This window comes from Neoarius graeffei, chromosome 20, assembly GCF_027579695.1.
Source record: "Neoarius graeffei isolate fNeoGra1 chromosome 20, fNeoGra1.pri, whole genome shotgun sequence".
Lineage (NCBI taxonomy): Eukaryota > Metazoa > Chordata > Actinopteri > Siluriformes > Ariidae > Neoarius > Neoarius graeffei.
Window position 1 is genome coordinate 11,780,817 of NC_083588.1, and position 131,000 is coordinate 11,911,816.

Sequence of the window (131,000 nt, forward strand, 5' to 3'; positions counted from 1 at the left end):
CATAGGCAGCAAAATGTAGTTATTTTCCTCCCATGGAAGTGCACTTGTATACCGAGGAGGAAGCCATTTGCATTACATCCATGAATGAGGATTCAAAATGGCAGCTCAGCTCGGTTTTCCCTTTCGGGCGCTCTCGTTTTCTGTTAGAATTTGGTAAAGAAAAAAATATATATATTATTTACCAGCTTAAGGTCGGTCCATGTGGTGAAATACCGTGACCTCAGCCTTGAATACTGACCTCGGCCTTGAATACTGACCTCGGTCATGGTATTTCACGATACGGACCTCCCAGCTGGTAAATAACATATATATATATATATATATATATATATATATACACATATATATATATATATATATATATATATATATATATATATATATATATATATATATATATATATATATACACTCACCGGACACTTTAATATGAACTTGTTCTTGATTCTAAGATTCCTGTTCTTGGCTGGCAGGACTGGAACCCAATATGGTCTTCTGCTGTTGCATGCTGAGATGCTTTTCTGCTCACCACAGTTGTAAAGAGTTGCGATGAGTTGTTATGTCCTTTCTAGCAGCTCAAACCAATCTGGCCAATTTCCTCTGATCTGTCTTATCAACAAGGCGTTTGTTTCCACCCACAAGCTGTCACTCACAATGTTTTCTGTTTTTCGCGCCCTTCTGTGTAAACTCGAGAGACTGCTGTGTGCAAAAACCCCAGGAGATCAGCAGTTTCTGAAATACTCAAACCAGTCCATCTGGCTCAAACTAGCGCCCATGCCACAGTGAACGTCAAAGAAATCTTCAATAGTTTGAGTATTTTTATTCTGATTTTTACTTCTGTCAAGGACTCTAGGACTTGAGTCTGGTCTTGAGGCGTTTTCTGTACTCAGCTAGTCTTTTCTTTGATTCATGGGCACTTGTCTCAACCAAGTTCCAGCCATCCATCCATTTTCTGCCACTGCTCCAAAGTCAGGTCGTGGTGGCAGCAGGGTGTTCCAGGTGTCCCTCTCCCCAGCAACGCTTTTCAGTTCCTCCTGGGGGATCCCAAGGCGCTCCCAGGCCAGATGACATATATAATTTCTCCAGCATGTTCTGGGTCTACCCCGAGGTCTCCTCCCAGTTGAATGTGCCCGGAAAACCTCCAAAGGAAGGTGCCCAGGAGGCATCCTACTCAGATGCCCGTACCACTTCAGCTGACTCCTTTTGACATGAAGGAGCAGCGGCTTTACTCCGAGATCCCTCTGGATGTTTGAGCTCCTCACCCTATTTCTTAGGGTGAGCCCAGCCACCTGACAGAGAAAGCTCATTTCAGCCGCTCAACCAAGAGTTTGTAAAGTAATGCTCATGTTTAGAGTGACACTGTTCATATTTCGGGTTAGCAGTGATACCTCACAGTAAGAAGGTTCTGGGTTTGAACCTTACAGCCAACTGGGGCCTTTCTGTGTGGAGTTTGCATGTTTTCCCCATGCCTGGTTTCCTCCAGATGTTCCAGTTTCCTCCTACAGTCCAAAGACATGTAAATTCGGTCAACTGGCTACTTGCCCATAAGGTGTGAATGAGTGTGAATGGTTGTTCATCTCTGTGTGAGCCCTGCGATAGATTGGTGTCCAGGGTGAACCCTGTCTCTTGGCCAAAGACAGCTGGGATTGGTGCCAGCTTGGATGGATGTTCATTTTTACATCTTTTTTTTTTTTTTGCAAACACAAGATTTGACAAGAAGGAATTCCTCTTTCTAGAAAACATCACCTCGTCACTGACTCAATTCACAAATGAAGCCAACTTGTTGAAGTAAAGGCTTGGCCTCAAAAAGGATGTGTTTTGTTGTCTCGAGCGTAACTCGGTCTGGCTGTCATTTGGAATCAATCTGAACCCCCTTATGACTTAATTTTGATTCTATCTTGGTTAATCTTTGGCTTGTCAGTTGCGGTCTTTACATTAATACAGTTGAGCACTTTGGTCAATGAAAATTGACGAGTGCTGCTTCCATCATTTGGGTGTTTTGTGATTCGTTCAATTTAAACTCATAAAACAAGCCAGTACGCAATTATACAACAGTGTCCAATAAAATTTGATCAGAAATTGGTCGTTTTGGTTTATTGGGCATTGGTTATCCTTGGATACTGCGCGTTGCATACATGATTTACCATCTGATTCATACGTTTTAGTCACAATTCACAAATTTTGTCACAAACCTAGAGTGCAAGTCCAGCTTTATTTGTCTAATTTGACACACAACAAACATATAAGGGTGCAATAAAATAAAAAGCAGTAAAAATACTCTGAGCTTGTAAACCTCCACTGTTTCTAGTTTCATTGTCCATGTTCGATTAGCAAGCGTTATTAAGTAAACACATTGTTACTTCACTGTGTTTTTATGTAGTTCTTCGACTTGTAAAAATAAAAGTAGTAAACATAATCAATGGCAGTTGGCTGGTTGCATTCATTTGAAAAAAAAAAATGCATCCAGTTAATAGTTACCTTTGTTAGCTCGCTTTACGAAGTAAAAAGTAAAAAGTTTACTCCAGAAACAATAACATATTAGAACAAGCGCATTAATATCCACCTTTTGTTCAGGTTATAGCCGGAACTACTTTCCGAGCCACTGTGTTGGCTGCGGACCAAAAATGGCTTAAAAATAATGAAATGAAATGTTTCAACGTTAAAAAATACTGTAAGCAATAAGCCATAATAAATGACCTGAGTCAATATTTGGTGTGAGACGACCCTTTGCTTTAAAAATAATAGTAGTCTCAGGTCCCACGAGTGCAGTTTGATAAGGAAATGAGCTGTAGGTTTTACTGAACATCTTGCAGAACCAGCCCCAGTTCTTCTGGACACTTTGACTGTCACACTCGCTTCTTCATTTTGCACCAAAACCCAGTAGCCTTCATTATGTTTTCTTTTTTCATCTGAAAAGTGCTCTCTTATGGAATATGCTGCGTTCAGATACAAACTTTTTTTTCTGTAATGTTTAACTTTGTGCTGGAAAAGGAACGTTTGGAACTCTAAAATGTTTTTGTAATGTTTTGACTTGACAATGTAGAAGTCATCAAATAGAAATCTAGAACAAAGTTTGTATGGGGAAAAAAATAGGGTGTCGAAGACTTTTGCACAGTCCTGTAGATTATGTTAAAATGTTTTGACTGAGCAAAAATTATGTTGAGCTCCAGTGCCGTATTAAGCCAATGCGGTGCCCCTGGGCACTATACCTCAAGTGCCCCACCACCACCACCACCACCCTGCGCTCACACGTTCAGTAACCTCCTGCACACACTCACAAACCTTGCCCTTTGCTGTCAAAAATAGTAGCATATACATAAACAGTAGTACACATAAACAAGGTCATTCTTCCTCATTGAAAATGTATTAAGTAGGTTACATCAGCCCATCAAATTCACTGAAAACAACCAACGATATGCATGTAGGCATATTGAAAGGTCTTATTCAAAAATGAGCAGCATATATTTGTATGTCTCAATAAAAACCTTCAAAGCATCCATACTCTATTCTATCCATATTAAAATGTCTCAATTCAAAATGTGTATCAATTCAGACAGCATCAGCAATTTAAACAGCATCCATCTATATACAATACAGCATATTCAAATGTGTCAATTCAAAATGTGTATCAATTAAAATAGCATACATTCGCGGTGGCTTGCACTCTTCTCATGAGCTATGACTCGGTCGGGGTGTTTCCAGTCACTGTATCCCGATGTGAAGGCATTTTGCTGCACAGCCAGGCATTTGCACGCGAAGCAATAAACCATGCCGGTTGAAGGGGAGTAGATTAGCCAATCTCTGGACACTGATTGTTTGTTCGGCAGCTGGCATTGAAAGAGATCATTTGTAAGAAATCTGGTTTTCTTACCGTCGTGCCGTGCGGATGCTGCATATTTAGCCGCCCGGTTGTGGTAGGTGGTGGGACCATTAGCAATAGCCAGTTCTTTTTCAACTCTGTTAGATCTCCCCATAGCGCAGGATCAGTTGAAATAGAGAAGTGTTCTACTGGCGTCAGCTGCGCTGGGTTGACATCCATAACACCCTCGTCTTCCTTCTCGTCACCATGGTGTGAACTGATCTCTACCTGGCTTAAAGTGACTTCGCACATATCCTCCTCCCCAGGGTCTCCCTCGCTCCCATCTTCCTCAAGGGGATCCTCGTCGTCGCCGGCCCCTCGGCTAACACTGGCTGTGGTTGTAGCATCTCCCCGGCTAGCGCTAGCAGGGCCATCTCCCTCACTAGCATCACTGATTTCACTAGCTTTGGCTTCAGCGCTGGTAGTGACAGCAGTTGTCGATGTTTTTATAAAAAAACGATCTAACATTGGAACAGTTTTAATTGCAGCTACACGCCTGGAGTCTTTCTCTTTTTTTAATTTTCTCTTCGCACAACCACTCAATTGATGTCTGTCCATTTTTCATTTCTACCGCGGTTTTTAAAAAATTGATACGTTTCACCGTAGGTGGACTGGCTCAACTGACAGGTTGAGGAAAGGGGGGTTAATGGTCACATAGGTCACTCTTACTCAGAATTATGATTATTGTCGTTGTTCTTATGAAATTAGTGTTCATAATGAATTATATATGACTATTTAACAATGTCAAATGTATAACCATTTTAAGTGTACAAACATTCACGAAAAATATTTTTAAAGTTTCTGTCATGTGGTGCCCCCCCCACTGGCTGTGAGTGGTTAGTGCCCCTGGGCACTGTGCCGCAGGCCCATATAGTTAATCCGGCCTTGTTGAGCTCTGTCGCAAAAAAACAAAAAACACTTTAAAAAGCAAACCTTGTAAATCAATCACTTACGATTCCGCACTCAAGTGTGGGAAATTTTGACTCATCCTTCATTAGAAACAGGAGGACGAGTCATTTATTATGGCTTTCACACACACTGTGTCAGAGGTCAGGGGTTAACCCAGTTACCACGGCGACCTCAATCATTCACACTCTCTCTCTGACACACACAGAGTTTTGGCATTAATTCATGCTAATAGCTAACAGAGCACCAGAGTATGTCCAGAATACTCTTGGGCACGGTGAGATGACAGCTCTGATGTTAAATTATACATTCACTGCTGTGTCACCTAGAAAAAGCCCAGATTATGTTTTTTGTTGTTTTTTTTTTTTTTTTTAATCTTCAGCTGTCCTGATTTGTGAGCCTGTGCCCACTGGAGACTCAGATTCCAGTTCTTGGTTGGCCTTCTGCTTCTGTAGCTCATCCGCCACAAGATTTAACGTGTTGTGCTTTCTGAGATGCTTTTCTGCTCACCATGGTTGTAAAGAGTGGTTGTTTGAGCTACAATTGTTAGGTTTCACGTGACGTCACATCCGCCTCATTAGTTATTCAAAACTTTAGCTGGTGGTCTACCAAAGCTCAGTTGACAAAGCGTTTGTACGGAGAAGATGCATTGCTCGCATGAAAAATGCCTTACGCTTGCGTTGTTTTTGGTTGTTCAAATCAATCAAACCATGAAACTGATAAAAGTTTCTTCAAGGTTCCCTTTGAACTCATAAAAAAGGGTAAACGAACACAGGATTTCACAAAAAGACGTAGAGAAAGGTGGTTTTTGAACCTCTCGCTGAAATCGAAGGGAGCCGAGTCGAAGCATGCTCGAGTTTGCAGTGATCACTTGGTGAAAGGTTTGTATTTTCCTTTCAGCTCTGTCCTTAGTGTTTTCCAAGTACTTTTCTTGCTATGTGTCGTTATTTTACGGTACTTTTTTAGTCACAAAGCGCTAAAGTCCCCAGCTGTTTCTTTGTTTACTCCTCACAAAGTCCATATGCATGAAGGCCGCGACAAAATTCTTACCCAGCCGTACGGTTACAATGCGCTGTGATCACTTCTCTGTCTCGTTTAACTAAGATCCAGGTCTTTAAAGGGGTTTCTGATGATCTTTGTGAATGATTTACCTGAGAGATAAGAGCCAACACAAGTGAGAATCAAGCGAACTGTTGTTTGTTTACACTTCAACTTGCAACGCTTCGTTGTAAAGACGCGAATGAAAAGCTTAAAAACAAACAACATGCTTCCACAGGCAAAAACAATACAGGATTCATTCGGCAGCGACTCGATCCCGAGGTCCTTTACTCAACCACATCCAAAAAAGTTCTAAGCCTCCATACTCTCCCACACTTTCATCTGTTTTGCGGTGTCGAAGGACGTCTGTAACACCAGATAGTTCGAGATGTCGGGGAGCTTGACTGAAGGGTAGTTTTCAAGATCGTATGACAAATCCTTCTTTCCCAGACTGGAGGGGTCGATTCCATTGCACATAGCAATCTTCTGAATATATCTAAAACCAGCAGTGGCTTCTAGATTACGAGCATACTCTGATAAGTTATCGCTAGTTGTTTGCACTACGGCAGCCGTTTTGGTTTGCTAGACCACCAGCTGTTTTATCGGAAGTGAAATCGCTAAGAAAAGTCACGTGACTGAAACCCAAGAATTGACTTTCTGTCACCTTGAACTATTCTCCTCGGACCTGTCTCTCATCAACAACGCCTGCAGAACTACCACTCATGATGCGTTCGTTTGTTTTCCGCAACATTTTGTGTAAACTCTAGAGAATGATGTGTGTGAAAATCCCAGAAGGCATTTTCGGAAATATTCAAACCAGTCCATGGGTCACCAGCAACAATTTCGTGATGAAAGCAATGGAGATCATGTTTTATCCCCATTCTGATGTTTGATGTCAGCATTCAGTAAAGTTCAGGACCTGTATCGTTTTATACAATGTGCTACTGCTACATGATTGGCTGATTGCGTGAATAAGCAAGTGTACAGGTGTTCCAATTAAAGTGGATGGCGAGTGCACTGATAATTGGGTCAGTCCATGAAATGGGGTTACCAAAATGTGACATAGAGGGAGTCACTTAAAACAATTTACAACTGAAAACAACTTTTATTTCCATGAAGCATTGACCATATAAGAAAATATAACATAGTTGTTAAGATAACTCCTGCTCTACAATGTATGATAAAATCCATAAATATTTACCCGGTTGCTAATGTAACAAGGACACGAACAAGCTTTTAAAAATAAAGGAAAAATATTGATAAAATCAATTTTTTGCTTTTATTTGCTTACTTTAAACATTAACACTGAATAAGAATTCATTAGGGCGGCACGGTGGTGTAGTGGTTAGCGCTGTCGCCTCACAGCAAGAAGGTCCTGGGTTCGAGCCCCGGGGCCGGCGAGGGCCTTTCTGTGTGGAGTTTGCATGTTCTCCCCGTGTCCGCGTGGGTTTCCTCCGGGTGCTCTGGTTTCCCCCACAGTCCAAAGACATGCAGGTTAGGTTAACTGGTGACTCTAAATTGACCGTAGGTGTGAATGTGAGTGTGAATGGTTGTCTGTGTCTATGTGTCAGCCCTGTGATGACCTGGCGACTTGTCCAGGGTGTACCCCGCCTTTCGCCCGTAGTCAGCTGGGATAGGCTCCAGCTTGCCTGCGACCCTGTAGAAGGATAAAGCGGCTAGAGATAATGTGATGTGATGTGTGTGAAGAATTCATTAGAAATATTAGTTCAACATCATAAACACTGAAAATATGAAATACCAGTATTTCACAAACTTTGCTGGACACGCTGATAATATCACCTACCTGCTCTTGCTGGCCGCCATTTTGATGCCATTGATAGCGACGAGAGCACGTGTTGTGGTGTGTGAGATCCCGCAAGAAGTTATCTCGCGTCAGTTCAGCTGACCTAGATTGAGTAAATAGGTCTCGCAGGTTGTGAACGAACCAGGAAGTGAGTGGACGCTAAGTTAGGATGTGAGAAAAAACATCGATAATTTCTTTTATTGCCGTTTGTTTAAATTTCTTTCTACCTACATCGTTTTATAGTATATTCTTCTTTATATTAAAAACATCAATCATGATTTCAACTCGTTTTATCATTTTTTATAAGCCTGGTTTCTAACGTAACACGGTAGGACATCACAATGTTACGTTCACAACCTAGTTTTAGTGGCTAAGCTAAATAGTTTATAGAACCTTCTTAACTTTATTATCGGAGTGTAAAACTAAATTGCAAGTACCATGAAACTAATTTTATTGAAATTCTCAGAAAGTAATGAAGGTTTATTTAAGCTCAAAGTCAGCAAATATTCCATGTCACAAAAAACGTGTCATCCGTGTCCAGTCACAGGGGAAGAAAATGTTTCACATTTCTTTATTTCAAAAGAAAACTTCATTTTTTTTATTTATTTTATTTCTTCAAACAATATTTATGGATAATCTGCTAAATATTTCTTTAAATCATGGAAATTAAAGATGAAATGATTATGTAAACCCGGACCAATGAAAAGTAACATCATTTGATGGACTGACCCAATTCCCAAATCTGGTCAGTCAGAAGGTGCTGATGAGTCTTCTAAAACACCAGTTCTGACTGTCGGGCAAATCCCAGGTTTATATGAATGCGCTCTGTGTAATAATGTTATCATTTCTATAGTAACAGCTTAAACAGGGATTTGTTACTTTTACCCTTTATAAATCCTCTCTCACGACACTAATACACATCAACACCCAAGTATAAACCAGGCCTTTGCAGGCTTCACCTCTTGGAGAAGGTGAAGCCGTAAGCAGATCCTCTCCTGATAAACCATGATACAGGGTCAGCTGATTATAATCGTACCTGGATTGTGTCATATCATTACAGCCAGATGGATTCGTGTGGTTTTGGTCGGTGCTGATTTGAGTGTGTAGTCACCGTCACACTCTGATTAAGCTCATATTTTAAATGGCTAAAAGGAATTGCAAACCGCATACACACACAGTGAGAAACAAGTTTCTGAAGTTATGCTTCAGTGGTTCTTCTGCACCGGCGGGGGAAAATGCTTGGACTCCTTTAAATATGGAAAAACTTTCTGGATATCGTGTGTAGGAGAGAAAGAGATGTGTGACCGATAAGGCAAAGGAGATGGAGTTTCATAAAGCCTTCTTAAGCCAAGTCGCGTGACTGGACAGTGTTTCGGAAAGACAAGGACATGGTGTGTGTTTGTGCACGTGCATGTGCACGTGCACATATGTGTCTTTATATATGATGTACTTGCCACATCTATGTAAGCTCTTTATCTGTATTAATCATCTCTCTCTTTCTCTCTTTTACTTACACACACACACACTGCAGACTGTCTGGCAGGGATTATAGAGGTAGAGAGGAAGTCAGGTGTGTGTGTCCTGCCATATTAATAATAGATCATAAAAATAAGGCCCACTTATTTGTCAACTTCAGCTAATGTATTTATTTACATCCAGAAGCACTTCATGCTAATGAACACTAACGTATGTATTAACCCATTTATTTATTGTGATATTAACTTTCTGTGCTCACATATTTATTTACTCACTTATATATTACACATATATAAATCTTTACTCATTTGTGGAATTACTTTTCTATGTATATTTGTGGCGGCACGGTGGTGTAGTGGTTAGCGCTGTCGCCTCACAGCAAGAAGGTCCTGGGTTCGAGCCCCGTGGCCGGCGAGGGCCTTTCTGTGTGGAGTTTGCATGTTCTCCCCGTGTCTGCGTGGGTTTCCTCCGGGTGCTCCGGTTTCCCCCACAATCCAAAGACATGCAGGTTAGGTTAACTGGTGACTCTAAATTGAGCGTAGGTGTGAATGTGAGTGTGAATGGTTGTCTGTGTCTATGTGTCAGCCCTGTGATGACCTGGCGACTTGTCCAGGGTGTACCCCGCCTTTCGCCCGTAGTCAGCTGGGATGGGCTCCAGCTTGCCTGCGACCCTGTAGAAGGATAAAGCGGCTAGAGATAATGAGATGAGATGTATATTTGTATTTACTTCTGTAAAGCTCTTGCTGTCCGCCAAGCTGACCTCGACTTCGCCGATGATATTGCTCTGTTAGAGGACTCTGTGAGCTCTTGCGAAGACCTTCTACACTGAGTAGAATTAGCTGCCCAATCAGTTGGCCTCCAGCTAAATGCAAGCAAAACTAAATGGATGCATTTTAATCCTTCATCAGATCAATCTCTTCATGTGTTGGATAGCTCCGAAATCAAGAAGGTAGAAGACTTCCAATATCTTGGCAGTTGGACAAACACTGCGCATGACATCAACACCAGAAAGGCCAAAGCTTGGGGTGCCGTTAATTCTTTAGCCAAGGTTTGGGCTTCCCCTCTCTCTGGAGAAACAAAAACCAGGGCCTTTAAGTCCTCGGTCGAATCTATCCTTCTCTATGGATCTAAGTCATGGTCTCTTACGAAAGCACAAGAGAAGTCAAGTCAAGTTTATTTGTATAGCGTTTTTAACAATAAACATTGTCGCAAAACAGCTTTACAGAATTTGAACGACTTAAAACATGAGCTAATTTTATCCCTAATCTATCCCCAATGAGCAAGCCTGTGGCGACGGTGGCAAGGAAAAACTCCCTCAGACGACATGAGGAAGAAACCTCGAGAGGAACCAGACTCAAAAGGGAACCCATCCTCATTTGGGCAACAACAGACAGCATGACTATAATATTAATAGTTTTAACATGAATTCAGTTTCGTTGATGTTATGATGAGAAGTCTTTGGATGGCACCTACACATGTATGCTTCGCAAAGTTTTCGACATCAGTTGGAACGAACATTGGACAAACGATCGGTTGTATGGCTCCTTACCACGCCTATCATCATTAATTGCCAAGCGCCGTCTGGCATTGTGTGGCCACGTACTCCGCCATGATCAACCCGCAGCTCAGGTCCAGCTTTCATTGAAAGTATTTTAGCTTTTTCTATATGCTGTTGGTATTACTCCATTACTGTACAGGATAGGAACCGCCTGCATAATATTGTCAAGGTGTGTTCTAAGATTATTGGACTTCCTGCTCGCCACCTGAATACTGTGTACGAGCAGCAGGCTAGCGGCCTGGCTCGTCGAATTCTTAAGGACTCGACTCATGCTTTGCTCCCGGCATTTGAGCAGCTGCCATCTGGTCGCAGGTTCCGCTGTCCGGCCTGTAAGACCCAGAGGAGGAGAGCAACCTTTGTTACAATAACTTAAGTCTTCTGTACAATACTCTAGTGCAATAGCACACGTCCTGATGTACAATATTACAATATCACCTTGTTACTCTAACTACAAAGTCACTCTAATCATATTGTCATTTTAATTTTGTCATTTTAATTTTATCCACGCCTCATTTTATTTATTTGCCATATTTTATCTGCTGCTTTTTTTTTATTTTAACTTTGTTACTGGCAACAGGCCTGCCATTGTATATTGTACATAATACGCTGTTTTTGTTTTTTGTTTTTTGTTTTTTTTTGCCCACCCATTTTTGTGATTTTATTCTTTTTGTGATTTTATTTTCTTGCTCTTTTAATGTACCGCTCTTCGCCCTTCTAATTGCCCTTCGGGGATAAATAAAGTTTTGTCTAAGTCTAAGTCCTCTACGGGAACCTGAGGCAAGGCGAGGCGTAAAGTTGGCCGGCCTCGTACAACCCTAAAGACAGTCCTCGGACGTGACACTGGTCTACCATCAGATCTGCTTGGGATGGCCATGCTCGACCGGCAGGCCTGGCATGGAATATCGCTTCAAGTCACTGGCTTACCGGATGACTAATCTATCTACTTCTGTAATTAATTGCTGATTTGTGTACTGTCCTTTTTAACAACTTTTTTCTCACAATATTTTTATTATTTATATATTTTATATTGAATTGTATTCACTGTATGTATTATTTATTTACTCAATTAAATGCATTCTTACTGATTTACTCACTGAACACAGACCTATTGACCCTCTTCATTTTCATCCTCAATGAATTCCTGATTCAGTTATTACTTACTTATTAATGTATCTTTTAATACTTCGTCGTTAACTGTTTGTTTTCTTTATTTCGCCACATCCTTATTGACGTATAAATGTAATGACGTGTGTACCTATGTTTTTATGTATCTACTTTACTTGTGCATGATGGATATACTGTACTTGGTTACTGACTGACTTAAATATGTATATACATGCATAAATATTGTATTTCTTTTGATCCTGAGCTGAAGTATGAGAGAAAGAGGATATTTTGAGTGTGTGTGTGTGTGTGTGTGTGTGTGTGTGTGTGTGTGTGTGTGTGTGTGTGTGTGTGTGTGTGTCCTGAGTAAACTTTGCCTGCTGTAGATGAAACCTTCAAATATTTGGATGATATCAGCAGTAAGAGCAGAATCACAGAGAGACTTAGTCATTGTTGAAATTATTCAACTCTCTCTCTCTCTCTCTCTCTCTCTGTATGTGTGTGTGCTTCAGCTAGCCACTAGAAGGGTCAAAAAGTTAAACACACACACACACACACACACACACGTTGATATTTGGCTTCATACTACAACTGCTGCTACTACTACTACTACTAATCATAATAATAATCATAATAATAATAACTCGTTTTGTTATGAGGTAGGTGTGTGTGTGTGTGTGTGTGTGTGTGTGTGTGTGTGTGTGTGTGGTTTGCAGATTTCACTCCTGTAATTAAAACCATATTTCTTTTATATTTCATCAAACTAATACAACAGTGCCATCTGCTGGTCACAAGTGTGTACTGCCTCATTTAATGACCATCTTTGAGCGTTCTATCTATCTATCTATCTATCTATCTATCTATCTATCTATCTATCTATCTATCTATCTATCTATCCTCTACTACACACGTGATGCAAGTTTTAGTTTAGAGGAGCTTACAGCATGTGGAGTTTCCTGTAGCTTCATGTTACTCTGTGTAACCTAGGAAAAAAAATATATGAGTCGATCTCCATTTTCTGACGATTTAAAAGCTAAAGTTTCCACACCAATTAACATACATGTCAACCCCTTTGGGCGTCCACCTGTAGTATCAGAGGAAGAAATCCATAAAATCAACATAAACTCCTTATAGCCTTCGAATCGCACCAAACTTAATAAATAAACTTGCCTGAGAACTTCGTCCAGCATGTCGAAAATCGCTTCGCCCGTGCCGATATTGCAAACGGGCATGTCTATGATTCTTGACTTCGCCCCTCTGTTTATGTTGAAGATCCGCACCAAAACGGCCAGTCGCTTGTCCGTCTTTTTGTTATTGGATTCGTCGATCATCAAGGAAAATGGCGACGTCCGGCAGTGCTGGATGATCGGTAGTGTAGCTTCGGGGGCCAAGCTCTTTTTGATTATTTGCGTTGTTTTGGTGCGCCTACAGCTGATAGAGTTCGCAATCGTACTGTCCGTGCAAATTCGCGGCAACAGTTCTGTCAGGTGGTCCGCAACGGCTAGCGGCAAATTGTGCTGAGCAATAAAATTACAGATCGTAACTTTATTACACTTGTTGTTGATCATCGGTCTTAGGCTTTGCAAACATCATCATTTGCGGCTGATTCTGTTTCTGGTGCAAATTTCGCTGATGTAGTTTGGACCTCACGTGTTCCCTCACATCGTAAACTCCAGACGCCGCAACTTTTATATCTCGCACACAAACTGTGCAGTGCGCGTCCTCCTCATTTTTCGCCTGAACAATGACACCATTAAATGTCTCCTTCCATTCAGGAAGATACCGCCCGCCGTGTCTCATTTTCTTTCTCGGTGTTCCCATTCTTTCACTCAGCAGACGCTATTCAAAATCTCTCAGGTGTAAACAATGAGAAAATCGTTTGAACAATGACCGTTTGGCGCGTTTAAATGCAGATCGTGCGCATGACTGGAACGAGCGAAGTCTCGCAGTCGCGATACTGCACGAGGCTTGAGGAATAAACATCTGGTTTCACATAGTCTGGGTTATCTGCCCCTGCATACATGCTGTTCTTTGTCTATAAATCGAGCTTTTGTATGTTTTTGCGACGATCAGCTGACGATGTTCAAGTAAGATACACAAAATAAATTTAGGTCAGAAAATAATCCATAAGACTTTGTTTATACGCCCGTACACCCTTGAAATGAGCTAAAATCTGTATAATTTCCGGACAATCCGTACAGGTTGACATGTATGAATTAACATTTATCTTAACTGCAGATGCTTATCCATGACATTTGTTCAAGTTTAGCTTTTTTTAGTTTTCCGCATTGATGCTGTCAGGATAATGTGGCGACTACGTAGCCAATTAGCATTATGCTAACTCCATTCTGGTATTGCCGCACGCACTCACACACGAAGTTAGTCGATACTTGATCCGAAACCTTCTGAAGGTCACTTCTCAGAAGCCTACTGTGAACAAGCTAGCAAATAGGTTATAGCTCATCAACCAAGTAAATAAATTCTTGTCAGGTTAATCTTTGGATGAGCAATTAGCATTGTGCTAATGTTATCACAAATGAAATTGCTTAGAGAGTCATAAAAGAAGGAAAAACATTTCAATACACAGTCTTCTGATGCTGAGACGAGGCAAATGGAATGCTCTCGAATGGTGTGTGTGTGCCTCTATGAACAGACCACCATTGTAACACTAATAAAACAGCCGTAAAAGTATATTTAGGAGTGTGTATATCATCGGCTAGCAAGATTTTCTTCCCAAGTGCTGATGTGTAAATGGTCATGAGCTCAAATTTATTTTGTGCAGCAGTACGAAGTGCCCCAAAGTATGCACTAATAAGAAATCGTCAAGAAATAGTTATTCGTGCAAAAGAGTAATAAAACTCATAGTCGGATTTTAGCACCTGGAAATACATTCATTAACGTTGTGTGGTTCATTTGGGCCAGACGATACAAGGGGTGTGTGTGTGTGTGTATGTGTGTGTTTGCCCAAGTCTCTGTCCACTTGGGAATGGGATTTTCAGAATAATGATATGTGTATATAACACTGCTGTAACTCTGGGTGTAGTTTTTGCAGACAGGAAACAGGGGTGTGTCAGATGATATGTAGTTGAGTGTGTCCTGGGTGACTGGGTGTAAATCGTGTGTGTGTGTGTTTCTATTGTAAGTGTCAGACTTTAAAAATAAAAAGGAACCATTAAGCTACAAGTCAGTGCTGCCACTTCAAATGTTATATTTGCTTATAATTTCATGTGTAAATGTAGAAATTGTGTTATTGTTCTCAGGTTAGTAAAAGTGTGTGATGAAGTCCATGTGTGTAACGCAGCAATACACAAAACACTGATGTGTAAAGTCGTGATCTGAGTAACGTAATGAACTGTAATGTAGTGAAGTTCATGAGGGACGTGTGGAGTGAAATGGATAAAGAACTGTGTGGAATATTTAAGAGTATGCAAACATGTAAAATAGTGAATTGAAGTATGTGAAGTCTTGAAGTGTGTAAAATAGTAACGCTTTTCAAGTTGTGAATTCTGAGATGTAGTGAAGTGAGTAAAAAGTGTTTACAGGAGTGAATTGCGGAAAGAACTGTGCGGGATAGTGAAGAGTGCAAAGTAGTGAAGCATCTCATCAATTGTGTGCATTGGGTAGTAACCAGAGCATTTTTTAAGGATTTTCCACTAGGAGACCAACTGGTCTGGGCAATACAATCACAGGCCCCAGAGTCCATGCGGCTGCACCGCTGCGGCATATTCCGTGATGTAAATTGCCGCATTACGAATCCTCGTTTCAGCCAGCATAATATCAACATAGTTAATGCAGTGCCAAGTTTTCCTTGTTAAATGTATACTTACATGGTACTTGGTTAATTAATTGCAACTGATTGAACCAAATGATAAGACATAACTTGGTTTAAAATTTGGTCTCCCGGTGAAGCTGGTTTGGCATTGACTAGGAGACCAAATCTGGCCACTGGGAGACCATTTGGTCTCCCAGTAACTATGTTAAAAAATGCTCTGGTAGCAATGCATGCAGAAGTGAAATGTGTGAGGCATTGGAGTGTGTAAAGTGTGTAAAAATTGTGGGAAAATAAAGAAAATACAGTCGTAAATTGTGAACATGTGTAAAGCAGGCAGCACGGTGGTGTAGTGGTTAGCGCTGTCGCCTCACAGCAAGACGGTCCGGGTTCAATCCCTGTGGCTGGCGAGGGCCTTTCTGTGCAGAGTTTGCATGTTCTCCTCGTGTCCGCGTGGGTTTCCTCCGGGTGCTCCGGTTTCCCCCACAGTCCAAAGACATGCAGGTTAGGTTAACTGGTGACTCTAAATTGACCGTAGGTGTGAATGTGAGTGTGAATGGTTGTCTGTGTCTATGTGTCAGCCCTGTGATGACCTGGCGACTTGTCCAAGGTGTACCCCGCCTTTCGCCCGTAGTCAGCTGGGATAGACTCCAGCTTGCCTGCGACCCTGTAGGACAGGATAAAGCGGCTACAGATAATGAGATGTGTAAAGCAGGGATGTGTGGAAAATACAAAAGTGTATCAAGTAGTGAAGTGTGTAAAACAGTGAAGTTTGTTAATGACCGAAATGTTTAAAGTAGTAAAGTGTGTCAAATTGTAAAGCATGTACAGTGGATATAAAAAGTGTACACACCCCATTAAAATGATAGGTTTTTCTGATGTAAAAAAAAAAAAAATGAGACCACGATAAATAAGTTCAAAACTTTTCCCACCTTTAATGTGACCTACAGTATAATCTGTACAATTCAATTGAAAAACAAACAAATCTGTTTGGGGGAAAAACTTTTTTTTTTTTAAAAAAAGTACAATAAGCTGGTTGCATAAGTGTGCACACCCTTAAACTAATACTTTGTTGAAGCACCTTTTGATTTGATTACAGCATTCGGTCTTTTGGGGTCGGAGTCTATCAGCCTGCCACATCCAGACTTGGCAATATTTGCCCACTCTTCCTTGCAAAAACGCTCCAAATCTGTCAGATTACAAGGGCATCTCTTGTGCACAGCCCTCTTCAAGTCACCCCACAGATTTTCAATTGGATTTAGGTCTGGGCTCTGGCTGGGCCATTCCAAAACTTTTTTGGGGTCACTGTCATGCTGAAAGATGAAATTCCTCTTCATCTTCATCTTTCTAGTAGACACCTGAAGGTTTCTTTCCTCCACCTTGACGAAAGCCACTGTTCCAGCTGAAGAAAAACAACCCCAAAACATGATGCTGCCACCACCATGTTTCACCGTGGGTATGGTGTTCTTTTGGTGATGCGCAGTGTTGTTTTTGTGTCAAACATACCTTTTGGAATTGTGGCCAAAAAGTTCAACCTGGCGGCACGGTGGTGTAGTGGTTAGCACTGTCGCCTCACAGCAAGAAGGTCCGGGTTCGAGCCCCATGGCCGGCGAGGGCCTTTCTGTGCGGAGTTTGCATGTTCTCCCCGTGTTCGCGTGGGTTTCCTCCTGGTGCTCCGGTTTCCCCCACAGTCCAAAGACATGCAGGTTAGGTTAACTGGTGACTCTAAATTGACCGTAGGTGTGAATGTGAGTGTGAATGGTTGTCTGTGTCTATGTGTCAGCCCTGTGATGACCTGGCGACTTGTCCAGGGTGTACCCCGCCTTTCGCCCGTAGTCAGCTGGGATAGGCTCCAGCTTGCCTGCGACCCTGTAGAACAGGATAAAGTGGCTAGAGATAATGAGATGAGATGAGATGAGAAGTTCAACCTTGGTTTCATCAGACCATAACACATTTTCCCACATGTTTTTGGGAGAGTTGATGTATTTTTTTGCAAAATTTAGCCAGGCCTGGATGTTTTTCTTTGACCCTACCCCATAGTCCAGACGTAGAGAGAATACAGGAGATCGTTGTCGCATGGAGTACACAACCAGTACTTGCCAGAAATTCCTGCAGCTCCTTCAGTGTTGCTGTTGGCCTCTTGGCAGCCTCTCGGACCAGTTTTCATCTTGTCTTTTCATTAATTTTGGAGGGACGTCTAGTTCTCGGTAATGTCACTGTTGTCCCATATTTTCTCCACTTCTTGATGACGGTCTTCACCGTGCTCCATGGGATATCTAATGCCATGGAAATGTTTTTGTACCCTTCTCCTGACCAATACCTTTCAACAATGAGATCCCTTTGATACTTTGTAAGCTCTCTGTGAACCCTGGCTTTTGCGGGACGATGCAACTGAGTAAATGTCTGAATTTTATCTGGAGTTAATCAGAGTCATTTTAATTGATGGCAGGTGTGAACCAAAAAAGACTGAATGCTGTAATTAAATCAAACGGTGCTTCAACAAACTATTAGTTGAAGGGTGTGCACATTTATGCAACCAGCTTATTGTACGTTTTTTGTTTTTCCCACAAACAGATTTGTTTGTTTTTTCAACCGAATTGTACAGGTTATAGATCACATTAAAGGTGGGAAAAGTTTTGAAATTATTTATCGTGGTCTCATTTTTTTACATCAGAAAAACCTATCATTTTAACGAGGTGTATAGACTTTTTATATCCACTGTGTCATAGTAAAGTGCTTTCGTGAATCATGTGAAATAGTTCGTTGTAGTCAAGTGTGTAAAATAATGGTGTGCGTAAATTAGTAAATTGTTAAAATAGGAAGGTGAACATTGTGTAAAATAGTGAGGCATTTATACTAGTCAAGTGTGTAAAGTAGTGAAATGTGTAAAGTGGTGGGGTGTGTAAAGTAGTAAAGTGTATATCAACATGAATTGTGTAAAATAGTGAAGTGTTCAAAGTCAGGAAGTATCTAAAATAGTAAAAGGAACAACACTTAATATTGAGATATCGTAAAGTGTGGAACGTAAAGATTTTAAAGTAATAGGGTGTGTAAAGTACTGAAATGTATAAAATATGTGTAGAATGGTGGGATTTTGATTGACTTGTATAAAGTTATGAATTATGGAAATTTTTCAAGTCTTTCAAGATATGAATTGTCAGATGAAGTGAAGTATGCAAAGTAGTGATATATAGTATATAGTAGTGGTATGTAAAATTGTAAAGCATATAATAGAGCAAAGTGCGTGAAATAGTTGTGTTTACAGTACTGTAGGGGAGTGAGGTAAAACAATGAAGTATAAAATTATGGAAAGTAATATAACATAATGAAGTTTAATGTGGTGAAGTCGCAAAGTGTGTCATGAATTTTGTAAAGTTCCGAAGCATGCCATGCTTTGAGATGTTTACTCGGTAGTGAAGCGTGTAAAAATGTGTTCAGTCATGAAGTATGCAAGAAAGTAATTTTAAATTGTGTAAATTAGCAAAATTATATGTCTATCTTTTCTGTGTCACATAATCAAACATTGTGGGGAATGAACATATTGGGATGGGAGAATATGGGCCATCTAGCCACATTAAAAAAAACAGAACTATGAGATATAAATGTGCAGAAATTGTATTATTAAAGGTCAGTATTTGGGGATTTTCCCTTGTGCAGGTGAAGACACTTTGAAATTGCGTATGATATCAGTCTCCAGACTTCAAGGTGGTTTTAGATATCCATCCTCATGACAATCCACCTGAAAACCAAATATTTTAGATCTTCAACAACAATTTATTTTATGTTGTGCATTAAAGTGAAAAAGAAATGGTGAGAGAAATACAAGTTATAGGAATTTTTTTTTTTTGTGTACCTGGTGTGATGTGAATTTGCCAAAGAGTTCCAGGTATCTATGTTTCCACTTGTCTGCCTCGACCTGCAGATCCAACATGGCATCTACATCCCAACTACAAAGAAGGAACAAATATTTTTAAAAGATTCTTGCTTTTCACTCCTTCGCAGTTAAAGAATTGTTTGTGCGTTACCTGCTGCAATGAACTTTGGGTTCTGTATCTTCTCCATCAGTCATCTCAGATTTTGACTTCTTTCTGAGATCCAACAATTCTTCCTGTAACCTGTTCACCTGCAGAACCAGGGCCTCCTTCTCATCATTCAGGCAGTCCTTAAACCTACACACACACAATTTCCAAGAAAGAACAAAATGTCACTGGACTTGTATTTCCATCTGCGACTGGGAACAGTAACACACTCTTGCTTCATGATTATTTACATCCTAACACACACACACACCTTTTGATGCAGCATATCCAGTTGCGTTGTTGTTCACACAACCACTCGACCCGCTCGGCCATCTCTCTGAGTTTGTGTACGCTGGTTGCGTTTTCGCATTCCAGTTCCAACACCGTCTTCTGGCGGGTGCAATTATGCTCGCTTAGCTCCTGCTGCAATGCATCATGGGCCTTCTGCAGTTCCTGCAGGTCATGTGACTTCCTGACCAGTCAGAATAAGATCAGAAAGCACAAATAAATTCACCATACTTAGATGTTAACATAAATGCACACAGACTAAGAAATCAAATCGAAAATCAAACACATTATTTCATCAGAAATTAGAGTAATTTGAAGATTAAAATTAGTTTTGTCAGCATGAGTACCTCTCCAGCTCTTTCTGCAGATTGTCTGTTTGCCAGGCATGGAGCTCAGCCTCCTGGTGGAGCTGCACCTCCAGGTCCTCTGCCTTTTTAGTTGCATCCTGGGCCTCCTGGTGGAGCTTGTCCACAAAGCCTATTAGCTGCTTCTCAGTGGACTGTAGGTATTGCAGCTCTGAGCTTATCGACTCCAAGTGAACGCTCAGCAGAGCTGCATCACTTTCACTCACAGGATGCTACATGTGTAACACACACGCGGTAATTAATGCTATAAGATAGAATTTACTGGTATTTACTTCTATAAACATGTTTACACATTCACACAAAGTCTGGACACATCTGCATGGGCGCCGCCAGGGGGGGAAAGGTTAGAACAATTCTAGGGGCCCAGCACTGCCATGGGGCCCTTTAAGGGGCTGATAATATGCTTTTAATGATTTTAATAAGACTTCTGAAATAACAACAATGCAATATTCCATCTGGTAAAATGAGCTAATTGAACAAGGTTGTCTATTTCTTGAGTTTTTCAACATATTGTCATTTAACCCTCCCCCTTTTGCGAAATGGTACGGTCCAGTTCTGGTAGACGTGCGATGCATTAAATCTGTGTGCTGATCAGTGCAACGCTACTTGCTGCTGTGTCGCGGTGCAGCAGCCAGCCAGCCAGCAGTGGAGTGCGTACAGTCTATGATCGCTAAATATGAAGAGTGGCTGTCAAAAATGTAAAGAAAGGCAGCTGAAAGCTGAGAGGGACCGGAGAGGCAGGCAACTGGTCACTCAGTTTTTCCCAAAGAAAGGTAGCTATCACTCACATATGTGTTCAACATATTAGCGAATGGTAAATGAACAGTATGAACGTGGTTGGATTAGCCTATCAAGAGAACACTTTTACAGTTTGTACAGTGACATTTTTTCCATTTTAATAACTGAACTGACATGTGATAAACAAGATGAAATATTACGTTATGCTGGTGCTAATAACTAGTGCTAATAACCAGTTTCATAACTAATGGGGTGCCCTAAATATGCAAAGATTCAGCCTCAGGGGGACCTCCGCCCTACCAAACCACTGAACCCCCCTTTGGAGAAGGAGGTAAGCAGCAATACAACCCATAAATGCTTTAGGATTGAAGTTTTTAATGAGCGAGCGCCATATACAGTTTGCTAGATTAAAGTGTTGCTAATAACAGACACCAGTCAAGTGTTTGACATGGTTACATGTGTGGAATGTTCACACGTTCTAAACCATTGGTTTAGAACGTGTCACATCACACATTTCACTACCAATTGTCCTAGCACAAGAAGGCATGTGGCAAAATCTTGAATTTTCATTTGTGATTGTAAATGCATCAGAATTAGTCACTGACCAGTTTTCATCTAGTCCCTGGTAGGTTAATACATAAAATGTACTAACAAAGTCACAAACTCAAGGTCCATGGGCTATCAAAAGTCAAATAATGACAATAGTGCAATTGTGACGAGGGTAGGCAAAGTTGGGGGGCCCAAAATTCTAATCTTTCATGGGGCCCAAAATTTCTGGCGGCGCCCCTGCATATCTGTAAACACAATACAGTTGTGGTCAGAAGTTTACATACAGTGGCATGAATGTCATCTTGGATATGAATGTCATAGCAATATTTGGGCTTTCAGTAATTTCTTTGAACCGTTCTTTTTCTGTGGCAGAATGTACAGCATACATCTTTAATTAAAAAAAAGACACTAGAATTTGGTGCACAAGTTTTAATTTTCTTTGGGTTTTCTGAAATCAAAACAGGGTCAAAATTATACATACAGCACACCTAATATTTGAGTAAAATATCTCTTTGCAAGATTCACCTTGACCAAACATTTTGTTTACCATGAACAAGCTTCTGGCAGAATTCTGGTTGGATAATTCACAACTCTTCATGGTAGAATTTGTAGAGTTCAATTAAATTTGTTTTTGTTTTTTTCTTAGCATGGACTCGACTTATAAGCATGGGTCATATATTTTCAACAGGGTTTAAGTCAGGACTTGTTTTAAACTTAATGTTAGCTTGCTTTATCCCCCACAACCAGCTCTGATGCGTATTTGGGTTCATTGTCCTGTTGTAACTCCCAAGTCATGTTCAAGTTTCTGATGGTTTATGCTGAAGAATTCTGAGATAGTCCTCCTTCTTCATTATTCCATCCACTTTGTGCAATGAACCAATTCCACTGGCAGCAAAACAGCCCCAGAGCATGATCATCCGACCACCATCACCAGCTGGTACAGTGTCCCTCTGAACATGGTGGTCATTGTGGCCAAACAACTCAATCTTTGTCTCATCTGACCATACAGCTATCTTCCAGAAGGCTTTTTTCTTTGTCCGTGTGGTCAGCTTCAAACTTTAGTTAAGCTTGAAGGTGTCAAATTTGGAGCAGGGGGTTATTTCTTGGATAGCAGCCTCTTAGTCCATGGTGATCTGAACTGTAGACAGTGATCCATCAGCTTCCAGTTCATGGCAGGGCTGTGCCATGGTGGTTCCCAGGTTGTTCCTGACCATCCAAACCAATTTCCTTTCAGCTGAGGGTGACAGTTTGGGTTTTCTTGAAGCAAAGTGCCTTGGCAGAGTGACTACACCTCACAATAACTTGTGGTTGGTAGAAGAGAGCAACTGGACTTGCTTGAAAAAGTCTTGAAGACGTTTCGCCTCTCGTCCGAAAGGCATCCTCAGTTCTGTCTGTCTAATAGGGAGTATCAAGTATTTATCCTCTCATGGATCATCATAGAATCCGAATCAGAATGCTGATGGCTGCATTGTAGGTGGCTGATAGATGTCATAGACACCCACCTCTGTTCAGTGATGGTCGTTCCAGGTTGACAAAAATGAACGATCCTCTCTGGCTAAGATGTCTGCCAGTTTTCTGGAAGTCCTCTCATACTCCCGCACCAGTCGAAGGGAACTCATCCCAAAGTGCGTAGAAACATATCTGTGAAGATACTCAGTCATCCAGATACATACTAATCTGTGGTTACCAACCACAGATTACTATGTACCTGGATGACTGAGTATCTTCACAGATATCTCACAATAACTTGGATATCATTGTTTTAACTGATCTTGGAATTTGCAGTTGTTTAGAAATGGCTCCAAGAGATATTCCGGAGTTATGTATATCTGCGATCCTCTTTCTCAGATGTGCACTGAGCTCCTTGGACTTTCCCATTTTACTGTGTGTTGGTCAACCCAATGAGTGCTGTAAACAAACCCTTTTTATGAAGGCACAGAGAAGCTACCAGCTGTAGTCAATCATGATCACTAACAGGAGTTAAGAGGCCTCGGCCTTGGCAAAATGAGAGACATTTTGGACGTTTCAGCACCTCTGAATTAATAATCTAAGTGACCGTATGTAAATTTTTGACCCTGGATGTATAATTTTGACCTTGTGTTGATTTCAGAAAACGCAAAGAAAATTAAAACTTGTGCACCAAATCTTGTTTTTTTTTTAATTAAAGATGTATGCTGTACAATGATTCTGCCACAGAAAAAAGAACAGTTCAAAGAAATTACTGAAAGCCAAATATTGCCATGACATTCATATCCAAGATGACATTCATGTCACTGTATGTAAACTTCTGACCACAACTGTACATACTTTAGTTAACTAAACAAATCTCTTAATGCATTAACATAATGTGCACATACTCTAATAATACAGTATTATTCCACACACATTGTTTTAATAAAATAAAGTCTGCCTTTTTGTTACCGTCATTCCTTTATCAACATGTTGCGTAAAACAGAGAACAAAGGCATGAATGCACTTCTAATTCACATACAGCTCGATTTCATATCCACAGATAACGCCTGTAGATATGAAACTCAAACTTGCTGCCTCCATTTATTGAGCAGAACAAGTCCAAACACAGCACTGACGCGCATCACACACATATTTGTCCCACACGTCAATAAGTCTGCAGTCTTATTGAGATTTTTACTTCTGGCTTTCACAGTTCTGGCTTGTACTGTCAGGTTGCCAAAGTATAAAACATTCAGTATACACGTTCAAAACAACTCACGGTATTTCACTGAAGGTACCTGTTGGTGTTGGAGTTTTTTCGTTAGCTCCTGGATGGTGTTTTCTTTTTGACGGAGTTGCAAACACACAGTTTCCAACTCTACCTGCAGGACCCACACTCTCTCTCTGGATAGCATACACTCTGTCTCCAACATTGCTACACACACCACACACAGACACAAAATCGTTCAGTGTTCAATCCAGACTTGTCGTACTCGGACTCGAGTCCAATGTGTACCCTAATTTTAAGGACTCCTGACTTGATTTGGACTCGTAAATTGGAGATGAGGACTCGGATGTTTTCTTTAGTTTTTGGAACATGCCATAATAATTTGGCAGAAGATATTTATATCTACATTAATTTTTGTACTAATTTCATACAAGAGCACGTGCATCAGATAGAGTCACGGGCGCGCTCCGGACAGCGCGCGCGCCAAGCGGACTCTCGCACACGCGCGGTAAACGACTCGCACCTGCACAGGATTAAGGCTCAATCAATACGCCTGTATAAAAACTGTGAAAATACACTTCCTTTGCAAAGTGTTGAGTTGTGTAGCTGACACATTACCGAGCTTTATTTCCTTGTTTGGTTTCCTGATTTCCTGTTTCTTGTCTTTGATTTTACCAAGTCTACGGTTGCCTGTTTCACTGTTTTATGATTTCGCCTGCCATTCTGGATCGTTTCCATGTCTTCACTTGTATTAATAAACACACCTTCTGCACTTACATCCGTCTCCTGAACATCTCTGACAGAATACTTCACACTCCCTGACAAAGACAATGCACATTCACCTGTTCATATGTCACGTTCAGGAACAAACTAATGTTAATGGCGCTACAACAGCCACCGTCAAATGGTGCAGTTGGAGTCTTGTTCTCAGACTCGACATTTTTTTTTGACTTGGACTTGAACACTGGGGACTCGAGACCAGACTCGGACAAGAGGTTTAATGGCTCAACTATAATACTGGTTCAGTCAAACAGGACATCAGTATGGAGACAGAGAGAGAAATACACTATATGGCTAAATGTTTGTGCACGCATAACCATCACATCTATATGTCCTTGCTGAACATCCTGTTCCAGATGTCGTCCCCTTTTTGCTGTTATAATAACCTCTACTCTTCTGCAAAGTCGTTCCACTAGATTTTGTTGTGTGGTTATGGGGATTTGCTCAAACACAAAAGCACACAGGATATGTTGTGATGGTAAGGCATTTGCAAACATTTGACTGTATAGTGTACATGTTAAATAGTACTGGATTGAGAGAGAGAGAGCATTTACAATGGGCGGCATGGTGGTGTAGTGGTTAGCGCTGTCGCCTCACAGCAAGAAGATCCGGGTTCGAGCCCCGTGGCCGACAAGGGCCTTTCTGTGTGGAGTTTGCATGTTCTCCCCGTGTCCACGTGGGTTTCCTCCGGGTGCTCCGGTTTCCCCCACAGTCCAAAGACATGCAGGTTAGGTTAACTGGTGACTCTAAATTGACCGTAGGTGTGAATGTGAGTGTAAATGGTTGTCTGTGTGTCAGCCCTACGATGACCTGGCGACTTGTCCAGGGTGTGCCCCGCCTTTCGCCCGTAGTCAGCTGGGATAGGCTCCAGCTTGCCTGTGACCCTGTAGAACAGGATAAAGCGGCTACAGATAATGAGATGAGATGAGCATTTACAATTTCGGACCCTTTCCGACAGTGATACAGGTGATTCACTGAAGAGAAAGGACGCAGGACGTAAACATGTAATTTGTTTTTATAATTGCCTGCTGAAGTTCGAGTTAACTTTAATTGATGAATTCATGAGCCTCTTCATGAGGTACTGTATGCTAATAGAACCCAAGAAGGAAGGACACACTCGTGGTTTTGTGGTCGAATTCTTTTCTACTCCCTGCCTGCTCAGAGTTCCTTGTGAGAAATATTGGCACCTCTGAATCAGATTCATCTTGATATGCTGAAATTTTCAGGAAAGGAAAACTTTATTTGTAATTATTTTTATCACTCTGTTGTCAGAAAGATATCTAAATAAATATACAGTATAAATAGCTAATTACAGAAGTGATCAGAATTATGATGTATCCTTAATAAATGACAAATTACAGAAAGATATCCTGGTCTGTCTGGCATCGAAGGTAGAAGAAGGGTCAACCTTCTGACTTTTTATGCAACAGCTTTCTGCCTTTAAGAAAAAACAATCACGGTCATGACAAAGATCTACTGACTTGAGACATCCATATTTTTGAGAAAACAATGAGACAGAAGTTATTACTTATTGCTAATGTTTTTTTGTTTGTTTGTTTGTTTTTAAATGAGCATCTTGTATCATGAGTAGATCTGTTCATTCTTGTTGAGTACATTATTCATGAAAGCTCGCTTCCATTGAGGAATCGGGCTCTAGAAGAGCACATAGAATTATTTCTTTCTTTCGTATAAATTATGTAGCATTTTAACTGCATAAACATGACATTGTTTTATTGCTTTGCATTACATTCTCAGAAATAACAGGAATGGACCGTCTTTGTCGCTGTACCATCAGGTTTTTGTACTTTAATATAAAGCCTTAAGGTCCATTATAAAATATTTTTGAAGGTACCTGATGTTCATATAGACTTTGAAACGTCATTTAGGATCCATTGAAGGCTAAAGGTTTTTTTTCTTTACATAACTATGTTTAGATAATATCGTATAATAACAATGTGTTCCTGTCACTCTAGTTCACTGTATCATTCATTAAACATGTTTTCCTTTATTTAAGCTCCAAGAGTGATTATCAATTGAATTAGCAGTTGATCACTCAAAGTTATTTCCTGACTGTGATTACACCTCCCGTTCATTTGGTCCTGAAACCCTGTGTGTAATCATATAACGGTTATAGCTTGATAATTATCTTCCTTTATTTATCAAGGCTTATTTAGAGACTACTGAATTATTGCTCTGTCTTACCTTTCTCCCGTGCCAGACGGTTGCACTTGACTGTGAGATACTGTATCTGACTGTAATCTTCATCTCTCTGCACTTGGAAAAACCTCCTCATCACCCTGCACTTCTTTCTTCTCTTCCCTTCGCTTCTCTCACTCGCTCGCTCAAGCTTTTGATTTGGAGGGTAAAAGAGCAAGCTCCAGGTGGCACTGCTGTTGCATCAGGCCCTAACATTCTCATCCCAAGCAAAAGGCTTTAGGAGCACAGGCATGTTGGAGCTGGCAGTTACATGTAATAGGGGGATTTATTTTTTATGCTGCACATTCTCCAACAAAACAGGAATGCTTGAAAAGTCCCTATATCATGGTTTAGGCCCAAGTTGATACCTTGGCAGCGTGGTACAAAGCCACAACTATAACTACAGTATTTAACACCAGAATCACGAAACACGTTTAACATGTTTCAGACTGGACCCTTCCTTTCATATACTGATGACACACGACTCTCGAGTAATACGGAGCACAATTTGGACCTGATGAGGTTCTTGGATTTGGGAATCAAAGAATGCACACAATAGACTGCAACCCTCGACCCCTTTTCTCGAAAGATTAACAGTCATTAAAAAAAATCTAACCTTTACATTACAGGCATTAAGCCGATACTTTTATCCCGAGCGACGTACAACAATGAAGTCTATGACACAGTGCTCCCGGAGAAGAGAAGGTTAAGGGCATTGCTCAAGGGCCAAACAGCGGCAGCTTTTCAGTGCTGGGGCTTGAACCCATGACCTTCAGATCAGTAACCCAGAACTGTAACCACTGACTCATTTTTGTTCATTTTCAAGAACGAGCGGCACGGTAGTGTAAGTGGTTAGCACGGTCGCCTCACAGCAAGAAGGTTCTGGGTTCAAGCCCAGCAGCCGGTGGGGGCCTTTCTGTGTGGAGTTTGCATGTTCTCCCCGTGTCTGCGTGGGTTTCCTCCGGGTGCTCCGGTTTCCCCCACGGTCCAAAGACATGCAGGTTAGGTTAATATGGGACGGCCTTGGGCCGAGGTGCCCTTGAGCAAGGCGCCTAACTCCCAACTGCTCCCCGGGCGCTGTTAGCCAGCTTGCCCACTGCTCTGGGTATGTGTGTGTGCTCACTGCTTTAGATGGGTTAAAGGAACAGTCCACCGTACTTCCATAAAGCTGCTGGGCCATAGAAGGTTCACGCTGCACGCTGCATGCTACACGTTCACGTGAAGAACCGGACCCTGGGCCATTAAACTTCATGCTTGGATGTTCACGTCTGTTCTACTTTGACCGAGTAACCAACAATATGGACTCTTCGGATGACGACGATTGCCTCATTCTGCTTTTACTGAGACAGAGGAAGAGAAAAAGGAACAGAATTTGGAGCCGAGAACACTTCCTTCTGAGAGAAACCCGTGGTGAATTTCACCGAACATTCTATAATCTGCTTGACAATCCCGATGAAGAACTATTTTTCAATTATACCATTCAATTATATTTTTTCTGAAGTTTTCCCCTGAAAGCATAGCGTTATCTCCCTAGACCCGTTCTGATTGGCTGGCGCGGCGGTGACCGCATGCATTGACTGGAATTTCCGTCTTCACGCCTAGAAAAAAGTGTGCATGTTCATTTCACGCTTCACGCGTGAAGTGTGCAGCGTGCAGCGTGCAACGTGAACGCCGTTCTATGGCCCAGAGCAAGTCATGCTACGTTTGTCCACTTTTCTTTACACGCGTGTAGCGTGCAGCGTGCAGCATGCAGCGTGCAGCGTGAACCTTCTATGGCCCAGCAGCCTAATGAAATATGCTCTTACCTGAATTGAGACGAGCTGCTCCATACCTATCCGAGCTTTGCACGACCTCCCAGTCAGTCAGACGCAGTCAGACGCGCTGTCACTCCTGTTAGCAATGTAGCTAGGCTCAGTATGGTCAACGGTATTTTTTGAGGATGTAGTTAGATGTGACCAAACTCCTCCGCGTTTTTCCTGTTTACATAGGTTTATATGACCAGTGATATGAAACAAGTTCAGTTACACAAATTGAAACATAGCGATTTTCTATGCTATGGAAAGTCTGCACTATAATGACAGGCGTACTAACACCTTCTGCGCGCTTCGGCAGCGCATTGATACGGAGCTCAGATAGCAATGCGCTGCCGAAGCGCGCAGAAGGTGTTAGTACGCCTGTCATTATAGTGCGGACTTTCCATAGCATAGAAAATCGCTACGTTTCAATTTGTGTAACTGAACTTGTTTCATATCACTGGTCATATAAACCTATGTAAACAGGAAAAACGCGGAAGAGTTTGGTCGCATCTAACTACAGCCCCAAAAAATACCATTGGCCATGCTGAGCCTAGCTACATTGCTAACAGGAGTGGCAGCGTGTCTGACTGCGCCTGACTGACTGGGAGGTCGCGCAAAGCTCAGATAGGTACGGAGCAGCTCGTCTCAATTCAGATAAGAGCATATTTCATTATGGAAATACGGTGGACTGTTCCTTTAAATGCAGAGAGGAATTTCACAAGTGTGTGATGAATAAAGTTGTGCTTTCTTTCTTTCTTCAAGAAAAGTTGAGGGTTTGCTTTAAAAATGGCGTTTATTTAAAAAAAGAAAAGAAAAATGAGAAACAACAACCACCATGTTTTTCAATTTCAGCAGCTTAGGACACGGAGATGATACAAACAAGCAAAGTATTTCAAATGAAACTTTTACAGTGCTTTGGATTAACTAGAAATATGTGAATTGTTTTTTATTATTATTTTGCCTGTAGGTAACAAATTGGGCTCTAAATGACTTCACACAGTCTTCTCATTCATCTTAACTGACAGTCAGGTTTAAAAGTCTGAGAACAAAATGCTGATTTTATTCCAAAACCTATGGACAGTACAATCCACCAAGAGACACATCAGCAACTTGTGACGTTGCGAGTGTGAATAGAAACAGTTCCCGGTGGTTCTGGACTCATGACTCTGGCCGACATTGTTGAACGAAAGCACCCTTTGGCGAACATATGCAATGCGACACTCAACCTTACTGTCGGACAAAATGGCTGATAAATACATTACCGTAATTTAGCAATTTGTAGTCAGTCATGTTCTTATATGGTTACAGTTACACAGTACAATAACTGAGGAAGAAATAAATAATGAGAAATAGAAATAGACATCTAGCAAATGTGTCAGTGCTTTTGTCATCTTTAAAAAAAAAAAAAAAACCACCCAGGACCTCATATGAATGTTGTTGGAAGAACAACATTTCATCAAACTAAAAATAAATTATAAAAATTATTCCCCACACATGTATTCAATAAGCCATGCCATGTTGTGTCCAAATTTTCTTCAGTATTAGCACAAGAGCTACAAGGCAAATAAAATGCTACCAACTAGTAAATGCTGATTAGCATGAAGCTAACAGTGCTGAAATAATCAATCATACAGCTGACCTCGGAGATAAATTACCTTTGATAGATTTCTCGTATATTTATGTTTTAAAATTATTCTTTAGTTTAAAAATTCTTGTTCGTCGCTCTTTCAAGTGAGTGTGTAAATATTTCAGGATACAGTTAACATCCCGCTCGGCTTTCTCACAGCTCCAGTGCACACAACATTAAGACCTGAATGATTAGCATCATGCTAACTGTACAGTGAAATAAATCACTTTTTTTTTTTACCTCAGTGTTAATCTTAAACTGACTTGCTCATACAGTGCAGACACAAAGTTACCTCACAGCTGAGAAAAGAAAAAAAATCTATGTGGCAGCCATTTTGATACAGGATGACTTACTGTTATTTATATATTTAAATTTGTGACTACAGATTAACTTTATATGAAATCGTCTATGTGCTTATGCTAAATACACAACACTGTTTGAAGCTAGTGTGATGATTTCAGTAAACGGTAAGCATACTGCTAATCTTTCTCACAGCTCGAGTGCACGCAACCTATTGACTTGAATAATTAGCATCATGCTAACTGTATAGTGAAATAATCGCTTTTTTACCTCACTGTTAATCTGAAACTGACTTGCTTCTATGGTGCTGATATATAAAAAGTTACCTCACAGGTGGGGAGAGAGAGAGAAAAAAAACCACCAGTGGCTGCCATTGTGATACAGGATGACTTACTGTTATTTATATATTTAAATTTGTGACTACAGACTAACTTTATATGAAATAATCTATGTGCTAATGCTAATACATGACACTGTTTGAAGCTAGTGTGATGATTTCAGTCAACGGTTAGCATAATGCTAATCTTTCTCACAGCTCCAGTGCACATAACCTATTGACTTGAATAATTAGCATCATGCTAACTGTATAATGAAATAATCGCTTTTTTTTTTTTTTACCTCAGTGTTAATCTTAAACTGACTTGCTCATACAATGCTGACACAAAGTTACCTCACAGCTGAGAAAAGAAAAAAATATGTGGCTGCCATTGTGATACAGGATGACTTACTGTTATATTTAAATTTGTGACTACAGACAAACTTTATATGAAACAGTCTTTAGCCTAGGTCACAACCAGACGTACGATTTTTTGGCCGTGCGATTTTTGGCGTTTCCCAAATCGCTGCGTTTTTTTTTTTTTTTTGTTCATGGAGAAAGACGCACGTTGGCCATAAGTTTGTCTTGCAACCTGAAAAAAAACGTAAGCGTCCGTAGAGTTTGTTTGACATGACAAAGAAACTCTGCGGCCAGTCTACGGCTCGAAAACCAGCACGTCACACGCGCGCCCTCCATACGTTTCACGCGCGCCCTCCATGTGTTTCTTGCGCGTAGACCGGCCGTAGGAGCACGTACGGCCGGTTGTGACCGAGGCTTAAGTGCTTATGCTAAATACACGACACTGTTTGAAGCTCGTGTGATGATTTCAGTCAACAGTTAGCATAATGCTAATCTTTCTCACAGCTCCAGTGCACACAACTAGCCTGGGAAATCCCATGCTGCTTTGCACAATCGTTCCAATCTGAAAAGACAGCATGGAAACTATGGTCTAATGGTGATGATACACGGGGCAACTTTTTGGGCAATGTTGCCGAGCAATGTTGCTGGGCAACTGCGTTTTGACTCTTTTCTATTGAGATTGGGCAACATTGTTTCTTTCTGAATGGTTTTGATAATCTCTGGCAACTTTTTGAGATAAGCCAATCAGAACGCGAGTATCGAGTCATGTGACCTCTGGTAAGGTTTGGATCAGAAATTTCAAACAAATATGGCGGCCGCTCAGTGTCAGTGGAGTGAAGAGATGGAGAGACTCCTCATCCGTTTTTACGCCGGTAAGTTATTTTAATATTCTATATGGAGGAATTTACCTCACCAAAGCTCTAAAAAACAACAGACAGCTTGATTAAATGGTCACAGCAAAAATTAAGACATCGATTTTTTTTTTTTAGCTAACTGTAAACTGCCGTTGCTAACTGTTGTTGCCCATTGTTAGTTGCCCTGAAAAGTTGCCCTGTGTCTCACCTAGTTGCCCGTTGCCAGCAACATTGCTCGGCAACATTGCCCAAAAAGTTGCCCCGTGTATCATCACCATAAAGGCTCGCCTGAGTTAGGGAGCCAATCAGAGAGTGGGGAGGGGTGGAAAGACGGTGACGCGTACTACTCGACAAACGGAAGCTTGTAGTTTATTTGGGACTGTTTACGGATCACATTTAACATGGCGGCGAGCGATACGAACCAAACTTTCGATCAAGCTTTAGACACTGTTCTGAATAGTTTAGAGCGAAAGTTTGTTTTAAAAAAAGAACAGCGTTTGGCGTTACAATCTATTTTTGTTTTGCCTTCTCTTCTTCGCCTCTTTGTCTTCTTCGTCGCTCTAACTACGTCACCGGGTACAACTGCCATGATTGGCCATGGGCTACGTATACGCCAAATGATAGACATTCGCAACGTCCAATAAATGGCCGTTGACAATCGTAAACCACACCTCCCCTACGAGAAATTCAATAGGCGGATTCCAGACCATATTTCACTTGTGATATGGTCTGGTGTTAACCAGACTAGCACGCAACCTATTGACTTGAATAATTAGCATCAGGCTAACTGTATAGTGAAATAATCGCTTTTTTACCTCAGTGTTAATCTGAAACTGACTTTGCTGATATAAAGTTACCTCACAGCTGGAGAGAGAGAAAAAACAAAAACAGAAAAAAAAAAGTGGCTGCCATTGTGATACAAGATGACTTACTGTTATTTATATATTTAAATTTGTGACTACAGACTAACTTTATATGAAATAGTCTATGTGCTAATGCTAATACATGACACTGAAGCTAGTGTGATGATTTCAGTCAACAGTTAGCATAATGCTAATCTTTCTCACAGCTCCAGTGCATACTACCTTCAATAATTAGACTTGAATAATTAGCATCAAGCTAACTGTATAGTGAAATAATCACTTTTTTACCTCAGTGCTAATCTTAAACTGACTTGCTTCTATGGCGCTGATATAGTTACCTCACAGCTGAAGGAAAAAACAAACAAAAAAAAAAACAACATGACTTACTGTGATTTATATAGTCGTTTGAAAATACAGACTCACTTTATAACTATATGAAATAGTGCATGTGCTAATGCGAATACGTGATGCTGTTTGAAGCAAGTGTGTCATGTTTTCCCGAGTACAGTCAGCGTATTTCTCACAGCTCCAGTGCAAACAGTGAGACTCGAATAATTAGCACTTTTACCTCAGTGGTTCTTATTTTTTTTTTTGGATCCAAATCTTAAAGTGCATATCACGGGTAAATTCAGGAGCAAGATCAATGTAATTCTCCTATTTTATATTAAACTTTGGTCAAATATCTGTCACACTTTGCATTCTGTGCAATTTTTTTTACCTTGCACAATACCAGAAAAATTCAGTTGAAATCAAGGCGTTTGAGTTGAATTGGTCCGCCTCTGAAAAAACTTGGCATTTGGATTTCCCGGGAAACATTGATTTTCGTGACGTCGCGTGCGGGACGCCTCCTTCTGAATCCTATGTCAGCGCTGGTCTGTTTATGAGAAAACGACCTGGTGGTTTTCTGCAAATTTCTTCAACGTTATCGCGTAATTATTAAAATGGTTAACAGATGTATCGTAGGAGGGTGTAGCAACACCAATCTTGATGGGACTCATCGTTTTCCAAAAGACCGGACAATGAGAGAGAAATGGGAGCGCTTGGTCTACACAGGCTGTGCACTGAAACCGTGCAAAGCTCTCGCAGCCTGCTGGCGCTTCCGCAGGTAACGTCACGAATCTGGCTCCAGACTCCCTTGGGATTTTTCCAGACGCGTTTTGTTATTTTATTTTTTTCTGCTGTAGACAGATGGCCTTGTGCAAAATTACCCTTCTGGATGAGTGTGTAAAGGGACATGCTTTCATATAAAAAAACAAATTGGTCCAGAATATGCACTTTAAAGACTTGCTTAATGGTGCTGACACAAAATTACCTTAATGACAGCCATTCTGAGACAGGATACCTTACCCTTATCTATATGCTTAAATTTGTACATCGAATCTCACTTTACAACTCTCGGAAATTGTCTCTGTGCTAATACTCAGATAACAGTTAGCATAATGCTAATCTTTCGCACAGCTCCAGTGCACACAACATTTAGACTAGAATGATTAGCATCATGCTAAACGCGTAATGCAACAATCACTTTTTTTTCACCCGTGTTAGACTTGCTTATCGAATGCTGACAGAAAATCACCTCTCAGCTAAAAACTACAGAGATGGCCATTTTGAAACAGACTGATTTATTTTTATTTAAAAAAAAAAAAAGATTCACTTCACAACTCCATGAAGTAGTTTATGTGCTAATCATGCTCTCTGAAGCGAGTGCAATGATTTCCGAACACAGTTAGCATGATGCTAGTTTACGCTCAGTTACTTGTTCGCAAAGTGGGTTTTGTAGCTCCGATACACAACTATGTCTTATTTGACTACACTTTTTCGGGAACTGGCTGTAAAGCGCACACTTTTACACAAGGTGTACTATACAAGTTATGGCCACTAAATTACAAGATTATACCTTAAACAGCAGTGAATGGCTCTGGCATTTGGTTATGGGATGGAATTGTGCAACCGATAATGCAATGGTGTCAGCAGACAGTGCATTCGACATCAATAAATTATAACTAACCCCAGGTTACATGAAACGGGAATTCACTTTTAAAATATAACACTGCGGATTCGCCAAGCTAAATGCTAAAGCTACTAAAGCTAAACGACGCGCTCCAAATGACAGAATCTGCGATTAGTTCTAACCGCATATTTCATCACGAGAATTATCTATCCATATTAGCTTATTTTTTTCATGGCATTACACATTCTACACTCTGTAAAGAAGCGTCAATCATGCTTGTGCAAAAAAAAAAAAGAAGAAGAAACAAAACATTGCTAATGGAAAAAAAGAAAGAGAGAACAGCTTTCTGAGGTCAACCCGATCCCAGTGACAACTTATTGCACTGATTTCCTCTTTATACAGATGGCCAGTCACTATAAATAATAAAGACGACACTAAGAACCATGGCAACAGCCATGGTAAGAATGTATGTTGATAAAAACAGTTCTCCGCTTCACCACTGCTGCCAGCTGAAGTCGTCATTTGATCCGAAGACGAGGAAGAAGCCCAGAATGGTGCCGAAAATGACAATGTTTCCTGTCAGGACAAGAGCACAGGCCCCCCAGGCGATCTGCACACACAGATATTCATTATTTACTCAACAAATGGTGCTAAACACACAGTACAGATGAGACCATATGGATGGGGAGAATAACAGGGAAATCGTGTGATGGAATTATCACTGAAGATGACTTAAAAGCATGGTTATTCGCTAAACATCTTCAAGGCTTTTTTCAACTGCAAATGGGTCATAATTTATGATTACAGATCGACTGAATGCTCGATTCTGATTGGTCGTAATTTTGCTGTGGTGAAGGAGAAAAAGTAACGAGTCTCCAGTGTCAAAAAAGTCAAGGAAAGCTGGCTTAAGTTCTATCAAGTTTTCTGACATGGAAAAGTCTTCAGGACAGTGGACTGTGCGATTTATGGTTGCTCTCCAATATGACAAGCTAAAAGAAGAGAGGTTGGTAAAACTATGGCTTTAATAGTCATACTTTCGCCAACCTCTCTTTTTTTCAGCTTGTCATATAACCAATAACTTATTTCACAGACGCTCCATGACGTGAAACATCGCTAGAAAGCAGCGTTGTAGTCGAGTCACTCAACCTCAGGTCCGACTCCAGTCTCGAATCCCAAGCGTTCAAGTCCGAGTCAAGTCCTAGTCATGAAAGAAAATTTCGGGTCGAGTCCAACACTCCAACCGCACCATTTGACGCTGGCTGTTTCAGCATCATGAGCATTAGGCCATCCTTAAAAAAAATCCGTTTCCTGTCCACCGGGTGAGCAAAAAAATTCAGTCGGGAGGGAGGGATTTTTTTTTTTTTTAAATATATGGATGATAAGAAATCGCAATGCTGTGTTTGCTTTTTCTTTCAGTACTTTATTACAAAAGCAGACACATTTAATAAAATGACAGTTTAATCAACTGAAACTTGTACAAAAACTTTAACGCTACGTTCACACTGCAAGGCTTAATGCTCAATTCCGATTTTTTTGTGAAATCCGATTTTTTTGTGAGGTCGTTCACATTAACAAATATATGCGACTTGTATGTGATCCTCAGTATGAACGAAAAGCGACCTAAAAGTGTTCCGCATGCGCATTGCAGGATACGACGACGTCACACGCAGTGAGCATGGCCAGTGTTTACGGAAGTAAAACCGCCCGGTTGCGGTATGACCCATCCAATCTAGCTTGAATAGCTGCATCCCCCCAAATGGAAATCAGCTCCCTAACCTCTGCATCCTTCCATTGAGAAGATTCAGAACCTTCACAGCCCGAAGCGTCCCTCGCATTGATGTCATGCGCAGGGGCGCAGATACGTTTTTTGAACTGGGGGGGACAAAAAACTGGGGGGACAAAGCTGCCAGCAAACCAACCCCAACCCCGATATGCCTGTCAAACTTGTTGTTAGTAACCATAGCAACCAAGCTCGAGCTCACAACCTGTGCAGTCTGCGCAGCTCAACCAACCGAATATCAGTCTTTGTTTTATGTGAGTTGTTGCAACTATGTATACACTGCTGTGCACCTCAATAAACCGAATGGTAATTAGTCTTTTGATTTTTCCGTGAGGTTTGCCTTATGCAAAGAAAGACAGCATAGACGTTTTTTCCTCCCTATAAGTGGGGGGGACCGAACGAAGTGAATTTAAATCTGGGTGGGACGAATCCCACCCGTCCCACCCTCTATCTGCGCCTGTGATTATGCGCCATATTGTTGTAACTTTTTTTGAGAGACCCGCCGCCTACTTCAGCGCAGAATAGTGACGTTTGTGGCTTGTTGATGACGTGCAAGTCGGATGAATGCGACCTGGTGGTTCAGACTGAAGTCGCATATGAAAAGAGCGGATAGGAATCGGAATTAGGACCACATATCCAAACGGCCTGGGTCGGATTTGAAAAAATCGGATCTGTGTTGTTCATATTGTCAATAAAAGATCGGATACAGGTCACATATGGGCGAAAAGATCGGATTTGAGTCACTTCAGCCTGCAGTGTGAACGTAGCCTAAGTTAGCATTTTAAATGCTGACTGCAACATTTGCAAAACTTTTACAAAAGGTACTTAAAATGTCCGACACACGGCCTTTTTGTAGTTCTAAACTGACCGTTAGGCCTAGTTCGGATGAAATTACACTATTAAAATGATCACTGAATGATTTGTTTTTCTAAATCTTTACTATTTTGTTGTTCGCTAGAATACCATTTTGCGATTTCACACTTAAGCAAATGTTTGAAAACTCCGGATCTCCTTCCTTCATGGTGGCTGACATTTTTTTGTGCCACACGGCGCATGCGCAGAGCTGATTCAATTCTATATTCTGCGCGGAATGGAGGGCTTTCCACAAGCGCCAGCTGCCGGCCATACAGCCGGCTACACAATTAAGTCCAGCCGGCTACTTTAATGACTATTATTTTTGTAGCCCACAGGCTCTAAATATTAATTTTCGATTTTAATAAAATTAAATGTTTTTCTAACGGACGGACAATAAAATGTCAAACTGAACCGCACTCATTTAAGTTGTGATTCGCGCTGTTTGTACCGATAATAACCACAAATTCCTCGCCGACTTCGTTGATCAGGGGAGAGTAACTCATCCGCGGCCCCGACATGCGGTGTGTGTGTGTGTGTGTGTGTGTGTGTGTACACGCACTCGGCGGAGGCAGTAGTGTGTCGGGGCTGTCGAAGGGGACAGAAGCAGAGATGACGCTTATTTTGTCTCCGGTAAACCAGTCTTCTCTCGTTCAATTACGTGCTGGCATCAAAAGACACCGTTGGTTGTAAATGAAACCAAACTGAGTGGTTGGAGTGTATTTGCATGCACAAATGGAGAAATGTTCGCCGAGTGTGTAATTGTGTAGCCCCCACTGCAGACCGTTGTCGTTGTTAATTCATAGCATGCTCAGCTGCGTGAATGTGTCATGCACCGAAAATAAGAGATTTACAAGCCAGGAACGTCTCATGATGCAATACGCAAGAAAAGAAAAGATTTACTGCCATTTCACTTTGTATTTGAGTAAAGTGAATAAATAAATGGTCTGTGGAAAATACAATTAATCCTGGGAACTGCGTGCACAGGAGTTTATTTTGTGTTTACTCCCCCCCCCGGCTGGCTACTTATTTGTCATGGCTGGCTAGTATGAGCCTTAGTGGAAAGCCCTGGGAATGCATAAATGTCAAGTTCGATTTTAGATTTACGAACCCGAAAAAAATGTCAAAAAACCGGCGTTAAAAAAAAAAATTTCAACCGCACAAACGGCACTCACCCGGCCGGTGGACCGGAAACAGAACATTTTTAATAATATGGTGTTATTTTTGCCTCATTAATATTTGTAAATGCACAGAAAGTGAGCTACAAATAGTCAGGGGTTTGTACATGTGTTTTGATATCCACAAATGTAAATTTAATATTTGTAACTTGTATTTTGGTCTTTGCAAATAAATGTGTACTTGTAAATATACTGTTTTTCATTTGCAAATCAAAAATACATTTGTAAAACTGACAATTCTGTTTGTGAAATGTGAGTCGCATTTGTGGATCAGCAATGACACGCATTCACCGCTTTTTTCCTCTGTGGCGTATTTTTGAGACTCTGCAAAATCCACAAATGCAGACAAAATCCACAAATGCAGACAAAATCCACAAATGCAGACAAGATCCACAAATAGCCTCACATGCACATTCACGTCCACTAGATGGCAGTGTGGTAAGACAACGGATCTGACAAGTGCTAAGACAAAGGAAAACGTTGAAATTGCTGAAATTGAAGAGTGCTGAAATGGAAACGTCTGATGGATGGGTATGTTACATTGATGAATTGTCAATAAGGTGTTGTTACTATGTGTTGTTACGAAATTATGTTAGCATACCTCATAGTCTCTTGCTAATGTAACGTCAGGTAATGTAAAATATCCAAACTCAAGTTTTACAAGCTTACTTTAGTGGATAGCCAAACTCCTGTACAGCCTGACTGAAGAAAGCAAGGTTGGTGTTGGACCGGTTGTTGTCTGCCGCTTTCAAGTACATTATCTAAAATGTTACATGTACTCAATTATTTAATTGACTTTAACCTACTGGTTAGTGTTAAATCCCTACTAGTGGACCATGGCTGTAGTGCCCCCTCCCTGCTCTCCGGGCTCTGCCATAGAATGCAGCCCATTGCTCCAAGTGTGTACTTTACTTCACTGTGTGCTGTGTATATTTCACTAATTCACAATTGTTAAATGCAGACACCAAATTATAATTTAACTAATTATAAATTAACTAAATTATAATTTAATTTATATCTATATATCTATATATATATATATATATATATATATATATTTATAATTATAATTTAAATTATAACACCAAGTTATAGCGAAATGTCTGTAAAATATGTCAGGGGTGTTGGTCTACTAAATTTTGCGAGCCACTGTAGCCTAAATCTATAATTCTAGCCTAAAACTAGCTTTAAACTACACAGACAAACAGTAAAAAAAGCAAATGTTGGATATTTTATGCCAATGTAGCATTAAGCTGACGAGACTATTGTTAAGGGTAAACTTTAGCCTACCTTACATTACCTGACGTTACATTAGCAAGAGACTATGAGGTATGCTAACATAATTTCGTAACAACACATAGTAACAACACCTTATTGACTATTCATCAATGTAACATACCCATCCATCAGACGTTTCCATTTCAGCGCACTTCAATTTCAGCAATTTCAACGTTTTCCTTTGTCTTAGCACTTGTCAGATCCGTTGTCTTACCACACTGCCATCTAGTGGACGTGAATGTGCATGTGAGGCTATTTGTGGATCTTGTCTGCATTTGTGGATTTTGTCTGCATTTGTGGATTTTGCAGAGTCTCAAAAATACGCCACAGAGGAAAAAAGCGGTGAATGCGTGTCATTGCTGATCCACAAATGCGACTCACATTTCACAAACAGAATTGTCAGTTTTACAAATGTATTTTTGATTTGCAAATGAAAAACAGTATATTTACAAGTACACATTTATTTGCAAAGACCAAAATACAAGTTACAAATATTAAATTTACATTTGTGGATATCAAAACACATGTACAAACCCCTGACTATTTGTAGATCACTTTCTGTGCATTTACAAATATTAATGAGGCAAAAATAACACCATATAATAATGGCCTTAGTTTGTTCCTGAACATGATGTATGAACAGGTGAATGTGCGTTCTCTTTGTCAGGGAGTGTGAAGTATTCTGTCAGAGATGGTTGGGAGACTGATGTAAGTGCAGAAGGTGTGTTTACTCATACAAGTGAAGACAGGTAAACAATCCAGAACGGCAGGCAAAATCATAAAATGGTCAATAGGTCGAGCGAAGCACAAACAGGCTATTGTAGACTCGGCAGAATCAAAGATGAGAAACAGGAAATCAGGGATCAGGAACCCAAACAAGGAAATAAGGCTCGGTAATGTGTCAGCAACGTAACTCAATACTTTGCAAAGTGTTCAGAGTTTTTATTTTGGCTCGCTGATTGCACGTTAATCCTGTGCAGGTGCAAATTGTTTACGGCGTTCGCATGAGAGTCCGCTTGGAACGCGCCCGAGAGTCTACCTGATGCATGCACCAAGGCACGCAGGTGTGACACTCTTGCACGAAATTTGTACAAAAATTAAAGGAGAAATGAAGGCAAATTTTATCATCAAAATTCTATTTCTCATTTTATGAAATATAGGAATGCATTTTTTATAGCTAGTTTGTCACTGCTATAGCAAGTTATGAGTGTTTGAAATATGCTATGTAATCAGTCCATATGTCAAAGCAATGGCTGTAAACGAGATTCGTTGAGACCTGTGCGAGACATCGTAGGACGGAAGTAAAACGTCCAGCGGAAATCAAAGTGACCAACATCTGCCAATGTTGTCAAAAGACTCACGCGCCCTTTTTCGAACGCTGATGTAATCAAGCCGGAAGTTTTGTTTGTTTTGATAGCGATCAGGAAAGTTTGAAAAAAGTAGGCAGTAATCGTCATTTAAACTCGTTTTTGTGCAGTATTTCGTTTGGAAAACAGTTTTCAAAATGGCAGCACTGACACCTGGCTGACACTTCACGTTTCCAAGTCTCGCACAAGTCTCGTGAAGATCGCGCGGATAAGCGACGCCTGCCGTGGACCAAACGAACGACATTCAACATGGCTAAAAAACGAATAGGCCGATAAGTATAATATTTAATTGCAATTAGTTGCCGATACGAGTCACGATATAAGGTTACTAAAACCGAAAACGTAATTGAATAACACGTTAATGAAGAAATAAAGCAAGTTTAAAAATGACTTCAGTTCGCCTTTAATGCAGATATAAATATCTTGTGCCAAATTATTATGGCATATTACAAAAAAATTTTTTTAAATCCGAGTCCTCGTCTCCAATTTACGAGTCCGGGTCATCAGCGCTCAAGTCCAAGTCAAGTCACGAATCCTTAAAATTAGGGCGCGAGTCGGACTCGAGCACTACGAGCCTGCTTTCAAGGGATAAAGTACAAAAGTACAAAAGAACAGCTTCCTCCAGGACAAAATGGTGATGGTAGCGTATGTATTTCCAATAATGCTCTTGTGCATGTCGAATCATCCATCATGTAACCTATCACTGGCATAAACCTGAGTTCAGCAGTAGTGACACGTAGGAAGGTTTCGCACAGGTTCCCAAAACGTGTTTCGAACATAGAAAAGCAATGTTTACCACACTAGCGCGTGCGAATATGATGGGCAGGCCGAAGGCAGACACAACGATCCCTGTGGTGAGGAAAATGGCCAGTTCTTTGCAGGCGTTACTAGCTGAGTCTGTATCGTCCACCACACGCCGAGAGATGCAGTACGGGATGGGAGACAGGATGTAGAAGAAGAGAAGAAAAAGCGGCCAGTATTCACTATGGAAACACACACACACGATAACGATTAGCATTTATTCATTATGGTGCCGTTACCACAATGCTTAATATCTGGGACATTTAATATAACATTTATTATTCAAGCGTAGCAGGATTTATAAACTTTCCCAAGCATTATTACTGGATTATTACTCATAGCGTGTAAACATTTCAAGTTACGTTTTTTTAAAAACTCACTTATACACAGGCAAGGCACAGCCAAGCATCAAAAACATGAGACCAATGGCTCCACCGAAGGAGAGGCTGATCAGGGCTGGACATAAAAAGGAAACAGACAAACAGTTAGTCAATATTTCAAATGACAAAAATAATTGCCTGCCTTTTTTTTTCCTTATAATGTAATTATACAATTCTCACTGGTTAATATTTTGACTGGAAATGAACAGCGTCCTCAGCCTTAATACAAACTACAAATTTCATATAGTTCAGTGACTCCAGTTTCGAAACACGAATGGGCTTGGCTTTGGTCGCAGACTTGCCCAAAATCACATGCATTTATTTAAATGCCTTAGCAGAAGGAAGATGATCACTGGATCTGAGGATAAAAAGCTAGAAAGGAAGTCTTCGCATGTTCGTTTTATAAACGGGACCTAACTGCAAGTAAGAATTACAGTTGTGAACGAGGAACTGAAGAAAACAGAACACCACACATGCTCCAGGATTAGTCAGAGGAATCATTCGCTTTACTGAGAAAACATTACTCAAATGTTGCTTGCCGTTCGTGCTGTCGCTTTAGACGTGTCCAATGAAAATGAACTGTCGCCTGTTGATTACGCTGTCCCCTTGTTTGTTGGGCAGCCTGTATAATCGCACACAGGAAGATGTCCACCAATACAGCTTGAAGAAAAGTACAAGAGGGCGCAACAATATTTTCAGCCAAGTAATCTGTAACTGCTTGTGAAAATAAGAGCATGAGAGATCGAGAAAGGGGGCGGGGCTTTATTGGAGAGTTCGAAACACTTGCGTAAATCATTCCAGATACCGATTGGCTCATTGCCCATTTTATTGGGGAGGGGAAAAAAAAGCCGTATTTTTGCGGGATAAGTCAACCAGCATTCCATGTCCCAACAGCTAGCCGCTGTGTCAGCACCTCCAAGTCCGAGGCCATGGTTCTCGACCGGAAAAGGGTGGCTTGCCCTCTCCAGGTTGGTGGAGAAGTCCTGCCTCAAGTGGAGGAGTTTAAGTATCTCGGGATCTTGTTCACGAGTGAGGGAAGGATGGAGCGTGAGATCGACAGGCGGATCGGATCGGCCTCCGCAGTGATGCGGTCGCTTTACCGGTCCATCATGGTGAAGGAGCTGAGCCAATAGGCGAAGCTCTCGATTTACCGGTCGATCTACGTTCCGACTCTCACCTATGGTCATGAGCTTTGGGTAATGACCGAAAGAACAAGCTCACGGATACAAGCGGTCAAAATGAGTTTCCTTCGCAGGGTGGGTGGGCGCTCCCTTAGCGATAGGGTGAGAAGTACAGTCACTCGGGAGGAGCTCGGAGTACAGCCGCTGCTCCTCCACATCGAGAGGAATCAGCTGAGGTGGCTCGGGCATCTCTTTCGGATGCCTCCTGGACACCTCCCTGGGGAGGTGTTCCAGGCATGTCCCCCCGGGAGGAGGCCCCGGGGAAGACCCAGGACACACTGGAGGGACTATGTCTCTCGGCTGGCCTGGGAACGCCTTGGTGTTCTTCCCGAGGAGCTGGCCAAGGTGTCTGGGGAAAGGGAAGTTTGGGCTTCCATGCTCAGACTGCTGCCTCCGCGACCCGGCCCCGGATAAGCGGAAGAACACGAGACAAGATGAGAAGTGAACCAGCAGGCTCCGATGTGGGCTGGTCAGGTGTTCATAAGAGCCAGTGTTGTAGTCGAGTCACTCAACCTCGAGCCCAAAGTGTTCAAGTCCAAGTCATGAAAGAAAATTTCGAGTTGAGTCCACTCTTGATTCCAGTCAAGTCCGAGAACAAGACTCCAACCGCACCATTTGACGGTGGCTGTTCCTGCCTTTATGTGAACTGTTCACGGCATGTGTGCGAGTGTACGCCCGAGCGTCTATCTGATGCACGCGCCAAGGAGTGCAGGTGTAACACACTTGCACGAAATTCAGACAAAAATGAATGTAGATATAAATATGAGGGCAAGTCAAAAAGTTCCAAGGCAAATTGAAAAAAAACTTTATGAAAATAAAGCTACTTCTCTACATATCCTCCATTTAAGTCGAAACACTTCTGCAAGCGGCGTTTCCATCGGAGAATTCCTTTGTAAAATTCTGGAGGATCTTTTTCACACCTTTTGAAATTATAACATCTGTCTGAGAACTTTTTGACTTACCCTTGTATCTCATGCCAAATTATTATGGCATGTTACAACAAAAATAAAAAAAAAAATTTGAATCCTCGTCTCCAATTTACGAGTCCGAAGGCAGAATCATGGCCTCACTTTTTGTTTATAAATGTCTTGAGACCTCAAGAATGGCATAATAATCGTTCTATTTCGTTTCTCCTGACCGCCAGAGGCGGTGCTTTCAGCACATGGATATCCATCACACGAACGTGCAGGTCGAGTAATAGTAACAACAAAGTCACGTGTGACCTGGGTGACGTCACCCCGTGACCCCGGCATAAAAGACCGGTAAACCCAGGAAGTGACCTCTTACATCTTCTCGCGTTTGCAGGTTGCGAGTTGGAATTTGGACAAAACGCGTGTTAGTTTCGTTACCCGTAGGGTTGGGGCTGTGCTTACGCACCCTCCAAGAAACTGCGTTAAGTCCACCAATTCTTTTCTCTTGTCGCTATATTCGTTGATTTGTTACTCCGTTAAGCTGAGCGCTCTCGCTCGGTGGAGTTAGCTGATTAGCTCTCCGAGGCGTGTCCTCGCCGCTGGAGGCCGGCTTGTTTTCGTTCAGGTAAGCGGTTTTCATTCATTTAAATTAAAGCGGCATTTCTCGCCGCTGTTATCAGTTCTGCGGCGCACGGCGCCTATCCTTGTTAACATTATCAACCGCTTTTGTTTTGTGTAGCCTTGCCTCCGGCCTGCTCACGGGCCGGCTGTCTTGTGTGTTGTATTCGTATTGTTGTTACTCCGTTAAGCGGAGTGCTCTCGCTCGGTGGAGTTAGCTGATTAGCCCTCCGAGGCGTGTCCTCGCCGCTGGAGGCCAGCTTGCTTCGTTCAGGTAAGTGGTTCATTCATTTAAATTAAAGCGGTGTTTCTCGCCGCTGTTTATCAGTTCTGTGGCGCACGGCGCCTATCCTTGTTAATATTCCCGACCGCCTTATTTTGTGTAGCCTTGTCTCCGGCCTGCTCACGGGCCGGCTGTCTTGTGTGTTGTATTCGTATTGTTACTCCGTTAAGCTGAGCGCTCTCGCTCGGTGGAGTTAGCTGACTAGCCCTCCGAGGCGGTGTTCTCGCCGCTGGAGGCCGGCTTGTTGTCGCTCAGGTAAGCGGTTTTCATTCATTTAAATTAAAGCGGTGTTTCTCGCCGCTGTTTATCAGTTCTGTGGCGCACGGCGCCTCTCCTTGTTAATATTCCCGACCACGGGTGTGTTCGCCCGGTCGTTTTTCATTGCCGCCTGATTGTTTATTTTGGGATACTTACTTGGGGTGTTCTCGCCCTATTTTTTAAGTTCCCTTCTGCCAGCCAGGTGTCATGGACCTATTCTCTCGCTGCGCCAACTGCTGGGCCCCCCTCGAGCCGGAGGATGGCCACCGCGAGTGCCCCTCGTGCCTGGGTATTGATCACCTGCGGCAGGGGCTGACGGATATGGCCTGAGCAGACTGCATGTGCCTGAGTGTGGCTGCGCGGACCGCCAGGCTGGCTCGGTTGGATCCTCCCGTCTGACATCCCCCGGGCCTCGGGGGGACAGGACATGGTGCCGGCTGCAGCAGCGGGGCCCAGCAAGCGCCGTGGGGCTCCCCCACGCGTCTCCGCTTCTAAGGCGAAAAAGAAGCGCTCGGACGATTTGGCTCGGAAGGTGGAGGTGATGTCCACCGAGCTGGAGGAAATGAAGGCCCTGCTGGCGAATCTCCAGCCTCCGCCACAGGGCAGCAGTGTTCCCGCAGCCACCCCTTCTGCCTGGCAGCCCGACCGTTCACCATCACCACCGCTTCTGTCACCGGCCGTTGATGCACGCGGCCTGGATGAACTGTCGATCCGGGCGTCGGAGAGCTTTGACTGCGGTGGGTCTGTTGGTCATGACTCCACCTCTCCGGCCGGGTCCCAGGCCACCAGCCATGGCACCGCGGCAGCGTCAGAAGGCGGACGCTCATCCATCCAGCCAACGCTGAGGGCTGCATTGGCCCGTCTGGGGTTGGACACGCCCCCGGTGGCCCAGCATCAGAGCGCTTTCTTCAGAGGTTCCACACAGCCTTCCTCGTTGTCTGTTCCGCCCTCGGTCCCATACATCGAGGAGTTACAGAGGTGTTGGGCGGACCCTAGACGCCTTTCCCACCTCCCTAGTGACTGCAGGGCCCTGGCAGCAATGCAGGACGCCCCTACCTACAGCCTCCAGCAGATGCCCAACATTGAGCCCTCCGTGGCTGCCCTCGTCCTTTCGCCCAACGAGGCTCTGCAGCCTGACGCCCGATGCCCCCGCACCCAATGCCGTGCGACCGACGACCTCATCGTGCGGGGATACGACACGGCGGCACGAATGGGTCGTATTGACAATTCCATGTCCCATCTGCTGCTGGCCCTCGCCCAGACACTGGAGGGGACGAGCGCGGCATCACGGGAGCTGTGCGACGCGGCTCTCCAGGCCTTTGCCTACTCGTCGCGGGAACTGGGCCGGCTGATGTCGTATCTCACCCTCGCCCGCCGGCAGATATGGCTGGCACAGTCCCCTCTGGCCGAGCCCGACCGCCGTGTGCTGCGCTCTCTCCCTGTTGTCCCCGGGGAGCTGTTTGGCGAGGCCGCTCAGCAAGCCCTGGACCGGAGTGCCCAGGTCGTCCAGGCGCGGCAGCAGTTCGCTGGCCTCCGCCAGGTCCACCGCCATGGCAATACTGCCCAGTCCTCCAGGGGGCCCACACCGACTCTGTCTCGGCCACGCACCCGCCAGGAGACCAGACGGGTTGATGACTTTCGTCGCCCCACCACCTCCCGGACCCGCGGTGCCGCTCCCTACACCCAGTCCGCTCCTCGTCGCCCCCATGGTGACCGACGGGGGCGCTCTGGACGGCGCTGACATCAGCGCGCCAGCGGTCGGCCGCTTTTCCAGCGAACAGCTCCAAAGCTGGAAAGCGTTGACCCCAGACCCCTGGGTGCTGGTGACCCTCACCGAGGGTTACCGCATCCAGTTCTGCCGCCGACCGCCGTGTTTTCATGGGGTCAAACACACCACCATGAGCCATCCGGGGAAGTCCCTCGTCCTCCGGCAGGAAATCTCCACCCTCCTGGAGAAGGGAGCAATCTCTCCCGTCGACAGGCAGAGACAGCAAGGTGGGTTCTACTCCAGGTATTTTCTGGTTCCGAAGAAGGACGGCGGTATCCGCCCGATCCTCGACCCGAGGTCCCTCAACTCCCACTTGAAGACCATGAGATTTCGCATGCTGCGTACAGTGGATGTCTTACACCACATCCAGGCGGGCGACTGGTTTGCCACCATCGACCTGAAAGACGCCTACTTCCATGTTCCCATTGCGCCACACCACAGGCAGTTCCTGCGGTTTGCCTTCGAGGGCCAGGCTTTTGAGTTCAATGTTCTGCCCTTTGGGATATCGCTGGCACCCCGTGTGTTCACCAGGTGTGTGTCAGCGGCATTGGCACCACTTCAGGCAAGGGGTTTGCATGTCCTGCCTTACCTGGACGACTGGCTCGTCTGTTCACGGTCAGCAGCTCAGGCCCGCACCGACATCGCGACTGTGCTCTCACATGTCGCAGAGCTGGGGCTCAGGGTGAATTACAAGAAGTGCTCGCTGGTGCCCAGCCAGGAGACGACTTTCTTGGGCATGCACCTGGATTCGAGATCGTTGATGGCAACCCCCTCCCAGACCAGGATCCACAACATCCGCCTGCTGCTTGGCCGCTTCGGACGGGGCAGGTCACTCGCCCTGAAGACCTTTCAGCGCCTGCTGGGCATGCTTACGGCAGCCTCCTCTCTGGTCCCGCTGGGACTCCTGGACTTACGCCCGCTTCAGAGGTGGCTCAACGATCTCCACCTCCACCCGGTGCCGCACGGGCACAGGCTCGTGAAGGCGACGGATACTTTTTTCAGGCTCCTCCGTCCATGGAGGAGGAGGGCTTACCTTCTGCGGGGTGTTCCGCTGGCGGCTATCCCCTCCCGGAGGGAGGTCATCACCACGGATGCTTCCCTGGGAGGCTGGGGTGCAGTCTGGCAATGCCGGACTGTCAGAGGCTACTGGAGTCCAGGGCAGCGACAGCAGCACATCAACGTGCTGGAGCTACGGGCTGTGTTCCTCGGCCTACAGCACTTCCTCCCAGGCCTGGCCGGCAGACACGTTCTGGTGCGGACGGACAACGCTACGGTAGTGTACTACATCAACCACCAGGGAGGCACCAAGTCCCTCCAGTGCTTGGAAGTGGCCGGCCAACTTCTGCGGTGGGCCCATCGACATCTCTTGAGCCTGCGTGCCATGTACTTGCCAGGCACCGCCAACAGGGCAGCGGATCTGCTGTCCCGCCAGGACCCCGATCCCGGGGAATGGAGACTCAACCCAGCGGTGGTTCTCGCCATCTGGGAACGTTTTGGCAGGGCGGAGGTGGACCTCTTTGCCTGCCAGGAGTCGACACACTGCCCTCTGTGGTTCAGCCTCCACGGCCCCAGCTCCCTGGGCCAGGATGCGCTGGCGCATGCTTGGCCGAGGCAACTGCTGTATGCCTTCCCCCCTCTGCCGCTGATTGTGCCAACCCTACACAGGGTTGCGATGGACCACCACGGGCTGCTGCTTGTCGCCCCTCGGTGGCCGGGCCGAGTGTGGTTTCCCAAGTTGCTGCAACTTCTGAACGGCGACCCCTGGTGCCTGCCAGTGAGGACGGACCTGCTATCACAGCTGGGAGGGCAGATCTGGCACCCGGATCCAGCCCGTCTGCAGCTCTGGGTGTGGCCGCTGAAGGGCCGGACCCCCTGCTAGGTCTTTGTGAGCCGGCAGTGGTCAACACCATTGCAAGCTCTCGGGCACCCTCCACCAATGCCCTCTACGCCAACAGATGGAGGCTTTTCTCCAACTGGTGCTTAACTTGGGGGGAGGAGCCTACATGCTGCCCCCTGCTGACCATTCTACTGTTCCTCCAGTCTCTGTTTGATAAGGGTCTTACTCCTGCCACCATCAAGGTCTATGCAGCTGCCATCTCTGCTCAGCATACCAGAGTTGGGGGAAGGACCGTGGGGTCCCACCCCTTGGTGGCACGTTTCTTGAAGGGTGCTCTCCGGTTGAGACCCCCCCGACGGAGCCGGGTACCCACATGGGATCTTCACTTGGTGCTGCAGGCTCTCTGCGACGCACCGTTTGAGCCCCTGCTCACGGCAGACATTTCATGGCTCTCCCTGAAGACTGCTTTTCTTCTGGCCATTACATCGACGAGGCGCGTCGGGGAATTACACGCGCTGTCAGTCAGTGGGGAGTGCCTGCAGTGGCACTCCGGCGACAGTGGGGTCACTCTGTGGCCTAACCCCTCTTTCCTCCCGAAGACCCTCTCTGCTACCTTCGTCAACCAGCCCCTTAGCCTTGCGGCGTTCGAGGCGGGCCATGATGAGAGGTCGGAACTTTTGTGCCCAGTTCGCGCCCTCAGGGTGTACGTGTCCCGTACAGAGGGCTTCCGTAGGAGTGACGCCCTGTTTCTGTGCCACACAGGGCCGAGGAGGGGTCTGGCGCTCTCTAAGCAGAGGCTATCCAAGTGGATAGTCGAGGCCATATTACATGCCTACAGGCACAGTGGCTCCCCGATTCCTCCGGCTGTCAGGGCGCACTCTGCACGGGGCGTGGTGGCCTCATGGGCATCGCTGAAGGGCGTGCCCCTTTCAGACATATGCAGCGCAGCCTCCTGGGCTTCCAGCTGCACCTTCACCAGGTTTTACCGTCTTAATGTCGTCCCACATAATCCTGTGGCGACGGCTGTCATTCCAGGCCCGTCGCAGCAGCACTGAGTACGGGTAGGCACTCCTCATGACCTGGTTGGTATTAGTCATCCATGTGCTGAAAGCACCGCCTCTGGCGGTCAGGAGAAACGAAATAGAACGAGGGTTATGTATATAACCGCGGTTCTATGAGTTTCGGATGACCGCCAGAGCTTGGCAGTCACTCGGAGTGTACACGAGAAGATTTGCCAAGAGGTCACTTCCTGGGTTTACCGGTCTTTTATGCCGGGGTCACGGGGTGACGTCACCCAGGTCACACGTGACTTTGTTGTTACTATTACTCGACCTGCACGTTCGTGTGATGGATATCCATGTGCTGAAAGCACCGCCTCTGGCGGTCATCCGAAACTCATAGAACCGCGGTTATATACATAACCCTCGTTTTAAGCGTTAACAATAAATCTAATGTTGTAATTTTTATGATTAAAGTAATTCATATAGGTCGCGGTCTGAGTGAATGACCTTGACATCTGTGACGTCACAGCAGGAAGGCTATCGGTCTCATCGCCATTTCCGCTATACTAAAACACAGAGCTGACTGCAACTCCGATCCTCCATTTTGAGCTAATTTATCGCCATGTCACGTAGATGTGTTGCTGGCAGGTGCAGCAACACGACAGAAGGTGGATTTATGTTGCATTCATGGCCCAAGAATGTTCAAACTGCAAAGATTTGGACGCGTTTTGCGAGAAATTCACGGATTGGGCACCTACGAAGTGGTCTCTCTTCTGCTCTGCACATTTTACTGATGACTCATACGAAACCTCTGATCTGTTGAGGAGCATTGCCTACAAGTCTGTATTGAAAGAGAGTGCAGTACCAACAATTAAAGGAAAAGAAAACGACAAGGAAAGGAAAGGAAGCTCAGTTGCACCAGTTCTCCCGGAGCGTGAACCGAACAGTAATGGCGGAGTACTCGGTATGGAGAATGAGTGGACCAGTCGTCAGACTTCTCTGCTGGATATGCTTTTTTTCTCCTGCTGGATATGCTCGCCTCAGCAGCAATATTTCACCCTTACGTGGAAGAAGCAAATGAACGAAGAACTGAAATTCAGATTGTTTCAAAACAATCGGCCACAAGCTCGGCCTTCAAGAAGCAAGAACACAGACAGATAAGATGCGACTCTCATTTCGTTACATAACAACGACACTCGTTTACCTGCATTTAGATTAAAGGTCCCATGGCATGAAATTTTCACTTTCTGAGGTTTTTTAACGTTAAAATGACTTCCTCTGACCTTCTTAAGTCACCCCAGTGGCTAGAAATGTCATAATGTGTAAACCAAACTATGCCCACCCTTTGTCAACATTTGAGAATGGCGTGTCAAAATGGCACGTTGATAGGCTCTTCCCTTTACTACGTCAGCAAGGGAGATGATCCCCACGCCCCCCCCGGATTCCCACCCACTGTATGGATTGCCCGCCCAGCTCAAAAGTTGCCACCATAGATACGTCACTTCAATTTTGTAGTGAGGAGACCATAGAGGACACAACAACATGGCACCACCTAAGCGAGCGAAACATGGAAATTGCGCTGTACATGGATGTGATAACACAGAAAGGAGTCTGTTTTTACTGCCGACGGGAGAGCCCCTGAAGACGCAGTGGCTTAATTTTATTTACTCCAATAATACGCCGTCGAGTCTACCTAAGACGGTGTATGTTTGTCGGAAGCATTTTCCTGATGAATGTTTCCACAACTTGGGACAGTACAGGGCAGGTTTTGCACATCAACTGTCACTGAAGCCTGGGTCCGTACCAAGCATCCCTGCCGCATCAGCCACAAACACCGAACAAGTAAGCGTATAACTGTTAAGTCGTTTTGCCATGTTTTAAAATCGGTGCGTTAGCCTTGCAATGGCTACATTAGCTGTGCAGCTAACCGCTTCCTGCAGTTAGCCAGGTAATCTGCGCTACAAAACCAAAAAGCATGCAGCATGCTCTGTTAAACTGAGTTTAGTCTGGAAATTGACTGTAACTTATGAGCTTATGTTTGACTATTGCTCCACAATGCATGTCTTCTGTTGGATAAGCGATATGTTGCTGTAGTTGCTGCTTCTATCCTCTTTGGTTATGGAGTGCGTGTTCAAGCCTAGGGTATTATACGTTCGTAAACTACCACTCCGAACACTCTCACTCTCTGTTCTCTGTGTCACGTTGAGTTTACGAAAGGAGTCCGAGGGAGAACGGGGTTTTGTCTTAGCAGCGTGGCTACAGGCACTGATAGCAACGAGTATGTGTGCGCCCAGCTTGGTCAAGCCCCTCCCCCCATGGCCCGCCCCCACCCTCTACCCTTCCCCGCCTCCATGCTTCTCATTAGCAAAACGACGCACTGGGAAGAGGGCTGAAATGGGGCTTTCTCCCAGGAGGCTATATCTACGTGCCGAGGGTTCATTTCGAGAAAGGCTGCGGATATAACATCCGGAAACCTCCACGAGCCCGTTTAAAGCATCAACAAACCACCATGCCATGGGACCTTTAATACATGTAACTTGTCTTGTGTATTTAAGTTATCGGTATAAGATTAATTTGCTTCAGAATGTGATTGTCTCAGTTCATCTGATTATTTAATTAGCCTTTTACGTTTTATCATTGAAAATGCAAGCATGTACATGTATGTTGCATAAGTTCTAACGCCTATCCTGTTTTAATGAGTCACATGAGACTGTCAGTTCAATTCCATCCAATTCTCGAGACGGCTTTGTTCTCTGACTTTATTTTGTAAGGTGGGGGCCTCCGTGGCCAACGTGTTACTCGGATTCACTTTCCGATGGTTCGAACTGATACAGTTCTACGTGTTGAGCAATCGCATGTACACACACACTCCAATTTCAGGACGATCACAGTCAGATGTATTACTATCTGAGGAATCTGAAGAATCTCCAATAAATCCAAATGAAGAGGCCATTGAAACCACTCTCGCCTGCCGAGTCTGGCTTTGGTCTCGAGCACCGGTTCCCGCTGTGACGTCACACACCCAGGGCTGGCTGGCTCAGCGGGGCAGCTCGAATGCCAACTTTGCGGTCGATTTTACCTCTCAAAAATCTTTTTTTTTATTCCCAATTACGCAGTATACAAGAGTCAAGGATGGAGATAGTATCCACTCAGAAATTTATTTGCAAATAAAGATTCTGCGTATCTCCTTGAACGCATGAGTCCGAGTCATCAGTGCTCAAGTCCAAGTCGAGTCACAAGTCCTTAAAATTAGGGCACGAGTCGGACTCGAGTACTACAAGCCTGGTAAGAGCCTGTCATCTAATGACTGGATATTGTGATATCGCACAAGCCCTCATTCTAGGATTCCAGAAGTTACTTTTAGGCTTTGACAAACCACAAATTAGTCTTATTAACACTGGCAGGATAAACGTGCAGGGTTTTTGCCCTTGAGCAAAATCCATCCATCCAATTCAGACGGCAGCATCGAGAGAGCCATGTTCGAAAAGTCCTTTTTGGGACAAATCAGAAGAAGGGTCACATGCGCCTTTCTCGGAGAAGGCAGGACTGAACTGCGTCCCTGATTTTATTGTTTAAATGCTCCTGATTGAGCAAAGGTACGTGTCGTCATGTCGGATTTTTTCTCTGGTATTTTTCTCCATCCATTTGCTCTAAAAATTATTATTTGGTTTCAAAAAACCCACACACAAATTTGTAATCCGTGTGTGTATACGTTTCCTGAAAAAGGTGTAAATGAGTCATTTTGAAAGATCAAACTGTTGCCAGGAACTCTTGTGTACAAAAGTAGTGCTTATTAGCCATTTTCTCACACGCGACATTCTCAGCCTTCAGAAGAAACACATTTCCAGAATTTCACATGGATGTTCTTAAAACCACTCTTCACCAGGGTTTTTTTCCTCAAAAAGCTTTTGACTTGAAGTTGCTGGCTATTTTCATGAGACGTTTTGATTAAACTCGTACATACTGAATAAGAAATCCCCTCAACGAGTTCTTATATTCGGGAATCCTTTCACCAGGTTAAGTTTAATTCCGACACAAGTAAAGGAGAACACATGGTACCTGATCTTGGTTACATTCTCCGAGTCTTCCCCTGGTTATCACTTTTTATTCTCAATCAACGATCGATCTGGAGAACACCACACGAAACCATCGCAATCGTTTCATCTCAATCTACTTACTCTTATGTGCGCCATCAGACTTCAAAGTGAACAAAGAGGAGCCCAGTGCAGGGTTTTCTCCGCTCGGATACGTCTGAGCTAAACGGCTAATTATCAAGCCTCTGCCGAGCTCAATCAGTGGATGGATGGATGGATGGATGGAAGGATGGGATTTACTGATCTCCAACGGAAACGCGGGTGTCGTATCAGAAAAGTACGGCATGACGTGCACGCTCGAGCTGACAAACGTGGAGCTGATGGATTGGACTGGTATGAGCAGTCACATGATTCATCAGCAAGTCACCCTGAAATTACCACTGATGTAAGAGAGCTCCCAGCTGTGCATTAAATATATATCTGTCCAACTGTTGTTCTGTATTCCTTTTATATTAACACAGTTTGCTGTAATTTCCCAAAAAAGCTCAGCAGACACTGAAAAACTGCTGACATGACAGTTTGGTTTCTTGAACGTAATCACATGCAGATAGGAGTACAACACTTTTCCATGTCCCTTCGAATTCATCCACTCTTGGGGAGAATTTCCACCAATTTTAGGCAAATTTGGTGCCAAATCAGCAACAAGTCCAGATGTTTTGTAAATGGTGACCCATAACCGTGCAGCTTGGCTGGGACGCCTTCTGGTTCCTGGGAAAGTGCACAGCACTCACGGACAATAATGCGTGTATCCAAACCGATCAGCAATAACATGATGACCACAGAGTTTTGAAGTGAATGACATTGATTACCTCATTACAACAGCACCTGTCAAGGGGTGGGATATATGAGGCAGCAAGAGAATAGTCAGTTCTTGAAGTTGATGCGTTGGAAGCAGGAAAAACGGGCACGCATAAGGGGTGACTCTGACGAGGGTCAAATTGTGATGGCGAGATGACTGGGTCTGAGCATCTCCAAAATGGCACGTCTTATGGGGTGTTCCCAATATGCAGTGGTCAGGACCTATCAAAAGTGGTCCAAGGATCCAAAGGACAACCGGTGAACCGGTGACAGGATCATGGGTGTCGAAGGCTAGCCCATATGGTCCAATCCTATACAAGAGGCACAAACTGCTGAAAAAGTTAATGCTGGCTACAACAGAAAGGTGTCAGGATTAACTTTGTCCTTCCTTGGACCGCTTTTGGTCAGGACTAACCACTGGATACTGGGAACACCCCATAAGATGTGCCGTTTTGGAGATGCTCAGATGCATGCTGTGTCCGAAATCACTCACTCATTCATTCACTACTCACTATCTAGGGAATTACTATATAGAGGACTATTGTATATCGTGAGCTCATTGGTAAAATGGGGGAAAAAACGCTTTCGGACACAACTTCATCACACCGTTATTTACGCCGTTGCTGTCGCACAATTAAAACGTGACAGATCAGTCGGCTGGTGGGTTTTCAAAATAAGAAATACATGCACGTACAACCCCAATTCCAAAAAAGTTGGGACAAAGTACAAATTGTAAATAAAAACGGAATGCAATAATTTACAAATCTCAAAAACTGATATTGTATTCACAATAGAACATAGACAACATATCAAATGTCGAAAGTGAGACATTTTGAAATTTCATGCCAAATATTGGCTCATTTGAAATTTCATGACAGCAACACATCTCAAAAAAGTTGGGACGGGGCAATAAGAGGCTGGAAAAGTTAAAGGTACAAAAAAGGAACAGCTGGAGGACCAAATTGCAACTCATTAGGTCAATTGGCAATAGGTCATTAACATGACTGGGTATTAAAAGAGCATCTTGGAGTGGCAGCGGCTCTCAGATGTAAAGATGGGAAGAGGATCACCAATCCCCCTAATTCTACGCCGACAAATAGTGGAGCAATATCAGAAAGGAGTTCGACAGTGTAAAATTGCAAAGAGTTTGAACATACAGTCCTCTCAATAACTGCCGGCAACCGGCGATTTTGCCGCCTACAAACGCTCCATTGCCGGCTACTCACAGTGGTTTTTCAAAGAATTGAAATTCATAAGTTTTTACTTCATAATTTATACTTCATAAAAATTAAATTTTGCATTCAGGATCACTCAGAATTCACCATTTAACATCTACATTTTCAAAATTTTCCGGGGGAGGACCCCCGGACCCCCCTCTTTTTTATACATCGCGGCGGTGGCTAACACAGCCTCCGCTCAGCTTACACTTAACATGGATCCCAGACGTCCACTATTTAGCGGAATTCCACTATTTTTCTTGTACAAAGTGTTGTTTTTTTACTTGTTTTTTAAAGTGTTGGTCATTTTACTTAAACATATTTTTAACGGATATATCCGTTAAAAATATGTTTAAGTAAAATGACCAGCAGAATACGTTCTGATTTGGTTTGCTTGTTTAGCGATGTTTTCGTCGGCTTCGTTTGTTCTCGTTGACATTCGGGAACACTCGGAAGTTAAATTGATGTAAATACCGCGAGACTGTACGCGATAGAACAAGAAAACAATATGGCTGCGCCCATTTGCTAGAAAACGTGTTTTAACGCCATTTGTGCTTTTGTTTCTAATGTGTTGAACTTAATTCAATATGTCGTGGAAAGCGTAGTTGCGCTTAGCCAGAGAGGAAGTTGAATCCAAGAAGAGATTAATGAATGTGGTGAATACAGAACTTGAAACAAAAGCTTATGCGAACAGAGTAGCCAAGAAACGATCCGAAAGAGCACTGCAGGAACATCAGAAAAAGCAGAAGGAAAGATCAGAGAAACAAAAGCAGAGAAAACTGGAGGAAAGATCACAGAGTGCACCCCAGAAAAGAGCATTAAATTCCTCTGCAGTGAAACCTTTCAAAAAGAGAAAAGGTTTAAATCAAATATCTCCAATACTTGCTGTACATATGTATATATCTAATATTACTGAATCATTGATTTCTGCTCATATTCATGATTTTTGAAAAATGAATGTGGCTTATATTAGACTAGTATTGACATTAACTCGAAACAAAAAAATAAACAAATGAGATGAACTATGGATACTATTGTTATATTATAACAAAATCAGTGAAATATTTAGGCAAGTATATTCTTCAAAGCTACATTTTCATCTAATTTTTATAAATAATTTTTTTTTTGCCACTTATGTCATAGATTACAAAATATGGCATCAAATAGATACACATTATTGTTAAATTCTGTTGCTTTTCTATGTTAAAATCTCAACAGCTTCAGGGGGCTTTGCCCCCTGTACCCCCAGCAGGGGCACTGCCCCTGCACCCCGCAAAGGGCTTGCAGCCCCCTTGACCCCTGCTGATAGTTTCTTACATTCCTCTATTTTTTTCAATTACTGCTGGGATCCCTGGCTTAACCTCTGCCTACTACTCTTTCTTACTTGCCCCTTTCTCAGAAATACATTGAGAGTTTGAACATATCATCATCATCATCTACAGTGCATAATATCATCAAAATATTCAGAGAATCTGGAAGAATCTCTGTGCGTAAGGGTCAAGGCCGGAAAACCATACTGGATGCCCGTGATCTTCGAGCCCTTAGACGGCACTGCATCACATACAGGCATGCTTCTGTATTGGAAATCACAAAATGGGCTCAGGAATATTTCCAGAGAACATTATCCGTGAACACAATTCACCGTGCCATCCGCCGTTGCCAGCTAAAACTCTATAGTTCAAAGAAGAAGCCGTATCTAAACATGATCCAGAAGCACAGACGTCTTCTCTGGGCCAAGGCTCATTTAAAATGGACTGTGGCAAAGTGGAAAACTGTTCTGTGGTCAGACGAATCAAAATTTGAAGTTCTTTATGGAAATCAGGGACGCTGTGTCATTCGGACTAAAGAGGAGAAGGACGACCCAAGTTGTTATCGCCGCTCAGTTCAGAAGCATGCATCTCTGATGGTATGGGGTTGCATTAGTGCGTGTGGCATGGGCAGCTTACACATCTGGAAAGACACCATCAATGCTGAAAGGTATATCCAGGTTCTAGAGCAACATATGCTCCCATACAGACGACGTCTCTTTCAGGGAAGACCTTGCATTTTCCAACATGACAATGCCAAACCACATACTGCGTCAATTACAGCATCATGGCTGCGTAGAAGAAGGGTCCGGGTACTGAACTGGCCAGCCTGCAGTCCAGATCTTTCACCCATACAAAACATTTGGCGCATCATAAAACGGAAGATACGACAAAAAAGACCTAAGACAGTTGAGCAACTAGAATCCTACATTAGACAAGAATGGGTTAACATTCCTATCCCTAAACTTGAGCAACTTGTCTCCTCAGTCCCCAGACGTTTACAGACTGTTGTAAAGAGAAAAGGGGATGTCTCACAGTGGTAAACATGGCCTTGTCCCAACTTTTTTGAGATGTTGTTGTTGTCATGAAATTTAAAATCACCTAATTTTTCTCTTTAAATGATACATTTTCTCAGTTTAAACATTTTGATACGTCATCTATGTTCTATTCTGAATAAAATATGGAATTTTGAAGCTTCCACATCATTGCGTTCCGTTTTTATTTACAATTTGTACTTTGTCACAACTCTTTTGGAATCGGGGTTGTATTTTTGTGATAAATCCATATTATACTGGGCGTATTTCCCACATTAATCAATCCAAAGTGCTTTGTGTCTGCTGCATCTTTCGGTTCTTTTAAATAAATAAAACAATAAAACGTGCCAGATCAGTCGGCTGGTGGGTTTTCAAAAGAATAAATACATGCATGTGTTTTTGTGATAAATCCATATTATACTGAGCACATTTCCTACATTAATCAATACAAAGTAGCTGCACCTTCCAGTTTTCTTTAAATCAAGGCTGAAAAATTTCTTCTTTGCCGCTGCCTTTTATGAAATCAGATCTGAGACTTTTAATTAGATTTTTTTCAGCGCGACCGCAATGCATGATGGGATATAGGTATTGCTTTGGTTAGTGACCATCGTTGTACACTACTTTTCGTGATGCACTGTGGGATACTTTGAGTGTGCTATATAGCAGACCCTCCAGGATTTTGCGATGTTGCGATTTGCAACTTCAACGCAAATTCAACCAATCCCCGCAAATTCAGGGCGGTGTTGCAATTATATCCAATCACCGCAACTTTCCCGCAAATTTGACCAATCATTGGCGTCGTCTTGAGGTGACGTCGACAAACTACCTTCCGCCTTACTTCCAGTGTTGCCAGATTGGGCGGTTTCGAACATATTTTGGGCTGGAAAATGTCAGCAGTATCCGGCAACACTGCTTACTTCCATATATACGTTCAAGAGAAGCAGCATGTGCGAGTCAGTGTTTATATAGGCTTAAATTCTGTTACTGAAAGTGTGCTATGTTTACAGTGAAAGACTGTGTGCACTTTACATTATTTTTTTACTTAATACAAGAAATTAATGGATGCCAACATTTTTACCAAAATGGTATTTTATTTTCCATTGTTTATGCAGCTTCAGCATCATACTGTGAGATTCTGTTCAAATTGTTTTTTTTCTTCTATGAAGCCTGAGCCATTTATTTTATTAGTTTATAATTATTGTTTAATTTAGTCTTCAGGAGAGACTGCCTGCACACAGTACTAGTATTAATAGGGGTTTTTTTTCTTACATGAAAGCTGAGGCATTTATATTATATTTTAAGGTAACTTCATGTTGTGCTGTGAGGTTCTCTGCACTTTAATTAACTTTTGAACCAACAGGTGCATTTGGATAAATAAAGCCTATTTTTCTGCATTTTTGTAGTCCTGGTAATCTTTTATATTGGTAAAGTTGTTTATAGGACCATTTCTCAGTGTCTTTTTGTTTTTTTTAATCAATACTAGTTTTTCAGTAATAACTTAATATTTAACATATCACTCAATTTTAATCACAAAAAGAAAAAATCGCAACAATTTCTCGCAACTTTCATTTCCTCCCACAATGTAATCGCAACAAAAACCTAAAAAACACCGCAACTTTCATCGCAATTTTTTGGAAACCCCCCCCCGCAACATCAGACATCTTAGCCCGCAACAATCACAAAAAAGGCCCGCGAAATCCTGGGGGGACTGATATAGGGTGTAAATAATCCTCACTAAGGTTTCGGACAGCACTACAAAATGGCTCACTATATAGTGAGTAGGGAGCGATTTCGGACACAGGGGTTGTCAAAAGACGCGCGCGCCCTCTTTCGAACGCTGACGTAATCAAACCGGAAGTTTTGTTTGTTTTGATAGCGATCAGGAAAGTTTGAAAAAAGTAGGCAGTAATCGTCATTTATGGTAAACTCGTTTTTGTGCAATATTTCGTTTGGAAAACAGTTTTCAAAATGGCGGCACTGACACCTGGCTGACGCTTCTCGTTTCGAAGTCTCACACAAGTCTCGTGAAGATCGCGCGGATAAGCGACGCCTGCCGTGGACCAAACGAACTACATTCAACATGGCTAAAAACCGAATAGGCTGATAAACGTAATATTTAATTGCAATTCGTTGCCAATACGAGTCACGATATAAGGTTACTAAAACTGAAAACGTAACTGAATAGCACGCTATTTAAGAAATAAAGCAAGTTTAAAAATGACTTCAGTTCTCCTTTAATGTAGATATAAATATCTTATGCCAAATTATTATGGCATGTTACAAAAAATAAAGAGACGTTTAATTTCCATTTACTTTAAAACTATTTTGTTCTCTCAAGTTAGACAGTCCATAATTAAACACCTTTCCAGATTTACCAATAAAAAACAAATTTTAACAAAATTTGTTAAAATAACAAAACAGCTATTATCGGTTAATTCATCAACCGGAAGACCCGCCTCACCCTTTGATCTTGTCATCTGATGACGCAACTCGTTACCAGAGATGGAATTTTTTTAGCACGATCAGCAATTTTTCGGAAAACCCGGACGTTATCATGGCAGGTAAGCATGGTGGAAAGATCATGGACATGTTTTTACTGATCAAATTCACCAATATTTCATGATCTCCTTGTCGAAACCTACTTTGTTTCTTACTCTTTCATTTGACAGTCGCCATTTTGTATCCAAGCGCACGTTTGAGACGTCACGTGAGGGGTCAATAATAGCGATCACTTTCACCGGTGTCCACCATTATCGACACCCTGTGGAATTAAGGGACATTTACAACTGTTATGGATCGATCTTTGTGTAACATTGTTGAAGTAGATGAAGTACTTTAAAAAAAAAATAAAAGTGCTGTGATTTATTCTAATTTTTTTCTGATTCCTAACAGAATGGAATGTTTATAGAGTATTTGGAATCCTAGTGCAATAAATAGAATTAGAGCGGAATTAAATCCTGAGCATATAAAAAAAAAAAACAACATGCTTGAAATATTCAGATTTTTCAATTCCATTCAGAAAAAATATAATTTTTTTGCAGTTTATTGTAAATATCTACCACATATTACAATATCAGAAGACATTTTATATTTTGGATCGAGGAATGACATGCGACCTTTGACCTGGATTTTCATGCGGTTACAATATCAATTGCTTGCTGACATTTATTGGTAAACTACAAAACGAGAAATGAAGACAAACAACACTGAATGATTAACAAAACGTGAGCTATGAAAATACATTGGAACAAAAAGATTTTCTGACGCAGGTTCAACATTATCTGTTCATTTGTTTAAAAACATGAGAATTACTATCTCATTTACGCATGCACCGACATGTGTGTTTATATAAAAGATACTTTGTACTAAATACAAGTCTATGTAAAACAAATTTTTAAATAAAAACTCTTTTGTTAAGTTAAAACCACATACCGATTATTTTTCTATAAATAATCATCCGGATGTCGATAACTGTGGACAAAGGGGTCGATAATTGTGGAACGGCGCCGATAACCGTGGACTAAGGTGCCGATAATTGCAGAATGGCGCTGATAACTGTGGACAAAGGAGTCGATAATCACAGAACGGCGCCGATAACCGTGGACAAAGGGGTCGATAATCACAGAACGGCGCCAATAACCGTGGACATAGGTGCCGATAATCGCGGAACGGCGCCAATAACCGTTGATAAAGGGGTCGATAATCGCAGAACGGTGCCAATAGCCATGGACAAAGGTGCCGATAATTGCAGAACGGCGCCGATAACCGTGGACAAAGGTTCCGATAATCGCAGAACGGTGCCGATAACCGTGGACAAAGGTGCCGATAATCGTGGACAAAGGTGCCGATAATCGCGGAACAGCGCCGATAACCGTGGATAAAGGTGCCGATAATCGTGGAACGGCGCCGATAACCGTGGACAAAGGTGCCGATAATTGCAGAACGACGCAGATAACCGTGGACAAAGGTGCCAATAATTGCGGAACGGCGCAGATAACCGTGGACAAAGGGGTTGATAGTTGCGGAATGGCGCCAATAACCGTGGACAAAGGTGCTGATAACTGCAGAATGGCGCCGATAACTGTGGACAAAGGTGCCGATAATTGTGGAACGGCGCCGATAATCGTGGAACGGCGCCGATAACCGTGGACAAAGGTGCCGATAATTGCAGAATGACACAGATAACCGTGGACAAAGGTGCCAATAATTGCGGAACAGTGCAGATAACCGTGGACAAAGGGGTCGATAGTTGCGGAATGGCGCCAATAACCGTGGACAAAGGTGTTGATAACTGCAGAATGGCGCTGATAACTGTGGACAAAGGTGCCGATAATTGTGGAACGGTGCCGATAACCATGGACAAAGGTGCTGATAATTGCAGAATGGCGCCGATAACTGGACAAAGATGCCGATAATTGTGGAACGGCGCCGATAACCATGGACAAAGGTGCCGATAATTGCGGAACGGCGCCGATAACCATGGACAAAGGTGCCGATAATTGCGGAACGGCGCCGATAAACGTGGACAAAGGTGTCGATAATTGTAGAACGGTGTCACGTGATCTGATACGCTAAGTAATCAGGAATCAACTCATTTTTTCCAGTGGAAGTTGGAGTAATTCTTCATGCACAATTTGCGTATTGAAAGTCTTTTCTACTTTTGCAACGTCCAAAAGATCGCTAAGGTGTCGATAATTGTAGCCGCCGCTCTATTTGTCTTTTACATACATTTCAGTGCGCAGGTCAGTCCGAGATGTTTATATACTCAGTTTATTACGTCATATTAACCCGGAAATTATAAATAACACCTCATCTGTGGCTCAGGTAACTTAATACATTATTAACGCCAGCTAATGAGCTCGTAATTAAACTCATTAACGCGCTTATTATAAAAAGCTTTCGGATGGGCCTTCAGAAATTCAAATAAATGTAAAGATAGCACGTTAAATAACCTATAACTGTGCATGTTATTTAAAAGCGGAAAAAGCCAGTTATGACTCCAGTCCTCCCACAGGAGCTGCTCAGCGGAGCATCTTCAGCCGGAAGATAGCAACCAAGCTAACAAGCTTCACAGCACCTCCGTGCCTGAAATCACCACTCAACCCAACAATGACGGACATGATCACAAATATTAAACCAATGACTCACCTTTAATCCCGGCCATTGCTTTGACGTTAAAAACAAAACACAACGTCGAAACGTCAGAAACTCCTCCGGATGTCTCGCGCACCGTCAACGATAGCGAAAGAAACGAACGCTGCAAGAGTTGATCCACAACGCATCTCCATGAAGCACTTCCTGTGGAAGATACGTTGTAGATCGGCGTGACTGTTGAATTCAAGATGCGCATGCGCATCCTAGACGGCTGTTTCCTTCGGTCTGTAAAAGTTCTCAGTCCTCTGAAAGCGAAATATAATATCCAGTGACAGTCAAAACGCCTGATCATTGTTACATTTTGTTGTCTAATCTTGTTTAGATAAAGGAAAATCCATATTTTATAAACTTTAATTAAAAAAATAATCATTAAAAATATATCTATACAATCCCCCGTTTCTGTGTTGTGTTGTACTTCCGGTCGCAGAGTGGGGTTTGTTTTCCAAAATGGCCGCTATGAGAATTTGCTCTCTGGATTATTTCCCTGAAAATATTTTAATTGAAGTTTTATCCTACTTAAGTGTCCGAGAACTTGTTCGCAATGGAAGGTAACATGAACTATATGTAAAGGCATTTTTTAAAAAAAACAAAAACTGTGAAAACCCCTTTTCTGAATTCCAGAAGGAGATTGTTTGGGTGGATTTAATACATTTACAAAGCTGTTTTTTTTTCTGTTTACCAAAAACAAGCAGGTAAAAATTAAACCATACGGATCATTAATGATTTGTGAAGACCTGTTATGCGTCTGACTGTTTTAACAGGACATTATCAGTATCTGAAAACTTTCCCAGATTGTCTTGAGATGTTTTGGGACAACAACCGGAAGTAGCAAGAAATACACTACCGTTCAAAAGTTTGGGGTCACTTTGAAATGTCCTTATTTTTGAAAGAAAAGCACTGTTCTTTTCAATGAAGATCACTTTAAACTAATCAGAAATACACTCTATACATTGCTCATGTGGTAAATGACTATTCTAGCTGCAAATGTGTGGTTTTTGGTGCAATATCTCCATAGGTGTATAGAGGCCCATTTCCAGCAACTCTCACTCCAGTGTTCTAATGGTACAATGTGTTTGCTCATTGCCTCAGAAGGCTAATGGATGATTAGAAAACCCTTGTACAATCATGTTAGCACAGCTGAAAACAGTTGAGCTCTTTAGAGAAGCTATAAAACTGACCTTCCTTTGAGCAGATTGAGTTTCTGGAGCATCACATTTGTGGGGTCGATTAAATGCTCAAAATGGCCAGAAAAATGTCTTGACTATATTTTCTATTCATTTTACAACTTATGGTGGGAAATAAAAGTGTGACTTTTCATGGAAAACACAAAATTGTCTGGGTGACCCCAAACTTTTGAACGGTAGTGTATACTATACAAAAAAAAAAAAAAAGACATTGAACTGGGTTTTGTTTTTGAGGTTTTGAGACATTTGAATCTGACATTGATTTATTATTTTGATGTGTAGAGTGTGTAAGCGATGGAAAGCTTTAATAAAAGACCAGAGACTCTGGAGAACTGTGGACCTTTCGACATGGACACGGGTAAGATGTTGTCTTGTTTATGTCCTTGTTCTATCCTGTCCTGTCTTTTGTCAATTTGAGATTTAAATAACGGTTTACTTCTTACACATGTTCAAGTCATGTGTAACTTTCCTTCAGGATTCAAGAAAGAAAGGAATGAGCGATTCCATGAGTGAGGTGCCTCATTGATATTATGGTTCGATTTAGACATGTCACGTAAAAGTGAAAGACATTTAAAATGCTTTCTTGGCTCAAGCAGTGGTGAAAACCGCCATTATCAAGTCCAAGACGAGGACTCGTCAGTCCTGGGATCGAGATGCTGACCTCTTCTGCTCCTCGGACCTGCTTGATCCATCCTGGTGCCCTGTGTCTGGTTGGAGTCTCCTTGTATCGTTCCTGTGGAGGACGGCTCTATGTGGACAGTTACAAGTCACACCTGGAAGACGCTCTGGACACTTACCGTAATGCTTTTATGGCTGAGGACTACAGCTGACTTGCTAGCTTTAGGACTGCAGTTGTCATGAACGGTTTTGCACTCAAGTTTCCATCAATGAAGAGTAATAACATCAACGAAACTGACTTCATGTTAAAACTGTTAATGTTATAGTCATGCTGTCTGTTGTTGCCCAAATGAGGATGGGTTCCCTTTTGAGTCTGGTTCCTCTCGAGGTTTCTTCCTCATGTTGTCTGAGGGAGTTTTTCCTTGCCACCGTCGTCACAGGCTTGCTCATTGGGGATAGATTAGGGATAAAATTAGCTCATGTTTTAAGTCATTCAAATTCTGTAAAGCTGCTTTGCGACAACGTTTATTGTTAAAAGCGCGATACAAATAAACTTGACTTGACTCGCCAAAACTGGGTCAGAGCCGATAGAGCTCATGTCAAGATAGAGTCTAAATGAAAGTGAGACCAAAAACCATCAAATCCTTTTTGAAGCCAAGCCTTTACTTCAACAACTTGGCTTCAGTGGAACTGCGCCAATGATTCGACTGTTTTCCATGGATGGAATTATGTCTTGGGGCGGCACGGTGGTGTAGTGGTTAGCACTGTCGCCTCACAGCAAGAAGGTCCTGGGTTCGAGCTCAGTGGCCGGCGAGGGCCTTTCTGTGTGGAGTTTGCATGTTTCCTCGTGTCTGCATGGGTTTCCCCCACAGTCCAAAGACATGCAGGTTAGGTTAAATGGTGGCTCTAAATTGACCGTAGGTGTGAATGTGAGTGTGAATGTATGTTTGTGTCTGCGTCAGCCCTGCGATGATCTGGTGACTTGTCCAGGGTGTACCCCGCCTCTCGCCCATAGTCAGCTGGGATAGGTTCCAGCTTGCCTGCGACTCTGTAGAACAGGATAAGCGGCTACAGATAATGGATGGATGGAATTACATCTTGGGAAAGCTTGTACGTGCGAAATGACAATACAAGCATTACTTTTATAAGCACAAGGCAAGTTCAAATTAAAATGTCAGAAAATCCAAGTCAATAAACAGAACATCTCGAGACTGTACTCAAGTCCTTCAGCCCAAAAGTGGTCAGACACAATACGAATAATCATCACTCAGCAGAAAACCCCATTCTGTGAAGAGGAAAGGATGCAGGATGTTTTGGGAATGAATAGTTTCACTATAAATCCCTTTATTACATTAATCCTTTCTATTTGTGTGCATGTTAGGTGACCTCAAGGGTGCTCTGGACGTTATTGCGGCAGTATCTGGGACGTGGTGTATGTTCTCTCCACCTGCGTGGGTTGCTGCAGAGTGCACGTAGAGGCTCGTTCCTCTCTGAGCCGTGGCTGCAGACTCTGAGCTCGAAATGTCCTCGACTCCGCAGACTCACTCTTACTCACACGGACCTGCGTGGCCTGCCCAGCTGCTCCTTATTACCTCCGAGCTTACAGGTTATCACGTTCCAACAATTGCCACTGGATCATTAAGAGTGAAGCTGAGGTTGAACATAAATATATTTCACTCCAGTAAGAAGTTAGAATGGCTAATAATAACGTAAGCTCTCGAGCAATAGGTCTATGTTGTTAAATGGTTTGCAGATTATTACCCAATTATTATATTTCATAAATAGAACTCTCAAGTGCGGTGATCATGCGATGTAATCATCTTTGTGATTGGCTTATCAACTTTAAAACTGCTAACTTGAAGGCAATAATAACATTCTTGTGCATGCTTACTTGACAGGTGCTCGAACTGCACAGCTGCGAACTCCCACCTGGCTTTTTTACCCAGACTCCGTTAAAGCCAGTGCAGAACGGCTCAGTGAAAGAATCTCCGACCTCTTCGTCATCTTGTGTTATCGAAGCACTAATTCTGGACAATGTGCCATCGTTCACTGACCAGCACCTAAAGAGCCTGAGCTCATGGGAGCACCTGCGGCGTCTGGAGCTGCGCGATGTGTTGCGTGTGACCGTGGCAGGACTGAAGGGATGCGCTCCACCTGGCCCACACGCGCTAAAACGCCTCACGCACCTGGAATTGGAGGGCTTCAGCCGGCAGCAGATGGCAGCACTGGGCTTGGCTGGGGGTTGGGCGGGACTGGAACAGCTCACGCTCGGCGGGCGGGAAGTCGCCCCCGGTCTGCTCTGCCTCAGTCGACTGGTCGGGTTGCGCTGGCTGCGACTGCGTAGCTGCAAACTCTCGGAGACGTTGGTGCTGCGCAGCTGCGGTGCGCTGACGGAGCTGCAGATGTTAGAGTTCCTGCAGGTGGAGTTTGCATTGGAGGCCGAGAGAACAGACAGACGAAGGGGTGAAAAGAGTCAAAATGACCTTCTGTCTGAGCTCAAACAAGCGCTGTCCAACCTGCTACCCAAGTGCACTGTTGTGTTCATGCAATGTACCTTTATAGTTGGTGTGGACTGACACAGCGGGATGGGTGATCTCGGAATTACGGTCATGACAAGCTAGATCAATTAACGCAGTGGATTTAGACTGATCAGAGAAAGCCTGTTAACAATGTTCTACTCAAATCCACCAAGTGACAAAGAGCCAACTGGATGCGAGATGTACTTCAACCAATCACAGAAAGCCAACTAAAAACCAGGGCAGTTCTCCACTCAAATCTGCCTAGCAACAAGTAGCCAATTAGATGCAATATTTATTTTGACCAATCACAGAAAGCCTACTCATAACCTGCAACTCTACACTCATCTGCCGGGCAACAAGTAGCCAATTGGATGCTTGCAACTTGTGCCTTTTTTTTTTTTTTTATATAATACTTTTGAGCAGTTTTTGCTTTTCGGTCACAATAAGTTTCCTTAGAATAGAGTATTTTGGTGATTGAATTGGGGTGTTTTTTTTTTTTAAATACTGCTGTTTTCTTGTCTTGTGTCTCTTCTAACTTGTCAGCAAACCTCACAAGAAACCAAATATCACTATCAATACCAAGTATCATGAAGAAAATGTTCTGAAAGTGATAGTTTGGGTAAAAATGAAATGTAGACTACCGTTCAAAAGTTTGGGGTCACTTTGAAATGTCCTTATTTATTTTTGAAAGAAAAGCACTGTTCTTTTCAATGAAGATCACTTTAAACTAATCAGAAATCCACTCTATACATTGCTAATGTGGTAAATGACTATTCTAGCTGCAAATGTCTGGTTTTTGGTGCAATATCTCCATAGGTGTATAGAGGCCCATTTCCAGCAACTCTCACTCCAGTGTTCTAATGGTACAATGTTGCTATGTTCACACTTGTACCGGTACGAAAGTGGTATAACTGTATCGATACAAAGTATACCGGTACAGTTTAGTGCATCTGTCCACACTAGCGAGAAATGTTTGCGGTTTTCTTTCACGGTAGTTGAAATGCGCGTGCGCAAAATGTTTCCGTGGTTACCGAGTAACTTCCTTCCGAGAATATGTGGCATCCGTTATTTCGAGATCTCGAGAAAACAAAACAATTATTTCATGATCTCAGCTGGATCACTGTATCTCCGTCGGGAGAGACGAAGCCGGGCCAGTCTTCTGCGGAGGTGCCGCGGACTAATTTTGAAATTATCCTTTATTAAAAGACTTAATGCAATCCCTCCCTGTGTCAACCTCATTATCTCTAGCCGCTTTATCCTTCTACAGGGTCGCAGGCAAGCTGGAGCCTATCCCAGCTGACTACGGGCAAAAGGCGGGGTACACCCTGGACAAGTCGCCAGGTCATCACAGGGCTGACACATAGACACAGACAACCATTCACACTCACATTCACACCTACGCTCAATTTAGAGTCACCAGTTAACCTAACCTGCATGTCTTTGGACTGTGGGGGAAACCGGAGCACCCGGAGGAAACCCACGCGGACACGGGGAGAACATGCAAACTCCGCACAGAAAGGCCCTTCGCCGGCCACGGGGCTCGAACCCGGACCTTCTTGCTGTGAGGCGACAGCGCTAACCACTACACCACCGTGCCGCCCCCTGTGTCAACCCCTGATCAAAATATCGCCTTATTAGGTGATCGATTATTCCAGACATTCTAATGACCAAAGTTGCGTCTATACAGAATGAGAAATAGCCCCAAAGTCAGCATATCACAAGCCTCTTGGTGCACCTGAATGAACCATTTCTCAGCTGTTTACTCGAGATCATGAAATAATTTTGTTTTCTCGAGATCTCGAATTAGTTGTGTTGTTTACTGGAGATCCTGAATTAATTATGTCGTTATCTCGGGATAACAAGGTGAATTTAAAAAAAAAAAAAGGATTAGATGAAGGGCCTCTCGTGGCTTCCGTACGGATGAAACGTGTGTGTGCTTTTTGTTGTCAGTGTACAGTCTGTATTTCTGGTGGTCATTTATTCAGTCGAATCGTATAAAATGCGCGAGGCAGTTGAGAAAGAAACAAACGAATCTCCGTTCTTCACTGTTTTATTCAGCGAAGACATCGATTGAGGTGTGTGACTTTGCGCATGTGCATTATATTTGTATCGATGCAGAACCGCTTCATCTGTCCACACTACAGCGAAGCGCTACAGTACCGATACTGTACCGGTACGAAACCCATACATTTGTGGGTTTCGTACCGATACAGTTATACCGCTACAGTACCGGTATAGTTGCTAGTGTGGACAGGTGTTGGGGTACGAAAGTAGTTTCGTATCGGTACAAAATCCCTCGTGTGGACAGGGATTTTGTACCGATATGAATTTGCTCATTACCTCAGAAGGCTAATGGATGATTAGAAAACCCTTGTACAATCATGTTAGCACAGCTGAAAACAGTTGAGCTCTTTAGAGAAGCTATAAAACTGACCTTCCTTTGAGCAGATTGAGTTTCTGGAGCATCACATTTGTGGGGTCGATTAAATGCTCAAAATGGCCATAAAAATGTCTCGACTATATTTTCTATTCGTTTTACAACTTATGGTGGGAAATAAAAGTATGACTTTTCATAGAAAACATAAAATTGTCTGGGTGACCCCAAACTTTTGAACGGTAGTGTATGGGGGGGATACACGTTCTATGATCATGTTGAATCTCATAAATGGTTGTATATAAAATCATGCTGGTTTGTTTTTAAATGATTTATTTATTTTTTTAATTATTGGACTAACTTAAGAATAAAGTTATTACACACATGCTGTTGTGACTCACGCTTGTGATTGGTTACATTTACAGGAAAGAACCTTCCATCAAATTAATCTTCTTTTTTTTTTGTGTGTGTCAAATGTTCATTGGATGGTCCGAAATGGGTTCCTGCTCTAAATACCTCGGGTGTGTGGAGAGAAATACACTAATTGTTGTCATTTTTTTTTTTTTTTCCTCAGAGCACAATACAGCAATTCAAAATATCTACTTTAAAAATGCTTTGATTTCAAATGAAAATTAATGGCAGTTTAAGTGCTTTGCCAATTTCCTGCCTTTGCTGAGACTCAAACCTTGTGCTTTTGTTTTTTTTTTTTTTGTGTATTTGCAACTTGGTGGGTCTTTCGTATACGGTGATGTGTGGATGCTACAGTGGCTGAGAGTTGCGTTTTGAGGTACAACGTGGTCCTGTCTTGGGGCTATTGACGAGGAAACTCTTGAACTCCCCAAGCAAAAAATAATTCAAAGTCCAAGAGGTTGCAGAAAGGTTTAGACTTTTATTAAATCAATTAATAAAAGCCGTGTTTGATCTGCAGAGTGAACCGACTCAAAATCACAAAGTTCTCAATTTAAACTGTCTCAAAAAAAAAAAGCCCCACAGTGTATACAAATAATTTCATTGGTTAAGATGTCACGTCATACCACTTCAACATTTTCTTTTGGGCAGTACAGCTCCCGCTTCTCATATTTTGTATCAACCGAGCCAAATTTTCCAGTATGAATGGTCAATTCAGGAAGACTCAAAACATATGATAAGAAGTGATAGGTCATGAATAACACAGCATTCAGAGCGGACAGTACATGATTCAAAATGACTGGAGTCAAATCAGGTAAAAGGCTGATACAGGCTGCAAATGAACACAATACTCGTGGCCTTGACCAATTTACTACACCACAGGATTAAAAAAAAAAGAAAATGCACACTGCAGTTTGTAACGATACCCAATTCAGAATCGCTAAATAAAATGTATTACGTTAGCATGCAAAACACTCCAGAATGAACAACTGCTTAATTCAACATGGTCTTGACTCACTCATTACAACATATGATAACACTGCAGGTGCTGGAGTTAGAGTAATACACTTTTTGAATAGGCCTGTGATTTCACAGAAAACAACCTTCCAGAACAAACAATCTCAACGTCTTTACTGTATTTCACTATAATTGGTTTGGATCGGTCATCAAACAGGAGAAGAACAGACTGCAATGGACAATAAGGTCTGCAGAGAAAATTATTGGTGTCAACCTGCCCTCCATTCAAGACTTATACTTGTCCAGAGTCAGGAAACGGGCAGGTAACATCTCTGCGGACCCATCACACCCTGGTCACAATCTGTTTAATCTTCTCCCCTCAGGGAGGCGATATAGATCTCATCTCATCTCGTTATCTCTAGCCGCTTTATCCTGCTCTACAGGGTCGCAGGCAAGCTGGAGCCTATCCCAGCTGACTACGGGCGAAAGGCGGGGTACACCCTGGACAAGTCGCCAGGTCATCACAGGGCTGACACATAGACACACAACCATTCACACTCACATTCACACCTACGGTCAATTTAGAGTCACCAGTTAACCTAACCTGCATGTCTTTGGACTGTGAGAGAAACCGGAGCACCCGGAGGAAACCCACGCGGACACAGGGAGAACATGCAAACTCCACACAGAAAGGCCCTCGCCGGCCACGGGGCTCGAACCCGGACCTTCTTGCTGTGAGGCGACAGCGCTAACCACTACACCACCGTGCCGCCCGCGATATAGATCTCTGTATGCAAAATATCTGCACACTCATACTGTCATTCTGTGCTCACTGTTACTTATATTTATACTTATTTAAATTTACTATTCATCTTTGCACTATGCACCATATTGCACCAAAAGGGAAATCCTTTCTGTGATGAACAGCTAAAATCGAGATTCATATATCAGTAATATCACTTGTAAAATATCTGAACACTTATACCGTCATTCTGTGCACACTGTATACTTTATATTTATTTAACTATTCCATACTTGACTTACCTGGATTACTTTGCACCTATTTTTGTTGTTGTTGTTTGCTTGTTTGTTTGATTTTGTGTCTACGCTTTTTTATCTGTTTTGTACTAGGAGAGCTAAGTGAACCGGAGTCAAATTCCTCGTGTGTGTCCACATACCTGGCAATTAAAGTGTTTCTGACAGTTTCTGATTATGATCATTCGTAAATCAATTAATGATTACTTTTAATTGAATCAACTTCATTTAGTCTTTACTGAAAATCAACATATTTGGCTTTGAATTTATATATAATCATTATAAACCATATTACTGCTTATGTGATTACATCAAGGTGTGTGTGGTTACATATGAATCAAAATACAATCATCATAAACCAAATTATTGTTTATATGATGACATCAAGGCACGTGTGCATGGCTACGTATGTGTGTGGTTACGTCCATCCATCCATTATCTGTAGCCACTGATCCTGGACAGGGTCACGGGCAAGCTGAAGCCTATCCCAGTTGACTATGGGTGAGAGGCGGGGTACACCCTGGACAAGTCGCCAGGTCATCGTAGGGGTGTGGTTACGTTAAGGGTATAAAATCACCACACTATCTGGTTAGCATGCTAACTTCAAGAACGATCTCTGCAGCACCATACATACACTCACCGGCTACTTTAATAGGAACTTGTTCTTGATTCTGTGATTCCTGTTCTTGGCTGCAGGAGTGGAACCCATTGTGGTCTTCTGCTGTTGCATGCTGAGATGCTTTTCTGCTCACCACAGTTGTAAAGAGTTGCTCTGAGTTACTGTATCCTTCCTGGCAAAAAAGCTCGAACCAATCTGACCTGAGTTTCCCAAAAGCATTGCAGCACAAAGATCATCATGAAATGGTCAAGCGAGCAGCACAATGAACACTCTCATCCTAGTTAAGATGCTCTTAGCGTTAAGAGACTTTTGGGAAACCCACGCCGGCCATTTTCCTCTGACCTCTCTTATCAAAAAGACGTTTCCACCCACAGAACTGTCATTGTTCAATGTCTTTTTTGTTTTTCGCACCATTTCGTGTAACCTCGAGAGACTGTTGTGTGCAGTTTCTGAAATACTCAAACCAGTCCATCTGGCTCAAACCAACACGCATGCCACAGTGAAAGAAAGTCACACTTTGAAATCACAATTTTTCCCATTCTGATGTGTGAAGTGAACATTAACTGAAGCTCTTGATTTGGATCCGCATGATTTTATGTCTTGTGTTTCTGTCAAGGTAACCGTGAATTGGCCAAGCGGTTAGTGTGTCCGCCTCTCGATGGGGAGATTGTGAGGTCGGGTCATACCAAAGACCAACATAAAGATGGTACCTACTGCCGTCTGGCAAGGCACGCTGCAATACAGATGCTAGCAGGGAAGTCAAACTCTCACGGTTCCCAGAGGACTAGCCCCCAACTGTAACCCTAGCTGTATAGGTGAGAGGCCGAGGGCGATCGAAACGATGATCGGCGCCGCACCCATACGCCTTAAAGAGTCGGTTAGTCCTGGGACAGGAGACTGCCTGGGAAGACCAGATTCTGGCATGAGAGGGACTTTGACTTGACTGTAAAAGAGGTCAACAAATTATAACTTGACTTGAGACACAGACATCTGTGTGTCTCAAGTCAAGTCAAACTCTCGCGGTTACCCCCACTGTAAACCTAGCTATGTAATAGGCGAGAGGCCGAGGGCTACGGAAACGGAGATCGGCGCCGCCCGATGCACCACATGACGTGGGAAGGACTTTGACTGACTTGATTACTTCTGTCAAGGGATTGGCTGATTTGAGAATTGCATCAATCAGCAAGTGGGTGGGTGGATGTCTGGCAAAACGTCATAATTTCACATTCTGTTGACAATTTTAGTGATTTTTTTCAACTTAAATTCTTACACATTGCAACTTTAATAGTGTCAAAGGATCTCATACGTGTATTCGAGCTCTGAGCATGTTTATGAGGGGTTCATTCTGTTTTCCCAAAGCTGAGCGCCACTCAGGCTCAGCTTTGTTCACGAGCAGGTCTCTTTTTCACTTGTCACATGACCGCTTCATATTTCCATTCACAAGCAATTTCAGTCATTTCAGCTGAATAACCAGAGCATTTTTTAAGGATTTTCCACTAGGAGACCAACTGGTCTGGGCAATACAATCACAGGCCCCAGAGTCCATGCGGCTGCACCGCTGCGGCATATTCTGTGATGCAAATTGCCGCATTACGAATCCTCGTTTCAGCCAGGATAATATCAACATAGTTAATGCAGTGCCAAGTTACCGTAACTTCATCATAAGTATGGTAAAATACTAAAATTACACTATGAGTTATTGTTTTATCAACTTTCATAATATTATGTATTTTAAGAAACAGTGAAAAATAAGAAATAAGAAAATCTTCAATTTTATTGCTCAATGTGAAACATAGTATCAAATAACTGTCTATTTAGTCTATAATTTGGAAATTTGAACAGTCTTGGGGTGGCACGGTGGTGTAGTGGTTAGCGCTGTCGCCTCACAGCAAGAAGGTCCTGGGTTTGAGCCCCGGGGCCGGCGAGGGCCTTTCTGTGCGGAGTTTGCATGTTCTCCCCGTGTCCGCGTGGGTTTCCTCCGGGTGCTCCGGTTTCCCCCACAGTCCAAAGACATGCAGGTTAGGTTAACTGGTGACTCTAAATTGACCGTAGGTGTGAATGTGAGTGTGAATGGTTGTCTGTGTTTATGTGTCAGCCCTGTGATGACCTGGCGACTTGTCCAGGGTGTACCCCGCCTTTCGCCCATAGTCAGCTGGGATAGGCTCCAGCTTGCCTGCGACCCTGTAGAAGGATAAAGCGGCTAGAGATAATGAGATGAGATGAGATGAGATGAACAGTCTTGACAACCCAACTTCAATATTTCTTAAACATTCCAATCCAAAGAAAACAGTCATATGAATTTGGACCAGCAATTCAAGCATCTCCCATAATCCCATTTCAGTTTTACCTTTCAGCATCAATCTAACATAACTTGGTTTAAAATTTGGTCTCCCAGTGAAGCTGGTTTGGCATTGACTAGGAGACCAAATCTGGCCACTAACTATGTTAAAAAATGTTCTGTGAATAACTCAATAGTTTATGGCATGGGCGCTGCCAGGGGGGGAAAGGTTAGAACAATTCTAGGGGCCCAGCACTGCCATGGGGCCCTTTAAGGGGCTGATAATATGCTTTTAATGATTTTAATAAGACTTTTGAAATAACAACAATGCAATATTCCATCTGGTAAAATGAGCTAATTGAACAAGGCTGTCTATTTCTTGAGTTCTTCAACATATTGTCATTTAACCCTCCCCCTTTTGCGAAATGGTACGGTCCAGTTCTGGTAGACGCGCGATGCGTTAAATCTGTGTGCTGATCAGTGCAACGCTACTTGCTGCTGTGTCGCGGTGCAGCAGCCAGCCAGCCAGCAGTGGAGTGCGTACAGTCTATGATCGCTAAATATGAAGAGTGGCTGTCAAAAATGTAAAGAAAGGCAGCTGAAAGCTGAGAGGGACCGGAGAGGCAGGCAACTGGTCACTCAGTTTTTCCCAAAGAAAGGTAGCTATCGCTCACATGTGTGTTCAACATATTAGCGAATGGTAAATGAACAGTATGAACGTGGTTGGATTAGCCTATCAAGAGAACACTTTTACAGTTTGTACAGTGACATTTTTTCCATTTTAATAACTGAACTGACTTGTGTGATAAACAAGATGAAATATTACGTTATGCTAGTGCTAATAACCAGTTTCATAACTAATGGGGTGCCCTAAATAAGCACAGATTCAGCCTCAGGGGGACCTCCGCCCTACCAAACCACTGAACCCCCCTTTGGAGAAGGAGGTAAGCAGCAATACAACCCATAAATGCTTTAGGATTGAAGTTTTTAATGAGCGAGCGCCATATACAGTTTGCTAGATTAAAGTGTTGCTAATAACAGACACCAGTCAAGTGTTTGGCATGGTTACGTGTGTGGAATGTTCACACGTTCTAAACCATTGGTTTAGAACGTGTCACATCACACATTTCACTACCAATTGTCCTAGCACAAGAAGGCATGTGGCAAAATCTTGAATTTTCATTTGTGATTGTAAATGCACCAGAATTAGTCACTGACCAGTTTTCATCTATTCCCTGGTAGGTTAATACATAAAATGTACTAACAAAGTCACAAACTCAAGGTCCATGGGCTATCAAAAGTCAAATAATGACAATAATGCAATCGTGACGAGGGTGGGCAAAGTTGCGGGGCCCAAAATTCTAATCTTTCATGGGGCCCAAAATTTCTGGCGGCGCCCCTGGTTTATGGTCCAAAAGGTTGCTTCAGAGCTTAACAACAAAAGTGAATTTGTGTATTATAGTTTACCAAGTGAAGCAAACCACGTGTTTGAGCTCCAATGATGATTGATTTCAATGAATGATCAAAGATCCGAGCTTCCTCTGACTGTCCCAGTGTGAGCCCCCAGGCGCCTCCTGTCCAGCAGGGGGCGATGGTGATCTCATTAACCACATTAACGCCGAGGAAAATAGCGTTGCTGTAGTAACGGGTCGGCGAGACGTCACGCTTTGGGTGAATTCTCTTTGAAACTCCTCAGGTGAATGTGATTGTTTTGCGATGGAGTGGGGACTGAGGCTCACTGGAGCTCTGTGATGAACTGAAGACTGCACCTGGTGAGACTGAAACCGAGAGCTTTCGCTGTTTGTTCAAAGAGGTTGATTCAGTTAAAGGCCCTTTATTGTACTTGTTTATTTTGTTTAAGACTAATAATATTGTGTGCTCACTGCTTATTAATGCGTGGGAACGAGTTCATTAAGGCATGGCCTCAGTTTTATTATTATTAGTAGGACTAGTACAACTAGTCGCACTACTGCTAATACTACGACTACGAGAACAAGTAATAGCAATCCTAGTGGTACTCGTAGTAGCACTACGAGTACAAGTCAACTTTATTGTCTCATCTCATTATCTCTAGCCGCTTTATCCTTCTACAGCAGGGGTGTCAAACCTGATCCATAAAGGGCCGTGTGGCTGCAGGTTTTCATTCCAGCCATGCAGCAGCACCCTGATTTGGCTTATTCAATCAACTGACACACCCACCCTTTAATCAAGGGTGGGTGTGGCTGCAAGTATTTGACTGTGTGAAGGCAGTCCAGTTGATTGAATGAGCCAAGTCAGGTGTGCTGCTGCATGGCTGGAATGAAAACCTGCAGCCACAAGGCCCTTTATGGATCAGGTTTGACACCCCTGTTCTACAGGGTCGCAGGCAAGCTGGAGCCTATCCCAGCTGACTACGGGCGAAAGGCGGGGTACACCCTGGACAAGTCGCCAGGTCATCACAGGGCTGACACATAGACACAGACAACCATTCACACTCACATTCACACCTACGGTCAATTTAGAGTCACCAGTTAACCTAACCTGCATGTCTTTGGACTGTGGGGGAAACCGGAGCACCCGGAGGAAACCCACGCGGACACGGGGAGAACATGCAAACTCCGCACAGAAAGGCCCTCGCCGGCCCCGGGGCTCGAACCCAGGACCTTCTTGGTGTGAGGCGACAGCGCTAACCACTACACCACCGTGCCGCCCACTTTATTGTCAAGTATTCTATACATGCTCGACATACAGCACAGATGAAATATCAGTCCTCTCTGACCCACAGTGCAAACAGGCAATGCAAGAAATAAAAATAGAATAATTGAAAAAAACAACCAATATAAACAGTATAAACACTCGAGATAGGAACTAGACATAGACTAAACACTCAGACAATATAAACAGTGTAAACACTAGATAAGAACTACACACAGACTAAACACTCAGACAATATAAACAGTATAAACAATCTAGATATGAACTAGACGTAGACTAAACATTCATATATATATATATATATATATGAGTGATTCCACGCGGGCGGCACGGTGGTGTAGTGGTTAGCGCTGTCGGCTCACAGCAAGAAGGTCCTGGGTTCGAGCCCTGGGGCCGGCGAGGGCCTTTCTGTGTGGAGTTTGCATGTTCTCCCCGTGTCCGCGTGGGGGTGCTCCGGTTTCCCCCACAGTCCAAAGACATGCAGGTTAGGTTAACTGGTGACTCTAAATTGACGGTAGGTGTGAATGTGAGTGTGAATGGTTGTCTGTGTCTATGTGTCAGCCCCGTGATGACCTGGCGACTTGTCCAGGGTGTACCCCGCCTTTCGCCCGTAGTCAGCTGGGATAGGCTCCAGCTTGCCTGCGACCCTGTAGAACAGGATAAAGCGGCTAGAGATAATGAGATGAGATGATTCCATGCTTATGGGTACTGAAATGGGGACATGAACTTATTCACCTAAAACCATTTCTTTTTTTACCATCAGGTCACAAAACATGTAATCTTTAATGAATGATATGTTAAAAGATAACTTTAATTTTCTGAGATGTAATAAAAACATATTTATATGCCAAAGTCAAGCCTATGAGTTCCAAAATGATGTCTGTTCCATTACTTCTGTTACGATTGTCCATGTCGCGTCTGTTACAAATTAATTACAATCTAGCTATATACCATGTTAATCTTATTGAAAGAATGTGTATGTTTATTCTACTACACATGTTTATTAATTATATTTGCTAAAACATCACCTTCCTATGTTTCAAAAAGTAATTCTACATTGTTAAAATTGAGAATCTATATGTCCACAACACTTCTGTTACGTTCTGACTTTGGCATATAAATATGTTTTTATTACATCTCAGAAAATTAAAGTTATCTTTTAACATATCATTCATTAAAGATTACATGTTTTGTGACCTGATGGTAAAAAAAGAAATGGTTTTAGGTGAATTTTTAAAAATAAGTTCATGTCCCCATTTCAGTACCCATAAGCGTGGAATCACTTATATATACACACACACACACACATACATAAATTGGTTCAAATAACCAAACAGTCAAGGGCACTTGAGGTATAGCAGGTAAACATGAAACATGAAATAAGCAGTATAAACAAACTATAGCAGCTGTTAAGATGAGGTAGTGCGGAATAGTGCAAATGAGCGAGGTAAAGTGAGATGTGCGGTCCCTGAGTTCAGTGTGTTAATGAACGATGAGGTGTGTGTGTGTGTGTGTGTGTGTGTGTGTGTGTGTGTGTGTGTGTGTGTGTTGGGGGGGACTGTGAGGATGACATGTCAGATGCTGAAGGGGGTGTGCGAGCAGAATCTGTGGTAGGGGGCAGAGGGGACTAGGACTACTAGTAGTAGTAATAGTTGGAGTAGGACTAGTAGTACTGTAGTACTAGGCCTACGACTAGTAATAGTACTCGTAGTATGACTACTACTAGGACTACGTGTAAGAAATACCCGTCTGCAGTCTGCATTTTGCAGAATGATTTTCAAGATTGCAGAAGAAAAATTAAGGGTTGTTTTACAATCAGGGTACAAAGTTTGTGTCACAGGGGTCCAAAATTCAAATTGATTCAAACTGGTTCTTGTACCAGTTTTTAAGTGAAGGACAAGTTAAAGAACAGATAGGCATGTGTAATAGTTTGTATTATAACAAGATTATTAAGTGTAGCTTTAAGCAGGGCTGGGAGAAACAAATGAAGTGATTCTCGGAGAGGACGTTTTTTTTGACAATTCAGAATCCACTACTTCCATAATGCTTTTAAATATAAGGCTGTAAGCTTTGTGTTAGTTGTCTCTAATATTTATGTCCCAATATCTTGACCACATTTTAGGATGAAAATAATCATTTTAGATATGTTATTTTATATTGAAAAATTAGCTGTCTCGGAGAGGACATTTTTTTGACACAATTACATACTAATTTGATCAAAATAGTCTGAAAACTTACTGGCATTCAACATTAAAACTTAACTATGTTTCCAATGATATAGAACCAAATATTTGTTTTATGGTATAAAGAATGATGTTAGTGCATCCCTTTTGGAGCTACCTGTGGTCAAAAAAGCACTTTTTCTAAATGACACGAGTAATTTTGCTAAATATGACACATATTGCCATACATTCACCAAAAATAACGTTATCACCAAATTTTTTTTGCATGGTAAATAGAGCTATCACAGGGCTACAATAAACAACCAAGTTTATTTAGTCAAGCCTTTTGATATTGAAGATCTCATCTCATCTCATTATCTCTAGCCGCTTTATCCTTCTACAGGGTCGCAGGCAAGCTGGAGCCTATCCCAGCTGACTACGGGCGAAAGGCGGGGTACACCCTGGACAAGTCGCCAGGTCATCACAGGGCTGACACATAGACAGACAACCATTCACACTCACATTCACACCTACGGTCAATTTAGAGTCACCAGTTAACCTAACCTGCATGTCTTTGGACTGTGGGGGAAACCGGAGCACCCGGAGGAAACCCACGCGGACACGGGGAGAACATGCAAACTCCGCACAGAAAGGCCCTCGCCGGCCACGGGGCTCGAACCTGGACCTTCTTGCTGTGAGGCGACAGTGCTAACCACTACGCCACCGTGCCGCCCCCGGGAAGTCTAAATTTACCATTTCTTGCTGCGATTTTGTACCGAGCATTTCAACACATTTGCGGACTAATAGAACACGAATTGTGACTACAATTGTGAGATTTGATTATCAGTAGACAAGCTGTTGAATATGGATGAGGAAACAAAGTTCATCATTCCTGGCTGCTGGCTGGTCCTGATCAGCCTACTTAGTGCATAAACTGGATCTAAAACACGGGCCATTCATTCATTCATCAAGATAAAGTGAAAATTTATTTGTGGATCAAGTATGAACGTAAATCCCATATCATATTGGGCTGGTAAATTCTGACTAGGTCCAATGATAGGAGTCTAATTATACCAGGTTGGTAAATTTGACAGAATAACTATATTATAATCATGATGAGTCTCACTCAAACAAATCAATATCCATCAAGATAAAGTAATCCGTGGTTGGTAGAAGAGAGCAACTGGACTTGCTTGAAGATTCTTGAAATTATTATTGCTTAACTGGCCCTTACATTACCCGGCCCCTAATTGGTTAGGCAGGAAGACTAAGCAATTACAAACTTAAACATTCAAATTACTTTCAATATCTCTGAACAGTCCAACTGGCTTCTTATGATTTTTCCTTTTTTCACATTTTCTCACTCAGTCGTCTCTTCTGACACTGCTTCTTCCAACAAGCACAGTTTGTTGACAGGTCTTTCCAAGATGTTGGTCTTGGTTTTTATCTTCACTCTTCGTACCATTCCGCTGGAATCCGGTAATGTTTCGACTACTCTTCCCATGAGCCAGGAATTGCGAGGAGAAGAGCTGTCCACTAGTAACACGATGTCCTCTACGATGTCATCAAGAGCAAAAAGCATGGATTTATTTTGGACTAGATGGACGTGTGAGTATCTTCCTCTCCTCCAAGAATGCCAGAAATGGTCAAGACCAAGGAGAAACTTTATTACTGGATATGTTGTGTTACTAGTGGACAGCTCTTCTCCTCGCAATTCCTGGCTCATGGGAAGAGTAGTCGAAACATTACCGGATTCCAGCGGAATGGTGCAAAGAGTGAAGATAAAAACCAAGACCAACATCTTGGAAAGACCTGTCAACAAACTGTGCTTGTTGGAAGAAGCAGCGTCAGAAGAGACGATTGAGTGAGAAGATGTGAAAAAAGGAAAAATCATAAGAAGCCAGTTGGACTGTTCAGAGATATTGAAAGTAATTTGAATGTTTAAGTTTGTAATTGCTTAGTCTTCCTGATCTGTGGTTGGTTGAAGAGAGCAACTGGACTTGCTTGAAGATTCTTGAAAACGTCCAGTTGCTCTCTTCAACCAACCACAGATTACTATGTACCTGGATGACTGAGATTCATCACAGATATGTTTCTACGCACTTTGGGATGAGATCCCTTCGACTGGTGCAGGAGTATGAGAGGACTTCCAGAAAACTGGCAGACATCTTAGCCAGAGAGGATCGTTCATTTTTGTCAACCTGGAACGACCATCATTGAACAGAGGTGGGTGTCTATGACATCTTTTATCAGCCACCTACAATGCAGCCATCGGCATTCTGATTCGGATTCTATGATGATCCATGAGAGGATAAATACTGGATACTCCCTTTAGTCAGACAGAACTGAGGATGCCTTTAGCATGAGAGGCAAAACGTTTTCAAGAATCTTCAAGCAAGTCCAGTTGCTCTCTTCAACCAACCACAGATTACTATGTACCTGGATGACTGAGATTCGTCACAGATATCTTCCTGCCTAACCAATTAGGGGCCGGGTAATGTAAGGGCCAGTTAAGCAATAATAATTTCAAGAATTTTCAAGCAAGTCCAGTTGCTCTCTTCTACCAACCACAGATTACTATGTACCTGGATGACTGAGAATCTTCACAGACATCAAGATAAAATGAAAATAATTTATTTGTGGATCAAGTATGATCATAAATCTCCTATCATATTGGGCTGGTAAATTCTGACTAGGCCCAATGACAGCAGTCTAATTATACCAAGTTGGTAAATTTGAGAGAATAACTAAATTATTATAATCATGAGGAGTCTTACTTAAACAAATCAATATTCATCAAGATAAAGTGTAAATAATTCAAGTATGAACATGAACATAAATCTCATATTAGGCTGGTAAATTCAGACTAGGCCCAATTATACCAAGCTGGTAAATTTATACTGTGGTAAGGTTAGACCGTGGCTGCTACAGTATAAATTTACCTGGTAAATTCAGACTGGTGGTAAATTCAGACCGTGACACCATTTTTGCCAAGATACGACAAAATCGTCTTTGGTTTCTTGGCGTTTTTGTCGGACTCTTGCCCCGAAGAAACAATCATCTTCTTGGGAGCCATGTTTGTTGTGCCACATTGAATTCTGGGAGATGCATGGCGGTGTCACGGTCTGACCGTGACACCAGCAGCCAGCGTGACTCCAACAACAACAGCGACAGATCGCGCGTCCGTGAGGGGGACACCAAAAAGCGAAAGCGAAGACTCTGACTAGTTCTTTTCTTGCATACATATTGTTTAGGTTTGTATATATTGTATTGTTGAATCATGCAAAATTATACTGATATTATATCCCTTTTGAAGACAGCAACAGTATTTTACCTTTATTCATAGATACTTTTGAATATTTTGTTTTCTCATACCAAGCTACACTAATAGCTTACATGTTTTGTGTACATGTTCTATTGTTTTTACGAGTGCTGTCTTGCCTGTGGTGCAGACTAGCACAAAGTAAAACAGTTGCCCTGTAAGCCAAAGCTCATCGGTTCAGTTTTGTAGCTCTCAGTAGTTCTGTAGCTCTCAGTTCTGCCGTGATTAGTTTGTACCCAGTTCTCTGTTGTTAGTTTAGAGCAGTGAAGCCCCTGCAGTCATTCTCAGTTCAGTTCATGACCTTGCACTTTAGAAGCCAGGCAAACACCATGAACCCAAACGTCTTTCCATTTGCCAGTTGGGTTTTATTCCATAACGGCATCAATTCTTTGCATCATCGTAAGATGTAACAGAGAATTGAAACCTTGATTTCAATTTAAAACTACAGGTTGCAGATGCAAACACTGTGAATGAAGTACATTTTGGGTAACAATCTATTGTTCAAGCTAGAAACTTAATCTTGACAAAATGTAACATGACGTGTAACATGAAAATGAATGTTTTGTTTCTTGAAGAACAGTTGTGTTCTATTTTTTATTGTGGTGATACCTTTATTAGTATGTTGTGTGGAAGGATAATGTGTGGGTGTGATAACTAGTACATTTATGAATTAGTTGGTATACTTCAAGTTGTAGTAGCCCGTAGTGTCAGGGCGAGGGGGATGAAAGACCTGTGGAGGTATCATGGAATGATAACTTTGCTGCAGAGAAGGATCTGTGAAGACTGAAATTTGAAATAGAGTGAGAGAATAAAGAATTACAGTAATGCTATGAGTTGTAAAGCTAGATATGATGTAAATATAGGCATTATTAGGTTGAGAAGGGTGTAGTATGGAGGATTGTGTATTTGCAGAAAATATTTCCAAATTGCAGAACAAAATTTTGACATTCTGCAATATTGTAGAACACTGGAAAAAAGTATTTCGACCACTGGGACTCCTAGTATTATTAGTCGTACTACTGCTAATACTACGACTACTAGGACTACTAGTACTAATACTCGAACGATTACGAGAACAAGTAATAGCAATCCTCGTGGTAGTCGTAGTAGCACTACGAGTACTGGTAGTACTAGGACTACGACGAGTAGTTGTAGTAGTACTAGGACCAGTAGTAGCAGTAGGACTACGACTAGTAGTAATAGTTGGAGTAGGACTAGTAGTAGTACTAGGCCTACGACTAGTAATAGTAGTCGTAGTACGACTACTACGAGGACTACTATTAGGACTCCTAGTATTATTAGTCGTACTACTGCTAATACTACGACTACTAGTACTAATACTAGAATGACTACGAGAACAAATAATAGCAATCCTAGTGGTAGTCGTAGTAGCACTGGTATTACTAGGACTACGATGAGTAGTAGTAGTACTAGGACTAGTAGTAGTACTATTAGGACTCCTCGTACTATTAGTCGTACGATTGCTAATGCTACTACTAGGACTACTAGTACTACTACAACTACGAGGACTAATAATAGCAATCCGAGTGTTTGTAGTAGTAGCACTACTAGTAGTGGTACTACTAGGACTACAACTAGTAGTCATATTAGTACTAGTACTTGGACTACTAGTAGTCATAGTAGTTGTAGTAATAGTAGTACTAGGACTACTAGTAGTAGTCGCAGTCAGAATTACTACTAGTAGTAGTACTAGGAAGAGTAGTAGCAGTCATAGTAGTAGTAGTACGAGGACTACTAGTTGTAGTAGTAGTCGTACTAGGATTACTACTAGTAGGAGTACTAGGACTAGTAGTCATAGTAATAGTAGTCATAGTAATAGTAGTAGTAGAAGTAGTTGCATGAGGATTACTACTCGTAGTAGTTGTACTAGGACTACTAGTAGTCATAATAGTAGAAGTAGTAGTACTAGGACTCGTAGTAGTAGTAGTTGTTGTCATAGGATTACTACTAGTAGTAGTCATACTACTACTACTCCGATTAGGACTCCTAGTACTATTAGTAGTAGTACTACTACTACAAGGACTACTAGTAATAATACTAGTACTACTACGACTATGAGGACTAATAGTAGCAATCCTAGTGGTATTAGTAGGACTACTACTACTCGTACTACTAACAGGAGTAGTAGTAGTCTTCAACATATTTCTAGATCTAGAGTTTGTCAGAATTTATATCTTGTTGGAAAATCTGTCTTGTACAATAAAATGTTCTGTTTTGTCAAAAAAAATTGTTTTTGTAAAGAAAAAGGAAGAGAAATAGTTTGTCTTCTTGTAAAGAAAAAATCTGTCTTGTAAAAATTTCTTCTAGAAGCTTTGTTTTAGATATTATATTTAGATATTTGTATTTACAAACCTGCCTAGACTAGCTATTTAGCTATATGCGGGCGCATAATACAGTGGTGCTTGAAAGTTTGTGAACCCTTTAGAATTTTCTATATTTCTGCATAAATATGGCCTAAAACATCATCAGATTTTCACACAAGCCCGAAATGTAGATAAAGAGAACCCAGTTAAAAAAATGTGACAAAAATATTATACTTGGTCATTTATTTATTGAAGAAAATGATCCAATATTACATATCTGTGAGTGGCAAAAGTATGTGAACCTTTGCTTTCAGTATCTGGTGTGACCCCCTTGTGCAGCAATAACTGCTACTAAACATTTCCGGTTACTGTTGATCAGTCCTGCACACTGGCTTGGAGGAATTTTAGCCCATTCCTCCAGACAGAATAGCTTCAACTCTGGGATGTTGGTGGGTTTCCTCACATGAACTGCTCACTTCAGGTCCTTCCACAACATTTCCATTGGATTAAGGTCAGGACTTTGACTTGGCCATTCCAAAACATTAACTTTATTCTTCTTTAACCATTCTTTGGTAGAATGACTTGTGTGCTTAGGGTCGTTGTCTTGCTGGATGACCCACCTTCTCTTGATATTCAGTTCATGGACAGATGTCCTGACATTTTCCTTTAGAATTCGCTGGTATAATTCAGAAATCATTGTTCCATCAATGATGGCAAGCCATCCTGGCCCAGATGCAGCAAAACAGGCCCGAACCATGATACTACCACCACCATGTTTCACAGATGGGATAAGGTTCTTATGCTGGAATGCAGTGTTTTCCTTTCTCCAAACATAACGCTTCTCATTTAAACCAAAAAGTTCTATTTTGGTCTCATCCGTCCACAAAACATTTTTCCAATAGCCTTCTGGCTTGTCCACATGGTCTTTAGCAAACTGCAGACGAGCAGCAATGTTCTTTTTGGAGAGCAGTTGCTTTCTCCTTGCAACCCTGCCATGCACACCGTTGTTGTTCAGTGTTCTCCTGATGGTGGACTCATGAACATTAGCCAATGTGAGAGAGGCCTTCAGTTGCTTAGAAGTTACCCTGGGGTCCTTGATGACCTCGCCGACTATTACACGCCTTGCTCTTGGAGTGATCTTTGTTGGTCAACCACTCCTGGGGAGGGTAACAATGGTCTTGAATTTTCTCCATTTGTACACAATCTGTCTGACTGTGGATTGGTGGAGTCCAAACTCTTTAGAGATGGTTTTGTAACCTTTTCCAGCCTGATGAGCATCAACAACGCTTTTTCTGAGGTCCTCAGAAATCTCCTTTGTTCGTGCCATGATACACTTCCACAAACATGTGTTGTGAAGATCAGACTTTGATAGATCCCTGTTCTTTAAATAAAACAGGGTGCCCACTCACACCTGATTGTCATCCTACTGATTGAAAACACCTGACTCTAATTTCACCTTTAAATTAACTGCTCATCCTAGAGGTTCACACACTTTTGCCACTCACAGATATGTAATATTGGATCATTTTCCTCAATAAATAAACGACTAAGTATAATATTTTTGTCTCATTTGTTTAACTGGGTTCTCTTTATCTACTTATAAGACTTGTGTGAAAATCTGATGATGTTTTAGATCATATTTATGCAGAAATATAGAAAATTCTAAAGGGTTCACAAACTTTCAAGCACCACTGTATATTGTACTTATTTAGCTAAAACATGAATAAACATGAACAGTCAATACAAGAATGTCATCGTAACGTCACGTGATGTAGTAGTCATACTAATAGTAGTAGTTCTCGTAGTCATAGTAATATTAGGATGAGTAGTCATAGTAGTCATCGTCGTTGTTGTTTTTGTTCAAGCTTAGAATGAGTAAAAATATGGCACATCAGATTTTATACTTGTTCGTGGTACTTTTTATACAACTTAACTGTGATTTAATTGGGTTTTATTTCTGTGTATGTACACTCTATAATGTGTCGGGGGGGGGTGTTCTTTTTTGTTTGTTTTCACCAGAATGAACCTGTTGGTGTTTTTTGGACATGTCAGTGATACACAGCCTCGTCCCAGCTCGGTTTCTCATCCTCACTGCTCACCTGGTGATGGTCATCACCATCTTCTGGTCCCGGGTAAACACACACACCCAGGAAATGTGAAAACTGATCCAGTGCTAAGTTTGTAATAAAACACTTTCTGGTGGCATTCTGTTATCGGAAGGTAATCAACAATAGGGAGGCGTGATGCAAAGTTGAGTTCCTGTTTCCCCAAAGTTGATTATGTTCCTAATACACAACATCCAAAGGTTTTTATTATTATTATTATTATTCCTGGCACATCAGATTTTAGACTTGTTCGTGGTACTTTTACCACAGCAGTTTGCCCACCGAAACCATTTTTTAAAAATGAAAGTGAGATGCATTTTTGTCTGTTTAGAGTTACATTTACCATGAAGTTAGGTCCTTGCTTTATACCAGTTATCTCTAGTCATTCCACCAGCCTCTCTTTTTCTCTCTGTCTCTCTTGAAATTAATAAGATAAAAATATGCAGCTTGCCATTCTAGTGATGTCATGTTTCAGTAAAGTCCAAACTCCTCCATCCTGAAGACTTCCCTGTGACAGAAAAGTGAAAGGAGCAGCTTTATCTCTGACTGTTACAAAGCACTGACAGACTCTGATACTGAATCAATGTTTGGAAAGTGATCTGTACAAGTCCCTGTGTAAGCTGTTACTGTAGAAATGGCCATTTATTATTTAATATAAAACGGTGATTTCGCTTGCAGCTGGAACGACTGGACTGTCAGAGCTGCATTGACTGAAGCTTAATTATCTCTACTTTTTCATGAGCAGGTCATGGTGGCTTGGAAACTGTCTCTCGGCAGACATATGCCGCTTTTCCACTACAAACGCGGCTGAGCCGTGCCGTGCCGAGTCGAGCTGAGTCGGGCTGAGCGGGGCTGTTGGAGTTGCATTTCGACTACAACCGCGCTGAACCGTGCTGGCTGGAAGTGGGTGGACACATTGGGTGGAGTTAGCGAAAGTGGGTGGACGTCACGTGATGTCGTTAAGCAGCGCAAACAGTGACATCAGTGACAGTGGCGGAACAAGTCAGAGCCGGGCCGGGGGCGGGGCAAATGACCGGGCCCTTTATTAAAGCTTATCATAACATCATTTTAGGCTACAAAATGTCCGCAACTGCGGTGTTTACCAATTTCAACACTACCGGGTGCAACTATGTTATTTAGTACATCAAGTCCTTCAAACGAACATGTAACTCAGAAACAAAAAACATTAGGATACTGTACATGGCTCATAATAAAACATCAATAGCCTATACTGCGCACATTATTTGAAGGGCATACGAATGAGCGCTCAGAGTGGTGACAGGAAGAGTCAGAAATAAAAGGAGGGCGGTGCAAACCTCACTGAATGCACTGTGTTTACCAATTTCAACACTACGGGGTGCAACTATGTTATTTTGTACATTAAGTCCTTCAGACGAACATGTAACTCAAACAAAAAAACATTAGGCGACATACTGTACATGGCTCATAATAAAACATCAATAGCCTACTGCGCGCATTATTTGAAGGGCATACGACGAGCCTTGCGCTCCGCGAACTCGTGCACGATGCTCTGTATGTCACTGATTCAGTGATCTTTTAAGCGGTAGTCTCACGACCCGAATAGTAAACAATAAACATGGAGGACATGGAGTCGTTAGTGTTGCTGGTCTTGGTTCTGTGGCTTGTTGTCACCGACAACGCGGACAGATACTGGCAAGAGCGTATAGATGAGGCGAGGCGCATAAGGCTTCAGAAATTCTCGTAATTCGTAATTATTCTTCTTCCGGGTTTGCGGTGTTTACAGATCCCAGCGCGCTCGGGGGGCGTGTGTGGGCATGTGAGGACACGCCTCCTCACCAATCAGTGCACAGGGGAGTGTCTGCTCACGCCCCCAACCTCACTCGGCTCGCTTTGGCTCGCTTCAGCCCCACTCCAAAACGGTGCGAGTTTTAGGGGCTAAGCAGGGCTGAAACGAGCTGAGTCGTGCTGGTTTTTGGTAGTCGAAACGCGAGCCGTGTCGGGCTGAAGTGAGCTGAAGCGAGCTGAAGTGAGCTGAAAAAGGGTAGTGGAAAAGGGCCATTGCTCTGTTACGGAAGCCGCGAGAGGCCCTTCATATAATCTTTTTTTTTTTTCACCTTGTTATCCTGAGATAACGACATAATTAATTCAGGATCTCGAGAAAACAACACGACTAATTCAAGATCTCGAGAAAACAAAACTGTTATTCCGAGATAACGACATAATTAATTCAGGATCTCGAGAAAACAACACGACTAATTCGAGATCTCGAGAAAACAAAACCGTTATTTCGAGATCTCGAGAAAACAAAACAATTATTTCATGATCTCAGCTGGATCACTGTATCTCCGTCCGTAGAGACGAAGCCGGGCCAGTCTTCTGCGGAGGTGCCGTGGACTAATTTTGAAATTATCCCTTATTAAAAGACTTAATGCAATCTCTCCCTGTGTCAACCCCTAATCAAAATATTGCCTTATTAGGTGATCGATTATTCCAGACATTCTAATGACCAAAGTTGCGTCTATACAGAATGAAAAATAGCCCCAAAGTCAGCATATCACAAGTCTCTTGGCGCACCTGAATGAACCATTTCTCAGCTGTTTACTCGAGATCATGAAATAATTGTTTTGTTTTCTCGAGATCACGGAATAATTGTTTTGTTTTCTCGAGATCTCGAAATAACGGTTTTGTTTTCTCGAAATCTCGAATTAGTTGTGTTGTTTTCTCGAGATCCTGAGTTAATTATGTCGTTATCTCGGAATAACGGTTTTGTTTTCTCGAGATCTCGAATTAGTTGTGTTGTTTTCTCGAGATCCTGAATTAATCATGTCGTTATCTCGGGATAACAAGGTGAATAAAAAAAAGGATTATATGAAGGGCCTCTCTCGGCTTCCGTACTCTGTATATGAAGTAATCATCATGTATTTGTACAGGAATTAAAGATGCAACCGACACTGCAAAATAATTCCAACTCAACATTGCTGTGTTTTACAGGGAAACAATGTTAAATCATGCTTACCCCTGGACTTCACAGAGGAGCAGTACACGACCGAGGACAACCGGTAAAAAAAAAAAAACACTGATGGACAGTGCAGTAATTACTGAATATTCAGTGATGGCCTGGTAATTGTAGTAGGAACCCGACCATATCCTGTATATCAGCTTTTCAACAAATGTTAATCTTTACCAAGGCTTTATTCACAAGTTCATCCATTTTAAATTTGTGTAGAAATACTAATTACCTCTTTTGAGTGATCAGCGATTTAAAAATGTTACTGTTTGGCAGGTGTAATGTGATGTTCCACTGATTTGCTCATCTTCCTGGCTGTTGCACGATCATGGGGAAGTCTGCTCACTGTCCCATGCTGCTCCACAGATGCCCCTTTTCCACCAAAGCAGTTCCAGGGCTGGTTCGGGGCCAGTGCTTAGTTTGGAACCGGGTTTTCTGTTTCCACTGACAAAAAACTGGCTCTGGGGCCAGAAAAACCGGTTCCAGGCTAGCACCAACTCTCTGCTGGGCCAGAGGAAAGAACCGCTTACGTCAGCGGGGGGGGGGCGGAGTTGTTAAGACCGACAACAATAGCAAGACAGCGAAAGGTCGCCATTTTTAAGCGACGAGAAGCAGCAGCTGTACAAACGCAAAGTCATCCATTATTATTGTTGTTGTTGTTGTTGCTTCGATGTTCGCGCCAAGGTTTATGCAAACGCAGTGACGTAACTGACGTATTCAGTGACGTAACTGACGTATACAGCGATGTAATGACGTGGCTCCCCTTAGCACTCCGAGCTATGGAAAAGCAAACTGGTTCTCAGCTGGCTCGCAAGTTGAACGAGTTGTGAACCAGCACTGGCCCCGAACCAGCCCTGGAACTGATTTGGTGGAAAAGGGGTAAGAGTTATTATTGCACCTAGTGGTCAAAAATTGGAACTGCAACAAGCACGAACAGAGACCCGTTGGGGCAGGAGTCATGCTGCCCTCTGCTTGATTGATGTACATTTTCTGTGGAGGAGAAGCAACGGATAGGACAGTTTACAACAGGGTTGCCAGGTTAGGTTAGTTTAAACATCCCCCGCAAAGTATAAGTGCAGAAAGTGTGTTTATAATATCATGTACAGAACCATCCATCCATCCATTATCTGTTGCCACTTATCCTGTCCAGGGTCGTGGGCAAGCTGGAACCTATCCGCCCCGACTATGGGCAAGAGGTGGGGTACACCCTGGACAAGTCACCAGGTCATCGCAGGGCTGACACATGGAGACAAACAACTATTCACACTCACCTTCACACCTATGGTCAATTTAGAGCCACCAATTAGCCTAACCTGCATGTCTTTGGACTGTGGGGGAAACCGGAGCACCTGGAGGAAACACACGCAGACACGGGGAGAACATGCAAACTCCACACAGAAAGGCCCTCGTCGGCCGCTGGGCTCAAACCCAGGACCTTCTTGCTGTGAGGCGACAGCGCTAACCACTACACCACCGTGCTACCCTTGTACAGAACCATTTGTCTTGCAAGTTACACCAGTCAACCATAACACTCTGACTACTGACAGGTGGCCACATAATCAGATTGATTTATGTTGTGACAGTGGCACCTATCAAGGGGTGGGATATATTAGGCAGCAAGAGAACAGTCACTTCTTGAAGTTGATGTGTTGGAAGCAGGAAAAATGGGCACGCGTAAGGATCCAAATTGTAAAGGCTAGATGACTGGGTCTGAGCATCTCCAAAATGGCACATCTTGTGGGGTGTTCCCAGTATGCAGTGGTTAGGACCTCCCAAAGGTGGTCCAAGAAAGGAAAAAGTTTATGCTGTCACCTTTCTGTTTTAACCAGCATTAACTTTTTCAGCAGTTTGTGCTACAGTAGCTCTTCTGTGGGATTGGACCATATGGGCTAGCCTTCATGCCCCATGCGAATCATTGAGCCTTCGACACCCATGACCCTGTTACTGGTTCACCGGTTGTCCTTCCTTGGACCACTTTTGGTAGGTACTAACCACTGCGTACTGGGAACACCCCACAAGATGTGCCATTTTGGAGACGCTCAGACCCAGTCATCGAGCCATCACGATTTGGCCCTTGTCAAACTCACTCAGATCCATACACTTGCCCATTTTTCCTGCTTCCAACACGTCAACTTCGAGAACTGACTGTTCTCTTGCTGCCTAATATATCCCACCCTTTGACAGGTGCCATTGTCATGAGATAAGAAATGTTAATTCACTTCACCTGTCAGTGGTCATAATGTTATGGGTGATCGGTGTATATTGGAAAGTGGGATTATGGAGTGCATGATGTTCATATACCATGCTTCAACATGCAATGGCTAAGAAAAAGAAGAAAAACATATCTCCATTTTTTTTTTTTTAATTGGATGAATTTTTGGGTTAGATTTTGGTTTTGTTGGTTTTTTGCATGGAGTTGAGCTGGGAATGTTGGTGAAAGCTGGCAGACAGACCACCAACATGCCAGGGGCTGTTTTAAAAACAGTATCCTCTAGTTGTCTGATAATCACTTTAGCCTATAATAAAGTGTGACAGCCTCTCAATTTCCTTTTCTTTGATACCGTTACTGATGTCATCTCGGTCCAACAAAATCTATGGTCATGCACAACTGCTGCTCAGATTTCTTGTCAGGTTGTATTAGCTAGCTCTTTGTATCCATGGTAACTGAAGTCTACAAACAAAAATACCACACGAAAATGTTTGCTACAATACAAGACAGTCAATTCACATCTGTGAATACCTTGATAATGAAATGCTATCGAAAACGATTTTGCTATCGCGTTGTTCCTAGAACTCATTCTAATTACATCTCGAGTCCCAAAATTGCATTTGCTTGAATTCTCAAGTGTCAAAATAAGTCAAAGTATGTATTCTCTCTCTCTCTCTTTTTTTCCCAGGTTGATTATTGCTCTATCAGTAACTCTGTGTCTATTTGCCATTGAATTGTTTGGATTCTTCTCCGGTGTCTCGATGTTCAACGGTAACCAAGGAATGCTGTGTATCCTTACTGATGTCATCCTACACACACAAATGCCTTTCTCCTCGTCATATTTCAGCAAACTTACCTATTCCCTGAAGACACGGGGGTGGACAAATTCTGAATAAAAAATTTCTAGACCAACCTCACATGCAAAACCTCCAGTGTGCTCCCCAATCCCGTGTTTTTTGTTTTCGTGGAAACGAACAAACCAGACAACAGTCTTCTCGCACTTTTTGGAAAATGTACGTTTCATTTTTCCTGAGCTTGTCTCTCCAGCTATGGCGTGTCACAGCAGCGCATCCGTCTCTCTGTCTTTCTTTGTTTTCCAGCAGTGGGAATGCTGGGTTTACTGGATAATCTTCGCATTCTGCAGGTCAGTAAGAACAACACCACACGTCGGCCTGCTGTAGACAGAGAAAATTAAATAATGTGCTCAACTGTCAGTGTTAACGATGCACTCCGGTCAAGATTTGATTCAGGTAAATTCAATTCAAAGAATATTTTAAACATGTTTTTCATGGAGAAAAATTATATCTGAAAAGACTCCTTTTTTCTGAATCCTGAACAGTGTGCGTTTTCGAATGTATAAAATGAAAAAATTGCTTCAGAGGTTTAATACTGTCAACAAATTGTTGTGCATGTTCAGCATAACTTTACATGAAATACAAAAGTCCCTGACCTGGCGAAAATAATGAATTGGAACATAATGAGCTTCATCGCAATGCCTGAGGTGCCATTTATAACCAGAGATAGAGCTCCAAAGTGGGCTAAAGCGACCGTCTTCCTCAGCATCTTTCTTGGGCACTGTAAATCACAATGGTGCAGGGCTGATGTCGTTTGAAAGCTCCGAAAGAACTCTTTTTCATGGATATAATGTAGCTGTGTAACTATATAACGTATCATGCACGTCTGTCATTTTACAAGTGCAGATGATTCCCAGTAAGAGTGCAGGCTGTCCATGAAGGGACACAACCATGTGACCAGTATGATCTCTGTATATTTTAACTATACGTATTACAAAGATTGGGACCTCATGGTGTTTCCACAATGCACATCATTTTTGCATCACGATACATCGTGTCACATTGTATCGTTACACGCCTATTGAGTTGTGATCAGTGTAGTTTGAACAATAAATATCTCTTTCTCTCTTCCAGTGTCATTCCTTCCCTGTGTGAGCTGGTACTGATCGTCGCTGTGTTTGGATTGAAGAAGAAGCCGATGTGAAGGTGTAAATCCGTGTCTCGGTATCTCTCAGTATGATGTCTGTTGTCGGGGACCAAACAGTGAGGAAAGAGGACACAGAAGTTTTTGGTTCGGAAAGCAGGGTTTTATTGACCCAAAAATGTTGAACAAGTTTACACAGACCAAAATTATTAAGAACTAGGCCTACAAAAGAGGTCAGCAAAATATAACTTGACTTGAGACACAGACATCTGGCATGATGTTCACGGAACAAGACTGACCCGACACGATGAAACAAAAGGGAACGTATATAGTGGCTTGGCCAAACCAAATAACACAGAAGGGGTAAACAAAAAATAAACATTGACGAGAAACAGATACAAAAATGGTACCTACTGCCGTCTGGCAAGGCACGCTGCAATACAGATGCTAGCGGGGAAGTCAAACTCTCACATTGACCAGAGGACTAGCCCCCAACTGTAACCCTAGCTGTATAGGCGAGAGGCCGATCGAAACGGAGATCGGTGCCGCACCCATACGCTTTAAAGAGTCGGTTAGTCCTGGGACAGGAGACTGCCTGGGAAGACCAGATTCTGGCATGAGAGGGACTTTGACTTGACTGTAAAAGAGGTCAGCAAATTATAATTTGACTTAAGACACAGACATCTGACATGATATCAACTGAATAAAACTGACCCCTGACAATGAAACAAAAAGGAACATATCTAGTCGCTTGGCCAAACCAAATAACACAGAAGGGGTAAACATTGATGACAAATAGATCCAAAGTAAAACTAAGTCAAGCCAAAATCCCCCTTGGGCACAAGGTGAAACATGGAATGGCCTAACGAGCAGGCTTCAAGAATTTGATCTCTTCAGCCCTCGGCCACACCTTTTGCCCAACCAGGAAGGGACCGCCCCCCCACCGCTTGAGGTAACTCAAAGAAAACTTCAACAAAGAAACACACAATTGGTGACAAACAAACATAGCTTTCACAACCCCACAGTGTTAAAATGTGTGCACTCTATATAAAACTATGGAAGGTTAAATCAAATAAACTGTAAATCAAACAAACTGTTGTGTCAGTTATTTGAGTATGATATGACTGTAAATGGAAATGATAAACTGTGCAGCATGGGCGGCACGGTGGTGTAGTGGTTAGCGCTGTCGCCTCACAGCAAGAAGGTCCGGGTTCGAGCCCTGTGGCCAGTGAGGGCCTTTCTGTGTGGAGTTTGCATGTTCTCCCCGTGTCCGCGTGGGTTTCCTCCGGGTGCTCCGGTTTCCCCCACAGTCCAAAGACATGCAGGTTAGGTTAACTGGTGACTCTAAAATTGACCGTAGGTGTGAATGTGAGTGTGAATGGTTGTCTGTGTCTACGTGTCAGCCCTGTGATGACCTGGCGACTTGTCCAGGGTGTACCCCGCCTTTCGCCCATAGTCAGCTGGGATAGGCTCCAGCTTGCCTGCGACCCTGTAGAACGATAAAGCGGCTAGAGATAATGAGATGAGAGATGAGCTGAAACTGTGCAGCAAACTCATACGGTGCAAAAGTAGAATGTGGGACGATATTACCCCGTGTGTCTGTGGCCGTCACATCCGTATTCGTGAAACAGATCTACTGCATCTGTGACTGTATAATGAGCCGTGCAACATCAGCAGCGGTGGCTCTTTCAGGTCGGATTTTGACTTCTCATTCAGACTAAATGTGATGCACAGTGCTCATGGGACTCCCCTTTCATGATGGAACAAATTGTGTCAGCAATTTTTTTTATTATTATTATGATTATTATTTTAATTAGAACAGTCTGAGCACAGTGGGAATGGTTGCCGAGACACAGGTCATGTTTTTAGATCTGTATTGTATTGAACTCTATAGAGAGCGTGCACGTGACGTCACGAGGTCACGTGATATTTGTTTATCTGCCATCTTGGATGGCATGGCCGCGCATAGAACTTAGACGAACCCGTTCTAATTATCAAGTGTGTGGGAGTAGATCTTTCGAGAATGGTTATATCTTGTTCAGCATTTGGTTGTACAAATAGACAGGGCTAAAAGGAGGGCCTGTCATTTTATAGATTCCCCACAGACGAGGAGAGACGCTGTTTTTAGTCACTGCACACTTTATTGGATCATTGGGGTCTTTTCAAAATATTAGTTAGAACTTGCTGTATAATTGTAGTATACTGCGCCACCTATCACCAAGTTGTGATAAAAAAAATATAACTGGTTTTCACATGGACGTGTAATATTAATGTTCTTAATGCAGGGATGCAAACGGCGCGCCTTTTGGCGGATGCCGCCTTTTTCACGGCTGAATCGTGCAGATCCGATTTTTTTTTTTTTGGGGGGGGGGGATTGGAGTGTCTGAATAATTTCATCAAAGTAAGTTCTGTATTAAAATTACTAAATGAGCAAATGCCGTTACAGTCCATGAAACATAGGAAGTATGAGAAGAAAACAGTAAATCAGAAAGCTGCGCAAACGTGCGCAGCTTTCTGATTTACTGTTTTTCAGACAAACATACATATTTACAACCCTGTCATTATCTGGAACTGAGTTTAGATTTCGAACATTCTTACGATAAAACGTCCTGCATAGTCTCTTTATGATAAATGTCTTAATGCCATTTACCCGTGAGGTTATCAAGTAGAAGACATTCTTCTTCGGAACCTTCCAGAGGTATAGTTGGGATACCCATCCCGCAACAAAATATTTATAAGCTTCCAGGCTCTTGTAAGCTTTGAGGGCTTTGCCAGTGTAACACAATTCACGATTAACAAGAAAATTGTAAATGTCGTGGTAGGCCAGATCGGGCAAATCGCCGGCACCGCAGCTCCGAATTTCCCTGAACAAGGATTGCGGCAAGTTGCACGGATCTGCAATCCCCAACCTGGAACACTTTTCCACGTAACGCTGCCTTACATCACCTTCAAGATGCTGAACAAACTTAGACAAGTTATCACGCGATGTAGATGGGGTATTTTCCGAATTTTCTTGGGGATTACTCCCTGGATCCATTATGCTCGCGCAAGGTAAGCAATCCTGAAGCCGTCCAATATGGCGGAGTAAACACGGACGGATCACGTGACTGCACATCCTCTATAGACTGTGGGCAACACTGTGGGCAGCACAGTGGTGTAGTGGTTAGCACTGTCGCCTCACAGCAAGAAGGTTCTGGCTTCGAGCCCAGTGGCTGACGGAGGTCTTTCTGTGTCGAGTTTGCATGTTCTCCTCGTGTCTATGTGGGTTTCCTCCCACAGTCCACAGACATGCGTTTAGGTTAATGTGGGGCAGCCTTGGGCTGAAGTGCTCTTGATCAAGGCGCCTAACCCCCAACTGCACTGGAGCATTGCTGCCCACTGCTCTGGGTATGTGTGTGTGTGTGCTCATTGCTCACTTGCGTGTGTGCATGGGTTAAATGCGGAGGATGAATTTCACTGTGCTTGAGTGTGCTTCTAATTCTAACTCGATGGTGCTGAGGATTTTACCCCAAATCACATATAACGCTGCATTTGACTTTCATTCGGAAGTGGGAAGTCGGAGCACGGAATGACGTTATTTTCAACCTTCATGCGTTTCGGGGGAAAACAGCATAGCATAAACTGTCTTTATTGAACATGTATACTGCAGAACTCATTTCATGGTAAAATCAGCCATGTTGATTTCACATCACTCCATGAACTCGGGGTTGAGTTCACGAGTCGGAATTTTGACTCCAATTTTTTATAACAAAGGATTCAAGTATTTTTCACCATTGTATGCAATTGTAGGTATCATGCCGCCATCTTGTGTCAGAACTACAATTCCCAGGCAACTTCCGCGTGACCTACGTCACGCGTGGGCGGGATCATCTACGTCTGTCCGCCTTGCGCGCATAAGTCCAAGCGGAAGCTCCGCCATTTTGTCTCTCGCGTCCGGATTTCAAGGAGTCTAGACGCACCAAAGAGATGCTCGCCACCCAAAAAGACGTCTTCTTTCTTGCAAGATCCATCACTCAGCGCGATTTTCTTTCTTACCCTTGGCAAAGGTAAACTCTAGAGTCGCGCGATCTTTAAACTCAACCTGAGTTACAACCGGTTTACTTGTATTAGAAGTGAGGTCACAACTGCAGCCCAGGCAGTTAAAAGTTAAGAAGCGATTGAATCCTTTTTAACTCAAAAGCGCTGTGCATCTTATTCTGATCAGAGACTTTTCCTCACGAACGCTGAGGTTCGGACCAAGAATCCTCTGCTTTCTACGGGAACCACCCAAGTGCTCCGCTGGACCCGAAAGTTTTCTACGCCTCCATCACGAGCGGCTCACGTGCTCCCACGGCGAGGCCCGAAACTACACCGGCGAATAGTTCTTCATATCTTGCTAAAGGCAGGATTAAGTAAGATTTTGGCATTTGGGCATAATTAAGATAGTCTTAGGAATTTGCTTTTACTGAAATAGTGTGATTTTAAACCCAGGTTTATCTGTTACACTGTTAGACACGCAGCGTGTTGATTTATTTTGGTTCTGTGTTCTCTCAATTGTTTAATAGATAGGCTGTGCATGCTCCTTCTCTCTCTCTTATTCTGACTAACACTAATTTCCTTATCATACATTTTGACCTTATCAAGGTTTCAGTGAGTTTGGTAATGTTATGAGTGTGGAATCTTTTTGTTACTGAGAAAACACGTGCTTAACAGGCCTGACCAGGCCTGATACACTTTAGATAGCTTCCCTTTGTCTTTAGCTACCTCGTGCTCAGTAGGCCTCACCAGGCCTAACAAACACTTTAGCTAGGCCATAGGGCCTTTCACAAACACATACTAGCAACACAAGGCTAATCTAGGCCTCCACCACGTGTAGTTAGCTACACGAGGCTAAACACATGGTCAAGTCCTTCATACACACACACAAGCACACATTAGCAACAGAGCTAATCCTTTGTTCTATTTAGATAACATTCTTTTGTTTTAGCTAGCAACAAGCTAGGCCATACACACATGTATATACACACCTCACTGCTTGTATATATTGATTTATTATTTTTATCTTTGTTATAATAAATTCATTTATTAAACAAACTGTGTTTATTTGTGTGAACGATATATGAAGTCCCCAATCTCTCGAAGAATTCAAAAAGGTGCATATAAGTTATGTAATATGGTAAGTGATCGTAATAATTTGGAAATATACCATAATTTAGCTGTTTGGTAATTTATTATTAAGCACCAGGATTAATGGTATGATTCATTGGTATGATTCACTAAATGATTCATTGGTATGATTCACTAAACGATTCACTGAACGATTCACTAAATGATTCACTAAACGATTCACTGAATGATTCACTTCAAATGAGACTGATTCTATGGTATGATTCAATTCAAAGGAGTCAAAGTAAACAATTCAATAGGATTGATTCATTTTAATTATTAACCTTCAAATTTAATGAGACTGATTTAATGAGATTGATCACTTAATTTCAATAATTAACTGATTGCACCCACACAATGTTATTGTACATGATGGAAAGAAGATTGCACTTATTTCGAATTGCTTACAGTATTTCTACATGCTCCATCAAGATGAACATCTCATCTCATCTCATTATCTCTAGCCGCTTTATCCTGTTCTACAGGGTCGCAGGCAAGCTGGAGCCTATCCCAGCTGACTACGGGCAAAAGGCGGGGTACACCCTGGACAAGTCGCCAGGTCATCACAGGGCTGACACATAGACACAGACAACCATTCACACTCACATTCACACCTACGGTCAATTTAGAGTCACCGGTTAACCTAACCTGCATGTCTTTGGACTGTGGGGGAAACCGGAGCACCCGGAGGAAACCCACGCGGACACGGGGAGAACATGCAAACTCCGCACAGAAAGGCCCTCGCCAACCACGGGGCTCGAACCCAGACCTTCTTCCTGTGAGGCAACAGCGCGAACCACTACACCACCGTGCTGCCCCCCTGAGACTCAAAATTAAAAATAAATAAATCAGTAACAACATATGTATTGCGCTTGGAAAGATAAAGAATATCCTCTACAAAACATTCTTTTATCACAGCGGTACTCAGACTATTGCAGGGGGACACTGGCGAGACAGAAAATACTAACAGAAAATAAAAACAACCCACTTGACTGGATTTAATGTATTAATATTTTCTGTCTCGTCAGTGTCCCCATGCAGTAGTCTGAGTACCGCCGTGATAAAAGAATGTTTAATGTTTCATTTGCAGCAGAATATGTGCCACATCTCTGTCTACCAACGATGAACTGTTTATGGACTGGAATAAATCAAACAAGAGGTTTCATTTTAGGGTGGCACGGTGGTGTAGTGGTTAGCGCTGTCGCCTCACAGCAAGAAGGTCCGGGTTCGAGCCCCGTGGCCGGCGAGGGCCTTTCTGTGCGGAGTTTGCATGTTCTCCGCGTGTCCGCGTGGGTTTCCTCCGGGTGCTCCGGTTTCCCCCACAGTCCAAAGACATGCAGGGTTAACTGGTGGCTCTAAATTGACCGTAGGTGTGAATGTGAATGGTTGTCTGTGTCTATGTGTCAGCCCTGTGATGACCTGGCGACTTGTCCAGGGTGTACCCCGCCTTTCGCCCGTAGTCAGCTGGGATAAGCTCCAGCTTGCCTGCGACCCTGTAGAACAGGATAAAGCGGCTAGAGATAATGAGATGAGATGAGGTTTTATTTTAATGCTGTCCTGTGTATTAAAATCCGGATCTGGAATCAGTGCAGTCCTAAGAGTCTACGGATTTCCCACAACATCTTCTCGTAATGTTAACGATTAGTCCGATGACGCCGACAAAGACGATCGATCCGAGTAATCCGCGCAGTATTAAAACTTCATAACTGTCGGTGGTTGATAACTGTTGTCGCCCTGGTGAAACAAAGAATAACTTGATTATTTATTCAGAAATTTCCAAAGATGTAGGCTGAGAAACTGTGGAACTGTCAACACGAAAAGGCGTCTCTGTGTCAGTTTATCCTTTACACGCTACCTGACATGCATGGAGACTGACTGTACATCAGGACGTCAGTATAAACAGGACAAAACGGGACGGCATTTTCAAATAAAAACTCAAACTACACTGGAACATTCGCTCAGCAGCTCACACTAACTATGAACAAATCCATTCCCTTTCAATTTCCAAAGCTTTTCCAAGGTAACATTAGAATAAGGGATACTTACGTTCTACCTTCAGTAAAACAGCGTTTGGGTATCCGTCCTGCGACTCATCATGGAGGAGACACTGATATAATCCTGCATCAGACAGGTCAACTGAAGCGATGTGAAGACTGAGATGTCCATCTTGAAATCCTTTTCCTGACATCGTCAATCTGCTTTCTGACGCGTCAGCCGTCGTCACCGATCCGTTTGCATGATTGTACAGCAGAACCTTTTGTCCAGCTTTCATCCATGTGACATCTTGAACATTGTGCCGAGTGTCTCCGTAGCACGGCAGCGTGACATTCTCCCTCTCGAAAACCTTTATAACTGTCGGCACTGTCAAGCAGAAACAATTTTAGCTTTACTAGAGCGGCGGCTACAATTATCGACACCTTAACAGATCTTCTGGCTGTTGCAAAAGTAGAAAAGACTTTTTGCGCACGAATAATTACTCAAACTTCCACTGGGGAAAAAAAAAAAAAGAGTTGATTCCTGATTACTTAGTGTATCAGATCATATGACACCGTTCCACAATTATCAATACTTTTGTCCACAGTTATTGAACCGTTCCGCAATTATCGACATCCAGATGATTATTTATAAAAAAATAAATAAAAAAATCAGTCTGTGGCATTAAGGTAACAAAACAGTTTTATTTCAAATTTGTTTGACACAGACTTATATTTAGTACAAAATATATTTTATAGAACGACATCAAGGGTGGCACAGTGGTGTAGTGGTTAGCGCTGTCGCCTCACAGCAAGAAGGTCCGGGTTCGAGCCCCGGCGAGGGCCTTTCTGTGTGGAGTTTGCATGTTCTCCGCGTGGGTTTCCTCCGGGTGCTCCGGTTTCCCCCACAGTCCAAAGACATGCAGGTTAGGTTAACTGGTGACTCTAAATTGACCGTAGGTGTGAATGTGAGTGTGAATGGTTGTCTGTGTCTATGTGTCAGCCCTGTGATGACCTGGCGACTTGTCCAGGGTGTACCCCGCCTTTCGCCCATAGTCAGCTGGGATAGGCTCCAGCTTGCCTGCGACCCTGTAGAACAGGATAAAGCGGCTAGAGATAATGAGATGAGAACGACATCAACGTCGGTGTTTACGTAAATGAGGAAGTAATTCTAATGTTTGGAACAAATGAACTGATAACGTTGAACCTGTGTCAGAAAATCTTTTTGTTCCACTTTCTAAGTATTTCCATAGATCACGTTTTGTTAATCATTTGTTGTTGTTTGTATTAATTTCTAGTTAGGCAATTGACATTATAACCGCATGAAAATCCAGGTCAAAGGTCGCACGTCATTCCTCGAACCAAAATATTAAATGTCCATTGATATTGTAATATGTGGTCGATATTTACAATAAACTGCAAAAAATATAATAATAATATTTTCTGAATGGAATTGAAAAATCTGAATATTTCAAGCATGTAATTTTTTATATGCTCGGAATTTAATTCCGCTCTAATTCTATTTATTGCACTAGGATTCCAAATACTCGATAAACATTCCATTCTGTTATGGATCAGAAAAAAAAATTATCATAAATCACGGCACTTTTATTATTATTTTTTTTTTAAGTACTTCATCTACTTCAACAATGTTACACAAAGATCGATCCATAACAGTGGTAAATGTCCCTTAATTCCACAGGGTGTCGATAATGGTGGACACCGGTGAAAGTGATAGCGCTTATCGACACCTCACGTGACTTCTCAAATGCGTGTTTAGATACAAAATGCCGACTGTCAAATGAAAGAGTAAGAAACAAAGTAGGTTTCGACAAGAAGATCATGAAATATCAGTGAATTTGATCAGTAAAAACATGTCCGTGATCTTTCCACCATGCTTACTTGCGATGATGACGTCCGGGTTTTCCTCAAATTGCTGATCGTGCGAAAAAACTTCCATCTCAGGTAACGAGCTGCGTCGTCAGACGACGAGATCAAAGGGCGAGGTGGGTCTTCCGGTTGATTATTAACCGATAATACAGTGGTGCTTGAAAGTTTGTGAACCCTTTAGAATTTTCTATATTTCTGCATAAATATGACCTAAAACATCATCAGAGTTTCACACAAGTCCTGAAAGTAGATAAAGAGAACCCAGTTAAACAAATGAGACAAAAATATTATACTTGGTCATTTATTTATTGAGGAAAATGATCCAATATTACATATCTGTGAGTGGCAAAAGTATGTGAACCTCTAGGATTAGCAGTTAATTTGAAGGTGAAATCAGAGTCAGGTGTTTTCAATCAATGGGATGACAATCAGGTGTGAGTGGGCACCCTGTTTTATTTAAAGAACAGGGATCTATCAAAGTCTGATCTTCACAACACGTTTGTGGAAGTGTATCATGGCACGAACAAAGGAGATTTCTGAGGACCTCGGAAAAAGCGTTGTTGATGCTCATCAGGCTGGAAAAAGTTACAAAACCATCTCTAAAGAGTTTGGACTCCACCAATCCACAATCAGACAGATTGTGTACAAATGGAGAAAATTCAAGACCATTGTTACCCTCCCCAGGAGTGGTCGACCAACAAAGATCACTCCAAGAGCAATAGTTGGCGAGGTCACAAAGGACCCAAGGGTAACTTCTAAGCAACTGAAGGCCTCTCTCACATTGGCTAATGTTAATGATCATGAGTCCACCATCAGGAGAACACTGAACAACAATGGTGTGCATAGCAGGGTTGCAAGGAGAAAGCCACTGCTCTCCAAAAAGAACATTGCTGCTCATCTGCAGTTTGCTAAAGACCATGTGGACAAGCCAGAAGGCTATTGGAAAAATGTTTTGTGGACGGATGAGACCAAAATAGAACTTTTTGGTTTAAATGAGAAGCGTTATGTTTGGAGAAAGGAAAACACTGCATTCCAGCATAAAAACCTTATCCCATATGTGAAACATGGTGGTGGTAGTATCATGGTTTGGGCCTGTTTTACTGCATCTGGGCCAGGACGGCTTGCCATCATTGATGGAACAATGAATTCTGAATTATACCAGCGAATTCTAAAGGAAAATGTCAGGACATCTGTCCATGAACTGAATATCAAGAGAAGGTGGGTCATGCAGCAAGACAACGACCCTAAGCACACAAGTCGTTCTACCAAAGAACGGTTCAAGAAGAATAAAGTTAATGTTTTGGAATGGCCAAGTCAAAGTCCTGACCTTAATCCAATGGAAATGTTGTGGAAGGACCTGAAGCGAGCAGTTCATGTGAGGAAACCCACCAACATCCCAGAGTTGAAGCTGTTCTGGACAGAGGAACGGGCTAAAATTCCCCCAAGCCGGTGTGCAGGACTGATCAACAGTTATCAGAAACGTTTAGTTGCAGTTATTGCTGCACAAGGGGGTCACACCAGATACTGAAAGCGAAGGTTCACATACTTTTGCCACTGACATATGTAATATTGGATCATTTTCCTCAATAAATAAATGGCTATGTATAATATTCTTGTCTCATTTGTTTAACTGGGTTCTCTTTATCTACTTTTAGGACTTGTGTGAAACTCTGATGATGTTTTAGGTCATATTTATGCAGAAATATAGAAAATTCAAAAGGGTTCACAAACTTTCAAGCACCACTGTAGGTGTGGTAACTGAAACTCACCTTTGTAAAATTGTTTTTATTGGTAAATCTGGAAAGGTGTCGATAATTATGGACTGTCGATAATTGTAGCCGCTGCTCTATTGTGCTTTTCTGTCCGAGCTGCCTACACCTGTGTGGCTTATCAGACTTTACTACAGACATGATAAGAATGACAATTTTCTGTTCATGACATCAGGCACACTTACCGATCACTTTCAGTTTTACTTCAGTCGCTGATTTTCCATTACAGATGCACCTGTAGGAGCCTGCGTGATTGTAGGTGACTGAGTTGATCGTCAGGGAGACGTCTCCTTTGCTGGCATTTCCTGACAGAGAAAATCCTTTTTCAAAATGCCATTCGTTGTGGCACATCTTGCTTTCAGCAATGGTAGCTTTGCTGGGAATGAAGAGGATCCACTGAACCACCGGACATTTTCCAGAGCAGGTACACGGAAAGGTCCCGGGCTCACTTACGATGATCTGTCTGAATAGGAAGGCTTGGCACTGTAGCATGAACAGGGAAACTAACAGATAGGAGAACAAATTAGAATAGATATTTTGAACATGTGACACAATCGAGTCAAACAAAGTTCCTGGCCATAACCGATAGCGTTTTTCATTTACTCCTTTGGAAACCATCTGGACACAATATGGCAAACACGTCACACTTTCAAATTTATTGAGAACTTGTGCCCCGATAACCCCCCAGCGTGACCATGGTTGCGACATGCCCCAATACACAATCCTCCTCGGTATTCTTTTCCTACAAGTTACGACACGGAAAAATCCCAAAAGCTATAATTCATGAACGGGCCACTCCACGTGCAATCTGTCAGTCTCCGTTTGATCACAAAACAGTAAAGGTTTCCCGAATCAACATGTCCATCCATTATCCGTAACCGCTTATCCTGTGCAGGGTCGCAGGCAAGCTGGAGCCTATCCCAGCTGACTATGGGCGACAGGCAGGGTACACCCTGGACAAGTGGCCAGATCATCGTTTGGCTGACACATAGACATGGACAACCATTCACACCGACGGTCAATTTAGAGCCACCAATTAGCCTAACCGCATGTCTTTGAAATGTAGGGGAAACCGGAGGAAACCCACACAGACATGGGGAGAACATGCACACTCCGCAAAGAAAGGCCCTGGTTCTGGGCTTGAACCCAGAACCTTCTTGCTGTGAGGCAACAGTGCTAACCACTACACCACCGTGCTGCCCTAATCAACACGGCAACAACTTCAAATCAATATTAGTGTCCCCTGCTGCCGATTTTCTGAATCGAGCCAAAAAGTTCATCTCTCAGCTATCTTTGGAGTTAAAGAATCTGGTCTCGTACTGTCTAGCTGTCAATATAGCATGATTACATTTATATCTCTTCTAGCATGCAGACTGATTTTACTGAACTGGAAGCAGGCTCGACCCCCGACTCACTCTGCCCTTTTGAAAGATGTTATGCAACATCTACCAGTTAGAAAAAATTAATTCTCATTGAGAGGGTGTGAAGATAAATTCCATCAAATCCGGAACCCTTTTATAGATCACTTCAACAGAAGTAAACCAGAACTTCCTGCAATTTAGCCTGATGTTAATATGAAGACAGCACTGAACTACTCGATATCCTCTTTTATTTCTGTCGCTTCTCATGGGTATTTTTTTCGTTTGTTTGTTTTTGTTTTCTTTGGTGTATATATGTGTCATTGATATACATCGGTATGTCAGATATGTCAAATACTGTGTGTATGTTAAACTCTGAAAACCCCAATAAAAATAAAAAATTTAAAAAAAAAAAAAAAAGTGTTAAAAAGTTCGTCTATTCCACCGGCGCCGCCACGATTGAAAATCACGTGATTGGCCAATTGGCCAAAGCTCAAAAAGGTGTTCATGAACCTGACGCACCGTGCTGTTTTACCTGTAGACTTTCCCACTGTCCGAAATCGCTCACTCGTTCACTACTCCCTTTTCACTTGATAGGGAATTACTAGATAGAGGACTATATAGTGAGCTCATTGAAAAAAAACACTTTCGGACACTGGTCAGTAGGGTGCATCAGTTGCCCTCACTTTCATAAAATCTGATGCATTTGTTTGGGTGTTCCTTTTCACCAATAAAGACATCCTGTAAAATTTTTTGACCATATTCACAAGTCTAGTGGTGGCACCATGAGGTTCATTTTTTGCCAAAAAACGCTTATTTTATGTTTTCGCATAAGGTTTGAATCACAATGTTGGACTCCATTTACTGATTTCTTGTGACCCAGAGATCATGTTAAGAACCTTTGCAAGGGATTGAGAAGCATTAATGTGATTCATAATACATTTGTATTGTTTAAAAGTAGTTGAACAATGATTCAATGAACAGCTAAAACTCAAACTGTGCTTGATAATATATTTAGAATATGTACTAAAAATGTGTATCTAAGATATTTGGTATACTCTATAAGGTGCCATAATGTTTCATGAAAAATGATCGAAATTTTGTCATAAAAGTCATAAAATAGCAGCTTTTTCCATAACTTTGAGCTCCTGGTGCCACCATTAAATTTTAGAATTTTGTCAAAATATTTTACCCAGTGTGTTTTCTTACCAAAAGGAACAAAAAAACAAAAAAATGCATCATGATCGGAGGAACTTTTCATTTTTAGGGGGCAACTAATGCACCCTACTGGTCGGTTGCGCTATTATTTACATCATTACTGTCACACAATTAAAACGTGGTGGGTTTTCAAAATGATAAATACGTGCATGCATTTTTGTGATAAATACATATTATATTGAGCGTATTTGTCACATTAATCAATCCAAAGTACTTTGTGTCTGCTGCATCTTTTGGTTCTTTTAAATCAAGGCTGAATACTTTCTTCGTTTCCGCTGCCTTTTATTCAATCAAATTTGAGGCTTTTGATTTGATTTCTTTCAGTGCGACCACAATGCACGATGGGACATATTGCTTGGTTAGTGACCATCGGTTGTCCACTACTTTTCGTGATGCGTTGTGGGATACTTTGAATGCACTATATCTCATCTCATCTCATTATCTCTAGCCGCTTTATCCTTCTACAGGGTCGCAGGCAAGCTGGAGCCTATCCCAGCTGACTACGGGCGAAAGGCGGGGTACACCCTGGACAAGTCGCCAGGTCATCACAGGGCTGACACAGACACAGACAACCATTCACATTCACACCTACGGTCAATTTAGAGTCACCAGTTAACCTAACCTGCATGTCTTTGGACTGTGGGGGAAACCGGAGCACCCGGAGGAAACCCACGCGGACACGGGGAGAACATGCAAACTCCGCACAGAAAGGCCCTCGCCGGCCCCGGGGCTCGAACCCAGGACCTTCTTGCTGTGAGGCGACAGCGCTAACCACTACACCACCGTGCCGCCCTGAATGCACTATATAGGGTGTAATAATCCTCACTATCGTTTCGGACAGCACTACAAAATGGCGTCCTCATTATATCTATATATGAGCAGGGGCCGATTTCGGACACAGGGTTTGTGTACTACTTGTTTAATTTCCAGCCCTTCCATACTATGACAATGTGTTGTGAGCCTTTAGTTCTGTTTTTGTGACTCATTTTGACACTTCACATTCAAAACATGGGGTGTGGCTTCTTGCAGATGAATTCAACGTAACTCACCTTTCAACCGATGATGATGAATTGCCCTTTATTGTCACTAGTCACAAGTACCAGCGAAATTAGCCATCAACCCGTCCATACACATACATACAATCAACACAGGGGGAGTAGACAGGACAGGAAGACAGGGATGAAAAATACAGTAGTAACATGAGGGGAGGGGAGGAGAGGAGAAAAAAGCAACCCCCACACTATGCCCCTAAAGGGAGTACAGTATGGGAACATTAAAAAAATACACCTCAGCACATAAGCACAAAAGTAACACAGTACACTTTTTCACATGACTCAAGACTCGAGGGGGAAGGGAATGAGGGAGAGGGCAGAGGTATGGGTAACCCAGCGCAAACAAGCAGCCCGGTCCTGCAGCCAGACGGCGCTTACCGACTTGTCATACTGGGGGTAAAACAGCGACTGCGGGAAGGGGGGGTAGGGATACAAGAGAATCTAACAGCAGTGACCTCTGGGAGAAAATTGTTTCCCCAGCAACGGCCTTGGCCAAGTCAGTGCGCAGCATGCAAACTCCGCACAGAAAGGTCCCTATCGGCCACCGGGCTCGAACCCAGAACCTTCTTGCTGTGAGGCAAGAGTGCTCACCACTACACCACAGTACCGCCCGGATCAACACATTGGCAACTTCAAATCAATATATAGTCAACTTGTCTTCTTAGTTGAAAAAAAAATCGTCCGTTTGGATCAATATTATCGACTTGAATTGAATAACGTTGAGCCGAGTAATCTTGACTGATTAATGATGAAAATAAGGTTGGTAAACTGGCCGTGGAGCCAGTCTACCAACCTTTTGTTTATGTAATACATGACTTCTAACATGGGAACCCCCAGCTTTGGGATTTTTCTGTCATCATACTTTGTCAGAAAAGAAGACCGAGGTGTATTGGGGCAGGAAGCAACTATGGCATGACATTTAAAAAAAATAAAATGTTAATTTTCCAAATCACCCATTTCCAAAACGCTCGTCTTACGTCTCTCCTGAAACCATGAACAGTTTCTGACCATCACAGGAGAACTGTGGTCACTTCAGGAAAGCAGATAAATAGGCTAATTTTATCGAAATAATATCATACAACAATGAAACTGAACATCCAGAATAGAGGTTTTCCTCAAAGTCAGGTCATGAGCACCTGAAGCACACGAGCAGCTTCATGAAGCTTTTCGAGTTGATGTGATTTCATGTGATTTAGTCCAGGGCTTTTCAAAGTGTGGGGTGCGCCCCCCCCTGGGGGGTGCAACGTGAGGAAAAATAAACCAGAATAAGTTACTACTGCGGACATTTAGCGAACTTCAGCTAGCCTTTACCAGAGACAAAATGGATCGATTTTTAGTACCTAAAGCTACAGTGAGTGAGGAGACAAAGTCTGGGCCAAGCAAAAAAAAAACAGACCCTCCAGGATGTTGCGATTTGCAACTTCAGCGCAAATTCAACTAATCCCCGCGAATTCAGGGCGGTGTTGCAATTATATCCAATCACCGCAACTTTCCCGCAAATTTGACCAATCGTTGGCGTCGTCTTGAGGTGACGTCGACAAACTACCTTCCGCCTTACTTCCGTGTATACGTTCAAGAGAAGCAGCATGCGTGCAGTGTTGTCAGATTGGGCGGTTTCGAGTGCATTTTGGCGGGTTTTGAACATATTTTGGACTGGAAACCGTCAGCAGTATCTGGCAACATTGCATGATGTGCGAGTCAGTGTTTATGTAGGCTTAAATTCTGTTACTGAAAGGGTGTTATGTTTACAGTGAAGGACTGTGTGCACTTTATTTTTTTTACTTAATACAAGAAATTAATGGATGCCAACATTTTTGCCAAAATGGTATTTTATTTTCCATTGTTTAGGCAGCTTCAGCATCATACTGTGAGATTCTGTTCAAATTGTTTTTTTTCTTCTATGAAGCCTGAGCCATTTATTTTATTAGTTTATAATTATTGTTTAATTTAGTCTTCAGGAGAGACTGCCTGCACACAGTACTAGTATTAATAGTTTTTTTTTCCTTACATGAAATCTGAGGCATTTATATTATATTTTAAGGTAACTTCATGTTGTGCTGTGAGGTTCTCTGCACTTTAACTTTTGAACCAACAGGTGCATTTGGATAAGTAAAGCCTATTTTTCTGCATTTTTGTAGTCCTGGTAATCTTTTATATTGATAAAGTTGTTTATAGGACCATTTCTCAGTGTCTTTTTTTTTTAATCAATAGTTTTTCAGTAATAACTTAATATTTAACATATCACTCAATTTTAATCACAAAAAAAGAAAATCGCAACAATTTCTTGCAACTTTCACTTCCTCCCGCAATGTAATCGCAACAAAAACCTAAAAAACACCACAACTTTCATCGCAATTCTTTTGGAAAACCCCCCACAACATCAGACATTTTAGCCCGCAACAATCACAAAAAAGGCCCGTGAAATCCTGGGGACTGGAAAAAGAAGGAAGTATGACCACGATTATTTAAAGTTTGGATTTTCATGGACTGGATCTGAAGATGCTCCACTGCCACAGTGTGTTGTCTGCCAAGAGGTGCTAGCTAACGATGCTATGAGTAGGGCTGCACAATATATCGAAAAAGTATCGATATCGCGATATCATAGTTTGCGATACACGTACCGCAAAAATTACTTAAATTTCGATAAAAGGCACATTTTTCTGTGCCGTCCAATCACATTTGAATGTCAACAAGCGCCGCGGGATAACTCCACCCCTATTGCAAAACAAGTAAAAGCCTTGTGGTGATGGCAGAAGCGGTAGCAAGTGTGGTGAGACAAACTTGTGTGAGGAGGAACTGGTTTCCAAAAAAAAAAAAATACACGTCTGCTATTTGGAAGTACTTTGGATTCAGGAGGGGTGACGTACTGCAAACTCAGGTACTTTGCAAGACATGTAAAACAGTGGTGGGGCGGCTCACTGGGACAAACACTGATGTACAGCAGCATAAAAACATAAAACCGCGCTCTCTCTCACTCTCTCTCACACACACACACACACACACACACACTACCTCTCACTCTCACACAACCGCTCTCTCACCCGCATGTGTTATTAACAGATTGTGTTTGAGTTTATGGTGAATCTGTGCCGCTCACCTTCATCTCCCGGGAGCCGCTGAAATTGCCATTTTGAATGCTTTATGTTAATGTAATGTAGTTTTCAGTTTTTTGTTTATTTCAACTTAAGACATTTTCTGCTGTGCTCACAAAAATTAAGAGATTTAAAGATGATTGATGGACACCATTGCAGGTGTAGCCATGTTTTTCCAATAAAAAATAATGTTGGAATGGAAGCAATGCATTGGGTGTTTTTTTAAATGCTAGATACAGGGCAGAACGGCGAGTAGAGGTAAGAAAAACATTATATATTTAATTATCGTGATACATATCGATATCGAGATATTCAGTCATGTTATCGAATATCGCATATTTTTCTGATATCGTGCAGCCCTAGCTATGAGATGTTTAAAATGTGTAAAACAAGAGGTTTTAAAAAGCACAGATGTTTAAAATGTGAAAGAAAAAAATAAAAATGTGTACAACAACCATTTTTTAAAAATACGAATGGAACATTAAGTATAGCAACAACAAAAATTGTGGGGGGGGACGCTGTTGTTTATTTGCTCTCCGAAGGGGGGGCTGACTCTCCCACACTTTGAAAACCCCTGATTTAGTCAACATTTATTTTTGAGTTCATTTGAATTCACAGTCATGCTACAAACTTTTCTGTGCAATAAGCATGATATCAGCACACATGGGCGCCGCCAGGGGGGGAAAGGTTAGAACAATTCTAGGGGCCCAGCACTGCCATGAGGCCCTTTAAGGGGCTGATAATATGCTTTTAATGATTTTAATAAGACTTTTGAAATAACAACAATGCAATATTCCATCTGGTAAAATGAGCTAATTGAACAAGGTTGTCTATTTTTTGAGTTCTTCAACATATTGTCATTTAACCCTCCCCCTTTTGCGAAATGGTACGGTCCAGTTCTGGTAGACGCGCGATGCGTTAAATCTGTGTGCTGATCAGTGCAACGCTGCTTGCTGCTGTGTCGCGGTGCAGCAGCCAGCCAGCCAGCAGTGGAGTGCGTACAGTCTATGATCGCTAAATATGAAGAGTGGCTGTCAAAAACGTAAAGAAAGGCAGCTGAAAGCTGAGAGGGACCGGAGAGGCAGGCAACTGGTCACTCAGTTTTTCCCAAAGAAAGGTAGCTATCGCTCACATGTGTGTTCAAAATATTAGCGAATGGTAAATGAACAGTATGAACGTGGTTGGATTAGCCTATCAAGAGAACACTTTTACAGTTTGTACAGTGACATTTTTTCCATTTTAATAACTGAACTGACTTGTGTGATAAACAAGATGAAATATTACGTTATGCTGGTGCTAATAACTAGTGCTAATAACCAGTTTCATAACTAATGGGATGCCCTAAATACGCACAGATTCAGCCTCAGGGGGACCTCCGCCCTACCAAACCACTGAATCCCCCTTTGGAGAAGGAGGTAAGCAGCAATACAACCCATAAATGCTTTAGGATTGAAGTTTTTAATGAGCGAGCGCCATATACAGTTTGCTAGATTAAAGTGTTGCTAATAACGGACACCAGTCAAGTGTTTGACATGGTTACGTGTGTGGAATGTTCACACGTTCTAAACCATTGGTTTCAAATTGAGGAGCTGGAGAAAGCGCAGCACACATAAAAGAGGGATAGAGGTTACAACATATGAAGAAATACATACGTAATTGATCAAATTGAAATGTCACTCCGTGTCACTTTGAAATAAATTTATAATAAGATGTTTCCTTGCGGCGGCACGGTGGTGTAGTGGTTAGCGCTGTCGCCTCACAGCAAGAAGGTCCTGGGTTCGAGCCCCGGGGCCGGCGAGGGCCTTTCTGTGTGGAGTTTGCATGTTCTCCCCGTGTCCGCGTGGGTTTCCTCCGGGTGCTCCGGTTTCCCCCACAGTCCAAAGACATGCAGGTTAGGTTAACTGGTGACTCTAAATTGACCGTAGGTGTGAATGTGAGTGTGAATGGTTGTCTGTGTCTATGTGTCAGCCCTGTGATGACCTGGCGACTTGTCCAGGGTGTACCCCGCCTTTCGCCCGTAGTCAGCTGGGATAGGCTCCAGCTTACCTGCGACCCTGTAGAAGGATAAAGCGGCTAGAGATAATGAGATGAGATGTTTCCTTGCAATTGTGACGAGGGTGGGCAAAGTTGGGGGGCCCAAAATTCTAATCTTTCATGGGGCCCAAAATTTCTGGCGGCGCCCCTGTCAGCACAGTCCGAACAGTTTCTGCAGGCTAAATATAGCGCGTGATCTTTTGTTTTTTTTTCGAGGAATTGTTCACTCAGACTCGCAGACGACCACGTGTGTTGAAAAGCTGGCACATCCCCACAACTCAAAGGTTTCACACTTCCTCCATGGCGACAATGACTTTCTGGTAATGTCTCACTGTAAGATGTGTGACAGGACAGAAGATAAAACAGTAACACTTACCAATTCCAGGAATGCCAAGGATTAAAACCGACTTCATGTTATTGTCTGAAAACACCAATCTGAGAAACAAACAACATTATTATCTCATCTCATCATCTCTAGCTGCTTTATCCTGTTCTACAGGGTCGCAGGCAAGCTGGAGCCTATCCCAGCTGACTACGGGCGAAAGGCGGGGTACACCCTGGACAAGTCGCCAGGTCATCACAGGGCTGATACATAGACACAGACAACCATTCACACTCACATTCACACCTACGGTCAATTTAGAGTCACCAGTTAACCTAACCTGCATGTCTTTGGACTGTGGGGGAAACTGGAGCACCCGGAGGAAACCCACGCAGACACGGGGAGAACATGCAAACTCCTTGCCGGCCATGGGGCTCGAACCCGGACCTTCTTGCTGTGAGACAACAGCGCTAACCACTACACCACCATACCGCCCCAACATTATTATTATTATTATTATTATTAATCTTTTTCACGGCGGCACGGTGGTGTAGTGGTTCGCGCTGTCGCCTCACAGCAAGAAGGTCCTGGGTTCGAGCCCCGGGGCCGGCGAGGGCCTTTCTGTGTGGAGTTTGCATGTTCTCCCCGTGTCCGCGTGGGTTTCCTCCGGGTGCTCCGGTTTCCCCCACAGTCCAAAGACATGCAGGTTAGGTTAACTGGTGACTCTAAATTGACCGTAGGTGTGAATGTGAGTGTGAATGGTTGTGTGTCTATGTGTCAGCCCTGTGATGACCTGGCGACTTGTCCAGGGTGTACCCCGCCTTTCGCCCGTAGTCAGCTGGGATAGGCTCCAGCTTGCCTGCGACCCTGTAGAAGGATAAAGCGGCTACAGATAATGAGATGAGATGAGATCTTTTTCACACGTGACATCAGCACCATTATACTTTCTCCTTTCAGCTTTATGGTTCGTGTTCAATGAGTTAATGGAGTGTTTCTTAAAGCACAGTAAAATATCGGTTTATTTTATTACATTACACAGAAAGATTCATAAATTAATAACAACACATTTACTTCACAGCAGCAAAGTGGCTGGCTGTACTTGTGAAGTGTTTAGACTATTTAACAAAAATTAATTAAAAAAAAAAACTTACCTGTGCAAATTTCTCAAAGAAAAAGTGGAGTGAACATGCAGGGCAGCGTGGTCGGATCAGAGTAGTACACAGATGAACAGTCACTGGTGATCCTCCCCAGTGCAAAATCACTCGCCGGCACGCAGCCAAAAAAAAAGGAAGAAGAAGAAGCAAGCGGAGGGTGGGTGAACGGAAGGAAGCGGAGCCCTTAAAAGGACATGTGCGAGTGAAAAAAAAAAACCTTGTCGCAGAAGCATGCAGAGGCCTTAAGGGTTTCTCGTGCGCACCTGAAACACGAGAAAAGTTTCAAGTGCGCACATGTCCTTTTAAGGGCTCCGCTTCCTTCCGTTCATCCTTCCTCCGCTTGCTTCTTCTTCCTTCTTTTTTGGCTGCGTGCCGGCAAGTGGTTTTGCACTGGGGAGGACATGGGGGGAGGATCACCAGTGACTGTTCATCTGTGTACTACTCTGAACCGACCACATCTGCCCTGCATGTGGTTCACTCCACTTTTTCTTTGAGAAATTTAGGGGTTTTTTTACTCGCACATGTCCTTTTAAGGGCTCGGTAAAAAAAAAAAAAAAAAAGCGGTTTGCTGCCAAAACAGAAAAAAAGAAAACACGGTATCGCGTGATAACGTGGAAAGTTTGTTCGAACAAGATATTTTTCACGTTATAATATTTTCACGTTATGACGTGAAACGTTTCATGTTATACCGTGATCATTTGGTTTCACGTTATCATGTGATGACTTTAAACTCATGTTTGAATCTACGGTTTGACTGAGGTGTGTGGAGAATAAACTGGGAAATATGGAGAATAATATTTCCCAGTTGGGAAATATGGGGAATGAACTGGGAATTATGGAGAATAAACTGGGTAGTATGGGGAATGAACTGGGAAGTATGGGGAATAAACTGGGAATTATGGAGAATAAACAGTAATATGGAGAATAAACTGGGTAATATGGGGAATAAACTACTGGGTAATATGGGGAATGAACTGGGAAGTATGGAGAATAAACTGGGAAATATGGGGAATAAACTGGGAAATATGGAGAATAAACTGGGTAGTATGGGGAATGAACTGGGTAATATGGGGAATGAACTGGGAAGTATGGGGAATAAACTGGGTAGTATGGGGAATAAACTACTGGGTAATATGGGGAATGAACTGGGAAGTATGGAGAATAAACTGGGAAATATGGAGAATAAACTGGGTAGTATGGGGAATGAACTGGGTAGTATGGGGAATGAACTGGGTAATATGGGGAATGAACTGGGAAGTATGGGGAATAAACTGGGTAGTATGGGGAATAAACTACTGGGTAATATGGGGAATGAACTGGGAAGTATGGAGAATAAACTGGGAAATATGGGGAATAAACTGGGAAATATGGAGAATAAACTGGGTAGTATGGGGAATGAACTGGGTAGTATGAGGAATGAACTACTGGGTAATATGGGGAATGAACTGGGAAGTATGGGGAATAAACTGGGTAGTATGGGGAATAAACTGGGAATTATGGAGAATAAACAGTAATATGGAGAATAAACTGGGTAAGATGGGGAATGAACTGGGAAGTATGGGGAATAAACTGGGTAGTATGGGGAATAAACTACTGGGTAATATGGGGAATGAACTGGGAAGTATGGGGAATAAACTGGGAATTATGGAGAATAAACTGAGTAATATGGAGAATAAACTGGGTAATATGGGGAATGAACTGGGAAGTATGGGGAATAAACTGGGTAGTATGGGGAATAAACTACTGGGTAATATGGGGAATGAACTGGGAAGTATGGAGAATAAACTGGGAAATATGGGGAATGAACTGGGAATTATGGAGAATAAACTGAGTAATATGGAGAATAAACTGGGTAATATGGGGAATGAACTGGGAAGTATGGGGAATAAACTGGGTAGTATGGGGAATAAACTACTGGGTAATATGGGGAATGAACTGGGAAGTATGGAGAATAAACTGGGAAATATGGGGAATAAACTGGGAAATATGGAGAATAAACTGGGTAGTATGGGGAATGAACTGGGTAATATGGGGAATGAACTGGGAAGTATGGGGAATAAACTGGGTAGTATGGGGAATAAACTACTGGGTAATATGGGGAATGAACTGGGAAGTATGGAGAATAAACTGGGAAATATGGAGAATAAACTGGGTAGTATGGGGAATGAACTGGGTAGTATGGGGAATGAACTGGGTAATATGGGGAATGAACTGGGAAGTATGGGGAATAAACTGGGTAGTATGGGGAATAAACTACTGGGTAATATGGGGAATGAACTGGGAAGTATGGAGAATAAACTGGGAAATATGGGGAATAAACTGGGAAATATGGAGAATAAACTGGGTAGTATGGGGAATGAACTGGGTAGTATGAGGAATGAACTACTGGGTAATATGGGGAATGAACTGGGAAGTATGGGGAATAAACTGGGTAGTATGGGGAATAAACTGGGAATTATGGAGAATAAACAGTAATATGGAGAATAAACTGGGTAAGATGGGGAATGAACTGGGAAGTATGGGGAATAAACTGGGTAGTATGGGGAATAAACTACTGGGTAATATGGGGAATGAACTGGGAAGTATGGGGAATAAACTGGGAATTATGGAGAATAAACTGAGTAATATGGAGAATAAACTGGGTAATATGGGGAATGAACTGGGAAGTATGGGGAATAAACTGGGTAGTATGGGGAATAAACTACTGGGTAATATGGGGAATGAACTGGGAAGTATGGAGAATAAACTGGGAAATATGGGGAATGAACTGGGAATTATGGAGAATAAACTGAGTAATATGGAGAATAAACTGGGTAATATGGGGAATGAACTGGGAAGTATGGGGAATAAACTGGGTAGTATGGGGAATAAACTACTGGGTAATATGGGGAATGAACTGGGAAGTATGGAGAATAAACTGGGTAATATGGGGAATGAACTGGGAAGTATGGGGAATAAACTGGGTAGTATGGGGAATAAACTACTGGGTAATATGGGGAATGAACTGGGAAGTATGGGGAATAAACTGGGTAGTATGGGGAATAAACTACTGGGTCGGAGAATGAACTGGGAAGTATGGGGAATAAACTGGGTAATATGGAGAATAAACTGGGAAATATGGGGAATGAACTGGGAAGTATGGGGAATAAACTGGGTAGTTTGACTCATTTACATGATTTAATCAAGTTCTAGTTATGAGTTCATGCTTGTGTCGAACTGCGGTCAAGTTGGAAATATATTCACAGGTTCAAACTTCCCGGATCAATCAGTCTGAAGCGAAATGTTGTGAAAACACAAGAGACGCCCCTTTCCTGCTGTACCAAGGCAGACAACGAGGTCCACGCTGATTTTAATCCAGTCGGTTCATTGTGGGAGCTGCACTCCTCACACCGCTGTGAGCTGAGTGCACAGGGACCGTCTAAAACAGGGGTCATCAAACTACGGCCCGTGGGCCGACTCCGGCCCGCCACCCCCCTTTGACCGGCCCCCAGCCCCTCTGCCCCCCACCACTTGAACCGGCCCTATGAGGCAATCCCCAAAAGTGGTCATGGCCTATTTTTTTAAAATTGCTTTTTGGCAAATAATAACATGTCTGCATCTTGTATTTTGTTGATTTTATCAATTAAAATTGATATTTAGTTATCAAATGAACTATTCATATTTCCAGAATTTTCGTCATATGCTCGCGATCAAGCAGTGACAGGCAGCGCACGTGCAGAGAACTGTCAGTGTTCAGGACAGCAAAATGGCTAGCGGTCAGCGAAAAGCTGACAGAGAGTGCAGAGTTTTTAAACAACAGTGGACCACCGATTATTTTTTCATTCAGTGTAAGGACCGTGCAGTTTGTCTTGTATGTAAAGAAAGTGTGTCGGTTTTCAAAGAATATAATCTGCGTCGTCACTACGAAACCCGCCACAAAGAGTATGCTAGTTTGCGAGGGCAAACAAGAGAAGACAGGATTCGGAGGATGAAATGCGGACTGGCTGCACAACAGAATGGATTCCTTCGCCAAACCCAGATCAACCAGGCTGCTGTCCGAGCTAGCTATAAGGTAGCTCACCTACTAGCTACCCATGGAAAGCCGTTTACCGATGGGGACTTTGTTAAAGTATGCATGCTTGCTGTGGCCAAGGAGGTGTGTCCTGACAAGAAGGATGCGCTCAACGCGGTGAGTCTCTCCGCGCCTGCTATGACCAGGCGAACCGAAGATTTGGGGGACAACGTGTATGACCAGCTGAATGAGAAAGCATCAGAATTCGAGTTTTTTGCTTTGGCCATGGATGAGAGCAATGACGTGCAGGACACAGCACAACTGCTGTGATCTATTGATCTACTGCTCATATTATTATAATTTCACTGTTTTTTTAATGTATTTATTTTATAGGCCTATTTATTTGACCTTTATTAAGTGCTGGACACAATTATTATTAATAATATTAATAATATCAACAGGTCTACCTACAATTTATAATTTTCCACTCACCTTTGCCAGTGTCAATCACCTCAACTAGGCAGATGTTTCTTACCTTGACAGCTTTGATGTTATTTTTATTAGAAAATAAATAAATGGAATATCAGTGGGATTTCAAATTAAAACAAAGTGTGAAGACTCGATTACTACTTTTGCAAACCACTAGTAAAGATAAACAAATATGTGCCAGGAATCAAGTGTTGATATAGTAGTGTGGATATAGTAGTGGGGATATAGTAGTGAGGATATAGTAGTGTGGATATAATAGTGGGGATATAATAGTGGGGATATAGTAGTGGGGATGGCTGTGCCAGGCTAGTAATCTCTACTACACAATGAGGCCTGCTGGTGGTCATATTTGTCTGGGTCATGCAATTCTATGTTATATAGCTGACCCGACCCCGGCCCCCCATCACAGTCAGGAACGACAGTGTGGCCCCCAGAGAAAAAAGTTTGGTGACCTGGTCTAAAAAGTGCAGGACCGAAAAAAAATGCTCCGAAAATATTCAGTAACTTCACTCTTTATTCACTGTAGTGCCACCAAAACCACTCGCAGGAGACTGCTGATGTGTGCAGTGATTTTGGTGAGATGACAGTGAATAAGAGTGAAGTTATTGAATATTTTTGTCGCATCTCTTTACGGTCCTGAACTTTTGACTATCTTGAGGGTGACCAGACGAACTCTTTTGCCCGGACATGTACTCTTTTTGAGACCTAAAAAAATGTCCAGGCGGAATTTCAAAATCGTCCGGGATTTTGTTCTAAAGCCCTCAAGTATGCTGAACACCGGAACTTCCCTTGCGTTTCTCTGTGTCGCTCACAAACTTGTTCCGCCCTCCGCCTACTCAGCCCTGTTTGCTTTGCTTTGAGCGGAAGTGAGTAGGGGGCGGGCGTACGGTCTGACTGTAGAGCTTCCATCATTGGTCGATAGCCTTTTCTGTGGGCGAATCATTTAATTGGTCAGTGTGCACCTCGGGGCGGCACGGTGGTGTAGTGGTTAGCACTGTCGCCTCACAGCAAGAAGGTCCTGGGTTCGAGCCCCGGGGCCGGCGAGGGCCTTTCTGTGTGGAGTTTGCATGTTCTCCCCGTGTCCGCGTGGGTTTCCTCCGGGTGCTCCGGTTTCCCCCACAGTCCAAAGACATGCAGGTTAGGTTAACTGGTGACTCTAAATTGACCGTAGGTGTGAATGTGAGTGTGAATGGTTGTCTGTGTCTATGTGTCAGCCCTGTGATGACCTGGCGACTTGTCCAGGGTGTACCCCGCCTTTCACCCGTAGTCAGCTGGGATAGGCTCCAGCTTGCCTGCGACCCTGTAGAAGGATAAAGCGGCTAGAGATAATGAGATGAGATGAGTGTGCACCTCAGTAGCTGTCCAGCACATCTCATCTCATTATCTGTAGACGCTTTATCCTGTTCTACAGGGTCGCAGGCAAGCTGGAGCAAGGGCGTAAAAACAGTGTTGATATTGGTGGGGACATAATTTGGCCAAGCGCCCCAGTGCACCATGGTTGTCGCACGAAATGTGGCCTACACTGTACAAATGATTGGTTGTCCATTCCTTTGTGTTATTTTGATTTTTAGCACCAGGTACACTAATGCCGCTTTTCCACTACCAGCACGGCTGAGTTGGGCTGAGCCGTGCCGTGCTGGTTGGGCTGAGTCGAGCTGAGTGGGGCTGTTGGAGTTGCATTTCGACTACAACCGCGCTGAACCATGCTAGCTGGAAGTGTGTGGACACATTGGGTGGAGTTAGCGAAAGTGGGTGAACGTCACGTGATGTCGTTAGGCGGCGCAAACAGTGACATCAGTGACCTTTTAAGCAGTAGTCTCATGACCCGGATAGTAAACAATAAACATGGAATACATGGAGTCGTTAGTGTTGCTGGTCTTGGTGCTGTGGCCTGTTGTCACTGACAACGCCAACAGATACTGGCAAGAGTGTATAGATGAGGCGAGGCGCATAAGGCTTCAGAAATTCTCGTAATTCTTCTTCTTCCGGGTTTACGGTGTTTACAGATCCCAGCGTGCTCGTGGGGCGTGTGTGGGCATGTGAGGACACTCCTCCTCACCAGTCAGTGCACAGGGGAGTGTCTCCTCACGCCCCTAGCCCCACTCGGCTCGGTTTGGCTCACTTCAGCCCCACTCCAAAACCGTGCGAGTTTTGGGTGCTGAGTAGGGCTGAAGCAAGCTGAGTCGTGCTGCTCTGAGGTAGTCGAAACGCGAGCCGTGTCGGGCTGAAGTGAGCTGAAAAAGGGTAGTGGAAAAGGGCCATTAGTCTTAGACTTAGGCTAACATCTGCATGTATACGGGCAATACATTATCACACAGAGAAAGTCAATATAAGTAAACATTTAGCATTACCTACAAACATTTATTAGTGTGTGTGTGTGTGTGTGTGTGTGTGTGTGTGTGTGTGTGTGTGTGTGTGTGAGAGAGAGAGACAGACAGACAGACAGAGAGACAGACATAGAGAGAGAGAGAGAGAGATTGCAAACAGAAACTCCTTGCTGTTACAGGATCATACGACAAAAATGTGGCCTATTTACTACCCAACTCTTGGACAAAAGAGCCAAATGCATGGCGGCGGCGGTCATTTCTACAGATAAACTGCTGGCATATTTCTTTAATGTTAAGATCATCCAACCTCTCCTGGTGGATATGACACACAGCAGCATGGTTCAACCGCGCCTGTGTCATAGTTGACCTGAGCCACGTTTTCAGTCTCCTCAGAGCACTGAAACTTCGCTCGGACTCTGATGAAGACACAGGCATGACCAATAACAGCCTTAAAAGGGTTTCTACCTGATCAAATAGGCCCTGACCTCAGGTCCCATGCTTCTAAAGAGACCGGCTGCATCTGCGATGGACTGTATTTGGTACTTTGTGTGAAACATTGTCAGCTGCACTTTAAGAGTGACACTGTTAAGCTCTGGATACTCACTTACAACAGAACTCACTTCCCCTGTCATCAAGACATTCTCAAGTTCCTGTAAGATTTTCAAATCAGGCTGGCTAAATCTTACTTCAAACTGGGTATCCACACAATCCAACATTTTGTAGTATTTTGCCCTGTACCATTCCTCTGGTGTTTTTGCAACATGGTGGCTTGCCCCTCCAGTATAGCCCTTTGGAGGTTGCCTTCGGTGGGGTACCTGAATTGGTTCGATCTCAAGGGAGTCAATCATTTCCACTGCTTTATTAAAAATGTCCTGAAACCTTGTCTCACTCCTGTAAACTCTAACAGTGGACCTCACATGACCAACTGCATCCATCATGCCAGAAACTCTCAGTTCGCTTTTGTAGGGACTTATTTAGAACTTCCAGGACCTCAAAAATCTCAACTGCCAAAAGAAGGCCAAGCACTGTCTTCCCCTTTTCAAATCTCTCTCTCAGCCCATTGACCTTTGCCCCTGAGCTTGTGGAATTGTTGGCACCCATCTCCTCTAAACTGGATAATACACTCTCGTACTGCGAGAGCACAGCTCTGATTGCAGGCCCCCTCACTGTCCACCTGGTTGGGCAGAGAGGTCTCAGTGATGCCGATGGTCCCTCTGAGGATGCGACTGCTGCAGAAAACATACCTTTAAATTTTCCTGACAGCTTACTTAATGTGCCCAATTCATGGACCCACTGCAAAGCATCCCGAATTAAAGGGCTTGACTGACATGCTGACTGTGTGATTAAATTAACGCAGTGTGCCGCACAGTGCATGTAGAGTGCCGATGGCTGCTGCCTCTTCATTTCAGCTTGCACTCCTGAGTGTACACCTGACATATTGGCAGCGCCATCATAGGTTTGTCCCCTTAAACCAGAAATGGGAATGTTCAGCCTTGACAGAACATCCCTGGCCACTCTAGCAATTGCCTCTCCTGTAGTACCAGTACCTGAGACCTCATATAAACCTATAAAAGCTTCATGTGGTACTAGGTCTTGGTCCACGTATCTGATGCATATAGACTCCTGCTCTACACCAGAGATATCTTGAGTACCATCAATAATGATGGAGTACTGCAAGACAGGTAAAGCTTGTATCGATTTTGCAATATCTCTGACAATGCTATTTCCCAACAACTGCATTATTTCATTTTGCACTAGTGGAGATGTGTAATCACAAGACCGGGTTAGCCAGTCAGAGAGGCGGGCATCCTCTTTGGCTTTGTGTTTCAAATGTTGGTAAAAATTACCTTCATCATCACTGTGTCCACGTAATGCCAAGCCCTGTCTAGCAAGGAATTTTATGGAACCTACAATGCTTTGTAGGCAGTATCTGCCATTTTCTTGCTGTCTTGCTAATGCACTTGAAAGTTGTACATCTACTGGGGTACCTTCCTGACTACACACAGTGATTGCATGATGGTGAGCTTTGCTATTCTGATGACATTCAAACCTAAGGAGAGTATTTTTCCAATTAGAGAATTCTCTGGAGGAGAAGGCTGGGTCTGCCTTTTTGGACAGTGCACTCTTACTTATTGTATTGATATATATATCATCTCATCTCATCTCATCTCATTATCTCTAGCCGCTTTATCCTTCTACAGGGTCGCAGGCAAGCTGGAGCCTATCCCAACTGACTACGGGCGAAAGGCGGAGTACACCCTGGACAAGTCGCCAGGTCATCACAGGGCATTGATATATATATATATATATATATATATATATATATATATATATATATATATATATATATCTCAAATGAGTGTTTAGTCTATGTCTAGTTCCTATCTAGAGTGTTTATACTGTTTGTATTGTTTATTTAGTCTATGTCTAGTTTATTTAGTCTATGTCTCGTTCTTGAGTGTTTATACTGTTGTATTGTTTATTTCAATTATTCTTATTTCAATTATTCTATTTTTATTTATTGCATTGCCTGTTTGCACCGTGGGTCAGAGAGGACTGAAATTTCATCTGTGCTGTATGTCGAACATGTATAGCATATTTGACAATAAACTTGACTTGACTTGACTTGAGTTCATGTTCTCACTATCTAGAGAGATCGATGGCACCCATGGAGGAGTTTTCCACTTTTATGTGGATGGATCTGAGTGAAATTCCTGACTGGAATGACGTAGAGGGCTGCATCAGGCACCTAGCTGGGAAAGGGGTGGAAATTGATGATTCAAAGTGCTTTGATCAGGTCACCAATCTAAAGAAATTCGTTGAGAGAAGTAACAGTGATGCAGACTTCAGTGATCTACTAGCACACCAGAGGTGGACCAAATTCTTTGAAAGATCCAAAAGTGTCGATTTTCATTCAGAGCTGCTTAAGATGGCACAGTTTTGGGGTTTTTTGCCATACCTGCTCACAATGCAAATGTTGAGCGAATCTTTTCACTGATGCAAGCCCAATGGATCAAGGAGAGGAATCGCTTGTCTGTTGATTCACTGAAGGGGATTCTGTGCACACAGTACAATTTCAAGAACATGACCTGCAAAGATTTCCATTCCTATTTAATCAGCAATAGACAACTGTTGGGAAAGATTCAGTCATCTGAGAAATACGCCCCACGTGAGGAGGACTGAAAAGCCATAGGCCAGTGTAGCCTATTACTTTTTTTGAAATGTTTTATTTTGTGCCCATACAAATAATTATGTTTATGTTAACAAATTATGTTTTATTTTGTATTTTTTTAGGTTACCATTATTGTTTTATAGGGACAAACATTGAAAACCTTTACTTTATATTTTATATATTACTTTATCACAGCACTGAATGGCACAGAAATGCTTAATTTTGTTTTTGCACATTTGAAGCAGTGTTTGCACATTTTGAGGCAATGTTTTTTTTTCTACGTTAGTGTTGTTAAGGGCAAATAAAGCTCATTTTCATATCTAGTCGCCATGTCTGTGGACATATTTGTGTTTGAACATGTGATACACTACACCCCCCACCCCACACTGAGGTGTCCTCTTTTTCACAAACTCAAATCTGGTCACCCTAAGAACAGTCAACACTTTACACTACAGTCAACATAAATCTCCGCCAACCAATCAGAGATATATATATATAAAATACATGGTTTTTTAAAGGTTTTGTTTTTAACCCTTACATTTTTTACGTCCAGATCAGTGGAAATTGCTTGCTTATGTAGTCGAGTTCCGTCTGGAACATGACGTCGCGACTAATTGCCCAATACCTCTCCATTTCATCCGGTCTTTCGCCATCATCTGGGCCTCATTCCATGTGTTGATTCCAGCAACCTTCATCTTCAGGACACTACGGCGCCAGGTTTCCTTCGGACGGACCACACGTCGCTTTCCTTCTGGAGCCCAAGAGATGCTGGTGTGGGGGATAGTTTTGGGTCTACGAAGGGTATGGCCTAGGAATTTCCATCGTCTCTCCTCAACAAGAATTGTCACACTCTTGTGTCCAGAAAATTCCAGAACTCTTCCATTGGTGATGTGTTGTTGCCAGTAGACATAAAGGATTCGTCTCAAGCACCTTTGCTGAAAGACACTGAGGATGTGACCATCTCCAGTTGTCAGTCTCCAGGACTCACAACCATACATCAGCACCGACATTACATTCGACATAAAGATCTTCAGCTTGGTGTTGCGAGAAATAACGTCAGACTTCCATATTCTATTCAAATGATGAAATGCTCCATTCGCCTTCCTCACTCGTGTCCGCACATCGACAGCAGCTCCTCCATCATTAGTCAACTCTGCTCCTAGATAAGTTAATTGATTCACACATTCAATCTTGTTACCATTGACAACAATCCAATCACCACTTTGTCTGGTCTGCACTCTCATGATCTTCGTCTTCTGGAAGTTAATCATCAATCCAATCTTCTTTGGGGTGGCACGGTGGTGTAGTGGTTAGCGCCGTCGCCTCACAGCAAGAAGGTCCGGGTTCGAGCCCCGTGGCCGGTGAGGGCCTTCCTGTGTGGAGTTTGCATGTTGTCCGTGTGGATTTCCTCCGGGTGAAATTCCATTTTTGACAAGACACACCTGTTAATTGAGAAGCATTCCAGGTGACTACTTCATGAAGCTGGTTCAGATAATGCCAATCGTGTGCAAAGCTGTCATCAAGGTAAATAGTGACGACTTTGAAGAATCTAAAAGATGAAACGTTGTTTTTTTAACACTTTTTTTGTTTACCATATGTTCCATATGGGTGGCACGGTGGTGTAGTGGTTAGCGCTGTTGCTTCACAGCAAGAAGGTCCTGGGTTCAAGCCCCGGGGCGGGCGAGGGCCTTTCTGTGTGGAGTTTGCATGTTGTCCACGTGGGTTTCCTCTGGGTGCTCCGGTTTCCCCCACAGTCCAAAGACATGCAGGTTAGGTTAACCGGTGACTCTAAATTGACCGTAGGTGTGAATGGTTGTCTGTGTCTATGTGTCAGCCCTGTGATGACCTGGCGACTTGTCCAGGGTGTACCCTGCCTTTTACCCGTAGTCAGCTGGGATAGGCTCTAGCTTGCCTGCGACCCTGTAGAACAGGATAAAGCGGCTAGAGATAATGAGAGAGAATCTTTTCTGCGAATCTGACCGTTACTGATTCCATGGCTGACTTTGTATAACTGAACAAGCAGATGTCATCTGCATAAGCAAGGTAGTGTAGCTGGGTGTTGAAGTTCCAACGTATCCCTCGGGGTTTATCTTTGATAACTTGCTGCATAAGATAATCTACAGCAATAATAAACAATTGTGGTGAAAGTGGGCATCCTTGTCGAACACCTAACCTGACAGAGAACCATTTATCTGGATAGCTATTCAGACAACATTGGTAGTTCTCGTAGAAGAGTTTGATGACAGTGACAAGCTTCTTCGGAATGGCATATGATGCTAGGATGTTCCAGAGACTATCTCTGTGGAGGCTATCAAAAGTGAAAGTAAAGTGAAGACCTCCATTCCTCGCATGATTCAATAACATTTCTGATGGTAAAGATGTTACAGTACCAGTCAAAAGTTTGGAAACACCTTCAAATTCAATGTTTTTTCATTATTTTAATTAACTAAAAGACACTTCGTGTCTTAAAGTAGTTGAGTGGTTCTTGACATAATATGGATTACTACAGTTGTCAAACAGGGCTATTTACTGTATTTTTATTATTTACTCTTTACAGGTTGATGGTGTCAAATGCATTAAGAAGGCAAGAAATTCCATTTTTGACAAGACACACCTGTTAATTGAGAAGCATTCCAGGTGACTACTTCATGAAGCTGGTTCAGATAATGCCAATTGCGTGCAAAGCTGTCATCAAGGTAAATAGTGACGACTTTGAAGAATCTAAAAGATGAAACGTTGTTTTTTTAACACTTTTTTGTTTACCATATGTTCCATATGGGCGGCACGGTGGTGTAGTGGTTAGCACTGTCGCCTCACAGCAAGAAGGTCCTGGGTTCGAGCCCCGGGGCTGGCGAGGGCCTTTCTGTGTGGAGTTTGCATGTTCTCCCCGTGTCCGCGTGGGTTTCCTCCGGGTGCTCCGGTTTCCCCCACAGTCCAAAGACATGCAGGTTAGGTTAACCGGTGATTCTAAATTGACCGTAGGTGTGAGTGTGAATGGTTGTCTGTGTCTATGTGTCAGCCCTGTGATGACCTGGCGACTTGTCCAGGGTGTACCCCGCCTTTCGCCCGTAGTCAGCTGGGATAGGCTCCAGCTTGCCTGCGACCCTGTAGAAGGATAAAGCGGCTAGAGATAATGAGATGAGATGTTCTATATGCTATTTCATAGTTTTCATGAGTTCAGTATTGTTCTACAATGTAGGAAAAAAAAAACATCGAATTTGAAGGTGTTTCCAAACTTTTGACTGGTACTGTATCTGTGCATCCTCTCCCTGGTCTAAAACCTGCTTGTGCATCGTCCAATTTGTCATCCAACACTTTGAGAATGCGATTGTGGAGAATCTTCAGTAGAATTCTCCCAGATGTCAACAGCAGAGTAATACCTCTGCAGTTATTCGGATCAGTTACAGTGGTGCTTGAAAGTTTGTGAACCCTTTAGAATTTTCTATATTTCTGCATAAATATGACCAAAAACATCATCAGATTTTCACACAAGTCCTAAAAGTAGATAAAGAGAACCCAGTTAAACAAATGAGACAAACATATTATACTTGGTCATTTATTTATTGAGGAAAATGATCCAGTATTACATATCTGTGAGTGGCAAAAGTATGTGAACCTTTGCTTTCAGTATCTGGTGTGACCCCCTTGTGCAGCAATAATTGCAACGAAATGTTTCCGGTAACTGTTGATCAGTCCTGCACACCGGCTTGGAGGAATTTTAGCCCATTCCTCCATACAGAACAGCTTCAACTCTGGGATGTTGGTGGGTTTCCTCACATGAACTGCTCGCTTCAGGTCCTTCCACAACATTTCGATTGGATTAAGGTCAGGACTTTGACTTGGCCATTCCAAAACATTAACTTTATTCTTCTTTAACCATTCTTTGATGGAACAACTTGTGTGCTTAGGGTCGTTGTCTTGCTGCATGACCCACCTTCTCTTGAGATTCAGTTCATGGACAGATGTCCTGACATTTTCCTTTAGAA

The 131,000-nt window shown here is 42.7% G+C and overlaps 5 protein-coding genes across 6 annotated transcripts; 2 read left to right on the forward strand and 3 right to left on the reverse strand.

The window, feature by feature from the left end:
* Positions 1-19,113: 19,113 nt before the first annotated feature.
* On the reverse strand, positions 19,114-27,309 carry LOC132869174 (GRIP and coiled-coil domain-containing protein 2). The gene is made up of 7 exons (XM_060902507.1): positions 27,136-27,309; positions 24,224-24,360; positions 20,169-20,398; positions 19,805-20,005; positions 19,540-19,683; positions 19,368-19,461; positions 19,114-19,253 (listed from the first exon to the last, which is right to left on the reverse strand). Exons 1-7 carry the CDS (start codon positions 27,224-27,226, stop codon positions 19,215-19,217), a joined length of 936 nt encoding a protein of 311 aa, XP_060758490.1. The 5' UTR covers positions 27,227-27,309; the 3' UTR covers positions 19,114-19,214.
* Positions 27,310-29,699: 2,390 nt separating this feature from the next.
* Positions 29,700-64,405, reverse strand: leprotl1 (leptin receptor overlapping transcript like 1). The gene is made up of 4 exons (XM_060901237.1): positions 64,288-64,405; positions 42,833-42,908; positions 42,448-42,634; positions 29,700-35,806 (listed from the first exon to the last, which is right to left on the reverse strand). The coding sequence occupies exons 1-4, from the start codon at positions 64,301-64,303 to the stop codon at positions 35,690-35,692; spliced, it is 396 nt and encodes a 131-aa protein (XP_060757220.1). The 5' UTR covers positions 64,304-64,405; the 3' UTR covers positions 29,700-35,689.
* A 297-nt stretch (positions 64,406-64,702) lies between these two features.
* Positions 64,703-70,004, forward strand: LOC132869175 (F-box/LRR-repeat protein 12-like). The gene is made up of 4 exons (XM_060902508.1): positions 64,703-64,841; positions 65,760-65,835; positions 67,477-67,701; positions 67,994-70,004. Exons 1-4 carry the CDS (start codon positions 64,741-64,743, stop codon positions 68,669-68,671), a joined length of 1,080 nt encoding a protein of 359 aa, XP_060758491.1. The 5' UTR covers positions 64,703-64,740; the 3' UTR covers positions 68,672-70,004.
* Positions 70,005-77,917: 7,913 nt separating this feature from the next.
* tmem107 (transmembrane protein 107) lies at positions 77,918-97,121 on the forward strand. The gene is made up of 6 exons (XM_060901238.1): positions 77,918-78,057; positions 88,807-88,919; positions 91,866-91,933; positions 94,779-94,879; positions 95,138-95,234; positions 96,019-97,121. Exons 2-6 carry the CDS (start codon positions 88,833-88,835, stop codon positions 96,086-96,088), a joined length of 423 nt encoding a protein of 140 aa, XP_060757221.1. The 5' UTR covers positions 77,918-78,057; positions 88,807-88,832; the 3' UTR covers positions 96,089-97,121.
* Positions 97,122-102,725: 5,604 nt separating this feature from the next.
* On the reverse strand, positions 102,726-117,111 carry LOC132869176 (uncharacterized). 2 transcript variants are annotated; one of them, XM_060902510.1, is made up of 5 exons: positions 117,033-117,111; positions 115,936-115,994; positions 106,991-107,308; positions 103,220-103,534; positions 102,726-102,907 (listed from the first exon to the last, which is right to left on the reverse strand). In XM_060902510.1, the coding sequence occupies exons 2-5, from the start codon at positions 115,970-115,972 to the stop codon at positions 102,768-102,770; spliced, it is 810 nt and encodes a 269-aa protein (XP_060758493.1). In that variant the 5' UTR covers positions 115,973-115,994; positions 117,033-117,111; the 3' UTR covers positions 102,726-102,767. The 2 variants fall into 2 exon arrangements, with proteins under 2 accessions (XP_060758493.1, XP_060758492.1); XM_060902509.1 differs by lacking the exons at positions 115,936-115,994; positions 117,033-117,111 and having other exon boundaries at positions 106,991-107,465.
* Positions 117,112-131,000: the final 13,889 nt, after the last annotated feature.

Coding starts and splice junctions, on each gene's coding strand:
- LOC132869176 (XM_060902509.1), bottom strand. CDS start 107,423: ATGGTTTCCAAAGGAGTAAATGAAAAACGCTATCGGTTATGGCCAGGA. Junction 103,535..106,990: donor AGTAAAACTGAAAGTGATCG/GTAAGTGTGCCT, acceptor TCTGCTTGACAG/TGCCGACAGTTATAAAGGTT. Junction 102,908..103,219: donor TGTTTTACTGAAGGTAGAAC/GTAAGTATCCCT, acceptor TTGTTTCACCAG/GGCGACAACAGTTATCAACC.
- LOC132869174 (XM_060902507.1), bottom strand. CDS start 27,226: ATGAGGAGGTTTTTCCAAGTGCAGAGAGATGAAGATTACAGTCAGATA. Junction 20,006..20,168: donor CTGCAGAAAGAGCTGGAGAG/GTACTCATGCTG, acceptor CTGACTGGTCAG/GAAGTCACATGACCTGCAGG. Junction 19,684..19,804: donor TGGATATGCTGCATCAAAAG/GTGTGTGTGTGT, acceptor GTGTGTGTGTAG/GTTTAAGGACTGCCTGAATG.
- LOC132869175 (XM_060902508.1), top strand. CDS start 64,741: ATGGCCGCTATGAGAATTTGCTCTCTGGATTATTTCCCTGAAAATATT. Junction 64,842..65,759: donor GAACTTGTTCGCAATGGAAG/GTAACATGAACT, acceptor TTTGATGTGTAG/AGTGTGTAAGCGATGGAAAG. Junction 65,836..67,476: donor ACCTTTCGACATGGACACGG/GTAAGATGTTGT, acceptor TGTGCATGTTAG/GTGACCTCAAGGGTGCTCTG.
- tmem107 (XM_060901238.1), top strand. CDS start 88,833: ATGTCAGTGATACACAGCCTCGTCCCAGCTCGGTTTCTCATCCTCACT. Junction 94,880..95,137: donor CGGTAACCAAGGAATGCTGT/GTATCCTTACTG, acceptor TTGTCTCTCCAG/CTATGGCGTGTCACAGCAGC. Junction 95,235..96,018: donor ATAATCTTCGCATTCTGCAG/GTCAGTAAGAAC, acceptor TCTCTCTTCCAG/TGTCATTCCTTCCCTGTGTG.
- leprotl1 (XM_060901237.1), bottom strand. Junction 42,635..42,832: donor TGTGCCTTGCCTGTGTATAA/GTGAGTTTTTAA, acceptor GTGTTTCCATAG/TGAATACTGGCCGCTTTTTC. Junction 35,807..42,447: donor TATTCGCACGCGCTAGTGTG/GTAAACATTGCT, acceptor CTGTGTGTGCAG/ATCGCCTGGGGGGCCTGTGC.